Source organism: Salvelinus alpinus, chromosome 23 (assembly GCF_045679555.1).
Source record: "Salvelinus alpinus chromosome 23, SLU_Salpinus.1, whole genome shotgun sequence".
Taxonomy (NCBI): Eukaryota; Metazoa; Chordata; class Actinopteri; order Salmoniformes; family Salmonidae; genus Salvelinus; species Salvelinus alpinus.
This window is the reverse complement of record NC_092108.1, coordinates 40,060,675-40,201,786: the sequence shown is the minus strand read 5'-3', so window position 1 is coordinate 40,201,786 and position 141,112 is coordinate 40,060,675. Positions and strand designations below refer to the sequence as shown.

The following is a 141,112-nucleotide window of genomic DNA, read 5'->3' as shown; positions in this document are numbered from 1 at the left end:
TTTGGTGTTGGTAGCTTTCAAGAGCTGTGGCAAATCCCCAAATCTCCCATTATAACCTATGAAGTGTTTATGCATATTTAAAAGTATTATAGTTAAACAGTATAATGGTATCAAATAGCTGTATAAAAGCACACTATTCCGGATTGATCTGCATGTTTTGAAGTATGAATTCAGGTATGACCCAGATGCAGACAGTGTTGAAGAAACAAAAGTTTATTTCTAATACAGGGGCAGGCAAACGACAGGTCAAAGGCAGGGGTCAGTAATCCAGAGAAGGTGCAAAGGGTCCAGAACGGCAGGCAGTCTCAAGGTCAGGACAGGCAGGGGTCAGTAATCCAGAGAAGGTGCAAAGGGTCCAGAACGGCAGGCAGTCTCAAGGTCAGGACAGGCAGGGGTCAGTAATCCAGAGAAGGTGCAAAGGGTCCAGAACGGCAGGCAGTCTCAAGGTCAGGACAGGCAGGGGTCAGTAATCCAGAGAAGGTGCAAAGGGTCCAGAACGGCAGGCAGTCTCAAGGTCAGGACAGGCAGGGGTCAGTAATCCAGAGAAGGTGCAAAGGGTCCAGAACGGCAGGCAGTCTCAAGGTCAGGACAGGCAGGGGTCAGTAATCCAGAGAAGGTGCAAAGGGTCCAGAACGGCAGGCAGTCTCAAGGTCAGGACAGGCAGGGGTCAGTAATCCAGAGAAGGTGCAAAGGGTCCAGAACGGCAGGCAGTCTCAAGGTCAGGACAGGCAGGGGTCAGTAATCCAGAGAAGGTGCAAAGGGTCCAGAACGGCAGGCAGTCTCAAGGTCAGGACAGGCAGGGGTCAGTAATCCAGAGAAGGTGCAAAGGGTCCAGAACGGCAGGCAGTCTCAAGGTCAGGACAGGCAGGGGTCAATAATCTAGAGAGGGTGCCAAGGGTCCAGAACGGCAGGCAGTCTCAAGGTCAGGACAGGCAGGGGTCAGTAATCCAGAGAAGGTGCAAAGGGTCCAGAACGGCAGGCAGTCTCAAGGTCAGGACAGGCAGGGGTCAATAATCTAGAGAGGGTGCCAAGGGTCCAGAACGGCAGGCAGTCTCAAGGTCAGGACAGGCAGGGGTCAGTAATCCAGAGAAGGTGCAAAGGGTCCAGAACGGCAGGCAGTCTCAAGGTCAGGACAGGCAGGGGTCAATAATCTAGAGAGGGTGCCAAGGGTCCAGAACGGCAGGCAGTCTCAAGGTCAGGACAGGCAGGGGTCAGTAATCCAGAGAAGGTGCAAAGGGTCCAGAACGGCAGGCAGTCTCAAGGTCAGGACAGGCAGGGGTCAATAATCTAGAGAGGGTGCCAAGGGTCCAGAACGGCAGGCAGTCTCAAGGTCAGGACAGGCAGGGGTCAGTAATCCAGAGAAGGTGCAAAGGGTCCAGAACGGCAGGCAGTCTCAAGGTCAGGACAGGCAGGGGTCAATAATCTAGAGAGCGTGCCAAGGGTCCAGAACGGCAGGCAGTCTCAAGGTCAGGACAGGCAGGGGTCAGTAATCCAGAGAAGGTGCAAAGGGTCCAGAACGGCAGGCAGTCTCAAGGTCAGGACAGGCAGGGGTCAATAATCTAGAGAGGGTGCCAAGGGTCCAGAACGGCAGGCAGTCTCAAGGTCAGGACAGGCAGGGGTCAGTAATCCAGAGAAGGTGCAAAGGGTCCAGAACGGCAGGCAGTCTCAAGGTCAGGACAGGCAGGGGTCAATAATCTAGAGAGGGTGCCAAGGGTCCAGAACGGCAGGCAGTCTCAAGGTCAGGACAGGCAGGGGTCAATAATCTAGAGAGGGTGCAAAGGGTCCAGAACGGCAGGCAGTCTCAAGGTCAGGACAGGCAGGGGTCAGTAATCTAGAGAGGGTGCAAAGGGTCCAGAACGGCAGGCAGTCTCAAGGTCAGGACAGGCAGGGGTCAATAATCTAGAGAGGGTGCCAAGGGTCCAGAACGGCAGGCAGTCTCAAGGTCAGGACAGGCAGGGGTCAATAATCTAGAGAGGGTGCCAAGGGTCCAGAACGGCAGGCAGTCTCAAGGTCAGGACAGGCAGGGGTCAATAATCTAGAGAGGGTGCCAAGGGTCCAGAACGGCAGGCAGTCTCAAGGTCAGGACAGGCAGGGGTCAATAATCCATTTAGGTGGGGCAAGGTACAGAATGGCAGGCAGGCAGGCTCAGGGTCAGGGCAGGCAGAAAGGTCAAAAATGGAAAGGACTAGAAAACAGGTGCAAGAAACAGGCAGGAGCAGGGGACCAAACACGGGTAGGTTTCACAAACAAAACAAACTGGCAACAGACAAACAGAGAACACAGGTATAAATACACAGGGGATAATGGGGAAGATGGGTGACACCTGGAGGGGGGTGGAGACAAGCATAAAGACAGGTGAAACAGATCAGGGTGTGACATAAACAGTCCAAACTTTTACTATGTTTAGCTATGGCCATTGAAATGGGATTGGGAGTCATGCAAATATGGTGGGAGTGTGAAAGCAAGAGCAACTTTAGAAATCCGACATACTTCTTATTATTCTCTTTCCACTGCCTCCTGTAGCATCAAAAAGTTTTTATAAGCAACCTGAAGACAGTCAGCCTGCACATTTGAAAGTTGTTTTGGTGTTGGTAGCTTTTACGTTTTTGGCGCTACAGGTGGCAGTGGAAAGAGAATAAGAAGAAGTATGTCTTGCTTTCAGCAAGCACACTTAAATAGAATTCTTAAACAAAGCGTTGGCAGGGGCCTAAAGGATTACTAACTGACCACTTTATTTACATATCTGAATATTCCTTTCCAAAATCAGTCATCAAACTTATTTTAAGACAAACATAATTTAAGACAAACTTCATCCTTCTTTGAACAGAGTTAAACTCTCAATTTTGAACAAAGGTCTGGAAAAAACCCTTCATACTCCTCATACAAATCTGCATCCCAGAACTTCTGAAACTGGTGATTATCATCATGACTACTTCCAACTGTAGCTGCTGCATTGTCTCTAAACAATGCTGATAGATTGGATTTGAAATATACCGGAAGATCCTCAGATCCTCTCTTACTCCCTTTAAAGATTAGACCCGTTGACATAGATGCTTCACACATCGCGCAGATAGCGTTAACTCTTGGCAGGCTCCCTCCACGTCTCAAATTTATCCACATAGATAATGGTGAAAGAGAAGGGGATCTGAAATCCATCGTGGTAACTGATTTCATATACAACAACAGCCTTGTCATTTAGGGGCAGCTTGAAACGGAAGTCATCCTCCCAGGAAGTAGTTGATCATGGTACTGATAAGGGGCATTACCTCTTCTTCGTCGCCCACTAGACGGATCGTCTGCTTGGGCTTCGAGATCTGCTCTCCAAACCTGAGACTGGCTACTTTCTTCACCAGCTCTATTGTTTCCACGGGCATCTCATAAACCGATGGAGACCCAGAGTGCTTCAGTTCACTCTTTTCTTTTACAACTTCAGCCAATCGTTTGGTCTTTGGGTGAGCGACAACGACGTCTTTTCCACTTGCTGCTTCCAGTTTCCCCACAATCACTGTTGTAAGTTCTGTCACGTGCTGTGGGCTTCTCAGGATTAGGTGGAATCTTGAAATGCTCATCATTTTTTAATCCTCCCTCATAAAGGTAAATGCTGGCTCCTTCTTGTTTCTTATTGGGAATGGGGGCCAAAAGGAAACGTGTGTGTTTTTCCTTTTTGTTAAGACTCAGAGAAATAATTTGGTCCATCACCAAGGTCCATCGTAGAAACTCCCTGGTGGTAGGAATGAAGCAAATAGATGACATTTTGCCGTTCCTGAACACTCACTGCTTTCCTCACTGCTTGAGTTCCAGCACCTGTCATAGAATATTGGCATTAGAAAATTGCAATTTGCGGCACATAAATATTAAGAGTACTGGCACCCAAAATAAGTGCTGGCACTGCACCTATTTCACTTCAAGCACTGCATACATCATTGACAGTTACAGAGTTTGCACGCTGAGGTTTTAATGAGAGTGGAAACTCCACCCTTTCTATCGTCTGTGTAATACTGCACAAGCAAAGGACTGTAGTGTGTGGTAGTTAATAATTGAGCAAAGTCATGAAATTCGGCACATTGCACTTTGATTAGGGTTCTCTGCCACACTGATGCTATATCAGCCCAGCCAAGAAACAACCTCTTGCCCCATCGGCACTTGTGATCTCAAATGATTTCATAGGTGTGACTTGTTTGACCAACATGGTGAAAATTCCACAGGGCTATCACAGAGGTCAAGGGGAAAATACCAACTGACTGGTCTATAGTTGATAACGATGTCTATCAGCCAACATTTATAATCACATGAATCACAAACTGCGGTGAGAAGATTCTTGTCACTTAGGGGTCATTAATTATCATGAAGTTAAGTGAACGTGTTTGAAAATGTAGATTTCTTCGTTCTGATACAGCCCGGGATCAAACACGGGTCTGTAGTGACCCCTATAGCACTGCAATGCAGTGCCTTAGACCGCTGCGCCACTCGGGAGGCCGAGTAAGACCATGTATTCTTTCAGGTCTTCAATGTATTCTTTCAGGGCTCTGCCCTGAACAATAGCCCTGACCGTCATGGGTCAACCTGCCTTTCTTCTGTAAAGGAAAGATGTTTGTCTACGGTGTATGTACTATTTAGGCACCTGAGCTGAGCCATAAGGGAGACGAGGCATCTACCACCCCACTACCACTATCAGATTAGTGGGTCAATGTAACCTATGTTTTCTGTCCCCCCACTTTGGTTCTGAAATCACCCACTAATTAACTTGTCATTTTTGCAGCCTGCCTGGCTGTACAGTATACCTTCAGTCCTCCTCGAATGTATTTGAACGCTATACTCCAGCATTTTGGATTTGAGATCAAATAATAATCTTGGCAGGCTTTTTATTTGAGAGAAACAGTGGTTTAATTGACCCTGGTCAGTCAATCGACTGCTCTTCCCTCTGCCAGTCTACTGTAGCTGACTCGACAGTTAACCCGTCAACTTCTAGTGAATCTTTGTTTTCATTTCAACAATTTACTATCTGTGATGGGCTAGATGCCTTGCTTAAGATTGATGTGGGAAACAAATATCCACTGGCTGATATGCTTGATACATTTTTGCTGCAGCTCTCTGCCCCCCTGATTGCTGAACCATTAACCCGTATTTTTAACCTGATGATTATATCTGGTACTATCCCCAAGGTTAGGAATGCGGCCCATGTAATAATAATAATAATAATCATAAAGGTGGTGACCCTTGTGACCTAAATAACTATCGACCTATTTCTAAACTTTCTTGCCTAGCAGAAATATTAGAATCCTTGGATAATTCTCAGCTAAGATCTTTCTTATCTTTGAAATGTATTAATGTACATCAGTCGGGTTTTAGACCAGGTCATAGTACTATCTCTGCTGCATCCCTAGTTATAAATGATGTGGTTAACTGTATGGATAAAAGGCAACATTGTGCTGCTGTCTTCATTGACCTGTCTTAGGCTTTTGATACTGTTGATCACTCACTGCTAATTCAGAGGCTTTCCTCTATTGGCCTAGACCAGGCTGCATGTAACTGGTTAAAAATGACTTGATACATAGAACGCAATGTGTATCTACTGATGGTGTTAAATCAGGTTTCCTGGATATTATTAAATGTCCTGTACTTTTTACTGTTTACATTAGAAATATTGACTTGTCTGTCAAATAAATGCACCTGTACTTGTATGCCGATGATACTGTTGTATATGCTACTGCCCCCACGATTGATAAGGCTCTATCTGAACTACAGTCTGCCTTCATTGTACTTTAGAAAAAACTTTATTGACCAGAAATTAGTTTTGGATGCAGGTAAAACTAAGTATAGAGTATGTTGTTCTCTAGAGTGCAGAAAAATAACTGATGATTTAAGCATATGTACTTTGGATGGTGTCCAAATTGATCTGGTCACTGCTTACAAATATCCGGGCGTCTGGATAGATGAAAAGCTGTCCTTTGAAAAGCATATTGATGCTTACCTTCTTACCTATTGAGTTAGGTAAGAAGCTGAGAATAAAAATGGGCTTCAGCTATAGAAATAGCTCCTGCCACTCGCTAAAAACTAGAATGCAGATTATTCAGTCGACGTTCCTATTGGTCCTAGACTATGGCGACATCATCAATATGAACACATATTGTGTTCAATATGGGGCTGTACATAGCCCATCTGTAAATAGCCCACCCAATCTACCTACCTCATCCCCATATTGCTTTTATTTACTTTTCTGCTCTTTTGCACACCAGTATTTCTACTTGCACATCACCATCCGCTCATATATCACTCCAGTGTTAATTTGCCAAATTGTAATTACTTCGCTACTATGGCCTATTTATTGCCTTATCTCCTCACGCCATTTGCACACATTGTATATATACTTTATTTTATTTTCCATTGTGTTATTGACTGTACGCTTGTTTATTCCATGTGTAACTCTGTGTTGTTGTTTGTGTCGCACTGCTATGCTTTATCTTGGCCAGGTCGCAGTTGGAAATTAGAACTTTTTCTCAACTAGCTGACCTGGTTAATCAATAAAGGTAAAATATATATATATATTTTTTTATGATTTCATTTATAAAGCCCTTTTGTAAAAAGTCCCACTGTACTGAACATCTTTACTAAACTTTAGACATACGAGTTACCACACCTGGTCTCAGGGATGGTTAACTCTGGAAATTCCTTTGGTCTCTACTGAGTTAGGTAAGTCAGCTTTTAGTTTTCTTGCACCTTATTTGTGAAAAAATCTTCAAAATGTTCTTAAATTTTATGTTTTGGTGCCTCTAGGGCAGTTCAGAAGGCTTGCATTTTGTATTTTATTGCTGCGTGTATCTTTTGTAATTTACAGTACCAGTCAAAAGTTTGGACACACCTACTCATTCAACGGTTTATCTTTATTTTTACTATTTTCTTCATTGTAGAATAATAGTGAAGACATAAAAACTATGAAATCACACATATGGAATCATGTAGTAACAAAAAAAGTGTTAAACAAATCAAAATGTATTTTATGTTTTAGATTCTTCAAAGCAGCTTCACCTGGAATGCTTTTCCAACAGTCTTGAAGGAGTTCCCACATATGCTGAGCACTTGTTGACTCCTTTTCCTTCACTCTGCGGTCCAACTCATCCCAAACCATCTCAATTGTTTGAAGTCGGGTGATTGTGGAGGCCAGGTCATCTGATGCAGCACTCCATCACTCTCCTCCTTGGTCAAATAGCCCTTACACAGCCTGGAAATGTGTTGGGTCATTGTCCTGTTGAAAAACAAATGATAGTCCCACTAAGGGCAAACTAGATGGGATGGTGTATCGCTGCAGAATGTTGTGGTAGCCATGCTGGTTAAGTGTGCCTTGAATTCTAAATAAATCACTGACAGTGTCACCAGCAAAGCTCCACCACGCCATCACACCTCCTCCTCCATGCTTCACAGTGGGAACCACACATGCGGAGATCATACGTTCACCTACTCTGCGTCTCACAAAGACAGCGATTGGAACCAAAAATCTCAAATTTGGACTCATCCAACCAAATTACAGATTTCCACCTTGTCCAATGTCCATTGCTCGTGTTTCTTGACCCAAGCAAGTCTCTTATTTTTATTGGTGTCCTTTAGTAGTGGTTTCTTTGCAGCAATTTGACCATGAAGGCCTGATTCACACAGTCTCCTCTGAACAGTTGATGTTGAAATGTGTCTGTTGCTTGAACACATTTTTATTTGGTAACTCTAATGAACTTATCCTCTGCAGCAGAGGTAACTCTGGGCCTTCCTTTCCAGTAGCGGTCCTCATGAGAGCCGGATCTACAATGTAGAAAATAGTAAAAAATAAAGAAAAACCCTTGAATGAGTAGGTGTGTCCAAAATTTTGAATGGTAATGTATGTAATCTGTAAAAGGGACCTTGGTCTCAGTATGACTCCCTGATATAATAAAGGTTAAATAAAATAAATACAAATAAATAAACATGAGGTCACAGCACAGAATGTCACTTTTAGTTAGATGTTTTTTTAAATGATTAAAAAAATTATAATTCTACCCCTTTTCTCCCAAATTGGTAGTTACAGTCTTGTCCAACGCTGCAACTCCTGTACGGACTCGAGAGAGGCGAAGGTTGAGAGCAATGCGTCCTCCGAAACACGGCCCTGCCAAGCCGCACTGCTTCTTAACACACTGCTCGCTTAACCCGAAAGCCAGCCACAGCAATGTGTCTGAAGAAACAAAGTCCAACTGGCGACCGTGTCAGCGTGCATGTGCCCGGCCCGTCCGAGCGCGATGGGACAAGGACATCCTGGCCGGCCAAACCCTCTCCTAACCCGGACGACACATAGGTCTCCCAGTCGCGGCCGGCTGCGACACCACCCGGGATCAAACCCGGATCTGTAGTGACACCTATACTGCCCTACCAAGCAAAAAGGCAGTAACTGCTCATAGCGTGGAACTGAGAAAAAGTACTTTTATTTACCTTGGTTTCACAGTAACTTTATGCCATTACTGCTAACATGACCCCCATTTTCTCCAAAACACAATACAATAGAGGAAGGATACTTGTCCACATGATTAAGCATGTATTTAATGTAGTAAAAATGACATTTGACCAAATGAGCAATTACTACCTTTTTGCTTGGTAAGGCAGTATAGCACTGCGATGCAGTACTCGGGAGGCCCCTAATTTGATGGTATTTTAATACATATCTGATTTACCGTTAAAAAATAAAAGCACTTTATGTATGTAGTCCCCCCATTTGAAGAAATCATAAGTATTTGGCCAGAGTCGCTATTAAGGTATTCAAAAGTTTAGTATCTTGTCCCATATTCCTTGCATGCAATGACTACATCAAGCTTCACTGTCAATTGCCCATCCGGAAGGTCACACTATGGGTGAATATTGAATCGTCACAGAAAAATTACAAATGCAACTGGGGCCATGTAAAGAATTGTTAGGCTACTGATTTTGAATCCACATGATGGCCACCTTATGTGACCATAAAAGTCTATATGTGACCGGGCACAGTAATTCATTACGTTGCAAAAGTTACTGGTCTCCCCTATATTATAGAAGGCCATTCACCATATAAATAATATAGTGATGTACAATTGCAATGGTAATTTGGAATGTTCAGTCAATGCGCATTATGGGTAATGTAGTCATTATACAGTTTCCAAATTGGCCTACAAATGCCTAGATCATATGTATTGTGACATCGTTGTGTCTCCGGGTTATAAAGATTCTGAAAACACAAAAACTGGCAAAATAAACAAAAATACAAAACACAGTGGAATATAAAGTGGAAAAGAAGCATGTAACAGAACAACACGCTCCTTTTGAGTCTAAAAGGAAGAAAATCAGTGCAAAATCGTAGGAGAAGATATACACAATGTATTTGTATTTGAACATTCTGTAATGCTGCACTCTCCTGAATAGCTGGCTGGGTGGGAAATTAGAGAGGAGAGATTTCCTCATTGAATAGATTTTTCTGGTGTCACACCCTGATCTGTTTCACCTGTCTTTGTGATTGTCTCCACCCCCTGCAGGTGTCGCCCATCTTCCCCATTAACCCCTGTGTATTTATACCTGTGTTCTCTGTTTGTCTGTTGCCAGTTTGTCTTTTTTGTCAAGTCAGCCAGCGTTTTGTCTCAGCTCCTGCTTTTCCCCAGTCTCTCTTTTTCTCGCCCTCCTGGTTTTGAGCCTGTCCTGTCTCCAAGCCCGCCTGTCTGACCACTCTGCCTGACCCGACCCTGAGCCTGCCTGCCGTCCTGTACCTTTCCCCCACTATTCTGGTTATCGACCCCTGCCTGCCTTGACCTGTCGTTTGCCTGCTCTGTTGCTGTAATAAACATTGTTACTCCGACACAGTCTGCATCTAGGTCTTACCTTCAATCCTGATATGGAGGATAATTTGGCTGTTGAATAGAAGGCTCGCTCTACGTCAGAGGAGAACACATAGGAGAGATGATGCTACTGTATATGGGTCACTCCAGCAGTGCCTTTTGGAATTTGCAACAAAAAAAAAAAAATCTTTTTTTTTCCCATCTCAAGAGGTGTTTCTTATTGTCCAGGTAGTCTCTCCCTGTTTCAGTCTATTTTCTTCTGTTTTGTGCCTAATAAATATGACCCCGATCTAGTAGCTACATATTACGACTGCCTCCAATGCGCTGACAGAGATCATATGAGTTGTTCCATGAGTATAGTGCATCCCTTTGATATTTGAAGTAGAAATTGTGCACCAATATTGAATTGTAAAAGCCTGTTATATTAAAGGAAGTGCCCTTTGATATATACCACATGGAACATTCAATAAGTCCGATTTTTTTATATGAATCAAGACTTGCTAAAGTGCCAAAAAATCAGCATTTTGATGCCTCGGGTTTTTCCAACTTCTAGGAACTACGTTTTTACCATCATTATAAAGCCTAGTTACTTTTTTTGCTTTGACGAAGTCATTTCTGAAGATGATTATTTATTTCATGTGATTAATTAACATTTGTCACTCATTTTAAGGTCTACGCCGCTATGTGAACTGAACTCTCCTTTTAATTATTCCTTCTTAGATCATTTTTTCTACAGAACCATCGAACATCTAATAGTCAAATGATAGTATAAAACAGTTGAGCTGGTTCTGCTCTTTTTTTTGCCATTTTGTGGTGTTTTGTGATGGAAAAGTGAAGCTTTCATTCAATTGCCCCTCCCCGTTGTTCACAACAAGCTCCCATTCCCCTTGGCACAAGGGGAGTTATGTCTGATTTAAGATAAACTTAAACCCTCTCACGTCAAACCTTTTTCTTTTATAGGCACTTATTTGGCGCTTCCTATAGTAAAAAAGCTGTATTTAAAAAACGTTGCACGGCGTGTTCTAATGAATGCGACCCTGCCTTTTAAGTATTTTATTCTTGTTGTCTCTGGTTTCTGAACTTGAGAGGACCCACCAGTCCAGCAGGTATGCAGCAGACCGATGTGCATTCAAACGAGTATCATCAATGCCTGTTTAGTTACATCAATGTTTCAGTATGACATCTTTTACACTGACAGCCTCCAAAAGGCTGTACAATTAATTAGTGTGTTCCTGAGATTAAATAAAAGGGACTCTGTGTGTGTGTGTGTGTGTGTGTGTGTGTGTGTGTGTGTGTGTGTGTGTGTGTGTGTGTGTGTGTGTGTGTGTGTGTGTGTGTGTGTGTGTGTGTGTGTGTGTGTGTGTGTGTGTGTGTGTGTGTGTGAATGATGTTGTATTAATGCCTGGCTGAGCCGTCGGAGAGTACAGAAACACACTGGCCCTCCTGAGACCAGTTTCTCCTCTCAGTGAAATTCCACAGTTACTGAGACTGTGATTCATGAAAACAACTCCCTGAAAATGCACAATAGAATCCGTGTATGATCTTAATTAATCACATATAAACTTTAAATCAGATCAAAGGGATCGATTATTGACCTTGATAGTGTTGTACTGATTGTTGAAAGATGAGTGAGATGATTGAAAACATTCATTTAGCTACAAATAGTATATCCCAGCAGTACAGAGCAATATGCTGTTTGCTGCATAGCCAATTTTCCTCTGTACTATTGGGGATATATTGCATACTGCAGTTGAGTCTTTTAACAACACATTTGTATTACCCATAAAATGTCTCATCTGACACAAACTCTCTCTCACACACACACACACACACACACACACACACACACACACACACACACACACACACACACACACACACACACACACACACACACACACACACACACACACACACACACACACACACACACACACACACACACACACACACACACACACACACCTAACACTTACTCCAGTGAAGCTATTCAGTGTTCTGCTCCTGTGCTCCTGGATCTTAATGAATGAAGCAGTGAGTGAGAGCTCAGATCCTGGACACTCTGTAGAGCAGCAGGCCCTGCCCCGTTCAATCAATCCCCTGTCATCTCCATCCCCTCTGGCCTCGGCTCTCCCTGGGGCTTCCACTAATATACCTCCCCCTCAGTGGAATTCCTGCTATGGAGCTTATCCTGTGGAGAACACCTGATGACTGATCGTTGACCACAAATGCTGACCTGGCTGTTGAGTCAGACCATAAGCCATATGTTTAGTTTTACTCTCTCCCTACTTCCAACCTGGCAATACATTAAGCATGGACCAGAATGAAGTCAGGGTTCGTAGTAACACCTACGCCTATTTATACAGACACTTTGGGGAGTTGTTACTACTCACTCTACTCACCCCAAACCCAGCATGTTGTGTAATACAGTATATCTTGTTCACTCACATTCTCTTTCTCCTCTTACACTTTAGTGTAGCACCCCTGCATTGGATCAGAACCTCACTTTCCCTTCAAACTGTCCCGACGCAGCTTCTCACCACAGATCGCCAGAACAAGCTCTCCCCAGGGTAGTGTTTGAATCTCTGCCAGCACAGTCTGACAGCCTTATACAACGCCTTCAGAAAGTATTCAAACCACTTGACTTTTTTCACATTTTGACGTGTTTTACAGCCTGAGTTTACTGGCCTACACACAATACCCCATCATGTCAAAGTGGAATTATGTTTTTTAGAAAGTGTCACAAAAAGTTTCACAAAAGTTGAATTGTTTTGAGTCAATAAGTATTCAACCCCTTTGTTATGGCAACCCTACATAAGTTCTGGAGTAAACGTGTGCTTAATAAGTTACATAATAAGTTGCATGTACTCACTCTGTGTGCATTAATAGTGTCTAACATGATGTTTGAATGACTACCTCTTCTCTGTACCCCACACATACCATTATCTGTAAGGTCCCTCAGTCAAGCAGTACATTTCAAACACAGATTCATCCACAAAGACCAGGGAAGTTTTCCAAAGCCTCGCAAAGAAGGGCACCTTTTGGTAGATACAGGCGTCCTTCTTAACTCAGTTGCCGGAGAGGAAGGAAATCGCTCATGGATTTCACCATGAGGCCAATGGTGACTTTAAAAGTTGCAGAGTTGATTGGCTGTGATAGGGGAAAACTGAGGATGGATCAACAACATTGTACTTTCTCCACAATACTAACCTAAATGAAAGAGTGAAAAGAAGGAAGCCTGTACAGAATACAAATATTCCAAAACATGCATCCTGTTTGCAATAAGGCACTAAAGTAAAACTGCAAAAAATGTGGCAAAGAAGTGTACTTTATGTCCTGAATACAAAGTGTTATGTTTGGGGGAAATCCAACACAACACATCAATGGGTATCACTCTACATATGTTCAAGCATGGTGGTGGCTGCATCATGTTATGGGTATGCTTGTTGACAAGGACTAGGGTGTTTTTTTAGGGTAAAAAGAAATGGAATAGCGCTGAGCTCAGGCAAAATACTAGAGGGAAACCTGGTTCAGTCTGCTTTCCAACAGACACTGGGAGACAAATTCACATTTCAGCAGGACAATAACCTAAAACACAAGGCCAAATCTACACTGGAGTTGCTTACGAAGACAACATTGAATGTTCCTGAGTGGCCTAGTTACAGTATAAATCAAATGATTATCGACCAACTTGACAGAGCTTGAAGAATTTTAAAAAGAATATTGTGCAAATATTGTACAATCCAGGTTTGCAAAGCTCTTAGAGACTTACCCAGAAATGCTTACATCTGTAATCACTGCTAAAGGTGATTATAACATGTATTGACTTAGGAGTGTGAATACTTATGTAAATGAGATATTTCTATATTTAATTTTCAATCAATTTTCAAGAAGAATTGTGAGAACCCCCACCATCCCCAATTGAATACATTTTAAATTCAGACTGTAACTCAACAAAATGTGGAATAAGTCAAGGGGTATGAATACTCTCTGAAGGCACTGTATGTAATGTAGCTTGAGCATGCCCTGTGGGGTGAAATTCACCTGGGGTGTCTGTTTGTGAGGTGCTGTTGAGAGGGCTACTGTAGTCACATTGCATTACCGTGGGCAGAAGGCATTCCATAGCAGTGGGAGCGTTTGTGTTAAGTTCCTGTCTGTGTTAAAAATTGAAAGACCGCTGAACCGTACACGAACCCGATAGCATCATGTCGTCACTGTGGTGTCAACCTCTCGTCAAGCTGTCACTGGTGACTTCCCTCCGTGGCGTGGGATTGCCAGGTGATTTCACAGACAATGATGTGTTTGACAATGTGTGATCTGTCAGGACCCGGTGCGAGAAACAGTCACTAATAATCGTCAGAACCCAGAAGATGAGGCAGACACAGCAGTACTAGAGATGGTGGTTTAATTAAAGAACAAAATCTTCAGGCAAAGAAACTAAATCCACAATGTCCAAAAATAAAGCCAAGAGGCACAAAAATGGAAATCCTCCAAAATACAAAAGAAACTCCACAAAGTGGTAAAAAACAGCAGGGAAAAACAAACCTCAAAAGACTACTCAAATAATACACAAGAACTAAACCAGAGAACCTCTGGAAAATCCAACAAGAGAAATATCTGTATAAAACAAGGCTTGGGCTGGGGCTGGGTGCTAACTTACAAACACTGAGCAAGGAACTGAGGAACACACAGGGTTTAAATACTAACAAGGGAATGACCTACAGGTGCAAACAATAATAAGAGCAAGAAAAACAAAAGGTACAAAAAAGGTGCAATGGGGACATCTAGTGACCAAAACCCGAACAGTCTTGGCCAAAACCTGACATGATCAAGTCATATATTCGATATTCCTATATTATGCTAGGTAGGCTAACACTTTATGTTGCTGTTATACCTGTGTCGAAGCAGTGTTGTTACATAGTAGTTACATGGTAATGGAGGGGAGTTTATTTTTTATTATTACAAAAGTGGAATAAGGAATGGTCTTACTGCAAACTACAAATCCACAGAAGAGCTTCTGGGCAGCGTGTATCATTGTACTGTACTCAAAATCAAAATGGCTGACATTCTTTCTCTGTTCTCAGAGTGGATAACCAGTGGAAACCGAACAGATAATGACTCAGTCACTTTACCCCACAAAGGGACTAGGAACAATTATTGCAATAGCTACATTAGCGTTAGCTTTTGTAAATGAAGATCAGTTAACGGACGTGCAGATTTCTCCTCAAGCGGTACTTTTATTCTCTTCTTCTTCTTCTTCTTCTCTCCCCATTCACAGGATCCCTCTCTCATGGCCTGACCTACATTCTCTAGACCAACCCTCTTCTTCGTTTTAGAGCGAATAAACCCCCATGAATATCCCAGACAGAATAAGACGTGATAACTCTATAAGAGGGATAGGAATAGTTTTCCATTCATTTTGGGTAGAACTGAAGTCTATGGGGGGAGGTGCTTCAGGGAAATACAAATTCTGTTTATCACAACAATTGCTTGTAAACAATTACTGTTTTATTTCACAGATACTGAATCTTCAGTAAACAGTAACACAACATGATATGTATGAAGTTGACATAATGCCATCAAACATTAAATCACCCATAACACTCCTATCTTTGACAAAAGTGATATCATCACTGATTCATACCACAGAGGTAGGCGTATATCAGTACATCTTACAGTATTATAGCTGTAGAGTAACTGTTTGACCTCTTTAAAGATAAATCATATTACTGAGGACAAAGCTGACAATGCAGAAATAATCTACAGCGCCTGCTTCAGTCTTCAGTTGCAGAGAGCAACTCTTCTCTCTCTCTCTCTCTCTCTCTCTCTCTCTCTCTCTCTCTCTGTCTCTCTCTGTCTCTGTCTCTCTCTCTCTCTCTGTCTCTCTCTGTCTCTCTCTGTCTCTCTCTCTCTCTCTCTGTCTCTCTCTCTCTCTCTCTCTCTCTCTCTCTCTCTCTCTCTCTCTGTCTCTCTCTCTCTCTCTCTCTCTCTCTCTCTCTCTCTCTCTGTTTCTCTCTCTGTCTCTCTCTCTCTCTCTCTCTCTCTCTCTCTGTCTCTGTCTCTCTCTCTGTCTCTCTCTCTCTCTCTGTCTCTCTCTGTCTCTCTCTCTCTCTCTCTCTCTCTCTCTCTCTCTCTCTCTCTCTCTCTCTCTCTCTCTCTCTCTCTCTCTCTCTCTCTCTCTCTCTCTGTCTCTGTCTCTGTCTCTGTCTCTCTCTCTGTCTCTCTCTCTCTCTCTGTCTCTCTCTGTCTCTCTCTCTCTCTCTCTCGACAGACAGACAGACAGACAGAGACGAGCTTGATTGATGTGCGATAGAGTGTGCCACTTCATTACTGACTCAGTCTGAAGCACTAAACAACAGAGGACTGGACTCTGGGGCTGGACTGGCTCAAGGTGTCTGGGCGATGACTGCCTTCCGTAGATTTGTATTGTGGGTTGAGAGGTGGCAGTGGAAGGATCGCATCCTCAGTCATGTCTGTCTGGTGACATCACACGGAGACAGGAATAACAGAGAGGAAGAGAAGTGTGATGATGACCAAATAAGGAACTAAGGAGCCATAAAACTCTCCCAAGTATTTCAAAAGGAATAAGAAACAAAGGAAGAAGGAAGGATCTGTGTAACCCCGAGCTATGAAAAGCCTGGATGATGCAGTAGTGCATCAAAGTTGCAGCATAATTTAACATCAACAGTAAAATTCTAACAAGGATATGCATTATTTAAATACAGCTGTCATACCTTATTCACAAAGATAATGTGCTTCATCCTGATATGTTGAATAAAATGTTGACCATTTTGGACTTCCAGGACTCATAAACCTAATTCTGGAGTAGAATGTGCTTTGATTGGACAGGGAAGAATACATTGTAGAATAATAGTGAAAACATCAAAACGATGAAATAACACATGTGGAATCATGTAGTAACCAAAAAAGTGTTCAACAAATCAAAATAAATATTATTTTAAAGATTGTTCTTTACCTTGATGACAGCTTTGCAAGCTCTTGGCATTCTCTCAACCAGCTTAATGAGGTAGTCACCTGGAATGCATTTAAATTAACAGGGGTTCCTTCTTAACATTTGTGGAATTTCTTTCCTTCTTAATGTGTTTGAGCCAATCAGTTGTGTTGTGACAAGGTAGGGGTGGTATACAGAAGATAGCCCTATTTGGTAAAAGACCAAGTCCATATTATGGCAAGAACAGCTCAAATAAGCAAAGAGAAATAACAGTCCATCATTACTTTAAGACATGAAGGTCAGTCAATCCGGAAAATGTCAAGAACTTTGAAAGTTTCTTCAAGTGCAGTAGCAAAAACCATCATGCGCTATGATGAAACTGGGTCTCATGAGGACCGCCACATGAAAGGAAGACCCAGAGTTACCTCTGCTGCAGAGGATACGTTTATTAGAGCTACCAGCCTTGGAAATTGCAGTCCAAATAAATGCTTCACAGAGTTCAAGTAACAGACACATCTCAATATCAGCTGTTCAGAGGAGACTGCGTGAATCAGGCCTTCATGGTCAAAATGCTGCAAAGAAACCACTACTAAAGGACACCAATAAGAAGAAGAGACTTGCTTGGGCCAAGAAACACGAGCAATGGACATTAGACCAGTGGAAATTTATCCTTTGGTCTGATGAGTCCAAATTTGATATTTTTTGTTCCAACCGCTGTGTCTTTGTGAGACGCAGAGTAGGTGAACAGATGATCTCCGCATGTGTGGTTCCCACCGTGAAGCATGGAGGAGGAGGTGTGATGGTGTGGGGGAGCTTTGCTGGTGAAACAGTCTGTCATTTATTTAGAATTCAAGGCACACTTAACCAGCATGGCTACCACAACATTATGCAGCGATACGCCATCCCATCTGGTTTGCCCTTAGTGGGACTAACTATCATTTGTTTTTCAACAGACACCTCCAGGCTGTGTAAGGCCTATTTGACCAAGAAGTAGAGTGATGGAGTGCTGCATTAGATGACCTGGCCTCCACAATCGCCCGACCTCATCCCAATTTAGATGGTTTGGGATGAGTTGGACCGCAGAGTGAAGAAAAAGCAGCCAACAAGTGCTCAGCATATGTGGGTACTCCTTCAAGACTGTTGGAAAAACATTCCAGGTGAATCTGGTTGAGAGAATGCCAAGAGTGTACAAAGCTGTCATCAAGGCAAAGGTTGGCTACTTTTACTTTGATGTGTTTTACACTTTTTAGTTTACTACATGATTCCACATGTGTTATTTTATAGTTTTGATGTCTTCACTATTATTCTACAATGTAGAAAATAGTAACAAATAAAGAAAAACCCTGGAATGAGTAGGTCTGTCCAACCTTTTGACTGGTACTATATACTGTATGCATAGAAAGAGAGAGAGAAAAATAGAGTGAGTGAAGCCCTGCAGTGTCGTATCAACCATTCAGCATTCAAAGGAATGCTCCAGACACATTAAAAGCAGTGAGTGGTTTGTCGTATCGATGCCCCTGCCTTTGATCTAGTCATCACTATACATTTTTATGACTTATCTAGGCCTCAATATCCTGCTGTTTATATACCTCCCTAGGCTCCACCATTATACTTCGCAGCGGCTCACCAGAAATGCAGAAATAAAAAACATATCCCCCTCAGAAGGGATATTGGACTTGGTTTTCATTTTGTTTTTGCACCTCCGGGCCAGAGAGCACATTAGAGCTCTTGTATTATTTGGTTTGCTTTTGGATGCATATGTGTTTGTGTGTGTCGGGTTTCACAATGCTACACACTCATGCCCATCTTTTGACACAAAGCATTGACTGGTAACGCTGCCTCTCCTCTATCTGGAGAAAGGGGACTAGAGCTCCCGCTCTCTCCTCCCCGGGGGTTGCCGTGGCAACGTGGCTGAGACAGCAAACGTGCGGTACTTCTCTCAGAGGCCGCTGGTGACGGCTAAATAGGACCCTAGTTGAGAAAGAAGCAAACACAATGCAGTGGTAGAGTCCTCGCCAATGTTCATGTCCATGTACTGTGTGCTGCCTGGGAACGAGATTGGGTTTATATGGAGTACATTATTACATTATACATTTACATTTGAGTCATTTAGCATGACGCTCTTATCCAGAGCGACTTACAGTGGTTAGTGCACACACTTTCATTTATTGCATTCATGGTCTTTCTTGTTCCTCCAAGATGTCGACAGGATTCAATTGTTCCACCCGACTGCGTCACATACTGGAGCTGAGGAATCATGTACTGGGCCCTGACAGAATTATCTATTTGAAATGATCCATCTGAAATATGAATATATGATTTAGACTACACCAGTACCCTTTGTGTATTTCATCAGTACTGCAATGAATCATTGAGTCCTCATAACATATTTGAAGTGATACAGGATCAATCAAGGCTATTGACATCAATTGAAAATACATGCACTGTTTACAATTGTCTTGTTGCTATGTCATTTACTGTATCTAAGGAAAGAAACATGGTAGAATACAGACAACTTGAAGTGTATGTTTATCAAACTGAAGGCCATCCACTCTCACACTGGAAACTCTTTTCAAATTTTCTCATCTCAAATGACATAATGGTTTCAGGGTTTTAAGAAGGGCAGCTATCACTCTGTCCCTTAGCTCCATAAGAGGGCCTACTATTGCTCTGTCACAGAGTTTCATCACAGGGCCTGCTATCGCTCCACCACAGAACCCCCTCCTTGTCCCTAAGCTCCAGGACAGAGCCCACTACCTGTCCCAGTGCTCCATCATGGAGCTCCATGACAGGGCCTATTATCTTTCCTTCATAAGTCCCTTTCTCATTCCATCTTCAGAACTCTAGTCTGTTCCATCAGCTGAGAACGTCTGGTGCATTTATCTGCTAGAAATGGGATCGGTGCTGGTACTTCCTGTATATAGCCATGTTATTTTTACTCATTATTCACTGTATATTTATTCCTCGTGTCATTATTATAGTTTAAAAAATATATATCTTTATCTCTGCATTGTTGGAAAAGGACCCATGACTAAGCGTTTCACTGTTAGTCTACACCTGCTGTTTATGAAGCATGTGACAAATACATTTTGATTTGATAATGTCCCTGAGACATCTTAAGAGAGGTACATTGATTTCTGCATCTCTTCTAAAGCGGCAGTGGCCAGTCTCCAACTCATGTGTTACTCCTTGGTTCCCACCAAAGCATCTCAAACGCTAGCCCCTCTTTTTCCGCTCTGTCTCTTCTTCTCTCATAGTCTCTCCATCACCGGTCTCTCTTTTATCCCTCAGCACATTCCCTTTGGTCTTCGGGGATGCTGTTTAAGCTGGCGAGGAGCAGGAGCTCTCCCTTTCAATTTAGGTCAACTTTCTGCCCTACTTAAGACCTCCCTCTCCCCCATGATAACTAGGTCACTATCCAACATCACACGCCTGCACACCCCTGTGTATCATCCATACAGCAATTCTATTCATTATAAAGAGTATAGGATGTTATGGCAGCGAACAATCAGTATGGGCATTGGGGTCATGGATATGCAGAGGCTTGAGCTTGAGAGGATCACCATTTTCTTCTGGATCGGTATTATATATGTACAGTATGTGCTTCTGTGACACAGTGACATGAAATCTTCTTGGAATTCTGTGACAAGGAAAAAATGACTTTGCCTTGTAATTCTAGCACAAAGAAATAACATTGCATGTGCCTCTGCGACACAAACAACTGACATCAACAGGTACAGTAGAAGTCGGAAGTTTACATACACTTAGGTTGGAGTCATTAAAACTCGTTTTTCAACCACTCCCAAAATGTCTTGATAACAAACTATAGTTTTGGCAAGTCGGTTAGGACATCTACTTTGCGCGTGACACAAGTATGAATATAATTTTTCCAACAATTGTTTACAGACAGATTATATCACTTAGAAATCACTTAGAAATCACAATTCCAGTGGGTCAGAAGTTTACATACAGTAAGTTGACTGTGCCTTTAAACAGCTTGGAAAATTCCAGAAAATGTGGTCATGGCTTTAGAAGCTTCTGATAGGCTAATTGACATCATTTGAGTCAATTGGAGGTGTACCTGTGGATGTATTTCTAGGCCTACCTTCAAACTCAGTGCTTCTTTGCTTGACATCATGGGAAAATCAAAATAAATCAGCCAAGACCTCAGATTTTTTTTTTGTAGACCTCCACAAGTATGGTTCATCCTTGGGAGCAATTTCCAAACGCCTGAAGGTACCACGTTCATCTGTACAAACAATAGCACGCAAGTATAAACACCATGGGACCACGCAGCCGTCATACCACTCAGGAAGGAGACGCGTTCTGGTTCATAGAGATACTTTGGTGCGAAAAGTGCAAATCAATCCCAGAACAACAGCAAAGGACCTTGTGAAGATGCTGCAGGAAATAGGTACAAAAGTATCTATATCCACAGTAAAACGAGTCCTATATTGACATAACCTGAAAGGCCATTCAGCAAGGAAGAAGCCACTGCTCCAAAACCACCATAAAAAAGACAGACTACGGTTTGCAACTGCACATGGAGACAAAGATCGTACTTTTTGGAGAAATGTCTTCTGATCTGATGAAACAAGAATAGAACTGTTTGGCCATAATGACCATCATTATGTTTGGATGAAAAAGGGGGAGGCTTGCAAGCCGAAGAACACCATCCCAACCGTGAAGCACGGGGGTGGTAGCATCATGTTGTGGGGGTGCTTTGCTGAGGAGGGACTGGCGCACTTCACAAAATAGATGGAATCATGAGGCAGGAAAATTATGTGGATATATTGAAGCAACATCTCAAGACATCAGTCAGGAAGTTAAAGCTTGGTCGCAAATGGGTCTTCCAAATGGACAATGACCCCAAGCATACTTCCAAAGTTGTGGCAAAATGGCTTAAGGACAACAAAGTCAAGGTATTGGAGTGGCCATCACAAAGCCCTGACCTCAATCCTATAGACAATTTGTGGGCAGAACTGAAAAAGCGTGTGCGAGCAAGGAGGCCTACAAACTTGACTCAGTTACACCAGCTCTGTCGGGAGGAATGGGCCAAAATTCACCCAACTTATTGTGGGAAGCTTGTGGAAGGCTACCCGAAACGTTTGACCCAAGTTAAACAATTTAAAGGCAATGCTACCAAATACTTATTGAGTGTATGTTAACTTCTGACCCACTGGGAATGTGATGAAAGAAATGAAAGCTGAAATAAATCATTCTCTCTACTATTATTCTGACATTTCACATTCTTAAAATAAAGTGGTGATCCTAACTGACCTAAGACAGGTAATTTTTATTAGAAATAAATGTCAGGAATTGTGAAAAACTGAGTTTAAATGTATTTGGCTAAGGTGTATGTAAACTTCCGACTTCAACTGTAAGTCTGTGATACTGATATTTTCTGTCCAAAAATGATGCAGAAAGATGAATCCATGCTTTTGTTACTTCTAGGTTAGACTACTGTAATGCTCTACTTTCCGGCTACCCGGATAAAGCACAAAATAAACTTCAGTCAGTGCTAAACATGGCTGCTAGAATCCTGACTAGAACCCACATTTTTTAATCATATTACTCCAGTGCTAGCTTCCCTACACTGGCTTCCTGTTAAGGCAAGGGCTGATTTCAAGGTTTTACTGCTAACCTACAAAGCATTACATGGGCTTGCTCCTACCTATCTTTTCGATTTGGTCCTGCCGTACATACCTACACGTACGCTACAGTCACAAGACGCAGGCCTCCTAATTGTCCCTAGAATTTCTAAGCAAACAGCTGGAGGCAGGGCTTTCTCCTATAGAGCTCAATTTTTATGGAATGGTCTTTCTACCCATATGAGAGACGCAGACTCGGTCTCAACCTTTAAGTCTTTATTGAAGACTCATCTCTTCAGTAGGTTCTATGATTGAGTGTAGTCTGGCCCAGGAGTGTGAAGGTGAACGGAAAGGCACTGGAGCAACGAACTGCCCTTGCTGTCTCTGCCTGGCCGGTTCCCCTCTCTCCACTGGGATTCTCTGCCTCTAACCCTATTACAGGGGCTGAGTCACTGGCTTACTGGTGCTCTTCCATGCCGTCCCTAGGAGGGGTGCGTGTGCTGTGGGCTATACTCGGCCTTGTCTCAAGATGGTACGTTGGTGGTTGAAGATATCCCTCTAGTGGTGTGGGGGCTGTGCTTTGGCAAGGTGGGTGGGGTTATTTACTGCCTGTTTGGCCCTGTCCGGGGGTATCATCGGATGGGGCCACAGTGTCTCCTGACCCCTCCTGTTTCAGCCTCCAGTATTTATGCTGCAATAGTTTATGTGTCGGGGGGCTAGGGTCAGTCTGTTATATCTGGAGTATTTATCCTGTCTTATCCGGTGTCCAGTGTGAATTTAAGTATGCTATCTCTAATTCTCTCTTTCTCTCTTTCTTTCTCTCTCTCTCTCGGAGGACCTGAGCCCTAGGACCATGCCTCAGGACTACCTGGCATGATGACTCCTTGTTGTCCCCAGTCCACCTGGCCGTGCTGCTGCTCCAGTTTCAACTGTTCTGCCTGCGGCTATGGAACCCTGACCTGTTCACTGTGATTACTATTATTTGACCATGCTGTTCATTTATAAACATTTGAACATCTTGGCCATGTTCTGTTATAATCTCCATCTGGCACATCCAGAAGAGGACTGGCCACCCCTCATAGCCTGGTTCCTCTCTAGGTTTCTTCCGAGGCTTTGGCCTTTCTAGGGAGTTTTTCCTAGCCACCGTGCTTCTACACCTGCATTGCTTGCTGTTTGGGGTTTTATGCTGGGTTTCTGTACAGCACTTTAATATATCAGATGATGTAAGAAGAGCTATAGAAATAAATTTGATTTGAATTGACAATCACAATATGCCATTGTGACACAGAGACATGACATCACTGCGTGCCTCTGTGACACAGAGAAATGACATCACAATGAGCATACAGTATGTGACACAGATAAAGGACATCACGATCTACCTCTATCCCTACCAAAGAATTACATCAACATATGATTCTGTGACACAGGGAAATGACATATACCATTACATCACAATGTATACATGCAATACAAAGATGACTTCACTATGCGTCTCTGTGACACAGATGAGACAGAAAAAGATATCACCATCAACAAACCCTCCAGTTTGATAATCAAACATTTATTTCAATATTTAGACATAGTCAACTCCATAGAATGGTGAAATACAGAGTGTATTTAGAATGTGAAATACAGAGTATGTCTGGTGGTATCATTATACACAATGATTGGAATTCACCCTCTAAATAGGAGCGACTTCTGACTGAGACTTCTGTTTCGTTAGCCACAAAGCTATCCACCAATCACCACATCTGTTCTGAATGTGCACAGGCCAACGTTACAAATGTATAATAAAGCCAACTGACAGTTCGACCATAGAAATAGAATGACTAGATTATATTTCTATACATTTAATTTCTATGCTCTCAACTCTATACAAATACATCCTCAGTCTATTAAACATCAAACATCTTCTTCTGCCAAACATGATTTATTTCTGTAGATATGCTTTCCAAACAACATTTCCTAACAACTGCATGGCAAAGTTACAAATATTGTATTTACAGTGATAGAAATAATTACGAGTTAATCAATTGGTTGATTGATTGAGTAGGTATAAATCAAGGTACCAGCCAAAACTTTCAAAAGGTGTCATATACAAAAAATAAGCCTTTCGATACAGTACATATCAAAATGACCATGCAGATATGACCACAGTTTAAAGCCATCATGGAAGTATACAGGCAAATATAAAACGTTTTCCCCTTAAGCTGTCACCTCCAATATACCCTTCGAGACATAAAAAATATGTATAATATTTATATAATATCAATTCAGTTTCAATGAAAAGAAAAACACACAAAAAAACGTGATTATTGATGGAAATTTTTTACAATATCTTCATTTAATACATCCAGTCTTACGTTCATATTATTGTGTACAGACACAAACAAACTGAATACATTCCTTATCTTGGCAATCCAAATGCAACTGACATATCATGACCACTGTAAAAAGTAGATATCTCTAGTCTCACGTTACTTCATGAGTAGATAGTGTTCTATGAACATAACACTCATGTCAGGGGTCTCAAACTGGTGGCCCACGGGCCACAAACATATTTAATGTGGTCTAACCTTGATTTAACCTGATTGAAGACAAGAGACGAGAACGTGGTCCCCGGCGAAATGGCTTTGAGACCCCTGCTGTATATGTACAGTAAGCTCTTGGCACAGTTTTGTAAAGGTATCAGCGTACTATAATATAAGTACTATACACGCCCTACTTACATTTATAGATTGTTGAATGGTTCTACCTTTGTACACAACAAACTGGATATAAATCATTGATTATTTGTCATTGAACAATTATCTTGTTGAGTGGCAGCATATCACACACATATGGATCACATGTGATAGTTACAGTGCCACTAACTAGTGGTAGTGAAAGTAATGTTATTTTTTCACTTACGTACTTTAGATCAAGGTTGTAATAGTTTTGTTTCTTCATTTTTATTTCTATTGGTTTTGACACTTTTATTTGAAATTCAGTTGAGTTTCAGTTTGTTTTCAGACCTGATTTGTTAGTTTTGATTTAGTTTTAGTTGTATAAAAATATTTATATTTTGTTTTGATATTATTTAGTGCTGGATTCAATCCGTATCGCCAGAGTATCGCCGAAGATCCGCATTAAAATTTAAAGGTCATTTCCGATTGAGCAGACATATACAACGTTTACAGTGAACGCAGTCGCCGCGCCCGCGGGAACGTTGCCTTGAATTGTCAATCACGCTATATAGCGGATCTTCAGCGCTATGGATTTAATAGAGCCCTTAGTTTCAGTTTTAGTGTTAGGGACAGACAGCATGCATGGGAGGCTAGGAGCCATTTGTGTTGCATAGTTTTTTGGGGGGGTGTTTTTTGGGATGTCGTCCTCTTGCAACTGGGAGGCAGTTATACATAAGGTGACTTTTAAGGTCATAGGTTAGTTTTAAATGATTAAATAAAAATATTAGAAATTATTAAATCAATCTCAATTTAAAAAAAGGAATAGCGAAAGATATGGAATAGCAAAACATTCGGTGTTAGGAAACTTTCTCTAGAGTATGTTTACACCCGTGCTTTTTACATTTAGTAGTACTGTACATGTAAGAAGAATCAAATTATCTACCTAGACTATTTTTCCCCCTGTTAGCGAGTGATAGCTAGTGTTGGTGATCGAAGATTATCTACAGTGTCTGTATTGCGAGGATAACGACACTGAGCCTTTTTCTAAAATATTTTATGAGTTGGAGAACAGATCGGGAGGGACCTCAGACCATTCCTCCATACAGAATCTTTCCAGATCCTTGATATTTTCATCTGTGCTTATGGACTGCTTCTTTGTGGATTTTGATGTGTGCTTGGGGTAATTGTCTTGCTGGAAGATCCACTTGTGGCCAAGTTTCAGCATCCTGGCAGAGACAACCAGGTTTTTGGCTAAAATATCCTGGTACTGGGTAAAGTTCATGATGCCGTTAACCTTAACAAGGGCCCCAGGACCAGTGGAAGGAAAATAGCCCCATAACATCAAAGATCCACCACCATATTTTACAGTAGGTATGGGGTTATTTTCTGCTCATGCATTCTCATTTCGACGCCAAACCCACCACTTGTGTGCATGGCCAAAGATATCTATTTTCATGTCATCTGACCAAAGCATCGATTCCAATCCAAGTGCCAATGCCATTTAGCAAAATGTAGGCATTTAGATTTGTTGGATGACATGAAAATAGAGGCACAAATACAGTGGTGTAAAGTACTTAAGTAAAAAATACTTTAAAGTACTACGTAATTCTTTTTTGGGGGTATCTGTACTTTACTTGACTATTTATATATATTTTTTTTACTTCACTACATTCCTAAAATGATGTACTTTTTACTCCACACATTTTCCCTGACACCCAAAAGTACTCGTTACATTTTGAATGCTTAGCAGTACAGGAAAATGTGCCTGGTCATCTCTACGGTCTCTGATCTGGCGGACTCACTAAACACAAATGCTTAGTTTGTAAATTATGTCTGAGTGTTGGAGTGCGCCCCTGGCTATCCATAAATTTAAAATAAAATAAAAAATGGTGCCGTCTGGTTAGCTTAATATAAGGAATTTGAAATTATTTAGACTTTTACTTTTGATACTTAAGTATATTTAAAGCCAAACACTTTCAGACTTCTACTCAAGTTGTATTTTACTGGGTGACTTTCACTTTTACATGAGTCATTTTCTATTAAGTTATCTTTACTTTTACTCAAGTATGACTACAGGGTACTTTTTCCACAACACCAAAATTGTTTTTTTCAAAGTTGCCGGAATTCCACGTGAGTCCACTTACAGTAGTACATTTGTAACAACATAAATATTACAGCTATTCGATCAAATAAGCCTCACACAGCAAATTAGCAATTCAAATGTATTTTGGCCAAATTTGACAGCTACATACAAAAAAATCACCACTTCCTCTGCTTCTGGCTGTATTTTCACATGGACAGATTTTGGGGTAGATTCAAGCCTCTCGCTTCGCCTCTTCCTCTCTGTAGCGATTCACAAGCTAGGCCTATTTGAAACGTCGCCATCTCTTGGACGCATTTACCCACCAGATTCAAACGCTTGAAAATCGCATTGAACACCCAATTTGCTTATAAAAATCTAAAAAAATATAAAACTGGACATAATTCATGATGGTTTATTTTAGTTAGTTTTGGAGTCAAAGATAATAGTTTCAGTATAGTTTTAGTTTTTCAAACAGGTTTGTTAATTATTATATTTTACTAAATAGTTTTTTCATGATTAGTTTTAGTTTCAGTTTTAGTTTACTATAATAAACTTGCTTTTGATACCGATTATGACTCACTTGTTTACTATTCCTCTTGTGGGAGGGAGAGGGATGGTATTGGCATTATACAACCTCTTCTCTCAAGCCTTGTTTATACCTGGCGCTAACATGCGTTCTTTGTACTGATCTTGCCCACACTCTGATTGTGCCCACATTTTCAGAAATGCGTCTAATGTGGTATTACAATGTCTCGAAGGCTGCATTTACACAGGTAGCCCAATTCTGTTCTTTGTTTCACAAATTGGTCTTTTGACAAATCAGATCAGCTCTGAAAAATATCTGATGTGAAAAGCCTAATCCGTCCACTGTGTCTGCATTGGTACCATATTTCCTGGTTCCACCCTGTATGTAAATGATTTGACTGCTATTCTTTCAAAATAATATTTATTTATTTTAAGACACCTATTGATGAGGTAAGTCAATGGTGCCATCTGTCAATGATTTTAAAGGGCGAGATAACGATGATTTAGATGGTTGCACTGTCCACATCTGTCTACACTTGTGTGCCTGACTACCTCTGTGTACCTGACTACCTCTGTGTACCTGACTACCTCTGTGTACCTGACTACCTCTGTGTACCTGACTACCTCTGTGTACCTGACTACCTCTGTGTGCCTGACTACCTCTGTGTGCCTGACTACCTCTGTGTGCCTGACTACCTCTGTGTGCCTGACTACCTCTGTGTGCCTGACTACCTCTGTGTACCTGACTACCTCTGTGTACCTGACTACCTCTGTGTACCTGACTACCTCTGTGTGCCTGACTACCTCTGTGTACCTGACTACCTCTGTGTACCTGACTACCTCCGGACGTGGGCTGAAAGATCTGATCACAATCCAATCACAATGCACAGTCAGAATGTGAACAAGATCAAGAAAGGACGCATGTTAGAACCAGGTATAAACAGGGCTTCAGTCGTGACTCGTACATGGTACATTATAGCCCAAGGGAGACTAATGTATGATTTAATTGAATCTAACAGTACAACCAAAGTCCACAGCACAGGCTTGGCTGTCACATTGTCCAATCTGGAAAATCAACCGGATAATTAGACCCATTAGTGTGCGCATAGCAATGGTTGGGAAGAGAAGCCTCTCCTGAGAGTGGTTTCCATTTTATGGCACTCATCAATAGATACATTACTTGAAAATGAGTTGAGTGCAAAGTAAGTAGCATTCACAACATGTACAGCAGTTATAGATTTTAGTTGAAAAAAAAATGAACATTTTAGTGGACTTCACCATTCAGGTGGCTATATGAGCTGATAGGAAAAAGGTTACTTTATCAAAATGTGAATAACAGCGAATACTTAATAGGACACTTCTTTTAAAGGCAACAAAGGACACAAAGACTCAAAGTCCTTCTTGAATTTCCCATCTTTAAGAAATGTTTTTTTATTAAGGCTCCTAGTAAGCAATTATCTTACATAGTTAACCCACTGCCCCTACTATTCAATTATCTTACATACTGTATCCACTGCCCTTGGTTGTCTATTAATATACAGTATTTGCAGCTGTATACCCCTGTGAGCTAAAAAAAAAAGCACGACATACTGTTTTTCAGAAATCCCAGTTGTAAGAATCCCAGCGTCTGGAGGAAATCCACTCACGACCTTCTGAAAAACCTGGGAATTTTGGGAGAGTTACTGGAATATCGCAACCCCAGTGATAATATTTGGTGATTTCTCAAAACATTGCTCTTTTATAAATCACCTGCCAAATCAATGCATCCCCTTGTAAAGTTCCAAAAACAACAACTTTGAATAAACACATCTCTGGTAAAAATAGACTATCAATAATTAGCAAAAAGCAAATGAGGACATGTGGATATTGTTGGCAGCACAATCAGAGTACTATAAATATGTACAGTACATAGCAAAAAATAGAAACATTTATTTTCACAATTGTCAGGGTACTATATGTATGAAAGTTGTATTATGAAAAGCACCTCTAGAGTTGCTATGCATTTACTATGCAGTTGCTATGCAGTGCAACACACTATGACAATCACATTACACAGGGATATTTATATGCTGAGAAAGAGAACAGATCGTCAATGGAAAAAGCCTACAAAACATAATGTCTATCAACTTTGGGCGCGTTCGTAAATTCACTCTGACTATCTACTCCGATTTCAGAGCACTCTCGTCTGAGTGTGCCAGATCGCAGAATAACTGATGAATTTACGAACGCTCAACACCTGTTGAATACGGCCAGTATCAGTAAACATAGGCAAAAAAGCGCAATTAAATTGTTGCCAGCAGCACAGTTACAGTCACCAACGCTCTGGATAACATAAAAACAGTCTAACCAGCTCCGCTAGTGTGAGTAAAATGGTCAGAGTGAGCTGTTCTCTCATTTATGTCTGGAAGTAGCTAGCAAGCTAGCTAACTTTAGTCAGTTAGCTTGGGTGATTGACTGCCGTTGTGAGGGCAGAACGCTCAGATCAACCCTACTCCTCGGCCAGTGTCCAGTGTGCGCTCTGAACGCTCCGAGAGCGAAACGCTCTAAATTTACAAACGGACAATCTGACAACGCTCTGAATTTACGAACGCACTCAGAGCACTCTCTGGCACTCCAGAGAGAATTTACGAAAGCATCTTTAATAAACAACTTGCACGGTTTATTGCCATCAAAGGCTCTTGCAGGGTGATAACAAATAGTATCAAATTCTAAGTTCAAACCACTATAGCCACTATATAAAAAGAGTTAGAAGTTGTGCTTCTCAAATGGATCAAAGTTAATGTAATGAAATGAGGGTTGAAAAGTGTGCGCAAAATGACCTTGTAGCGATTATCCAGCATCTCCTGCATTCTTAAAGGATTATTGTGTGTGCTATAGTTTCATTTTCTCAAAGAACACACACCAGTAAAGGTAGTCCAGTCCTATCAAACCAGGTCTAACAATAAAACAACTGTGAAAAATGAAGAATTATCATATTATTGAGTAATGGAAAAAACCCTATGTACAGTGGCCTTCCTGGACCAGAAACCCTAAGCTAGCTCTAATGAACTATGACCTTATACAGCCGTTTATGAGCTGAATGTTCTCATTGGTCTTATTGTGGGGTCCAGACTAGATCCAGTGTAGAAGGCCACTCATGGGGGACACAGATAGGACCACCACATGGGCAGTAAGGGGGAATGGTAAGAATAAGTGCTGACTGTGCAGCTGTTCACTCCCTATACGCCAGACCCAGGGTGGGGGGCGGTGTGGGGGAGGTTCCTTTGAAATAGTTCCTGGAGTTGTCCGGACTTGGACCTCTATCCGGGAGCAGGATGATTTTGCCCTTCCTCCGCAGGGTGGACTCCCGACTGGAGGCGATGGAAAGGGTCTCGGAGGCGGCCTCGCTGCCCCCTCCACCTAGTCCCTCCACAGGGGTCACACGGATGGTGGTGATGCCCTGGTGGGGGTGGTGGTGGTGGTGGTGGTAGTGTGGGTGGTGCACGTGGGGGTGACCCCCACCGCCACGCTCGCTGCCAGTGTCCGTGCCCGTCTGACTCATCCTCCCGTCGATGGAGCCGTAGCCGTCCTTGAGCGAGTCGCAGCTCTCCGAGTCGCGGTTGAGGTCGTTGAGCTCAAAGGACTGGCGGATGCTGCCTCGTTGCTCCTGCGGCTTCCACCTCCAGGAGCCACTGCCGTCCGGAGGCTTGATCACAGGCTTGTTTTCCGGGTGGGCCTCCACCCTCACGATGCCCTGGCCGGGCTCCTGGTCTGTCAGGGCCTTGTAATGGATGGAGCCTGTGCAGCTGACCACGCTACCGTCCTCAGAGCTCTTGGGGCTGCCGTGTTGGAGCAGACCCTGCTGCTTGGACACGGTGATGACCTGCATGATGCGCGGCTGGTTAGTTAGGCTGTTAGTCCTGCAGAGGGCGCCCTCTTTGGCCACCTTCAGCCACTTGGAGCGCACGGAGCCTCCCCCGCCAGGGATCCCACCACCGACATAGCTATCCTCCCTGTCCTCGTCATCCTCATCCTCCCTGGTGGAGGTGCTGCTGTTGTGCTCCTGGGTCTCCTCGGGGATGTGGACCAGCTGGGAGGAGCCTGGCCGGGACTGGATGGAGACGCGGGCCCCCGCAGCCAGGCCGCTGCTGCCCCCATTGTGAGGGAGGTGGTTGGACAGCGGCACGATGCTAGCTGCCAGCTTCATGTACTGGGCGGGGATGTGTCCCTGAGCACGGAGCTCCGCCTCCAGGCCCATGGCGGATGGCTCAGAGCTGCACCTCAGCTCCATGGTCCTCTGAGGCGAGGAGGAGGAGGACGTTGAATGGTGGCGTCCCACCACCACCCCACTGTCCATCACCTGAAGAGAGAGCTTGCGGTTCTCGTTCTTGCTCTTCCACTGAGACAGCAGCTGCTTGGAGCGCGTGGAGTCCATGGAGGCGTGGATGCTGGCGTGGCGGCGCGGGACACGGTGCTCCTCGGGGAGCGAGCCGCCGTGCGACCTGGGTAACGTGCTACTGTTAAAGGTCACCAGGCTGTCCTGTTTACACAGGGTGCTTGACGAGGTGATGCACTCCACGTCAGCACTGGCCCTCTTCAGGTTGTTCAGGGAGCTGGACTCGCGGCAGGAGGGGACCCGGGTCAGGAGGGTCGCGGGACGGGCGGCGGTGAGGCTGTCGGTGGTGCTGGCGCTGTTCAGGCTGTTCATGCTGTTGAGGCTGTTGGGCTGCAGGTGGCGCCCTGCGCTCTGGCTGACGTTGGGCACGGTGATGCTCCTGGGGGCCTCGCGGAGCGGGGGAGGCTGGGGCTGCTGTCTGGACGTGTCCCGAGTAGGCTGGAAGTTACCCACTGCATACAGACCCTGAAGGGAGGACAGACCATGACAGCATTCTTTTTAGGTTGAACTACCATCCTGAACTACCTCTATCTACCTATCTATACCTAATATATCTGTATCTACCTATAACTGTCAAAAATTGTCTTTGGCGTCTCTAGACAGACATTAGTACACAATCAAGCATCATTCAGTGAACATATCTAAGACAAAATTTAAAATTTAAAAGCCCAAGCAAGAGCAAAGAGCCATTCGTTCAACATGAGGTCTGCACGATTGTGTCAGTGGATTTGGTATGCCACTGGTCATGTGACATGTCTTAGTCACTGAGTCAGAGATAATGCAGCAGCAAACTGTGTTACTGTCGTGGTAAATTGTCAGTGGCACGATCATAGCCACAAGCACTTCTGATTTAATATTCCTCAATGTGAGGATATTGTGTGGGTGGGGTGTAGGTGGTGTGACATGAATGTTTGTGGGATGTGCATGTCTGTTATTTATACCTGTCCATGATCCAGTACCATGAAAATTCAATATTTTACCGCATATTGCTGAAAAGGATTTGAGCAAATGCACAGTACTGTACAGTATCTTTACCAATCGTAATCATGTTATGTATTTCTGATGCTGCACATTAAGCTAATTCAATGCACATTTAATTTTGGTGACATATCCATTGCCATATAGCCTAATTATAGCCAACAGTATTTAAATAATGTTGAAACATTGACACCCGCATACAATAGAATGAATCATGTTGCTCCAAACTAGTGCATCCTGCTCTGTTCAGCATGCCGGTAATTGGATTTCTGTAACCCCTTTTACAAAAGCACCACAGACTCAACAAACAAGCTAGCAAAACATGCCACTATTCATTACATCCATCAATATACAGACAGACAGTTGCACCTTTTCTTAGAGGCTCCACTCTTAGACAAAACGGTTCCAAAAGGGTTCTTTGGCTGTCCCCGTTCCAGTTAGAACTCTTTTGGGTTACATGTAGAACCCTCGGTGGAAAGAGCTCAACATGGAAACAAAAGGGTTCTACCTGGAACCTAAAAGAGTTCTTCAAAGGTTTCTCCTATGGGAACAGTCGAAGAACTGTTTTAAGTTCTAGATAGCACCTTATTTTTCTAAAAGGCTAGAAGGAGATGAGAGGCTATATCACCTATATCAGAGGTGTGCTCTAGTATTAGAAGGAATGGCTTCAATGAGCTTAATCTTCAGATCAGTGTTCTTCAATCCTGGTCCAGGTGACCCACCGGGTATGCAGGCTTTTGTTCCATCATGATACTAACACACCTAATTCAACTAAATCAATTTGGCCTGTTCTTTCATTTACAAGGTGAATCAGGTGTGTTTACAACATGGACTGGAACAAAAACCTGCACCTCTTGTCGGTATCCAAGACCAGGACTAAAGAGCCTGGTGTGTTCGAAATGGCACATTATTCCCTATATAGTGCACTTCTTTTGATCAGAAAAAGTAGTGCACTTTATTTCATACGCAGCCCAGATCTACAGTCGTCGAGTGTCACCAGTTAGTGTCCCCGGACCAAGACCTAGAAGATCAGTGATCAACTAGAGATCTACTAGAGCATCTCACCAGGTAGACGGCGATCCCTCCTCCGATGAGGAAGCCACAGTAGACGTCGATGGCGTGGTTCTTGAACTGGATGATGCGGGTCAGGCCACAGATGATGCCACCCATGATGAAGGTGAAGACCAGCAGGGGCTTCAGCAGCTTGGAGGAGTCCGTCAACGTAGCGTTGAAGTACATCTGGAGGAGAGAGGAGACTCAGTGTGCCATTACTCAGGCATCCATATTAGGAAGTCGCCAGCTGACAACTGTGGAAGTTTTGTCGGACAACTCACCATACTTACATTCTAAATAGTAGGCATTTTGTGTATGCGAAAAGAGAAACTTTTAAAGTATATGCATTCTTTAAATGCCAGGATGTCATACTCATTTCGGTTAATTATCTAGTAGCATTTTCTGCACACTATAGAGGAAGATGATCGTCTTTTCAGATCCACGTGCGTTTAACACCAGCTGATAATCAGAATATGGGACTCGCTCTACAAAAATGAACGAATGGCCGGTAACAAGCGCGATTGCACATTAGATGATGCCTTCACAGTATAGATGTATTATGTAGTATGCTGTTATTCGTTGCATACTCCATTCAGTTTTATCAAACAGTATTTTCTAAATAGTATGTAGTATGATTACAACACAGTATGCCGTTTTAGTAAGTAGTAGGCAAGACAGATTTCGGACACAGCCAGGGAGTTTTATCTGACAACTGGCGAGTTCCTACTATGGATCCCGTACAGCTAAAAATGCAGCTATCGTCTATAAAGTTATCTAATTACCATATATCCAGTTGCATTAGGGATTCGACAAATTGTTCTTGTTTGTAGAGAGGCCTGGAATCAATACACTATAAAGTAGCTTTTAAGAGGTAGCCCCTTGATTTGCATTACGACTGCGTTCCAATTCAACCATTCCAAGGAAAATTTATGTTTTTGTGGACATTAACAGAGACCGTTCAAACCGAAAAACAGTAATATGGAAAACATTTGTAGAGTAAGAACCATGGTCATCATCCAGTGGATCATCCAGTGGATGAGGACCAGTTAGACTAGACTGCTGTGTGGCAGTAGGCTGAGGAGAAGGATGTGTATGTGTGTACGTCTATGTGTGTGTGTGTGTGTGTGTGTGTGTGTGTGTGTGTGTGTGTGTGTGTGTGTGTGTGTGTGTGTGTGTGTGTGTGTGTGTGTGTGTGTGTGTGTGTGTGTGTGTGTGTGTGTGTATGTGTGCTTGTAGCTGGATTACTTACAGAGACGTAGACAGCAGCGAAGGCGGCCAGAGTGGCATGCTGCGAGGGAAAGGACTTCCTAGAACGACAGGAGAGGGAGACAGTCATTTTTTATCTTCCGCTTGAGAGACGGTGATACAGACTAAAGGGAAATCCACCGTGAAGGGCACAACCCGTGATTGATTTGCCATAGCAATGAGTTGGTTATATTTGCCCCACAAATCACTGACCATATTTTGAGCAGTTTGAGCATAAGCACTGCGAGTTATTGTCACATCCCTAGCCTGAGCTAGCTTGCCACCGAGGAATAAAGTCAACAAACAGCTGTTAATTTACTTTATTAAAAATGACGGCCAATCAGACTTCAGGAGTAGCACATACCTACTGTGCTGTAGCCGTCATTCATCTATGGTCCTCCTCCAGACCCACTTGCCTATTAAAGTATTCCATAGCCTACATCATTTATACAAAACAAAAGCAGCACCCTTAAAGGACTTAAAACATATGCTAATCCTAAGAAAATCAACAATGTTTAATCTGGCAACTGAGGGACCTTCTAACATGGATTACAAAGGGGCCTATCTCCTTGCAGATGTGCACAGGCCTACTTCCCTTCCTGAGAGGCTGGACAGAAACGAAGACACACAGTACAGATTCCGCATATTGAGTAAACAGAAACGGACAGCCTTGGTAAGAGCTGAAAATGATAGCTGTGAAACGCTCAGTTGCCTGGTCTGTGTGTGGGTTCAGGCAGATCTGCCACACATTGCCTGTTTCGTAAGTGCACCGGGATGAACTGAGTGGGCTGTAGGAACAGCATCTCCGGTTCTCCTTGCTCTCTTCTTATTTCTGTACCGGCAGACCGTAGCTAGGACAGCTACATTGTACAGTGAGTCAGACACAGTATTTATTAAGTTAACCCAGCAACTTGGTGGAGAATGGAGACATTAAAATAAAGAAGATTCACCCATTTCTTTATGTTATATTGTATTTGTGCTTCTCTGAGCGATTCCCAGGGTAATTTCATGTTTTCTTGTGTATCTGAGCTACATGTATTGCCGTTCAAGCAGGCCGATATAGCATTTCAAATGGGTGATTATTTCCTTTAAGTGCCTTTAACAAACTAATGTCTCTGAGACTGGTGGTGAGTCACTCCTGAGGTAGAGGCTAGTGTGGGTGTTGTTTAGCAAGCTAGCGCTATTCTTAACATTGCAAATTAGCATTTCGTAACATAGCTTTCCAATGTACAGTATATGAACAACCGATAGATGTACAGTAGGCATGTTGTTGGTTTACTGGCGGGAAAAGGTGTTCGCTGTAATAATGTGTGAAACTTCTGTATATACTACATTGGAGAGATATGCTAATGACCATCTGTGGCAGCCCACTATAGATGACGTTGCGTGCCACTTGCAGAGCACAATTTCAGTGCCTGTGTTTACAAACTCTAGGGTGAAGTTTCTCCTACGTTTCCCCTTCAAATCTAGGATAATGTTCCCCTCCGCCAGTCCTAATCTTTAATTATGATCTAAATGGCAAACATGATCCTAGATCAGCACTCTGACCTGCCAGCGTTGATGATGGCTGGGTCTGCTCCTCCAGAACAGAAGTCCTCTGTGATGAAGGAGCTGTCATCACAGGTCAAGTTGAGCGTGGTGTAATTGGGTTTACACACTGTCAGGAAGTATGGGGCGTGGTAGCCCGTCGACAGCTGGATGATATCAGTGATGAGAGCCGTGAGGCACAGTCCAAATACGTGGACCCCTGGTAGAGTGATGAGGGGGGGGGGGCAGAAAGTGGGAGAACAAGGGAGATATTACTCAGCTAATCACCAAAAGACAAGACAAAACACTATGCAGAAAATGTGGGTGTTCACTACACAGCTGTGTCAGTGTTGTGTGTGTTGTGAAGTTCGATACGCCATTATGTTTTCAAGACGTCACGATTGAGAAAATACCAAAACTTACCAACAAACCGAACAGCACGCCGTATATACGAGTTGAAATTGCAGCCAGCTGCATTGATATTGGCCTCTGTTTTGACCCCAGTCTTTCTCCTAGACAGACAGCAATACAGGATACCTTCTCCTATCATTATCTAAGAAGAGATTCGACAGAAAGGACAGACAGAGGGCGGGTTTAATTAACATAGACCAGGGTTGGGGTCCATCCTAGTTCAGTTTCTGGAAGTTGAATACTTGGACCAAATAATTTATTCATAGGATTGCTCCTGAATTGACTAGAATTTATTAGGTAATGACGCCAACACTGACAGATAATGTATTCATAATCTCAGTTATGAGTTTCCTGTGGATAGCAGCATCTGTTAGTGAAGGAGAGATGGCTAAAGTGAATGCAGGGCTGCTCCACCACCTGAGGCAGCTAAAATAACTACATGCCTGTGAGGCACCTAAAATAATTACCTGCCTCTGAGGCAGCTACACTAACTGGCTGCCTGAGAGGCAGCTACTACAGTCTGACACCTCCCACAGCTCCCAGTGCCATGCTAAGGTAGAGATTGGTTACTACACAGGACCACAGCTGGGACAAACCACAGGACCAGCGTGGGAAACTCCCCACGACAGCTGGCACGTACTATCTCACCTGCGGGGTGAGAAACAAATTATCCTGTTGGGAAACACTGAACATCTGGGTTGAACCATCTAAGCAGCGGGGGGAAATATATCTACTCCATGAGAACAGGTGGGAAACACCATACAATGACAGACTATGAGAAAGAGGAAAACATCAACATGGAGAAAACTCCAGGGGATAACTTCAATTATGTATGAACACATACAGAATGTGAGATGCTCAGAGATGCTTGGGAAAATGGTCACAATGGGGGACCAGCGTGTGTTTCAGGGGAAAGGGGTGTGTCAGCTCCTTCAGCTAGGACTTGAAATCTCCCCATTCTTGCTCCATGTTGCATGCCTTCTCAAACAGCTATAACTGCATATTAATTCACACGTCAAGTCTTCTCTTGAGTTGGGCTCGGGGATGGAACAACTGTTAAACATCTGAGCTTGTGGTTGTTTGTGGGGGAAGGGTAGGGAGAGTGTGTGTATGTGTCCCACATCTGTTGCTAAGAGGTAAGGATGTTAGGAACAGTATAGGATGAATCACAACAATTGTTTCCCAAAAAATAAAATGTTGAAAAAAGTGTAGAGATCTGAATGGTTTCTGAATGCACTGCACATACTGTATTTAAAAGAATATTTGTAAAAAAATATATATGGGGGATTGGAAAGAATGCAGACAATTACTGTACAATGATTGAAGCCACAATCTATTTGCAATACTAAAGCCCCTACAAAAATTATTCAAAATAAATAATAATAATAATGAACACATACACACATTTGTGAATGTGTATGTCTGAAATAATGGAAAAGTGTGTTCAATCTCCAAATCGTAAAAGTAGTAGTAGAAAACAGAATCCTAAAGGGGTGACATTTGTTTTGGCAGAAGAATCACCCATAAAAATGGAATTTTAACAAAGAAGACATTGGACAAAATACACATTTCAAACATAACCAATAAATGATGACACTTGAACCCCTAAAAGCCCAAGGGCAGAACACTTCTAGAACAGTGAGATACATTCATGCTACACAGGCATGCCCTTTGAATAAATGAATATCCGTTGTCAAATTGCTTAAACGTTCTATAACGGTTTACAATTGTCCATTCTAGGAGCAATTACTACAGTATAGCCTATACTGCATAATATAAAAGTGTGCGTTCGGCACAGTAGGAGGAACATGACATTAAATACATAATTGCCTGCATTTACTTTAATGATGAGAGGATCAGCGACTGGGAACAAATTAAATAGGCAGGATTTATAGTCCATCGATAATCTCCTGCTACAGAATATTGATGTTATAGAATCTATATATATGATATATCTCAAACAAGGGGGATAATATGACGCTAATGACTAAAGGAGGGAGATTAGCCATCATAGCGCAAGTTGCTAGAGGTGGACTCATACGCCATTACACTGAAAAGATCTTTGTATGCTTTTGTATTATATGGCCGTCTTGTAGTTTTTGTGTACAATACTGTATAGTGACCTATTTCTTAAAGAGAATAACAGTACAAGTCACAGCTTAGTGTCTGAACCATATTCCTTTGGACTGCAAAGCCAGTAACATAGTCCAATAAATGTAGTCATATAGCTAAAGTAGAAGAAAGCTAAATAGACAAACTAAGTGTAGATTCCTCTGTGTGTTTCCACCTCGAGACCAACTCATGCAAGCATTAAAAAACACAAGAAAACCCTTCAGTGGAAAGCTGTTGTATAAAAACCATAAATGGTTTTAGCAGGTGAATTTCAGCTATAACAATATTTGGCCTTATCGTGGCTATGCTTTATCATAACCAACTGTCATTCTAAGCACCCTAAGGGACACCTGTTAAATAGAACATGCAGTAGGCTACTAAAGGGCTTCTACAAAAAAAATTCAACACACGACCCGAGAGATTTCTGTCTCAGGTCTGTCTGTTTGTCTGTCTGGCTGTGTTGATGTTCAGTCAGTGGCCCTATGTGGGTAACAGTCCAATAGAAGCTGACAGCGCCAGCCAAACTGTATGGGTCTGAGAGACAAAGCATGACACTGCAAGAAGCACAACCCCGCAGGTTGCCTAGGTGATAACAGCCGAAAGAGAGAAAGAGATTGTGTCGCCGAGCGAGACGCTCTCAGAGGAATTTTTGCTGAGGAGCATAGAGAGAGCAGCAGCAGAGTGATGCTGAAAATTGTATGAATATAACGCGCCAAATGAATGTCGAATTATGACAATTATTAACCAGAAAAATCTGAAGATGTTTTGGAACGTGTAGGCCAACACTTTCCATAAAAGGTCCATGGGAAACTGTACGCAGACACCTTCAGGCCTGTTGTTTTCTCACATTAGCAGTATCTAATATAGAGAAGAGACGATAGATAGAACACCATAGATGTTACCTTTATGGAAGAGACTATTACAAAACCAAGACCTTTAGCAAAATGATGGCACTTGAACCCCTACAAGCCCAAAGCCAGAACACCTTTGGAAGAGTTAGATATTACATATTAAAACAATGAAAACCTGTTCTTTACTAGACCCTAAAGGTAAATCCACTGTAAAGGGGAAAAAAAACCTAGGGAGTGTACACTTCTGGGTGAGTGAACCCTTAGAAGTGATCCTACAGCCCAGGAGTGAATTCATCTGCATGAGTAAACACATTGTGACATACCATTGGGAGAAAACCCTTCTGATATAATATATCTAGGTAAATGAGCATGCTAAGATATGAAAAGGCAAACCTTTTTGAAGTGAACCCCAGACAGGGTGAGTAAGCCCTTTGGATTCTCCCTGAACTCTCATTCAGCATGAATAAACCATATGTGACTACTGAAATGTGGATGAACCCTTAGGAGGGAACACACTGAGATTAAGGGCATGCTGGCCGTGAGTAAGCCCTTAGAAATGAAACATGAAGAGTGAATTTAGCTGACAATCTGAATATGGAACCCTTAGAGGGGGACTAAGCACACACACAGTGAGTAAATCAGGACGGAGTGAGTTTTCCAGCACAGGCCCTAAACCCTAAGAAGTTATCCCCTAAGAATACATTTGGTAGAACACTGTGAGTTCAGCTAACACCGGAATGAAAGTAAACTGAAGAGCACACTGATGCTACTAGCTTGGTCCCAGATCTGATAGTACTGTCTTTCCAACTCCTATGGTCATTGTTTGGCGTGACTAGCAGTAGGTAAGACACCAAAAACATATCTGGAACCAGGCTATGATGCTACATCCTTCAGGCAACCAATAGGGAGCTAGGGAATGAGGTTTGTGGTTATACTGACCGTAGCTGTAGGTCCAGCGAAGGCCAGGCTGAAGAGCATGAGGAAAGGGATGACTTCCTCAGCGGGCTTGATGTAGGGCATGCTCAGACTGCGGTCATTGCAGCTGTAACCCAACCGCACCGGTTTGAACACGTCGGTCAGCTCCAGGAAATACAGGCTGACCACAGAGGAGGCCATGATCGGGAGCTGGAGGGAGAGAGTGTGGGGAGGGAGGGAGAGAGGGGGAATGGTAGGGAAGACAGAGAGAGAGAGATGAGGTTGAGAGGAGGATAGAGGAAGACAGAAAGAGAAAGAGGGAGATAAAGCAGAGGAGGGCGATAGACAGATGTTTGAGAAAGAAAGGAGAGAGAGAAATGAGAGACAGAGAGGGGGAAAAGGTTAGAAGCTGTCATGATAACATATGGCAAGCAGCAGACAGAAAGCAAACTACTATAAGAGCCCTGTCGGACAAGCCATCCAAAATACAACCCACTATTCTTCAAAATGACATCCTTCCTGAGCACTGAGATTTTAGCCTTTTAAACAGCAATGCTCTTCCAGACAGGCCCACAAAGGAGCCACTGTTTCCGTTTAACGACTTAATTTAGCAAACTAAGAAACATAGAGAATACAATGATAACTGGTTTGATATTAAACACTATTGTGCTAAGAGTGATTGGATCCCAACAGAATTCCACAGTCTTAAGAGCTTTACCGCCTAGCACTTGTTGATAACCATCTGTTACCCAAGCACAACAACACTGTGGGCCACACCGCATAGTGCACACAGAACCAAAACAACAACATGAACTGAACACGGAGAACACAAAACGAGTGGTTGATGAAAGCACAGTGATTACATAGGGTAGATTTCCCATTACTTCTCCCTTTATAGTTCACTCCACTTCAGAAAAACCCAAGTGCTCTGTGAGAACTTGGTTTCCACAGAAATCACACAGGCAGTTTCCATATACCTCTTGCAATGGGGACGACACATTACTACAACAGCAACAGAATGGCATAGCACGCAGTCTGCTGAAGATGCGTAAGGACTATTGATGAGAAAAATATGGAAGCGTAACATTTCAAGGGAAAATACATTTGAAGGGAAATGTTTCTCTTTTTGCAGCTGACCAAAGGCATCTTCAGTGGTTGTGATGGCATTTACAGATCTAACACCAGTGAGAGCAACCATTCTCTGTTGGTGGGGGTGGACGTATTACTGTAGTAGGAGGGACTCTTATGAATACACGTACGGTGTCCCCCCCGCGGGGCGGTTGAGCTAATGTAGGCTAATGTGATTAGCATGAGGTTGTAAGTAACAAGAAATGGACACAGAGCTATGAGGTTGGGGTTTTCTTGACCAACTAGAAGATTGTGCCCTAGTTACAGTCTAAGATATCACCAGGGCCCAGATTTAAGGTCACATAGTCATGCAAAGGTTACATAGTAAGGAAAAACTCCACTCCCCTATCGCTCATGTGAGTTTCTCCAGCTTCAAGCATTGAATGAGCTCTAATTCAAGTAATTTACACTTCTTCAAAAATGAAGGATTCTAGCTTTTATATCTCAAATATTTTTTATTGCGCTCCTACATTTCTTTGCATGCCCCTACATTTTTCAACTTAGGCGCACGCATGCTCCTTGTAAAAACGTTCACCGTAGAGCCCTGGCTACTATTACTAATCCAACCAAAACCACAATTTCTACCTTCGATTTATGCTCATTAATAATAACCGGACATGACAATGACGTCAAAATCATCCGATACTCATCGACAGTGGATTTAGAAAGCAAAGTACCTGTTCCAGGCGACGTGGTCCTGTGAAAAAGTTAAGTTAGGAGTCAGCTGTTTTATTTACTGCAAGATTATAGTGGTAGGCAGTCAACTTGATATTTCACAAAGCGGATGCTAGAAAATAAGAAAAGCCAGAATAACTGTCTAGTAAACACTTCACAGTGCCCTACAGCTGCTTTACCTTAAAGCTGCACACATAACTAGCATTATTACTATCGCAGACAGACACGCAGATACATTTCTAGCAGTCTACCCTTTTCCTCCAGCCCTTGAAGGTCTGAAACGAACTGTCAAAAATGTATCCTAGTTGGTAACTCTCCTACCTGGAACGGGTCATACCAACTCACTTCTACAGAGGTGACATTATCTTTCTGAAATACATCACAGTATTTACACTCCTAATAATAGAATAGAACCATACGTCCATACAATCCCTAAGCCCGAAACAATACAGAGGCCGTACATTTACATACTCAACAGAGAGAAACTAAACCCCTGCTCCAAAATGTGGCACCACCACACTAGGCAATGTGAATGGTCACCCAATGTGGCACGTTGCCTCCCCCTAGCACCGGAAGCACACGTCGGACATGGGGGAAACAACGTCACAATTACCGTCTCTAAACGGTTGCTGCAAGCTCACGTTTCGAGTTTCAATTGATAATTCCATTGGTAAACAGGCCATGATGATTGAAAGGGGTCTAAGTCCCCAAATCCCACTTGATGTCTGAGGATGAGTTGAGGTGACTGGGAATGCAGCAGTCTCTTGGATGGGTTCACAATGTGATTCATGATACCCAGCCTCCTACTCTCCTGTTCAGACAACCACTACCTAAGTGATCTACAATAGGGATCATTCCTTAGAACATTTCTTCCTGTCAACATTCTAATGTGGTATTCAGTGAATACTTGCTTTAGCTCCTGTTATTTTTCTATCACTCTAGTATACAGTAATTGTTGTATGATTTCACAAAATTGCTGCATGTAAAAAAATAAATATATATATGTGGCCTCCTGAGTGGCGCAGCGATTTAAGGCACTGAATTTCAGTCCTAGAGGGGTCTCCGGGTTCGATCCAAGGCTGTGTTGCGACCGGGAGACCCATGAGGCGGTGCACAATTGGCCCAGCGTCATCCGGGTTAGGGGGGGTTTGGCCGGCCCGGGATGTACTTGTCCCATTGCGCTCTAGCGACTCCTTGTGGCGGGCCGGGCGCATGCACGCTGACTTCGGTCACCAGTTGTACGGTGTTTCCTCCGAAACATTGGTGCAGCTGGGTTCCGGGTTAAACGAGCAGTGTGTCAGTGTGGCTTGGCAGGGTTGTGTTTCGGAGGACGCATGGATCTCGACCTTTGTCTCTCCCGAGTCCGTTCGGGAGTTGCAGCGATGGGACAAAATTGTAACTACAAACTGGGGAGAAAAAGGGGTAAAAAAAAATACAATAAAAAATGTATATATATCTAAAGTGAGTAATTTATAACTTTTAATGATAGCTAAATGCGGACCATGTAAACTAAGAACTGTGAAACGTTTCTTAAACCATCTGCTTGTGTGTGAGACGTTATTGACATGACAGTATAACCAAACAAACACAGAAGCACGGTGAATGAAGCTGCACATTACTTCAAACACAACAATGGCGACTTATATTAGTTCAATTACTTTGCAATGTACTAAATATTGGGGAAACGCTGCAGCATAATACGTAGCTTAACGTTAGTAATAAATAGGTAGAGTAGATGGACGCAAGGCAAGCTGCGTCGTCACAGGACCATTAAAGCAACCGAGCCTCTTCCATAACATGAATGATGACGAAGGAGAGATATAGAGTAGACCTATAAGCCACAGTGCCACAATTTCTACCGTATTGTTCATCACAATCCAATCCATCCACATGCATTAATTTCCAAAGCATCTTACATTTGCCTAAAAACTATGGGTAAAAAGCTAATCGCAAACAAACACCTTAGGAGCTGTGCTGCCTGGTTGCCCACCATACTGATAGCACTTTGCAACCTCATGCTAGTCTAATATGAGCTTACCATGCAAGTCTGTTCCTGCATCTGTTCGATTACTGGAATCCAGGATCTGTGTAGGCTCTCTGCTCGTTTTGATGCCACCAGTTAATTGACTAATTGAGCTCCATAAAGAACTTAACTAAATGATGATCTGCACGATTATCTTGCCTGCCCTTAAGCTATCGTAAAGGAACATTAATGTAAATCGGCTGAAGGAGGGGCAGTGGGTTGTTCCCCACCCAAGGGCAAATTTAAAAAATGCAGTGTCACATTGAATATTTATGTTAGAATAATACAGTTTCCCCGGTTGAGCGACCAATGGTTTATCAGCCACATTTTTCTTTCCTTACAGTAGCTCTGAATAAATAGTCACCATACCTTTTACCAACATATTATACATCAATTGAGTTTGTGGATTCCACTTTTCATGTTTCCACTTTTCATAATGATTTTGTTGTTGTTGTTGTTGTGGAGTTAGAACTTTTTGTTTTTCATTGGATATTCCCTTCCATTCAATCCCATGGTAGAGATAGAACTTTTTGTTTTTCATTGGATATTCCCTTCCATTCAATCCCATGGTAGAGATAGAACTTTTAGTTTTTCATTGGATATTCCCTTCCATTCAATCCCATGGTAGAGCAGGCTGGGCCACCGGGGCAGTGATTTAAGTCCCATGGTGTGACACTTTTGTATTACAATGATCACTCATACTCTCTCTCTCTCTTACCCAGGGAAATCCTTCTTGTTGATGTCACACATAGACAAGAGTTAGCCTTTCTTCATATCCTGTTGAGGTTCTTTATGCTTACTCAAGCATAGTAAACAGTCGACATCAGCTAAAGAGAAATGAACAGAGGAAGAAATAGAGGCTGGAGCAGAGAACTCTCTATGGTGCTAAAATGAGATACTGTGTACCACCGTGTGGTTCTCCATTTTCTTTACTCTTATCTTATTTTCTCCTCACCTTTCCACTGACTTTTTACTGATATCAGACATGTTGGGCATTTATAGGGATGGAGAAGGCACCCAAATTTGGCCAAAACTAGCATTGCCATCCACACCAGTCACTGCTTCCAAGAATGGTATGGAATGGTACAGAATGGAATGAACTATTGAACTAACCTAACGTAGCAGGCAGAAAAGACACGCACGAAACTAGATCCCCTACATCCCTCAAACTCAACTCTGGACCTCGAAGCCAGTTCCACTGCATTTCTTTCATTGTCCCCCTCTACTCAGGGACTGATGTAGACCTGGGACACCAGGCGGGTGCAATAAATGATCAGGAAGAACAGAAAACCAGCAGGCTCTGGACCTCAAAGGGTAAGATTTTAATACCCCTGCCTTAAATACTGGTCTTGACCAGAAGAAGAAATAACTGTTGGGGGAGGTTCTCTTGTGCACTGTTCAATGAATCCAGGAAATGTGGAGGAGTTAAGATGGAGTGTCGCTTTGTTAACGTCCAAAAGCGGAACTCCACAGGCTCCCTTTCCATTTCCCCTGAAAACCGGTCCATCCAGTTGTTGGGGACTCGGCAGAGGCTACTATTGAACTAAAGCCAGCTCTGTTATGAGTTGGATCGTTAAAGGTCCAATGCAGACGTTTTTATCTCAATATCAAATCTTTTCCGGGTAACAATTCAGTACCTTACTGTGATTGCTTTCAATCATAATGGTCAATAAGAAACAAAAATAGCTTCTTGGTAAAGAGCAATTTCTCAATCAAAAATGTTGCTAGGACTGTCTGGGAGTGGTCTGAGTGGGGAGGGAAAAACTGAAAACTAGCTGTTATTGGCAGAGAGGTTTGGAACTTCCTTTCTTAAAGGTCTATTAACATAATGTCAATATTATTTACCATCAGGTGATGTCACCAGACAGGCCAAAACTCCACCCAACCAAAACAGGCTGACATTTCAGGCGGTCTTTTTAAACAGCTCTAATGCCAACATCAGTGCTTTCAGCCTGCACGGGCCACATATTCTCCAATCCAGACATACACTGAGTAGACCAAACATTACGAAGACCTTCTTAATATGGAGTTGTGGCCAGTTAAAGTCAGAGCCACATCCAACTCACAAGTTAGCAGGATATTTATGTTGTTCATCCTCAACTCATATCTGTAGGGCTTATTTTTCCAATAGTGACTAAAACCAAAGAAGTCAGTGTTGACTTCCATCTTCTTGACGGGCAAAGTGAAGAGCACCTCTGCATCTCAACGACATGTTTGCATTTAGAAGCCCCATGAGAAAGCTTGTTCAACTTAATATGGGGATCTAGCCCTCTCCAATGTGTACATTCAAGAACCAGGCCATATAGCCTACTATTGGGGGAAAACGTGACCAAAGGAGTCTATCCTCACCTCTTCTATCACCGTCTGGTTTGGGTCTGTGTCTACCTGCTGCAAGGGAAAACTGCAGTGCATCGTCTGGTCTGTGGAGGTCACCGGTTGTCACCTGCCTTCCATCAAGGACCTGCTCGCCTCCAGGACAAGTAAGCGTGCAGATAAGGTCATCGCCGACACTGCCCACCCCGGACACCCCATCTCTCAAAGACTCATGAGCAAAACCGCCCGCCACCTGAACAGTTTCTTCCATGCTGTGGCCCTCATCAACCGACCATCAGGGTCATAGGGATTAAGTGACTTTGCATTGGGCCGATTACTGCACCTTGTCATCAATGACCTCGAATACCAATCTGCACTCTATTGCAATGGCCCAACACTGTATACTGTATTCGCCACGGCAACATCCATCCCTCTGCTAATATAGATAAGATATATAGATCTGTAAATTGTATATTCCCCCTGTAATCAGCCTATAATACACTCTAGAGTTTTATGTTTTATGGTTAGTGTTCCGATATTGTATATTCTGTATGATGTCTATGCGGATTCTGATTCTGAAATCCATTATTTCAAAGACCAACCTGATGATCTTTTCAGGTAACCATCTATAGTTAATCGTCAATCGATCTATAATGAATGGAAAACATGGCCTACATATTTGGTGGAGCGTCATTAAACCCACTGTAATGCTTTGTAACTACATAGCAGTCTTCAGCGTCATGGAGAACTCCCAGATTCAGCACAGGCCATTACTACCGTTCTATCGATTAGGCCTCTAATTACACAAAATGCAAATTAATGAATCAATCCTTGGCTACATGAATATTTGACATAGGTGTAACAGGCTGTTTAAAACAGTAGGCCTGCATAAACTAGCATGGCATATTAATATTCATGATTTCCAGTTTCATCATTCATCATTCATGATCCCTGCGTGGGAGAAAACAAACAAGGCTAAACATGTTTAATTCTTTGAGTCATTTTTGCATAGTCCAACTCGTTTTTATGAACATTCTCTAAATGATGTGGGTGTTGAGTTATATGAGCAATGAAACAGATATGAAACAAGAGTGATGTGACTATTCAGATGAGAGTGAAATTATTTATTATTTATCATGTTCAACACTTCAGTTGATTGGCTACTGTATGAATCTGTTATATGACACATGACAGAAAGACATGAAGATAGCCCCTACCGCGAGCTCGTTAACCTTGAATAAGTAGTTTTAGGGCAGCCTCATCATTCATCCTAGCCTTCAACGTGACTGCCATACCAATACACAGTGCCGTGACTGCCACACATTCTGCGCGGCTACCTGTAGGCAATGTGGTGTTGTGCATAAAATATGATACAGCTGTATTTCGTTACATTTCCGCGGTCAGTCACCGCATATTCATTCAAAACACATTGTTTCTCTCGGCTACTCCAGCGCCAGCGGTTCAATGCGCATTGGAGCTCTCGCGGAATGGTAAAACTCACCTACCTCAACGAAATAGAAACAAGGCAGCAAGGTAACGCTGTCTTTGGTCACCTTCCCTTTTAATCTCTCTTTGGCAGACATGATGAACCTCCTGTCTCTCCTTTGAGAGGCCGGAGACAGAGAGTTGTATTTAATTCCGCCCGTAATTTTGGCAATGTAAGAGATTACGCTTCTGTAGCTGGTGGTTTCAGCTTCATCGCCAAGTGTCGCGCTTGTGTTGAATGAACGGCTCCAATGCAGCCAGTCACTCGCGCACCAAATCACTATCGAAGCAAACCGCAAAACCGAATGGTAAAATAAAAATGGTGTGCGTATTTAGATATCTAGTGGGAAAACCATGATCCAAATATTGCATTGTATTCCTTGAGAGTATTGTGCAGGTGACAACAACGACGTGCAACGAGAAGGAAAATGCAAAAAGATCGATTTAAGTGACGTCAGAACAAGTGTGCTAAAAACCTATTTTTCACACGGGTGGCACGCATGGGAGTACGCGCACACCCGAATGAATACACGGTGCATTGAAAGTGTGTGTATGTGCTACACTCATTGTTAATTTCCATGTAAACATTTGTCATTGAACACAAAATACATGTAATCATTGCAGAGGGGAATTGAGGCAGAATTGCATATCAAGGCTACTGGTAATAGATAGATCACCTAAGCCTTTTATGCATATTTTGCTATAGTAGCCTAAGGGTCTTGAACAGAGAGATTCAAGCAGACAGACAGACAGATAGAGGACAGACCGACAGACACATACAAATACCCACCTCTAACCTCATTGCTGTACAACACAAAAACATCCTCAACTTTCCTTGTGTGTTTCCTTTTATGCAGAATGCTTTCCAATCCATTCACTTTAGCTGGTTTCCGCTTGTTTGTTATTCCACACAAGATCTTTGGGTGAGAGATTCCTGACATCTTCCATTTCTTATGCCAATTTAGTGAATACTGGGGCAGTTAGCTGAATTGTGCCACTAAGCATGGGGTTTAAACCCTCAGTTCCAGCTTTGTTAACTCCTTCATGTGGTCAGTAAATTCTAATACTTTTCTTACCATTTTATTTTTTGTTTCAATTTGTTCTTATGTGGTGGTTGTGGTGACAGTTGTATCATGGTATTGTTGTAAGTGTAATTTCAGCTTTATTCAGGAAGTCACTCCAAGTAAATGTTTGTTTTCCTCACCCTTCAATGTAAACACCAGACATTCTAATGTTATTACAGTTATTACAACAGATGTATGCAAACGAAAAGGGCAACAAACAACCAAATTTGAACTCTTTCTTCAATGACTTTAGATATCAGATTCAAAACTGATTAACCAAGGCCATAGTCTTAGAAAATGTTTGGGGTGGGATGTGTTTCACCTCAGGTGTCCACAATTCGGAGCTGGTAACTTCCGCCATCTAGTGTTAGAGCTTGAATATTACAATAAAAGGGAAGGTTGCGTCACAATTGTTTGAAACAGCCTCCTTTCCTCACTACCTTAGTAACGTCCCTTGATGACCAATTATTTGAAACAACCTGATAAATATTGCCCTGAGACGTGTGTTGACCAGGAAAAACTCTTGATCCTTATGATAAACTACAAATACTCCCGAGCACCCTGAGTTGTTCATGGTCAAGTCACATGGTGTGGAAAAATCCAGGGGCCCTAACTAAAAGTTATTATATAAGATAAATTCCAGTCTTTTCAACTGTCAGTGATTAGATAGTAAATAGTGTTATTAAATGGTATTGGAACATTGCCAATGGTGTGCTGTTAAACATGCAAGGCCCTTAACACCCACCTTAACACAGCTCAGAATAACCACCGCAGCCAGGCTGGCAGGCAGGCAGATGCATGCCTTCTCAACTCCCTTTGTTAAATGGGAGCTAAATAGGTGTTAATGGTAGGCTACTCCATGAACACGCATGACAAGGCACTTCATTAGCTTTTTAGATTAGAAATCATTAATTTCACACTTTATTGTAAGATTAGCATTTTGAGATAGTGATATCTTCAATATAATTTGTATCCATTGTAGTCCTTCTCTTCTTCAAATCAAATCAAACTTTATTTGCCACATGCGCCGAATACAACAAGTGTAGACTTTACCGTGAAATGTTTACTACAAGCCCTTAACCAACAGTGCAGTTCAAGAAGAAGAAAATATTTACCAAGTAGGGTAAAATAAAAAGTAATAATAAAAAGTAACACAATAAGAATAACAATAACAAGGCTATATACAGGGGGCACCGGTACCGAGTCAGTGTGCAGGGGTACAGGCTAGTTGAGGTAATCTGTACATGTAGGTGGGGGCGAAGTGACTATGCATAGGTAACAAACAAACAGCGAGTAGCAGCAGTGTACAAGAGGGGGGGTGTAAATGTAAATTGTCCGGTGGAGATTTTTATGAATTGTTCAGCAGTCCATTGGATTGGGGGTAGAAGCTGTTGAGGAGCCTTTTGGTCCTAGACTTGGCGCTCTGGTACCGCTTGCCATGCGGTAGCAGAAAAAACAGTCTATAACTTGGGTGACTGGAGTCTCTGACAATTTTATGGGCTTTCCTCTGACACCGCCTATTATATAGGTCCTGGATGGCAGGAAGCTTGGCCCCAGTGATGTACTGGGCCGTTCGTACTGCCCTCTATAGTGCCTTACGGTCAGATGCTGAGCAGTTGCCATACCAGGCGGTGATGCAACCAGTCAGGATGCTCTCGATGGTGCAGCTGTAGAACCTTTTGAGGATCTGGGGGCCCATGCCAAATCTTTTCAGTCTCCTGAGGGGGAAAAGTTTTTGTTGTGCCCTCTTCACGACTGTCTTGGTATGTTTGTACCATGATAGTTTGTTGGTGATGTGGACACCAAGGAACTTGAAACTCTCGACCCGCTCCACTACAGCCCTGTCAATGTTAACACCTTTTCCTGTAGTCCACGATCAGCTAATTTGTCTTGCTCACATTGAGGGAGAGGTTGTTGTCCTGACACCACACTGCCAGTTCTCTGACCTCCTCCCATATAGGCCTTCTCATCGTTGTCGGTGATCAAACCTACCAGTGGTGTGTCGTCAGCAAACTTAATGATGGTGTTGGAGACGTGTTTGGCCACGCAGTTGTGGGTGAACAGGGAATACAGGAGGGGACCAACTACACACCCCCGAGGGGCCCCAGTGTTAAGGATCAGCGTGGCAGACGTGTTGTTGCCTACTCTTACCACCTGGGGGTGGCCCGTCAGGAAGTCCAGGCTCCAGTTGCAGAGGGAGGATTTTAGTCCTTAGTTTAGTGATGAGCTTCGTGGGCACTATGTTACGCGGAGCGGCATAGGGGAACCCAAGAGCAGAATTATTTGAGGAAACAGAGATGAATGAACCACGGTATTTATTGTAACACAGGGAGATATGGAGTGCAGATCCGGGGAAGTTTGGATGAGTTGTAGGAAGTCTGAGGTTGGAGTGAGCTGAGTTGGGACAGGGTAAACAGGTCCAGAGGGGAATCCAAGGGAGTGGTGGTGTGGTGAGTCCAGAACAGGGTAGCAAGGTGGTGAAATGTGCAACAGGGGACAGAAGCCAAAGTCAGGGTGGCAAAACTGCAGTGAGAGGATAAACAGCGTCAAGCAGGGAAACAGGTACAGCAGGGTAACAGGATCTAGAATAATAATAATGACTAGAAGCATAAACTGACTGAGCAGAGATTACAATCTGGCCGAGTGGAAGTGGCAGAGCTGAGTATTTATAGAAGTCTTGATAATGGAATGAGTTGCAGCTGGTAGGGATCTGCCCTGACTCCAGCACACCGGTCTCTAACCACACAATCACACACAAACAGAAAGGGAGAGAAAGAGAGAGAGAGAGAGTGAGAGAGAGAGAGAGAAAGAGAGAGAGAGAGTACTTAGGGAATGGCTGCAGGTCAAGCAGACACCAGATGACCACTAGGGGGTGTGGCAGGAGCAGATGTGACACACTATGATGTTGAACGCTAAGCTGTAGTTGATGAACAGCATTCTCACATAGGTGTTCCTTTTGTCCAGGTGAGAAAGGGTAGTGTGGAGTGCGATTGAGATTGCGTCATCTGTGGATCTGTTGGGGTGGTATGCGAAAAGGAGTGGGTCTAGGGTGTCCGGGAGGATGCTGTTGATGTGAGCCATGACCAGCCTTTCAAAGCACTTCATGGCTACCGACGTGAGTGCCACGGGGCGGTAATTATTTAGGCAGTTTACCTTCGCTTCCTTGGGCACAGGGACTATGGTGGTCTTCTTGAAACATGTAGGTATTACAGACTCAGTCAGGGAGAGGATGAAAATGTCAGTGAAGACACTTGACAGTTGGTCCGCGAATGCTTTGAGTACACGTTCTAGTAATCCGTCTGGCCCAGCGGCTTTGTGAATGTTGACCTGTTTAAAGGTTTTGTTCACATCGGCTACCGAGAGCGTTATCACACAGTCATCCAGAACAGCTGGTGCTCTCGTGCATGCTTCAGTGTTGCTTGCCTCGAAGTGAGCATAAAAGGCATTTAGCTCATCTGGCAGGCTAGCGTCACTGGGCAGCTTGCATCTGGGTTTCCCTTTGTAGTCCGTAACAGTTTTGAAGCCCTGCCACATCCGTCGAGCGTCAGAGTACTAGGATTCAATCTTAATCCTGTATTGACGCTTTGCTTGTTTGATGGTTCGTCTGAGGGCATAGCGTGATTTCTTATAAGCGTCCGGATTAGTGTCCCACTCTTTGAAAGCGGCAGCTCTAGCCTTTAGCTCGATGCGAATGTTGCCTGTAATCCATGGCTTCTGGTTGGAATATGTATGTACAGTCACTGTGGGTGGGACGTCATCAATGCACTTATTGATGAAGCCGATGACTGAGGTGGTGTACTCCTCAATGCCATTGCATGAATCCCGGAACATATTCCAGTCTGTGCTAGCAAAACAGTCCTGTAGTGTAGCATCCGCTTCATCTGACCACTTCCGTATTGAGCGAGTCACTGGTACTTCCTGCTTTAGTTTTTGCTTGTAAGCAGGAATCGGGAGGACAGAGTTGTGGTCAGATTTGCCAAATGGAGGGCGGGGGGGAGCTTTGTATGCATCTCTGTGTGTGGAGTAAAGGTGGTGTAGGATTTTTTCCCACTGGTTGCACATGTGACATGCTGTTAAAAGAGCGCCGCTTCTGGGTGAGCATTTTCTTCTTTGCTTATGGCCTTACAGAGTTGGTTGAGAGCGGTCTTAGTGCCATCTTCACTTTGTGGTGGTAAATAGACGGCTACGAATAATACAGATGAGAACTCTCTTGGTAGATAGTATGGTCGACAGCTTATCATAAGGTACTCTACCTCAGGCGAGCAATACCTCGAGACTTCTTTAATATTAGACATCACGCACCAGCTGTTCACCATGATGAATAGTGTTTGTACAGGATCCTACTGTATGAGTTGATCAACATACCGATCAATGGAATTCGTGCAAAACTGAAAGCGCAAACCACCGCATTTAACTATGGAAAGAGGTCTGGGAATATGGCTGAATATAAACAGTGTAGTTATTCCCTCCGCAAGGCAATCAAACAAGCAAAATGCCGGAACAGTGACAAAGTGGAGTCGCAAATCAACGGCTCAGACACGAGATGTATGTGGCAGGGTCTCCAGGAAATCACGGACTACAAAAAGTTAACCAGCCACGTCACGGACACCGACGCCACGCTTATAGATAAACTAAACACATTCTTTGCCCGCTTTGAGGATAATACAGTGCCACCGTCACGGCCGCTAACAAGGACTGTGCCCCCCCCCCCCCCCTCTCCTTCTCCGTGGCCGACGTGAGTAAAACATTTACACGTGTTAACCCTCGCAAGGCTGCTGGCCCAGACGGCATCCCTAGCCGCGTCCTCAGAGCATGCGCAGACCAGCTGGCTGGTGTGTTAACGGACATATTCAATCGCTACCTATCCCAGTCTGTTGTCCTCACATGCTTCAAGATGGCTACCATTGTTCCTGTACCCAAGAAGGCAAAGATAACTGAACTAAATAACTACCGCCCCGTGGGGGGACCAGGATGAATATGTATGAACTTTCCAATTTGTAAGTCGCTCTGGATAAGAGCGTCTGCTAAATGACTTAAATGTAAATGTAAATGTAGCACTCACTTCTGTCATCATGAAGTGCTTTGATAGACTAGTCAAGGATCATATCACCTCCACCTTACCGGCCACCCTAGACCCACTTCAGTTTGCATACCGCCCCACAGGTCCACAGACGACGCAATCGCATTCACACTGCACACTGCCCTATCCCATCTGGACAAGAGATATACCTATGTAAGAATGCTGTTCATAGACTACAGCTCAGCATTCAGCACCATAGTACCCTCCAAGCTCATCATCAAGCTGGAGGCCCTGGGTCTCAACCCCGCCCTGTCTTGGACTTTCTGACGGGCCGCCCCCAGGTGGTGAAGGTAGGAAACAACATCTCCACTTCTCTTACCCTTAACACTGGGGCCCCACAAGGGTGCATGTTCAGCACCCTCCTGTACGCCCTGTTCACCCACGACTGCGTGGCCATGCATGCCTCCAACTCAATCATTAAGTTTGCAAACGACACAACAGTAGTGGGCTTGATTACCAACAACAGTAGTGGGCTTGATTACCAACAACAATGAGACAGTCTACAGGGAGGAGGTGAGGGCACTGGGAGTGTAGTGCCAGGAAAACAACCTCTCACTCAACATCAACAAAACAAAGGAGATGATCGTGGACTTCAGGAGAGAGCAGAGAGAGCACCCTCTATCCACATCGAAGGGACAGTAGTGGATAAGGTAGACATTTTTAAGTTCCTTGGCGTACACATCACAGACAAACTGAAATGGTCCACCCACACAGATAGTGTGGTGAAGAAGGAGAAACAGCGCCTCTTCAACCTCAGGAGGCTGAAGAAATTTGGATTGTCACCCAAAACCCTGACAAACTTTAACAGATGCACAATCGAGAGCATCCTGTCGGGCTGTATCACAGCCTGATACGGCAACTGCACCGCCCTCAACCGCAAGGCTCTCCAGATGGTGTTGCGGTCTGCACAACGCATCACCGGGGGCAAACTACCTGCCCTCCATGACAGCTACAGCACCCAATGTCACAGGAAGGCCAAAAAGATCATCAAGGACGACAACCACCCGAGCCACTGCCTGTTCACACCGTTACCATCCAGAAGGCGAGATCAGTACAGGTGCATCAAAGCTGGGACCGAGAGACTGAATAACAGCTTCTATCTCAAGGCAATCAGACTGCTAAACAGCCATCACTAACTCAGAGAGGCTGCTGCCTACATTGAGACCCAATCACTGGTCACTTTAATACATGATCACTAGTCACTTTAAACAATACCACTTTAAATAATGCTACTTTAATTATGTATAATAATGTCATCAGGCTTTCACGCCACAACCAGATCGTCAGGCTCCCACGCCTCAGCCGGTTTGCCAGGCTCCCACGCCTCTGCCGGTTCATCTGGCTTCTACGCGCTAGCCGGCTTGTCCAGCGCCCTAGCCGGCTTGTCCAGCGCCCATGCCTCGGCCGGCCCGTCAGGCTCGCCCAGGTGGGACGCTGGGTGGCGCCCCTAGAGGGGGGGCGTACTGTCACACCTGCTCCCGTTCTCCCTCTCTGGCGTTCGAGGGCGCCAGACTGCCTATCATTACGCACACCTGTCCCCTTCGTAACGCGCACCTGCGCCTCAGTGGACCCACCTGACCTCCATCATTATTTGATTGCCTCCACTTTATCTGTCTGTTTCCTCTGTTCCATCCCTGTGTCAGCATTGATGTCGTTATTTTGTTTGCTGTTAACATGCTGTTCCTGTCCTGTTTCATGTCCGTTATTTATTAAATGTTCTCCCTGTACCTGCTTCCTGTCTCCAGCGTCGATAATCACACAGATAGAAATGCAAATGGAGGAGGTGTTGCTATGTATGTCCATAGTCATATTCTCGTAAGAAGTTGCTATAGACCACTGAGTGCTAAAAGTCAGTATTTGGACTATATGTGTGAAATGCTCGATAATGTATGTGATATAAACAGAGAGGTATATTTTTTGGGTGACCTAAGTATTGCCTGGTTGTCATCAAGCTGCCCACTCAAAAAGAAGCTTCAAGCTGTAACCAGTGCCTGCAATCTGGTTCAAGTCTTAAGTCAACCTACCAGGGTATTTACAAACAGAACAGGAACTTGATAATCCATGTGTATTGATCACATCTTTACTAATGTTGCAGAAATCTGCTCTAAAACAGTATCCACACCCAGCAGATGTAGTGATCATAATATAATAGCCATATCTAGAAAAACCAGACTGGACCTAAAATTGTGTAAAAGCGATCATACAATAGGTTTTGCACGATTCCTATGTCGAAGATGTGAACAATATTTGTTGGTCTGATGTGTGTAATGAGGAACATCCAGATGCTGCACTTGAAGCATTTATGAAACTGCTTCTTCCGGTTACTGATAGGCCTGCGCCCATCAAGAAACTGACTGTTAGAACTGCCAAATCCCCATGGATAGATGATGAATTTAAGAACTGTATGGCTGAGCGGGGTGAGGCAAAGGGAATAGCAAATACATTTTAAGTATCGCTGTTAATTCAATTGATTGTGGTGTACCGCAGGGCAGCCAACAAGGACCATTATTGTTTTCTGTTTTCACAAATGACCTTCCACTTACCTTGAATAAAGCCTGTGTGTCTATGTACGCTGACGACTCAACAGTATACACGTTGGCTGCAACAGTAAAATAAATAAGTGAGACACAACATAGAGCTACGGTCTATTTTATAATGGGTAACTAGTAATAGGCTTATGCTAAGTATCTCAAAAACGAAAAGCATTATTTTTTAGACAAATCACTCGCTCAATGCTAAACCTCGTTTAGATCTATTATTGAATATTGTGGCTATTGAGCAAGTTGAGGAGACTAAACTGTTGGGTGTAACCCTAGAAAGCAAACTGTCATGGTCAAAACGTATAGACTCAATGGTTGCTAAAATGAGAAGAGGTCTGTCCATGATAGGGCGTTGCTCTGCCTTCTTGATATCTCAGTCGACCAGACAGGTTCTGCAGGCCCACGTTTTGTTGCACCTGGACTACTGCCCAGCTGTGTGGTCATGTGCGGCAAAGAAGGACATACTGTAGGTAAATTGCTGTTGGTCCAGAACAAAGTAGCACGTATCGCACTTAGATGTACTGTACATGGAGTGAAAGTGTCAGTAACATGCATGTCAGTCTCTCCTGGATCAAAGTTGAGGAGAGATTGACTGCATCACTATTGGTCTTTGTGCAAAGCATTGATGCGTTGAACATACCGAACTGTCTGTTCAAACAGTTGGCACACAGTTCAGACACTCATCGGTACAACACAAGACATGCAACCAGAGGTCTCTTCACAGTCCCCAGGTCCAGAACAGTGGCTGGCAAACGCACAGTATTAAATAGAGCCATGACTACATGAAACTCTCTGCCAGCCCAGGTAACTCAAGCTAGCAATAAAACCAGTTTCAAGCAGATAAGAAACCTTGCTGCACAAAGGGGGCTGTGAAGAGACAGCCATTTTATATATATATATATTATATTGTAATTTGCAATGTACTATGTATTAGACCTAGATATTGTGTGTATGTACTGACATGTAGGCTGTGTGACGTTTTAAATGTATGTAGTTCAGTCCTTGACTTATAATGTTCTATACTATGTATTATGTCATGTTTCATGTGGACTCCAGGAAGAGCAGCTGATGTTTTTGTAGCAGCCAATGGGGATCGTAATTAATACCAAAAAACAATGGAGGTCTGTTTTAATTTATACTCTATTATGTAGAGTTCTAAAGTTTGGTTTGAAAAGGTCAATACGGCTACACATATTGGCTTCTTATGTTTTGGTTAGTGGGAAGTGGCTGCTGCTGATAAGGTCACTGTCCACCATCCTTTTTTGCTGAACTTTGGAATTGTGATTCAGTTGCGGTCTGCTTCAATGGTGCTGAATTGGCGATTGGCACTGTTACACCTTGTTTACTTTACCACTGACCTTTTACATTGTGACAACAAGTTTACCACAGGAGTGTCGCTCAGTGGGCAACGCTTGAGACCCCCGAAATAGAGGACATATCAGCAGTAGGGAAGTGTCTGAAAATCCAATTTCACCACTGAGACCTTGTCAGTTGGTGTGTACACTGCAAGTCTACCCACACAATTTACAAGGAGGGATTGTGTAGTTCCCTTGGGTTTAGCTAACCCTAGGTCTATGTGAAGATGAAGAATAAGACTGTCGTGTCCTCTGGGTCCTTTGAGGAATAAACAATTCTTCCTCCAGTTAAAGACAGAGCTAAACCCTGAACCAGTCCTATAGTTACCAAGCTGCAATGTACCTTTATATCAACACAACCGTATTGTTCTGTGAAGGCTTCCTAGTTCCATTATTCATTATTTAGTGCGATGGGGTTCTCAGGAAGCGAATGGAGGAGAATGTTTTCCGTGTTGTCTCTTCTTATTATTGTACAGATTTGTTAAAGAAATTATTCATAGAGTGTGTTCTCTGTCCCTGCAATGTCTCCAAGCCTTGTCTGTGCCACCACTCAAGCCTTAGTCACTATACAGCAACAAAACAATATAAAATAAATCATTATCCCACCAAGAGTGTCCATAGAGAACGCATACAGTAACTGAACCAAGATGGCTGTTTAGTTTTGCTTGCTGACTGAGCTACCCTGCTTTATTTTAGGCATTGTGACAAATCCATTTGTAGGCTACTCTGTGTCTCAACTCCACATGCCCTATTTAGATTCCAAGTCTCATCATCTCATACTCAGATTTAGGCTACCCTGTCTCATTGCAAAGGGTCTAGCAGGATTGTATGCATTTCTTTGTCTATTGCTGTTGTGCCAACCTGAGAAGGATTGATTTAGTACATATATTCAGGTGTCCGGCAGTGGACCTTCACTGAAAAGGTGACATTGATCTGACGTTATGAAATATGACTTGACTGGATATAATCTCAGTTAAGACTTAACTAAAATCTAGGGTAATTTGGTCTGATGCTTTATGTAGTCTACCCATGAGAGACTAGAATGGATTATTTTTTTTATCAGTTAATCTCTAGTGTGACGTTCAGTAACAGCGAGGCCATCATCTTGTCAGGACTAGGACACAAACATTTTCTTGTTCATCATATTCCACTAGAGGGCACACAGGCATGCAACAATATTGTTAAAGTGAGGTAACTAAAACCAACCATGATGAATATTTGTTATCAAGAGCCAAATGTTCTTAGTTACATTTCCACAGTATAAAATGTTACTGAATATGCTCCAATCTCCCTTCTAGTCAATCTGCTTGATTGTCAAGGTGATTTGAAAATGAGTGGTGTCAGCTTTTCTTGGTGAATATTGAACAGTAGTAAATTATAGTAAAACAAGACACTTCATCAGTCTTGTTGTTACTGTAGCCCACAGTATTTCATTCCTCGTGTACTATACATTCAATTAATTCACAGTAAAAGCATCCCTATCCTCTCGAACCATGTGTCTGTGCTGTAGCATCTAAGGGAGACCAGCAAAAGCCACGATAGTTATATCATCTCAAGAAGCTTGTGATCTAGACAATGAGGGGAAATACATAATAGTATCAACATCTGATTTTTGTCATCCATAATCTGATGATTTATCATCTTAATCTGTGGGCTACTGTACTTCAGATCGCCTCGCTTCTGCTTATAAAGTGAGCCTTGTTTGTTACGTGAAAAAACAAAATATTAAAGAATTCCAGTTGCCACTCGAACAATACCTAATTTCCTTTAAAATAATAATGAGATTGCTGAATAAATGATGGCGCATTCAGCTTGTTTAGCTGAGCCACAACTTTTAGAAAGAGGGGTTGTGACAGTCACAGCACATCTTAGGTTGGACTAGGAGCCGCAGTCTCATTAGATCACCATCAGAAACCCTCTCTACATAAATTAAGTGGTTAGTAGGGGAACACTGTTAAAGATGATGATCAACAAGATTTATGAAGACAGTGAGGAGGACAGTGGCAGTAATGATGTAAACAAGAAGAAGAATAAGAATAAGAAGAAGACATACTACGTATGTCTATTGGCCTTTAGAGTGGCAAGTCCATATTCCCCACCAATAACAAACTGTGGTCTCTTTATGTTCCGAGTCAGAGTAATGCCTATTGCTAATTCACTTCTTACACAAAGTGAGGAATCAAACATAAATTATGTGTCAAATCTCACTGGGCAAACGTTCTCTTATTGTTCTACAGCCATCCATTAGTGTTGGATTTGCATGGATTTAAGCACTATTACAATGATTTTCATAAAATCTTCACAGAGCTCTGTCTCTAATGATTTTCTGTCCAAGGATAAAGAAAAGGATTTAGGTTATTCGGGAGAAGGAACTAAAGTCACATTTACTAAGTCTTACCACTTTGTTCTGGCTATTTTCAGAGTGAAATCTTTCTCTTTTCAAGATACACAGTTTATTAGGTACACCCATCTAGTACCGTGTCGGACCCCCCTTTGCCTCCAGAACAGCTCTTCGGGGAATGGAAACGTTGCTCAATTGATATCAAGGGACCTAATGTGTGCCACCAGCCTGTGTCATTGACACCAGGCAGGATGGGGCCATGGACTCATGTTGCTTACGCCAAATCCTGACTCTGCCATCAGCATGACTCAACAGGAACCGGGATTCGTGGGACCAGGTGATGTTTTTCCATTCCTCAGTTGTCCAGTGTTGGTGATCGCGCGCCCACTAGAGCCATTTCTTCTTGTTTTTAGCTGATAGGAGTGGAACCCGATGTGGTCGTCTGCTGCAATAGCCCATCCGTGAAAAGGACTGACGAGTTGTGCATTCCGAGATGCCGTTCTGCGACCACTGTTGTACTGCGCCATTATTTGCCCGTTTGTGACCTGCCTGTTAGCTTGCACTATTCTTGCCATTCTCTTTCGTCCTTTTATCAACTAGCTGTTTTTGCCAACAGGTCTACTGCTGACTGGATCTTTCTTGTTTGTTCCACCATTCTCGGTAAACCCTAGTCACTGTCATCCGTTAAAAGCCCCAGAGGCCGGCCGTTTCTGAGATACTGGAACCGGCGCGCCTGGCACCGACGATCATATCACGCTCAAAGTCACTTAGGTCACTCAGGTCACTCGTTTTGCCCATTTTAATGTTCAATCAAATAGTAACAGAATGCTATGTCTGTCTGCATGCTTTATATAGCAAGCCACAGCCACGTGTCTGTAGGAGCGAACCATTTCTGTGAACAGGGTGGTGTACCTAATAAACTGGCCACTGAGTGTATATATCTGTTATCCGCATGCTTGAGCTTGAAGTAACCTCCTGTCAGAACAAATCATTTGTTCTGTGAGAAAAGAGTGAGAAAAGAGTGAGAAAAGTCTCACAATCCATGTGTATATTCACCATAACTCACAAATAAAACCATGATCTGTGAATATCTACAACTATTTCACAAATAGAACCGTGATCTGTGAATATATTAAAATGTTTCACAAAAAAAACATGATCCATATATACAGTGCCTTCAGAAAGTATTGACTTATTCCACATTTTGTGGTGTTACAGCTTGACTTCAAAATTGATTAAATATTTTTTTTCTCACCAACCTACACACAATACCCCATAATGACAAGGTGAAACTGTGTATTAAGACATTTTTGCAAATTTATTGAAAATTAAATACAGAAATATCTTATTTACATAAGTATTCACACCCCTCAGTCAATACTTTGTAGAAGCACCTTTGGCGGCAATTACAGCTTTGAGTCTGGTGTGTGTCTGTATCCGATTTGCACAACGGGATTTGGGGATTTTCTACCATTCTTGCTTACAGATTTTCTAAAACTATGTTAAATTAAAGGGTGAACAGCAATCTTCAAGTCTTTCCACAGATTTTCAATGGCTTTCAAGTCTGGGCTTTGGCTGGACCACTCAAGGACTTTCACATTCTTGTTCTGAAGCCATTCCAGCATTGTCACAGACTGGCTATATGCTTGGGGTCATTGTCCTCTTGGAACGTAAAGGTCTAAGGTCGTTTGCAGTCTAAGGTCGTTTGCACTCTGAAGTAGATTCTCATCAAGGTCTGCCAGGTTGGGTGGGGAGCATCGCTGCACAGCTATTTTCAGGTCTCTTCAGAGATGTTCGATCGGGTTCAAGTCCAGGCTCTGGCTGGGCCACTCAAGGACATTCAGAGACTTGTCGCGAAGCCACTCCTGCGTTTTCTTGTCTGTGTGCTTAGGGCTGTTGTCTTGTATGAAGGTGGACCTTCGCCCCAGTCTAAAGTCCTGAAAGCTCTGGAGCAGGTTTTCATCAAGGATCTCTCTGTACATTGCTCCGTTCATCTTTCCCTCGATTCTGACTAGTCTCCCAGTCCCTGCCGCTGAAAAACATTCCCACAGCATGATGCTGCCACCACCATGCTTCACTGTAGGCATGGTGCCAGGTTTCCTCCAGACGTGACGCTTGGCATTCAGGCCAAAGAGTTCAATCTTGGTTTCATCAGACCAGAGCATCTTGTTTCTCATGATCTGAGAGTCTTTAGGTGCCTTTTGGCAAATTCCAAGTGGGCTGTCATGGGCCTTTAACTTAGAAATGGCTTCTGTCTGGCCACTCTACCATTAAAGGCCTGATTGGTGGAGTGCTGCAGAGATGGTTATCCTTCTGGAAGGTTATCCCATATGCACAGAGGAACTCTGGAGCTCTGTCAGAGTGATCATCTGGGTCTTGGTCACCTCCCTGACCAAGGCCCTTCTCCACCGATTGCTCAGTTTGGCCGGGTGGCCAGCTCTAGGAAGAGTCTTGTTGATTCCAAACTTCTTCCATTTAAGAATGATGGAGGCCACTGTGTTCTTGGTGACCTTCAATACTGCAGAAATTTGTTGGTACCCTTCCCCAGATCTTTGCCTCGACACAATCCTGTCTCGGATCTCTACGGACAATTCCTTCGATATATGGCTTGGTTTTTGCTCTGACATGCACTGTCAACTGTGAGACCTTATATAGACAGGTGTGTGCCTTTCCAAATCATGTCCAATCAATTGAATATACCACAGGTGGACTCCAATCAAGTTGTAGAATCATCTCAAGGATGATCAATGGAAACAGGATGCACCTGAGAAAAATGTTGAGTCTCATAGCAAAGGGTCTGAATACTTACGTTAATAACCTATTTCTGTTTTTTTTTTACATTTGCAAAAAATTCTAAAAACCTGTTTTTGCCTTGTCATTATGGGGGTGTGTAGATTGATGAGCATTTCATAAAAATATTTTTTTTTTAGAATAAGGCTGCAATGTAACAAAATGTGAGAAAAGTGAATGGGTCTGAATACTTTCGGGAAATGCACTGTAAAATAGATGCTTACATTCAAGTAGATTTTGTTTTTATTCCAGTTCTTCCTCTCTGGTTCAACCCAACCCTGGTTCAGACCAAACAATAGATGACATCATCACATTGCGCATTGCGTGATTGGCTGGCTGGACTGTCATCTGAAGCAATGCATTTGTGGATCTTTCTGATTTTTATGTAACAAAGATTAGAGATCCACACGCACACTTTGATGTGCAAATGCACATTGCAAATGTTAGGAATTTCTTGAAATTGGCTCAATAATCATTCATATTTGTTTAAAATTTGGTTTTGTTTGTGATCTACTGTATGTTGAATATATATATGGATCATGCATTTATTTGTGACTTATGCCTAATATATAGATTACTAGTCCAAAGTTTTGACACTTACTCATTCAAGGGTTTTTCTTTATTTTGACTATTTATACATTGTAGAATAATAGTGAGGGCATCAAAACTATGAAATAACACATGCAAAGCTGTCATCAAGGCAAAGGGTGGCTACTTTGAAGACCCAAAATCTACAATATATTTTTATTTGTTTAACACTTTTTTGGTTACTACATGATTCCACATGTGTTATTTCATAGTTTTGATGTCTTCACTATTATTCTACATTGTAGAAAATAGTAAAAATAAAGAAAAACCCTTGAATGAGTAGGTGTGCCAAAACTTTTGACTTGTACTGTGTATATCAGTGGAGGCTCCTCAGAGGCGGATAGGGAGGACCATCCTCTGGGAAATAAAATTAAAATAGTGAAACATTAAAAAAGTTATCCTTTTTAGATAAAACTATACTAAATATATTCATATGTCACCAAAGAATTGACTAAAATACACTGTTTTGCAATGAAGGTCTACAGTAACAGCACTGTCTGGGGTATCACCATGGTGTAGCCGGAGGACAGCTAGCTTCTGTCCTCCTCTGGCTACATTGACTTTAATACAAAACCTATGAGGCTCGTAGCCCTCACCTCCTTCCATAGACATCCATGGTAATTATGACCACTTTCGGAGGACGTCCTCCAACCAATCAAAGCTTTTGCAGTATGAACTGACATGTTGTTCATCCAATCATAGAATTAGGATCAGAGAACAAACCTAGTGAGTTGTATTGGGATAGTGCCAAAGATCATTATGGGGGTTCTATGTGTTGAGAGGCTTGGTGGCATTGTTGGATAGAGTCAAATCAAATCTATTTATATAGCCCTTCTTACATCAGCTGATATCTCAAAGTGCTGTACAGAACCCCACCCCAAACAGCAAGCAATGCAGGTGTAGAAGCACGGTGGCTAGAGCATGGTAGATAGAGTGATAGGTAAGCATGTTTGTGATATTATTGAATTCAAATTAGATTTTTCAAATTACAGGAGATGGAGGAGGTATATTGTAAATGGTTTTCTTGGTTTTAGAACTTAATTTTGTGTTCAGTTAGTGCAATTCATTTAAATTTGCTTTGCTAACTTCAGTAGCTAGCTAGCTACCAGCACGAGTGTGCAGTTTTCTCCGCCAGAATGGTAGAATGGCCAACTGACAAATGTTGTGGACTTTTTGTTGAAGACCCCCTTTCATTCTCTGGGGTACACAAAAAGGTGTGAATTAAAAGCGAGGGTCGACCTCTGCCTGAGATCAGTTTCATGAAGACGGATGAAAAGGTGAGGGCATTCATTACTACAGTAACTTGAATCAAAAGTATAGCTAGTTAACAGGGAGCCTTTCATCAGGCCGCCTGTCTTGCTGGCCTTACCTGCTTTTTGGGAAAGTCTGAGCCTTGTCCAAAAGGTGGGTGCAGTGACCTGAAGAACATCAATCGTTCAGCTAAACGAAAAAACAAAAGCAGGGCATGCACAAAATTGTTTTTAGGAGGACACAACGAGAGGGTAAGTTCCGTTAACAAGGGCAACTACAAGGAGCTTGCACGCTATGCTAAGCTAATTGCACGCTATGATGCTTTACTTGCTGAACATATGGAACTTTCGACTGTCTTTTCTGGGATGTTGAAAACAATTCTGAATTATTTGATAGCTTCCATCACCTCATCCATTGAAAGTTATATTAAAGAGAGAGGTTGACGCAGCAAATTTTTTCGCGTGCGCTCAGGTAGGCTTTCCACTTTCCTCCGGTATTTATTTAGCAAAGATGATAACAATCACTCCGGACAGACACAAGCAAAAACTCATGACATAAATGTTGCAGCAGCCTAGGCTACACCTTAACATTAGAGATCTGACATGCTGTATCGGATGAAAACGAGACGATTTTCAGTCTGATCAACTGTTAAAAATTGCCCCACTGATCTGGGACCTGCACCAGTCTGCTTGCAGTTGTCAGTTATCGTCAGGTATGTGGATAATCAGGGCTTTATTCAGGAACGTTTCTTGGTCTACTGTGTCAAGTGGGCGAGATGCACAGTCTGTGTTTGACTTTATGCATTTTGAGATGTTTAACTTCATAGAGAAATGTGTTGTCCAAACCTAAGATGGCGTAGCTGTAATGGAATCTATCTGCTATTTGTATTTACAGCTAAGTCCCCTCATGTTCCCTGATTTTAAGAGGTGATGACTACTCCACTCCACTACTATTGTCAACTCTCTCCTGACATGAACTGAAGCCACGTCTCATGTGCCCGCTCATCCACTGGCACATTGAATGTTTCCCCTCCAAGCACTGTGAGTACCCCTATCAATTTTCTCTCATTACTGTATATAGAGTTAATCACTTATACACAATCACATTATTACACATCAATGATTTTACTCCTTGCTTGGACTAACTCATTCTTAGCTCTTTTGTCTATTTATGTAGTGTGTTGTCCTATAGTTTTTTGTCTTCCCAGTCAAATCCTGACCTGCACTGGTCAAGCCTCTGAACACCTCAACTCATGCCTCATACCCTCATTCAATCACTGCTGTGATCCCTTTCCAACACGGTGTAAGTAGTCCTCGCATTCCCATTCTCATTCCCCATAATATTGTACTTTAAATGTCTTTATTAAATGCTTTAGGTTTAAATAATTAATCTTTGACGATTTTTGAAATAGACTTTGTCGTCTCCGTGCGTTCCGTGCCTATACCGTGGGTCTCCCATCCTCCTCAATTTCTCAAGTCACCAGCCTCCACTGGTATATATATATATGTGTGTATGTCACTCACTGATCTGTTTCACCTGTCTTTGTGCTTGTCTCCACCCCCCTACAGGTGTCGTTCATCTTCCCCATTATCCCCAGTGTATTTATACCTGTGTTCTCTGTTGCCAGTTTGTTTTGTTTCGTCAAGCCTACCAGCGGTTTTTCCATGCTCCTGTCTTTCTCTAGTTCCTGTTTTCTAGTTTTCCCAGTTTTGACCATTCTGCCTGCCCTGACCCTGAGCCTGCCTGCCGTTCTGTACCTTGTCACACCACCCTGGATTACTGACCTCTGCCTGCCCTGACCCTGAGCCTGCCTGCCGTTCTGTACCTTGTCACACCACCCTGGATTATTGACCTCTGCCTGCCCTGACCCTGAGTCTGCCTGCCGTTCTGTACCTTCCGGACTCTGCTCTGGATCACTGACCTCTGCCTGCCCTTGACCTGTCGTTTGCCTGCCCCCCTGTTTTCGTAATAAACTTTTGTTACTTCGAAACTGTCGGCATCTGGGTCTTCTCCTGAGCCTTGACAATATATACATATACATGCGGATCATGATTTTATTTGAAAAATATTTGAACACATTCACAGATCATGGTTTTATTTGTGAAACATTTCAATGTATTCACAGATCATGGTTTTATTTGTGAAATATTTGTATATATTCACAAATCATGATTTTATTTGTGAGTTATGGTGAATATTCATATGGATTGTGAGACACTATACAGACAAAACATTGACACTTTTCTCACTCCATGCTAGACCACCAGGCGTGTGTTTGTGTGAAGAACATTGTCCATATGATTTGTTTTTGCTGCCAGGATGACCTGAAATGCACAGCTTAGAAGATCAAAAATCATCAATAACTTTTTGGTCTAGCTAAACACTGACAAACTGTTCACAGTTTGTCAGTGTTTAGCTAGACCAAAAAGTTAGGTTTTTAGTAAAATAATGTTTTGTTTGTTTTTAGTCAAAAAGACCACTAGGAATTCAGCCAAAAAATTTGTTTAATTTTTTATAGGAAATCTGTTCCCAAAATTCCCACAAAAAAATAAAAGAGACATATGTGATCATGTCTCAAAATGCAATGAAGGTATGAAATTATGTTATTTTCAAATACAATCTCCTTTTGGGCTTAGTTGTGGTCAATTTGAGTTGGACAAATTATTATTATCCAACAACCAAACTTTCGTTCCGACAAAAATTGGACTTTAGCTGAATCTAGTTGCCTACAGATGTAGCTGCCAGACACATGAACGTTAACAAGATCCTGTGGCTCATGCTCATGGTTGGCGCGCGCTGTCACTCGTCATCGCTCAAGGCGGTAAGAAGTCTGCATGCCTATGGTGCCATACATTCCACAAATATCTCTCACGCAACGGAAGGAAAGTCTAACCCATCCCACGCGCTCATGTTCCCAACCCGCTCCACACTATTTTTCTATCATAGCGCTCACCCTCGCATGGACCTCTGAGCGGTGTCGAGACTGAGCTCGCCTCTTCACCTAACACGATGTTTTATGGATTATCTTCCATTGTAGTAGCGAGAGATATATGTGGATGGAACGCGGAGCGAGGTGGAGTACTGGACGGGTTACAGCAGTAGCCTAAAAATCGGGCGGCTGGGGGTTCCATTCAACTGGGCTTTTCTGATGCCTGTGGATCTCGTGGGGCTCAGTTCGCTTCACTTCTGTGACCATGCTTTACTTCCAGCTGGTGATCATGGCTGGGACTGTCATGTTGGCATACTACTTTGAGTACACCGACACTTTCAACGTGCACGTCCAAGGGTTTTTCTGCTATGACAATGCCTACACCAAGCCCTATCATGGACCCGAGGCGTCCAGCGCTGTACCTCCTGTCATACTTTATGCAGTGGTCTGCGGATTGCCGTTGATTTTGGTGAGTTTTGGAAAATGGGCAAATATTTGGTTTAGGAAGGCAAAAACTAATGGACACACCAACTGCATAGGAATGAACCACACAAATGTACAACTTTAGGTTACAACGGTAGCAGTTGAATAGGTCTCTACTGGGAAAGAGGTATTCAGACCTCAATGGTGCAACCTGTCTAGGTAAATATTAAATATTTGTTTTGCTACATTGGTAATGAATCGACGGAAATTAGTCGTGCCAACCATATAACTTATTGACATATAAGACATATAATATATCCCCGTTGCTTTTACATGGCTGATACTGTGTAGCACCCGCTGTACCCTTTTGACATTCCCCCTGGATGTTTTCAGGTGTTTCATGACAAGTAACTTTCTACTGGGCAAGAACTGGTTGAATCAACGTTGTTTTACACGTCATTTCAACAACACAAAAATACATGTGATTAAGTTGAATCAATGCGGAAAACGAATTGGATTTGCAAAATGTGGTGCTGAGTTATGAGTGCTTTTTGAGGTCGGTTTGGTTCAATTATTTCAAAAAATATTTAACGGTTTTGATAGTTTTTTAAAACTTTAAATACACTATACATTTTGTGGGTTGAATGCTGTAAAACAGTATACAACAATTAATAAAATCCCCATGATGGTAGTAACTGCCCATTACTGCTTATCACTTATTAAACATAGTTTATTCACATGACATTACTTTAATAAAATAATTCAGTTGTTATATACAAGGGTTCTAACGGGGGCATCCCCTTTGTGTGGGCGTAATGCACCCTAAAAAAATCCATGCCTTTTGCAGCCAGTGGCCTGTGTACCCTTCTCCCTGAGTGCTGAGCGCTCCGAATTACCTCTCACTCTCATGACTCTTCATCACGTGATCGGGTCTTTCTCACAGGCTACAAGTGAAGACAGACACATCGGGGACGCAATTGCGCGGGTCCTTATCCAATTCCCGAGTTGGAATTGAAGATATTGAAATGCGCACAAGGTAGTAGGCTATAAGCGCGAATGTTCCATTATCAAATTGTTATGCTTTTATTATAAATGCACATTTTTATGGTGAAAATGGTCTTCCCCAAACTTGAAACTCACATGCTGCTTATGTATGCCAGTTAGGCTCTGCACCACTTGTAATGCGGATTAATGTGCTTAATTTTAAGAAGTTATTTGGCCACTTTAGTTGTGATACAAACCTTATCAAAACATACAGGCCTATGGGCTAGGCTACATGAGGTGTGCGACTGATTCGAAAAAGTCACAAAAAAAGGCATTGTTTCTTATGCTGGGCATCATTCACAAGTGATAGGCTAATATTGTCACCAATCAGACTATTCTTGATTTAATCTTGTCTTTACATATACTAAATAATATATGTGTGAAATTTGTTTTGATTTAGAATGGACCATTATCATGCACCTGTATCGAAACAGGGGCAGCAGGAATAAAAGTAATCTATGCACTTAAATAGCGAATGAAGGATTTTTTTTGCATGGTTCAGTTAAACAAAGTTTAAATAAAAAAAAAACATGTCATGCCAGCCAGGTAGGCTATACTCCTGTTGTAAATATAAGCAATGTGCTTGTTATTAGGAAAGTTGAGAAATACATAAATACCTCTTTTTTTTACATTACATAGCCTATAGAAATGTTGCTCAATATGAGCTCATGGGCTCTCATGAAGTGTTTGATTCGATTTTCGATTACATTTGCATTGATGTCAGAGTGATTAGAGGGACAATAGAGGGCTGAGTACCAGGCAGTTAACAAGTTTGGTAGGCTGCTAATGACCAGAAGCAGCATCATAGCTTGGATATTAAGTCAACTTTGAATAAGACCGTAGTTGAAACTGTACAGCCTACCTGTGCTGGAGGACATCTGCAAGATGGTGCTGGCATGCTTAAATAAGGAAATTAATGTCAAATCAATTGCACTAAGTTGTTGATCTTTTTGTTTGCTGTCACAATTTACCGTAAGTTGTAAAAAAAAAACTAGTTCTTAAGTAGATTTCTGACCAGATACTTTTTTACTTTTACCAGAGTAGTTTCTAAAGAGGGTTACTTTTACTTGAGTAAATTACAATCTAAGTAAGATACTTTTACTTTAGGTCAAACGTAATATCAGAGCTCTGACTTTGTGATAGACTGAGTCAGGGCAGGCTTTGAGTCAGTCCTTACCTCATCTCCCTCTCTCCCAAACTGAGTCTGACTACCCTGCACCTCTGTGCCGTTCAGCGCTTCTATCCAACTGTCTCATTACTGTCACTCATCTCTAGACCCATCCATTCCCATTCATTCCCCCAGAGTTGTTAGCTTTGAGAAGGAAGGGGAGAGAAAAAATTCAATCCATACCAATATAGGATTCGTTTTTATTGCAAATAGATAGGGAACAGCGAAGAGGTTCATAAATAATTAAGCTTTTACTCAACTGCACTGAGACCTGAGCTTTGGACACATTTACAGAGGTAGAGAGCTAGATTAAAAAGCACGATTCAACACCTCAGTGTAGTATTGCAGATTTGAACTAGCTAGCAAGAGCAAGCCATGGCTTGTCGAGTGGTCACCTTTCTTTGGGCCATGAAGCACTGCCATGGTTTTGGTAGGCTACTGATTGTCAGTAGCTATGGTCTTACGTATTGTTGTGAACTCGAGTCCTTTTCAACCCTGCACCCAATGACTTTTGTCTAAGGACCTTTGAATTGAGTGCACCAATCCTTGACTCTGAGGGTCCTATCCTGGGTGGGCAGCGATTGATGTTACATCATTAGATGGGACAGTCCAACTCCCGAATCCTAGGCAGATGAGAATCAGTAATAGTTGAAGCCTGGCACAGTCCAACCCCCGAATCCTTGACAGACGAGAATCAGAAACATCCACTGAAGAGTGTCTCAGCCCTAGCCTTTCCCTAGACTTCCCCGGACATCCCTTATGGCCCTATGTAATGTTGAGGGGGAATTTATGATGAGTGGATATTGACGGACCCAGCTATCAATAAAACAGTATCAGCATGACCATTGAGACGCATTTCTCCATACCATAACTTGATCAATGAAAGGTTGGCCTTGCCTGATAACAAGGCCTCTTAGATTCCCTCTCCCAATCACTATTATTATCTGCTATGTTCTGGGGAATTGTGTTCGATAATGGGCTAGGATGGATGAGACTACTAACAGGTCATAATCTCACACTCCACTAGACACGTAATGGTAGCCATTATTATCATACCCCTCCAGAAGCTGTTCAGGGATGCAGTGAAAAGCGAACAAATTCTCTCCTGCACCCTGAGGGTTATGGTGGTGTACATCCATTTAGTTATCTTGACAGTGGCTAAGGGTGCTAGCTTTGCTGCAAGGTTGCTAACTTACAAAGAGAGTATAGAAACGAGGACAGGAATCATGCCTCATTTGTGAACGTGTTATGAACACAAACAAATGTAATACATAGATTATACATGTTCTGAGCTATAAAGGGTATTTCTTTGGTATTTTAGGGTTGGTGCTCCTTGAACTGAAGTCTCACAACATGAGGGTGACAAGCCGTTGTAAACATTGACTTTACGATCAAACAGTTTTTGATTCATAACCACAGGTCCTCACTACTCTGTCTTGTCCTGACCCACAGCAGTAACTCACAGCTGTAAGAAATAAACCCAGCAGGAGAAATCGATATGTGTGTGGAGAGCTGTCTCCGCATACACACACACACACACACTCACACACACACACACACACACACACACACACACACACACACACACACACACACACACACACACACACACACACACACACACACACACACACACACACACACACATACATGCAGGCACTTACGCACACGCACACACACTGGCAATTCGAACAAGGACTACTCAAGCTGAATCAAAGGAGATGGCCCAGTTATCCACTGTGCCATCTGTCTGTCTGTCTGTCTTAACAAAGGAGTTATGAGACTGTAAAAAACAGAGACTGTAAAAAACAGAGACTGTAAAATACAGTTCCACAGTGGAACTAGAGAGGCATATTTGGTTGTTGGAGAGAATATAGTTGAAAGCGGCAATCTGCACTTGCTACATACATTTTTGGATGTATGAATGAATAATGTGTACCCATTGATTCATGAAGAATATAACTTATTAATCGCTCATGAGCTTAGTTCAACTCTCATGAGCTTAGTTCAACTGTTCAATATAAGCTTGTTTTACTCCGTTGTTTGTAAACTATGTACACTGAACAAAAATATAAACGCATGATATAAAGTGTTGGTCCCATGTTTCATGAGCTGAAATACAGTGGTGGAAAAAGTACCCAATTGTCATACTTGAGTAAAAATATAGATACCTTAATAGAAAGTTACCCAGTAAAATCACCCAGTAAAATACTACTTGAGTAAAAGTCTAAAAGTATTCGGTTATAAATACACTTAAGTATCAAAAGTAAATGTAATTTCTAAAATATACTTAAGTATCAAAAGTAAAAGTAGAAGTATTAGAGGTCGACCGATTATGATTTTTCAACACCGATACCGATTTTTGGCGGACCAAAAAAGCCGATACCGATTAATCGGCCAATTTTTTAAATGTGTTTGTAATAATGACAATTACAACAATACTGAATGAACACTTATTTTAACTTAATATAATAATTCAATAAAATCAATTTAGCCTCAAATAAATGATAAAACATGTTCAATTTGGTTTAAATAATGCAAAAACAAAGTGTTGGAGAAGAAAGTAAAAGTGCAATATGTGCCATGTAAAAAAGCTAACGTTTAAGTTCCTTGCTCAGAACATGAGAACATATGAAAGCTGGTGGTTCCTTTTAACATGAGTCTTCAATATTCCCAGGTAAGAAGTTTTATGTTGTAGTTATTATAGGAATTATAGGACTATTTCTCTCTATACCATTTGTATTTCATATACCTTTGACTATTGGATGTTCTTATAGGCACTTTAGTATTGCCAGTGTAAAAGTATAGCTTCCGTCCCTCTCCTTGCCCCTACCTGGGCTCGAACCAGGAACACATCGACAACAGCCACCCTCGAAGCATCGTTACCCATCGCTCCACAAAAGCCGCGGCAGAGCAAGGGGAACAACTACTCCAAGTCTCAGAGCGAGTGACGTCACCGATTGAAACGCTATTAGCGCGCACCCCGCTAACTAGCTAGCTATTTCACATCGGTTACACCAGCCTAACCTCGGGAGTTGATAGGCTTGAAGTCATAAACAGCTCAATGTTTGAAGCATTGCGAAGAGCTGCTGGCAAAACGCACGAAAGTGCTGTTTGAATGAATGCGTACGAGCCTGCTGCTGCCTACCATTGCTCAGTCAGACTGCTCTATCAAATATCAAATCATAGACTTAATTATAACATAATAACACACAGAAATACGAGCCTTTGGTCATTAATATGGTCGAACCCGGAAACTATCATTTCGAAAACAAAACGTTTATTCTTTCAGTGAAATACGGAACCGTTCGGGTGGCATCCATAAGTCTAAATATTCCTGTTACATTGCACAACCTTCAATGTTATGTCATAATTACGTAAAATTCTGGCAAACTAGTTCGCAACGAGCCAGGCGGCCCAAACTGTCGCACATACCCCGACTCTGCGTGCAATGAACGCAAGAGAAGTGACACAATTTCACCTGCTTAATATTGCCTGCTAACCTGGATTTCTTTTAGCTAAATATGCAGGTTTAAAAATATATACTTCTGTGTATTGATTTTAAGAAAGGCATTGATGTTTATAGTTAGGTACAGTCGTGCAACGATTGTGCTTTTTTCGCAAATGCGCTTTTGTTAAATCATCCCCCGTTTGGCGAAGTTGGCTTTCTTTGTTAGGAAAAAATAGTCTTCACACAGTTCGCAACGAGCCAGGCGACCCAAACTGCTGCATATACCCTGACTCTGTTGTAAGAGAAGTGACACAATTTCCCTAGTTAAAATAAATTCATGTTAGCAGGCAATATTAACTAAATATGCAGGTTTATAAAGATATACTTGTGTATTGATTTTAAGAAAGGCGTTGATGTTTATGGTTAGGTACACGTTGGAGCAACGACAGTCCTTTTTCGCGAATGCGCACCGCATCAATTATATGCAACGCAGGACACGCTAGATAAACTAGTAATATCATCAACCATGTGTAGTTAACTAGTGATTATGATTGATTGATTGATTGTTTTTTATAAGATAAGTTTAATGCTAGCTAGCAACTTACCTTGGCTTCTTACTGCATTCGCGTAACAGGCAGGCTTCTCGTGGAATGCAATGTAAGGCAGGTGGTTAGAGCGTTGGACTAGTTAACCGTAAGGTTAAAAGATTGAATCCCCGAGCTGACAAGTTAAAAATCTGTCGTTCTGCCCCTGAACAAGGCAGTTAACCCACCGTTCCTAGGCCGTCATTGAAAATAAGAATGTGTTCTTAACTGACTTGCCTAGTTAAATAAAGGTGTAAAAAAAAAAACGCCAAATCGGTGTCCAAAAATATTGATTTCTGATTGTTATGAAAACTTGAAATCGGCCCCAATTAATCGGCCATTCCGATTAATCAGTCGACCTCTATTCCTGACATATACTGTACCTCTCCCCAATTCATTAACCAATATATTGGTTGCAATCACTTTGCTCTCATTGTAGCCTTGATAGGACCAGGAAAATCTCAGGGCCCTCCAAACCATTGTAATGATCATTATTGAGTAGTGATTTGACATTCATTATCCACAATGTGAAAAAGTCAATGCCTGCTATTTAATTATTGTCATGGTATTATTTATGTTCATACCATGACATGTATAGGGAAGGGACACATTAGCTCTACACATTGTGCACTGCTTTTGACTTCATCAGGACATCAGTCTCTCTCCATGTCCAGTAGAGCATGTCCACATTGATTAAACAACACATTGATTAAAACGCACATGAACACACCCATGCATCTACTCAATCATGCAGACACAATCATTTGGACACACACACACACACTCATACACACTTATAACTTCCCCTTGGTTGTTGGACAACAATTCTCTTTTTCCTTTTGATGGAGGATTTCATTAAAACCAGAGCTATGTGAACCTGTCATTACTAGTACAGTCTCCACACATATAGTGAACTTGCTTCCTCCTCCCTTCAGCTTCCAGCTTTATTTATACTGTACATCATCTGCGTACAGCACTTCAGGCCCCTGCGATTAGATCTCAGGATGCTTAAAGATAGATCAAGGCATTTATTAATCCACGATGCTGCGTTGTGAGATTTTCCACTTGACGCGTTGCTTTAAAAGAGATCATGAATCATTTGACTCCAGGAGGTGGACTCACTTTACCAGTGTGATTTACGTAAGTGAGATTTTAGGGGGAGTTTGTCTCTTTCCCTAATCTCAAAATTGTGAAAGACTGAATTTGGGTCATCATTGGTAGTCACAAAACTTAATTTCAAGTGGAAATGTTTATTTGGTATTCTTTAAATGGTTCATGTGGTGTATTGGGAAATGTATTATGTGTTAATGGGTTTAGGTGTAAAATGGTTGCAAATAGCCAATGGGGATTTGTATGCAGGGGTTGAGTTATTTGAATTAACAAATGATAATGGGGTTTGAGTTCTTGTATTGAAGTGATTGGATTCCATGATGCAAGTGCGGTAAAAGTTCAATGATGTATTGGAGAGTTGGGCTGAAGACACTGAAGAGAGTAGTCGACTGTAATGTGTTAAGGAGAACATTAAATAAATCTGTTCCATGTATTATAAGTACACTTCGGAGTATTCAGTAAAAGAACCCAGCATCTTAGGATGCAACAGATCAGTTATCTTTTTACAAGATTCTCCAAATCAAATCAAATGTATTTATATAGCCCTTCTTACATCAGCTGATATCTCAAAGTGCTGTACAGAAACCCAGCCTAAAACCCCAAACTGCAAGCAATGCAGGTGTAGAAGCACGGTGGCTAGGAAAAACTCCCTAGGAAGAAACCTAGAGAGGAACCAGGCTATGAGGGGTGGCCAGTCCTCTTCTGGCTGTGCCGGGTGGAGATTATAACAGAACATGGCCAAGATGTTCAAATGTTCATAAATGACCAGCATGGTCAAATAACAATAATAACAGTAGTTGTCGAGGGTGCAGCAAGTCAGCACCTCAGGAGTAAATGTCAGTTGGCTTTTCATAGCCGATCATTAAGAGTATCTCTACCGCTCCTGCTGTCTCTAGAGAGTTGAAAACAGCAGGTCTGGGACAGGTAGCACGTCCGGTGAACAGGTCAGGGTTCCATAGCCGCAAGCAGAACAGTTGAAACTGGAGCAGCAGCACGGCCAGGTGGACTGGGGACAACAAGGAGTCATCATGCCAGGTAGTCCTGAGGCATGGTCCTAGGGCTCAGGTCCTCCGAGAGAGAGAAAGAAAAAGTGAAAGAGAGAATTAGAGAGAGCATACTTAAATTCACACAGGACACCGGATAAGACAGGAGAAGTACTCCAGATATAACAGACTGACCCAAGCCCCCCGACTGTCACGTCCTGACCATAGTTCTTATGTGTGTTGCTTGTTTTAGTGTTGGTCAGGACGTGAGCTGGGTGGGCATTCTATGTTGTGTTTCTAGTTTGTCTGTTTCTGTGTTCAGCCTAATATGGTTCTCAATCAGAGGCAGCTGTCAATCGTTGTCCCTGATTGAGAATCATATATAGGTGGCTTGTTTTGTGTTGGGGATTGTGGGTGGTTGTCTTCTGTCTTTGTGTTCTGCACCAGATAGGACTGTCTCGGTTTTCACATTTGTTATTTTGTATTTTGTATAGTGTTCACGTTATCGTCTCTTCTTTATTTTAAAAATTAATCTCTCCAGAAATAAGTCTCTCACTGTTGCCGCCTGCTACCGACCCCCCTCAGCTCCCAGCTGTGCCCTGGACACCATCTGTGAATTGATCGCTCCCCATCTAGCTTCAGAGTTTGTTCTGTTAGGTGACCTAAACTGGGATATGCTTAACACCCCGGCAGTCCTACAATCCAAGCTTGATGCCCTCAATCTCACACAAATCATCAAGGAACCCACCAGGTACAACCCTAAATCCGTAAACATGGGCACCCTAATAGACATTATCCTGACCAACCTGCCCTCCAAATACACCTCTGCTGTCTTCAATCAAGATCTCAGTGATCACTGCCTCATTGCCTGTATCCGCCACGGGTCCGCGGTCAAACGACCACCCCTCATCACTGTCAAACGCTCCCTAAAACACTTCTGCGAGCAGGCCTTTCTAATCGACCTGGCCCGGGTACCCTGGAAGGATATTGACCTCATCCCGTCAGTTGAGGATGCCTGGTCATTCTTTAAATGTTACTTCCTCACCATATTAGACAAGCATGCTCCGTTCAAAAAATGCAGAACCAAGAACAGATATAGCCCTTGGTTCACTCCAGACCTGACTGCCCTCGACCAGCACAAAAACATCCTGTGGCGAACTGCAATAGCATCGAAGAGCCCCCGCGATATGCAACTGTTCAGGGAAGTCAGGAACCAATACACGCAGTCAGTCAGGAAAGCAAAGGCCAGCTTTTTCAAGCAGAAATTTGCATCCTGTAGCTCTAACTCCAAAAAGTTCTGGGATACTGTAAAGTCCATGGAGAACAAGAGCACCTCCTCCCAGCTGCCCACTGCACTGAGGCTAGGTAACACGGTCACCACCGATAAATCCGTGATAATCGAAGACTTCAACAAGCATTTCTCAATGGCTGGCCATGCCTTCCTCCTGGCGACTCCAACCTTGGCCAACAGCCCCGCCCCCTCCGCTGCTACTCGCCCAAGCCTCCCCAGCTTCTCCTTTACCCAAATCCAGATAGCAGATGTTCTGAAAGAGCTGGAAAACCTGGACCCATACAAATCAGCTGGGCTTGACAATCTGGACCCCCTATTTCTGAAACTGTCCGCCGCCATTGTCGCACCCCCTATCACCAGCCTGTTCAACCTCTCCTTCGTATCATCTGAGATCCCCAAGGATTGGAAAGCTGCCGCGGTCATCCCCCTCTTCAAAGGGGGAGACACCCTGGACCCAAACTGTTACAGACCTATATCCATCCTGCCCTGCCTATCTAAGGTCTTCGAAAGCCAAGTCAACAAACAGATCACTGACCATCTCGAATCCCACCGTACCTTCTCCGCTGTGCAATCCGGTTTCCGAGCCGTTCATGGGTGCACCTCAGCCACGCTCAAGGTACTAAACGATATCATAACCGCCATCGATAAAAGACATTACTGTACAGCCGTCTTCATCGACCTGGCCAAGGCTTTCGACTCTGTCAATCACCATATTCTTATCGGCAGACTCAGTAGCCTCGGTTTTTCTAATGACTGCCTTGCCTGGTTCACCAACTACTTTGCAGACAGAGTTCAGTGTGTCAAATCGGAGGGCATGTTGTCCGGTCCTCTGGCAGTCTCTATGGGGGTACCACAGGGTTCAATTCTCGGGCCGACTCTTTTCTCTGTATACATCAATGATGTTGCTCTTGCTGCGGGCGATTCCCTGATCCACCTCTACGCAGACGACACCATTCTATATACTTCCGGCCCTTCCTTGGACACTGTACTATCTAACCTCCAAACGAGCTTCAATGCCATACAACACTCCTTCCGTGGCCTCCAACTGCTCTTAAACGCTAGTAAAACCAAATGCATGCTTTTCAACCGTTCGCTGCCTGCACCCGCACGCCCGACTAGCATCACCACCCTGGACGGTTCCGACCTAGAATATGTGGACATCTATAAGTACCTAGGTGTCTGGCTAGACTGCAAACTCTCCTTCCAGACTCATATCAAACATCTCCAATCCAAAATCAAAGCAAGAATCGGCTTTCTATTCCGCAACAAAGCCTCCTTCACTCACGCCGCCAAACTTACCCTAGTAAAACTGACTATCCTACCGATCCTCGACTTCGGCGATGTCATCTACAAAATAGCTTCCAATACTCTACTCAGCAAACTGGATGCAGTTTATCACAGTGCCATTCGTTTTGTTACTAAAGCACCTTATACGACCCACCACTGCGACCTGTATGCCCTAGTCGGCTGGCCCTCGCTACATGTTCGTCGTCAGACCCACTGGCTCCAGGTCATCTACAAGGCTATGCTAGGTAAAGTGCCGCCTTATCTCAGTTCACTGGTCACGATGGCTACACCCACCCGCAACACGCGCTCCAGCAGGTGTATCTCACTGATCATCCCTAAAGCCAAAACCTCATTTGGACGCCTTTCCTTCCAGTTCTCTGCTGCCTGCGACTGGAACGAATTGCAAAAATCTCTGAAGTTGGAGACTTTTATCTCCCTCAACAACTTTAAAAATCTGCTATCCGAGCAGCTAACCGATCGCTGCAGCTGTACATAGTCCATCTGTAAACTACCCACCCAATTTACCTACCTCACCCCCCATACTGCTTTTATTTATTTACTTTTCTGCTCTTTTGCACACCAGTATCTCTTCTTGCACATGATCATCTGATGATTTATCACTCCAGTGTTAATCTGCTAAATTGTAATTATTCGATTTATTGCCTACCTCATGCCTTTTGCACACATTGTATATAGATTCTCTTTTTTTTGTTTTTTCTACCATGTTATTGACTTGTTTATTGTTTACTCCATGTGTAACTCTGTGTTGTCTGTTCACACTGCTATGCTTTATCTTGGCCAGGTCGCAGTTGCAAATGAGAACTTGTTCTCAACTAGCCTACCTGGTTAAATAAAGGTGAAAAAAAAATACAAATAAAATAAAATAAAATCATGTTGAACACTAGCCGCGCTGCATTTTGGTCCTCTCCTTCACCCCAGGAAGAAAGCCGTTACACCGACACGTAACTACTGCAGCATAAATACTGGAGGCTGAGACAGGAGGGGTCAGGAGACACTGTGGCCCCGTCCGACGATACCCCCGGACAGGGCCAAACAGGCAGGATATAACCCCACCCACTTTGCCAAAGCACAGCCCCCACACCACTAGAGTGATATCTTCACCACCAACTTACTATCCTGAGACAAGGCCGAGTATAGCCCACGAAGATCTCCCCCACGACACGAACCCAAGGGGTGGCGCCAACCCAGACAGGAAGATCACGTCAGTGACTCAACCCACTCAAGTGACGCACCCCTCCTAGGGACGGCATGGAAGAGCACCAGTAAGCCAGTGACTCAGCCCTTGTAATAGGGTTTGAGGCAGAGAATCCCAGTGGAGAGAGGGGAACCGGCCAGGCAGAGACAGCAATGGCGGTTCGTTGCTCCAGTGCCTTTTCGTTCACCTTCACACTCCTGGGCCAGACTACACTCAATCATAGGACCTACTGAAGAGATGAGTCTTCAATAAAGACTTAAAGGTCGAGACCGAGTCTGCGTCACTCACATGGATAGGCAGACCATTCCATAAAAATTATTAGGTTTGCAAAATTCTGGGAACTTTAAATAAATTCCCTGATTTTCCCAAAATCCCGGTTGGAGTACTCCCTCCTGAACTATTGAAAGTTGCCAGAATTTTGATTGAGCGCCGTAGATCAGAATAGACTTGACCATTCCCACCAACTGGTGATCAAGTCAAAGTGACCCATTTGGGTAGAGTTTGGGACACGCTAAGCAGGATGTAAAGGCAACCACCAACTTCACAGAATCCTACCATAACTTTGAGAGTTTTCATTGGCTAGATAGGCTGCAAATATAGCTCGGAGCTATATGGAAAATGAACAAGAATAAAATAATAACCTGCTGAAGCCCTTGTAAAGCCGCCAGAGGAACATTCCCACTTATCAGGGTTATACTGTTTGACATGTATGGGCCAAAGATGGCATGATTGCTATTATTAGTGAGCAGTGAATAAGGCTCTGGCTCGCTCCTGTTCACAGTAGTAGGGGGATGGTTTTGCAGTGAGATGTGAATAAATTACATAGGGTTTAGGTCCCTGTGCTTTGCCGAGATACACTGGAAAAGGTTGAACTTGTCAGAGCTTCATTAATGACTATAAGTTGCCTTTTTGAATGATGTAGTTTTAGTGAAATATGAACAATATAATTGCTGGGTCTTTCAGCATGACAATGATCCCAAACACACCGCCCGGGCAACGAAGGAGTGGCTTCGTAAGAAGCATTTCAAGGTCCTGGAGTGGCCTAGCCAGTCTCCAGATCTCAACCCCATAGAAAATCTTTGGAGGGAGTTGAAAGTCCGTGTTGCCCAGCAACAGCCCCAAAACATCACTGCTCTAGAGGAGATCTGCATGGAGGAATGGGCCAAAATACCAGCAACAGTGTGTGAAAACCTTGTGAAGACTTACAGAAAACGTTTGACCTCTGTCATTGCCAACAAAGGGTATATAACAAAGTATTGAGATAAACTTTTGTTATTGACCAAATACTTATTTTCCACCATAATTTGCAAATAAATTCATTAAAAATCCTACAATGTGATTTTCTGGATTTTTTTTTCTCATTTTGTCTGTCATAGTTGAAGTGTACCTATGATGAAAATTACATGCCTCTCCCATCTTTTTAAGTGGGAGAACTTGCACAATTGGTGGCTGACTAAATACTTTTTTGCCCCACTGTAAAGTGAATTTCTTTGCCACATTTTTTGCAGTTTTCTTTAGTGCCTTCCTTCTTTTCACTATGTCAATTAGGTTAGTATTGTGGAGAAACTACAATGTTGTTTATTCATCCTCAGTTTTCTCCCATCACAGCCATTAAACTCTGTAACTATTTTAAAGTCACCATTGGCCTCATGGTGAATTTCCTGAGCGGTTTTCTTCCTTTCCACCAAATGAGTTAGGAAGGACGCCTGTATCTTTGTAGTGACTGTGTGTATTGATAAGTGGTGTAAAGTAATGAAGTAAAATTACTTTAAAGTACTACTGAAGTCGTTTTTTGGGGTATCTGTACTTGACTATTTATATTTTTGACAACTTTTACTTTTACTTCACTACATTCCGAAAGAAAATTATGTACTTTTTTCCCATACATTTTCCCTGACACCCAAAAGTTACATTTTGAATGCTTAGCAGGACAGAAAATGGTCAATTTCGCACACCTATCAAGAGAACATCCCTTTACTTAAATATATTTTAGCAACTACATTTACTTTTGATACTTAAATATATTTAAAATAAATAAACTTTTACTCAAGTAGTATTTTACTGGGTGACATTCACTTTTAATTGAGTAATTTTCTATTAAGGTATCTTTACTTCTACGAGTATGAGGATTTAGTACTTTTTCCACTACTGGTATTGATACACCATCCAAAGTGTAATTAATAACTTAATGCTCAAAGGGATATTCAATGTCTGCTTTCTTTTTTAAATGTTTTCTTTAAAAATAGGTGCCCTTCTTTGTGAGGCATTGGAAAACCTCTCTGGTCTGTGGTTGAATTAGTGTTTGAAATTCACTGTTCGACTGAGGAACCTTACAATTATCTGTATGTGTGGGGTACAGAGATGATGTAGTCATTCAAAAATCATGTTATACACTTTTCTTGCACACAGAATGAGTCCATGCAACTTATGTCACATTTTTGAGTGCTTCAGAACTGTACCATTTTGACTTGTGAAATGTATGTTTACAGCTTACATAGTGCTGAAAATCAAAGTACTTACAAGGGATAAGCCCAGTTGGCATACTCTTCTGGTGTGATTCCATCATGATTATGTTCTTGATTGGACCACACTCATAAACAGTGGTGATTTTAGCATGTAAACCTTGGTGGGGCAAACAAAACAAAAAAATATGGGATGCATGCCAGCAAAGCCACTACACAACACATTACAACACTAAACAATACATTCATTGCACTATAACGGTGACAAACTGTGCCCACAAACTGTTATGGTCTACATAAAGCTTTCCCAACAGCAGTCCCAACACCTTATCACTGCTACAACTGGCTATCAGCGGAGCCTTGTCTGGCAGCGAATCAGTTCATTCAGCCTCATTTACTGACTTTCAAAAAAACATAGCTGATATGGCTGACTTGCTGAAACAAATGTGGTTCCTACTGACAATTGAGATGTACAAACTATGGCATAAGGGTTAAGGGTTACAAAATAGGTGTTAATGCATGCACTCAATAGGACATTTGGTTGATGTGGCACGAAGGCATTGCTACAGGGAAGATGGTTTAACAAGTTTGCATTCTTTGCAAAAAAAAATCACAATATTCAGATCCTGTTATCAGTGATTGAAGTCTCTCTCTCTCCCTCTGTATGTTAGATCACAGCCATAGAGTCGGTGTTGTTTCTGCTTCAGTATGTGTCAGAGGACCTGGACAACAGGGAGAAGATCATCGTAATGGGAGACTGCTGTTACCTCAATCCTCTGCTGCGCAGGACCTTCCGCTTCCTGGGTACGTGTTTCGGCAGTAACCTACCTCCATACCACTTGCCGAATGCTCACTGTCACCATGCAGAATGGCTGCCCTAGTGCATGACGTGGTAGCAAGGACCTTCGTTGCAGTATAACGTCAAAGGTCTGCACTCAAAATAAGACAAAGATTGTTGGTATACAGTAAGTGGTGTACAGGAAATGTCTGACTCAAAATGAGAAGTGATGATGAGTGATGTTTACCTATATTTAATGCAGCTAGTAAAGTACAACGTAGCAACATTTTCTAAGCTATCATTAGTGTCAACGAAGTTAAACCTACCCACATATGCCTAGGTCTGGCTGCAGTCAAGATGGTGAATGGAATGTTTGTCATTGCTGTGTGCTTGCTTGAAGCAATGCTCTGTGGTGTTTACCCTTGCTGTAAGAAAATACCATTTACAAAAGCCCTAAAGAAATGAAGTGGAGCGGAATTGATTGGATAAAAGCTGTTTGAATATCTGTAATATAGTCAGTGCAATTTCTTTTAACAGTGACTGTGAGACTGTGTTTTGGCCAGTGACAGCTTATAGGACAGGAAGTCCAACGCTAGTGTAATCAAATCAAATCAAATGTTATTGGTCACATATACATATTTAGCAGATGTTATTGCAGTCGTAGTGAAATGCTGGTGTTCCTAGCTCCAACAGTGCAGTAGTATCTAACAATTCACAACAATGCGCACAAATCTAAAAGTAAAAGAATGGAATTAAGAAATATATAAATATTAGGACGAGCAATGTCGGAGTGGCATTGACTAAAATACAGTAGAATACAGTATATACATATGAAATGAGTAAAGCAGTATGTAAACATTATTAAAGTGGCCAGTGATTCCATGTATATGTACATAGGGCAGCAGCCTCTAAGGTGCAGGGTTGAGTAACCGGGTGGTACCTGGCTAGTGATAGCTATTTAACAGTCTGATGGCCTTGAGATAGAAGCTGTTTTTCAGTCTCTCGGTCCCAGCTTTGATGCACCTGTACTGACCTCACCTTCTGGATGATAGCGGGTTGAACAGGCCGTGGCTCGGGTGGTTGATGTCCATGATTATCTTTTTGGACTTTCTGTGACATTGGGTGCTGTAGGTGTCCTGGAGTGCAGGTAGTGTGCCCCATGGTGTGTTGGGCAGACCACACCACCCACTGGAGGGCCCTGCGGTAGCGAGCGGTGCAGTTGCCATACCAGGCTGTGATACAGCCTGACAGAATGCTTTCAATTGTGCATATGTAAAAGTTTGCGAGGGTCTTAGGGGCCAAGCCGAATTTCTTCAGCCTCCTGTAAGGTTGGAATATTAAATCCCTGAGCTTACAAGGTAAAAATCTGTCGTTCTGCCCCTGAACAAGGCAGTTAACCCACCTAGGCCGTCATTCTTAACTGACTTGCCTAGTTAAATAAAGGTGTTAAAAAAAACTATTTTTTATTTATTTAAATTCGGCAAAATCGGCGTCCAAAAATACAGATTTTCGATTGTTATGAAAACTTGAAATCGGCCCTAATTAATCGGCCATTCCGATTAATCGGTCGACCTCTAGTACCTTTAACTGCTCTCCCAAGGCACTTGCCTTAGGAAGCCTTTCAAAGGGAGAGATACATAATCATTCATAAACAGCCGTATATAGAATTCAGATACATTAGATTATGCAGTGTCCCCATAAGGTGACTAGGTACCTTCTAAAGTTAACAATCCCAGAGCCCCTCTCTTGTAATCATTGTCAGTTTGACCTGTTGCATTGACATATAAACAGTCCCTGGGACATAAACTATGTTGGGGAGAGAAAAATGTGCAGTTTACAGCTAATTACCTGTAATTCTACATATTTTTCCATGGGACGTAGAGAAAATGTTGTAGTTTTAAAGAAAGTTTGCTGCAATTGTAACCATTCTGTCAAATGTGCAGTTTCACAGCAAATGTCCTGTATTACACATTTTGCCATAGGGTGGAGAGAAATGCTTGTCATTTTTAAAATGATATCTGAGTGAGAGTGACTAACAAAATCGACTATGATTACTTCAAGTTTAGATAGCTGGGTAAATTCATTTACCAATCCCAAAATTTGGCTGACATGGGCTAATTGAGTGACTGCCAGTGACTGACATAACAATAGAAAAACTGCTGATACACAACCAAACTTCTAAATTGCACTTTGTGTATTCTACTATTCTAACTCTCAACAATAAGTTGAGACCGCCACTGATGCCGCATTCACATGCTAGTCGGAACTAGGAAACTCTGAAATGTCTTATTTGGCAATTTGTTGAACACGACACGTGATTAACTACAAGTTAGACATTTCAGAGTTTCCTAGTTCTGACTAGCACGTGAATGCGGTATCAGTTCCCTAAAAAAACTTTTCTGCCACAAGTTGCCCATCCCTGGTCTAATCAGAAACTGTAGTCAGGCCTTTAACAATTTTCTATTCTCTGGAGGATTTCAAGCTGAAGGAAGACATTCAAGGTGAAGGACTCTCGTCTAGACAAAGATAATCATATACTCATCATTAGTCTATGACTCATTTAACACAGTGGTTGGAGACCACCCTGTCTCTTCACCTCCTCACCTCTAACCTTTGTTGATCTCTCTCTCTCTCTCTCTCTCTCTCTCTCTCTCTCTCTGATTCCCATCTCTCTCTCTGATTCCCATCTCTCTCCAGGTGTGTATGCGTTCGGACTGTTCTCCACAGACATCTTTGTAAACGCAGGCCAGGTTGTGACAGGAAACCTGTCCCCTCACTTCTTGACGGTGTGTAAGCCCAACTACACGGCCCTGGGCTGCATGCAGACCGCCCGCTTCGTCAACCAAAAGGGGGTGTGCACGGGAAACGAGGACGACATCATGCGCGCCCGCAAATCCTTCCCCTCCAAAGAGGCGGCACTCAGTCTCTACGCCGCACTCTACACAGCGGTAAGTGTAGTACACTATTTGTAGAAGTTACTATTACGTATTATTTATTTATTACTATTACGTATTTGTTTCTTTGTTGGTGGGCTATTAGGGATGCAGGATGATATTACCACAGTTGGCTATTATACAGTACATACGGTGAAGTGGGGGATCTCATGCTAACTATGCATATCTGATCCTGTCGACTACGCCAAATGTACTACTAAGGACAGTTTGAAGATGATCTACGCCACTTTGTTTAAAAGGCCTATTATACATAGTTCATTTCTATTGGTGGTCCTACTTCAGAAGTTTAATGTTGACTCTGCCCATATCTCTTTAAAATTTGAGAATAGAGAATCTTCCCTGATCTGCTCAAAGCGAGGTTGTTGCTATCAAATCCTAAATGGAATTTCTGCTTATTTGAGAATGTTAATGATTGCCCATTAATTTCATGTTTTTGAGACTGAGCTTAGATTCTGTTATGCTGATGAATGAGGACCCAAAAGCGACGTAATAGTAACAGAGTCTTTATTCCAGTATTAAACAAATAATGATTCTCCTGGATATAATCAATGGTAATCCAAAACAGGAAACTGAAATCCTCTCGTCAATAGAGAGGAACGCCTGGAGACGCGACCACAGACTGCAGGTCGCTTCGGGAAGGCACTGGCCGTAGCTGACATTGACACCTGCTCACACGCAGCATCTGAAGAAGGCAAAGAACACGACAGGGCGAAACAAGGACACAGGTACAGCAAACATCAAACAAGAATCCGACAAGGACAGGAGCGGAAAACAGAGGGAGAAATAGGGACTCTAATCAGAGGGCAAAATAGGGGACAGGTGTGAAAGAGTAAATGAGGTCGTAGGGAGAATGAGAAACAGCTGGGAGCATGAACGGAACGATAGAGAGAGAGAAAGAGAAAGAACCTAATAAGACCAGCAGAGGGAAGCACAGGGACAAGACATGATCAAAGACAAAACATGACAGTACCCCCCCACTCACCGAGCGCCTCCTGGCGCACTCGAGGAGGAACCCTGGCGGCAACGAAGGAAATCATCAATCAACGAACGGTCCAGCACGTCCCGAGATGGAACCCAACTCCTCTCCTCAGGACCGTAACCCTCCCAATCCACTAAGTACTGGTGACCACGTCCCCGAGAACGCATGTCCATGATCTTCCGTACCTTGTAAATAGGAGCGCCCTCGACAAGGACGGGGGGGGGGGGAGGGAAGACGAACGGGGGCGCGAAGAAAAGGCTTGACACAGGAGACATGGAAGACAGGGTGGACGCGACGAAGATGTTGCGGAAGAAGCAGTCGCACAGCGACAGGATTGACGACCTGAGAGACACGGAACGGACCAATGAACCGCGGAGTCAACTTGCGAGAAGCTGTCGTAAGGGGAAGGTTACGAGTGGAAAGCCACACTCTCTGACCGCGACAATACCTAGGACTCTTAATCCTACGTTTATTGGCGGCTCTCACAGTCTGCGCCCTGTAACGGCAAAGTGCAGACCTGACCCTCCTCCAGGTGCGCTCACAACGTTGGACAAAAGCCTGAGCGGAGGGAACGCTGGACTCGGCGAGCTGGGACGAAAACAGAGGAGGCTGGTAGCCAAGACTACTCTGAAACGGGGACAGCCCGGTAGCAGACGAAGGAAGCGAGTTGTGAGCGTACTCAGCCCAGGGGAGCTGTTCTGCCCAAGACGCAGGGTTTCGAAACGAAAGGCTGCGTAAAATGCGACCAATCGACTGATTGGCCCTTTCTGCTTGACCGTTAGACTGGGGATGAAACCCGGAAGAGAGACTGACGGAAGCACCAATCAAACGACAGAACTCCCTCCAAAACTGTGACGTGAATTGCGGACCTCTGTCTGAAACGGCGTCTAACGGGAGGCCATGAATTCTGAACACATTCTCAATGATGATTTGTGCCGTCTCCTTAGCGGAAGGAAGCTTAGCGAGGGGAATGAAATGAGCCGCCTTAGAGAACCTATCGATAACCGTAAGAATCAGTCTTCCCCGCAGACGAAGGCAGACCGGTAATAAAGTCTAAGGCGATGTGAGACCATGGTCGAGAAGGAATGGGAAGCGGTCTGAGACGACCGGCAGGAGGAGAGTTACCTGACTTAGTCTGCGCGCAGTCCGAACAAGCAGCCACGAAACGACGCGTGTCCCGCTCCTGAGTAGGCCACCAAAACCGCTGGCGAATAGAAGCAAGCGTACCCCGAACGCCGGGGTGGCCAGCTAACTTGGCAGAGTGAGCCCACTGAAGAACAGCCAGACGAGTAGAGACAGGAACGAACAGAAGGTTACTAGGACAAGCGCGCGGCGACGCAGTGTGAGTGAGTGCTTGCTTTACCTGTCTCTCAATTCCCCAGACAGTCAACCCGACAACACGCCCTTCAGGGAGAATCCCCTCGGGGTCGGTAGAAGCCACAGAAGAACTAAAGAGACGGGATAAGGCATCAGGCTTGGTGTTCTTATTTCCCGGACGATAGGAAATCACGAACTCGAAACGAGCGAAAAACAACGCCCAACGAGCTTGACGTGCATTAAGTCGTTTGGCCGAACGGATGTACTCAAGGTTCTTATGGTCAGTCCAAACGACAAAAGGGACGGTCGCCCCCTCCAACCACTGTCGCCATTCGCCTATGGCTAAGCGGATGGCGAGCAGTTCGCGGTTACCCACATCATAGTTGCGTTCCGATGGCGACAGGCGATGAGAAAAGTAAGCGCAAGGATGGACCTTATCGTCAGACTGGAAGCGCTGAGACAGAATGGCTCCCACGCCCACCTCTGAAGCGTCAACCTCGACAATGAATTGTTTAGTGACGTCAGGAGTAACAAGGATAGGGGCGGATGTAAAACGCTTCTTGAGGAGATCAAAAGCTCCCTGGGCGGAACCGGACCACTTAAAGCAAGTCTTGACAGAAGTCAGAGCTGTGAGAGGGGCAGCCACTTGACCGAAATTACGAATGAAACGCCGATAGAAATTAGCGAAACCGAGAAAGCGCTGCAACTCGACACGTGACTTAGGGACGGGCCAATCGCTGACAGCCTGGACCTTAGCGGGATCCATCTGAATGCCTTCAGCGGAAATAACAGAACCGAGAAAAGTGACAGAGGAGACATGAAAGGCGCACTTCTCAGCCTTCACGTAGAGACAATTCTCTAAAAGGCGCTGGAGTACACGTCGAACGTGCTGAACATGAATCTCGAGTGACGGTGAAAAAATCAGGATATCGTCAAGGTAAACGAAAACAAAAATGTTCAGCATGTCTCTCAGTACATCATTAACTAATGCCTGAAAGACAGCTGGAGCATTAGCGAGACCGAACGGCAGAACCCGGTATTCAAAATGCCCTAACGGAGTGTTAAACGCCGTTTTCCACTCGTCCCCCTCTCTGATGCGTACGAGATGGTAAGCGTTACGAAGGTCCAACTTAGTAAAGCACCTGGCTCCCTGCAAAATCTCGAAGGCTGACGACATAAGGGGAAGCGGATAACGATTCTTAACCGTTATGTCATTCAGCCCTCGATAATCCACGCAGGGGCGCAGAGTACCGTCCTTCTTCTTAACAAAGAAAAATCCCGCTCCGGCGGGAGAGGAAGAAGGCACCACGGTACCGGCGTCGAGAGAAACAGACAGATAATCCTCGAGAGCCTTACGTTCGGGAGCCGACAGAGAGTATAGTCTACCCCGAGGGGGAGTGGTCCCCGGAAGGAGATCAATACAACAATCATACGACCGGTGAGGAGGAAGGGAGCTGGCTCTGGACCGACTGAAGACCGTGCGCAGATCATGATATTCCTCCGGCACTCCTGTCAAATCACCAGGTTCCTCCTGAGTAGAGGGGACAGAAGACACAGGAGGGATAGCAGACATTAAACACTTCACATGACAAGAAACGTTCCAAGATAGGATAGAATTACTTGACCAATTAATAGAAGGATTATGACATACTAGCCAGGGATGACCCAAAACAACAGGTGTAAAAGGTGAACGAAAAATCAAAAAGGAAATGGTCTCACTGTGGTTACCAGATACTGTGAGGGTTAAAGGTAGTGTCTCACATCTGATACTGGGGAGAAGACTACCATCTAAGGCGAACATGGGCGTGGGCTTCCCTAACTGTCTGAGAGGAATGTCATGTTTCCGAGCCCATGCTTCGTCCATAAAACAACCCTCAGCCCCTGAGTCTATCAAGGCACTGCAGGAAGCAGCCGAACCGGTCCAGCGTAGATGGACCGACAAGGTAGTACAGGATCTTGATGGAGAGACCTGAGTAGTAGCGCTCACCAGTAGCCCTCCGCTTACTGATGAGCTCTGGCTTTTACTGGACATGACATGACAAAATGTCCAGCAGAACCGCAATAGAGGCAAAGGCGGTTGGTGATTCTCCGTTCCCTCTCCTTAGTCGAGATGCGAATACCTCCCAGCTGCATGGGCTCAGTCTCTGAGCCGGTGGGAGGAGATGGTTGAGATGCGGAGAGGGGAAGCACCGTTAACGCGAGCTCTCTTCCACGAGCTCGATGACGAAGATCTATCCGTCGTTCTATGCGGATGGCGAGTGCAATCAAAGAGTCCACGCTGGAAGGAACCTCCCGGGAGAGAATCTCATCCTTAACCTCAGCGTGAAGTCCCTCCAGAAAACGAGCGAGCAACGCCGGCTCGTTCCAGTCACTGGAGGCAGCAAGAGTGCGAAACTCTATAGAGTAATCCGTTATGGATCGATCACCTTGACATAGGGAGGCCAGGGCCCTGGAAGCCTCCTTCCCAAAAACTGAACGATCAAAAACCCGTATCATCTCCTCTTTAAAGTTCTGATAATCGTTAGAACACTCAGCCCTTGCCTCCCAGATAGCTGTGCCCCACTCCCGAGCCCGACCAGTAAGGAGTGATATGACGTAAGCGATCCGAGCTCTCTCTCTTGAGTACGTGTTGGGCTGGAGAGAGAACACAATATCACACTGGGTGAGAAAGGAGCGACACTCAGTGGGCTGCCCAGAGTAACATGGTGGGTTATTAACCCTAGGTTCCGGAGACTCGGAAGACCAGGAAGTAGCTGGTGGCACGAGACGAAGACTCTGAAACTGTCCAGAGAGATCGGAGACCTGAGCGGCCAGGGTCTCAACGGCATGACGAGCAGCAAACAATTCCTGCTCGTGTCTGCCGAGCATTGCTCCCTGGAACTCGACGGCAGTGTTGAGAGAATCCATAGTCGCTGGGTCCATCTTGGTCGGATTCTTCTGTTATGCTGATGAATGAGGACCCAAAAGCGACGTAATAGTAACAGAGTCTTTATTCCAGTATTAAACAAATAATGATTCTCCTGGATATAATCAATGGTAATCCAAAACAGGAAACTGAAATCCTCTCGTCAATAGAGAGGAACGCCTGGAGACGCGACCACAGACTGCAGGTCGCTTCGGGAAGGCACTGGCCGTAGCTGACATTGACACCTGCTCACACGCAGCATCTGAAGAAGGCAAAGAACACGACAGGGCGAAACAAGGACACAGGTACAGCAAACATCAAACAAGAATCCGACAAGGACAGGAGCGGAAAACAGAGGGAGAAATAGGGACTCTAATCAGAGGGCAAAATAGGGGACAGGTGTGAAAGAGTAAATGAGGTCGTAGGGAGAATGAGAAACAGCTGGGAGCATGAACGGAACGATAGAGAGAGAGAAAGAGAAAGAACCTAATAAGACCAGCAGAGGGAAGCACAGGGACAAGACATGATCAAAGACAAAACATGACAAGATTCATTGTAAGGTTTTTGGCTTTACTTTTTTGAACAGCCAAATTATGTTAATGTGTACAACAGACAATTTTACAATATCCTTGTGGTAACCATCAGTTTCGTTCAGATTTAGAACCGAATTGCATCCAGGTTTTCAGAAAAGTATGCCCATGGCTTTCCACCCCGAGACTATATTGTGCTGCTGCTGTGCTATTGAATGAAACGGTTGGATCTAGACTGAGCAGAATGCCTTGCTCAGCTCAGAATGCGGCTCCGTTGATATTTTGGAGGGTTGCTGCTGTTGTTTTTGGTGTCTATGCTGTTGAGCACCTTGATCAAATTAGTTCTTATTGAAGAATTTCCACTCTGAAGACGGTGCTCCAAAATCACCGCCCCATCCTATTCTGTGCTCCCTCATTTCCAATTTCAGCTCAAGTGGCCCGTCCTCTAAGATTGGATGTCTCTGTTTTTCTCAAAGCGACTGATTGTATGTGAAGCCTGAGGGTAGAGGCTAGACACAGCAGTTTGGGGACATGCTTATCATGAACACTCATCCAGCATTAGAATGTTTAGAAGACAGTATTTATATTTGCGCAATCATTTCAAATGTTTTGTTTGAATTATTTATTGTTGCCAGAGGAGGGGTACATTATTCAAATTGCTTTCTGGTTAATACTGTAGGCTATGTCTCTGGGTCTCAAGGCTGCTCTGTGCCTACCAGCTAGCGCTTAGCGGTAATTGCTGCCTCTTGCTCTTCAGCCTTATTGGACGTTGTCTCTCAGAATCAGACATAGACTAGGCTGCATAACCCTTGTCTCTCCTTCATGCTTGTCGCTAGAGGGGTGAGGGACTGGAGGTGAGTTGGAAGAGCAGAAACAATGTCCTCTCCAAACGTTACTAGAGCAAATGTTTCATCTCCACTTCATTGAAACTGCAAATTAATTGAAAGTTTACATATATACTGAACGAAAATATAAATGCAACATGTAAAGTGTTGGTCCCATGTTTCATGAGCTGAAATAAAAGATCCCAGAAAATGTCCATACGCACAAAAAGCTTATTTCTCTCAAATTTGTACACAAATTTGTTTACGTCCCTGTTAGTGAGCATTTCTCCTTTTCCAAGATAATCTATCAACCTGACAGGTGTGGCATTTCAAGAATCTGATTAACCTCTCTGGGATATGTGGGACGCTAGCGTCCCAACTGGCCAACATCCAGTGAAAATGCAGAGCGCCAAATTCAAATAAATTACTATAAAAATTTAACTTTGATGAAATCACACATTCAATACACCAAATTAAAGCTACACTTGTTGTGAATCCAGCCAACGTGTCAGATTTCAAAAATGCTTTACGGCGAAAGCAAACGGTGCTATTATCTGAGGATAGCACCCAAGCAAACAAACACAGACCATCATATTTCAACCCTCCAGGCGCGACACAAAACGCAGAAATAAAGATATAATTCATGCCTTACCTTTGACGAGCTTCTTCTGTTGGCACTCCAATATGTCCCATAAACATCACAAATGGTCCTTATGTTCGATTAATTCCGTTGATATATATCCAAAATGTCCATTTATTTGGCGAGATCCAGAAAAACACCGGTTCCAACTTGCACAACGTGACTACAAAATATCTCAGAAGTTACCTGTAAGCTTTGTCCAAACATTTCAAACTACTTTTGTAATACAACTTTAGGTATTTTTTTACGTGAATAATAGATAAAATTGAAGACGGGATGATCTGTGTTCAATACCGGAGGAAAACAAAGTATAGCGAGCCTCTGTTTAACGCGCCTCTAACAAAGAGTACACTTCCCTCTAGCCTCATTCTGAACAGTGTTACTTCTTCATTTCTCAAAGGAAAAACCTCAACCAATTTCTAAAGACTGTTGACATCCAGTGGAAGCGATAGGAACTGCAAGAAGGTCCCATACAAGTACAGCCCCATAGACAGCAGAGACACCAGGTCCCAAATGTTTTGTCTTTCATATGAAACGACTGGAAATCGAACACCCAACCTTCCAATCTGATGTACTGAGTACGGATACTATGCTTCTCGGAGTCATGGCTGAACAAGGACATGGATAATATACATCTAGCTAGTTTTTCTACGCATCGGCAGGACAGATTGGCAGATTCCGATAAGATCAGGGGGGTGATGTGTGTCTCTTTATTAACAACAGCTGGTGCACGACCTCTAACATTAAGGAAGTCTCAAGGTTTCAAAAGGGTTCCAAAAGGGTTCTTTGGCTGTCCCCATAGGAGAAGCCTTTTTTGGTTCCAGGTAGAACCCTGTGGGGAAAAGGTTTTACATGGAACATAATAGGGTTCTACCTGGAACCAAAAAGCATTATTCAAATGGTTTTCCTATCGGAGAACCCTTTTAGGTTCTACATAGCAGCTTTTTTTCCCAAGAGTGTAGAACACCTCATTATAAGCTCTAGACCAGGGTTATTCAAAGCTTGCCCTACGAGGTCCGGAGCCTGTGGAACTGGCTTCGAGGTTCAGTGTTGACTTTGAGGGCTGTAGACCACACTATTCACCAAGAGAGTTTTCAACTGTATTTTCCGTAGCTGTCTATTTACCATCACAAACCGATGCTGGCTCTAAGACCGCATTCACCGAGCTGTATAGTGTCATAAGCAAAACCGAAAATGGTCATCCCGAGGCGGCACTGCTAGTGTCCGGTGATTTTAATGCAGTAAAACTGAAATCCGTTTTACCTCATCTCTACCAGCATGTCACCTGTGCAACTAGAGGAAATCAACTCTGGATCACCTTTACTCCACACCCAGAGACACCACGCTCCCTCGCCCTCCATTTGGCAAATTGGACCATAACTATATCCTCCTGATTCCTGCTGACAAGCAAAAACTCAAATCACGCTCTCTGTAGCCGATGTGAGTAAGATATTTAAACAGGTTAACATTCACAAGTATATAGAGCTTGTGCTTACCAGTTGGCAAGTGTCCTCACTGACATTTTCAACCTCTCTCTGACACGTCTGTAATATCTACATTTTTCAAGCAAACCAGCATAGGCCCTGTGCCTAAGAACGGCAAAGTAACATGTCTAAATGACTACCGCCTCTGTAGCCATGTAATGCTTTGAAAGGCTGGTCATGGCTCACATCAACAGCATAATCCCAGACACCCTGGACAAAAGCATAATCCCAGACACCCACTCCAGTTCGCATACTACCCCAACAGATCCACAGATGATGCAATCTCTATTTCATTCCACACTGCCCTTTACCACCTGGACAAAAGGAACACCTACGTGAGAATGCTGTTCATTGACTACAGCCCAGCGTTCAACACCATAGTTCCCTCCAAACTCATCACTAAGCTAAGGACCCTGGGACTGAACACCTCCCTCTGCAAATGGATCCTGGATTTCCTGATGGACCTCCACCAGGTGGTGAGTTTAGGCAACAACACATCCGCCATACTGACCCTCAACATGTGGGCCCCTCAGGGGTGCGTGCTGAGTCCCCTCCTGTACGCCCTGTTCACACACGACTGCGTGGCCGCGCACGACCCCAACAGTATACTTAAGTCTGCCAACGATGCGCCGGTGGTAGGTCGGATCACCGATGACGATGAGAAAGACTATAGGGAGTAGGTCAAAAACCTGGCAGTGTGGTGCCAGGACAACAACCTCTCCCTCAACCTCGGCAAGACAAAGGAGATAATCGTGGACTACAGGAAACGGAAGCCCGAACAGGCCCCCCATTCATATCAACAGGGCAATAGTGGAGCGGGTGTCCACATCAACTAAGGACCTATCATGGTCCAAGCGCACCAACACAGTCGTGAAGAGGGCATGAAAACGCCTCTTCCCCCTCAGGAGGCTGAAAAGATTTGGCATGGGCCCTCAGATCCTCTATGTTCTACAGCTGCACCATTGAAAGCACTTTGACTGGCTGCATCACTGCTTCGTATGGCAACTGCTCGGCATCCGACCGTAAGGCGCTACAGAGTGTAGTGCATACGACCCAGTACATCACTGGGGCCGAACTCCCTGCCATCCAGGACCTCTATACCAGGCGACCAGGCGGTGTCAGAGGAAGGCCTAACATTTCTCAAAGACTCCAGCCTACCCAAGCCATTTGGAATTTACATTGACTCCCTTTATTATGTATTTATTTATCTTGCACTGACTCCCTGGCGCTGGCTCTATGCACTCACTAGACTCTACCCACACACACACATACTACACTGACACTCACTCACACACACACGCTCACACGCTCACACATAAACACACACACAGACTCACACATAGACACACTTTCACTTACACTGCTGCTACTCTGTTTATTCTGTATTCTGATTGCCTAGTCACTTTTACCCCTACCCACATGAATTACCTCAACTACCTCGTACCCCTGCACATTGACTCAGTACTGGTACTCCTTGTATATAGCCTCGTTCTTGTTTTTATTGTGTTACTATTTCCTTTTTTATTTAGCAAATATTCACCTGACTTTTTAACTGCATTGTTGGGAATGGGCTCATAAGTAAGTGTTTCTCTGTAACATCTACACCTGTTGTATTCGGCGCATGTGACCAATAAAATTAGATTTGATGTGTGTCTCCCTGCTGCAGATGTACATCACGTTAACAGTGAAGGCCAAGGGGACCAAGCTGGCCAAGCCTGTCCTATCTCTGGGTCTCATATGTTTGGCGTTTCTCACGGGCATCAACAGGGTGGTGGAGTACCGCAACCACTGGTGTGACGTCATCGCCGGATTCATCATCGGAGGGGCCATAGCAGTCTTCATGGTGAGGGATCTCAACATCTTTATACTACAGCCTTCTTTTAAAGATAGAGAGATCGTTTCTTTGAACGTGTTTGTTACGCATTGTTTGGTTCTTATTTTTCAGAGTAAATAACTCACGGACACTAGATACGCTTTAATCAAGTTTAATTCTTCCCAAAGGTTCTGTACAGCTGTATTCAGACAGCAAAACATTTCTCTCCTTCACAGTTATATACATCCCACTTAAGACACACCTCCTTTTCTCCAATCCTTACATCTTATGGTTCAACAGAAAGAGGGTAAAGAGGGTAACAGGATACCAAACCCTTATTACTCCACAGATATCCATCTGTCTTCCCTATATCAACAGTTGCTCTCCTCTCGTCCGCCCAACACATTCCAAAGCCTTCTGGCTTTCTACAGAGAACCATTAACTTCTGACATAAAACCGGGTCTCTTTCACTCTTTCTATTCAAGGCTTCTTCTCTATTATTTATTTAATATCTCAATGTTCAAAGTTTAGCCGATTCCAACAGTCCTTCCTCTTGAACAATAGCGTCCTAATGTTCAATTTACATAAACTTCGAAATTACTTATAAATGGATAAACCATGATATTAAAACAAGAATTTACACAAAAACAAATACAAATGATTATAAAACATGAATTACACAATCTAACAAATGGAACAAACAATGAACAACATTCACCTTGAGGTTTACAAAGTAAGAGACTTATGGCCTCTGTACTATGATCACACAATTTTATTCCCATCTATCATCACATTCCAGCTGAATCTGCTATTTTGTTATATGTCAGATGGAGCGGCTTTGGTATCTCCACTTCCCCCTTCTGGTTCATAAGAGAGTAAGAACACAAGACTTGGAAAACAACAAAAAGACACACAAAACATAACAATATTAACAATGTGATAAGCTATGCATAATTATATATACATGAAAACCGGAGTCTTGAGACCCTGACAATTCCCACTCTCTCTTCACCTGACTCTATGCCTCCCGGATACTTTCCTGCTGAGTTCCACAAAAATGAAAGCTCTAAAAAGCTTCCTCATGCTTACACCCAGTCTTCCCCTTTCGGCCCCAGGTTCCGAGAGGTGTTCCCAAGTCATGTCATTTTCACTTTGTTCCCCATCTCCTCCATTTCACCTGATAGGCACGTCACCTGATATGCAAGTGCGTATCTCTAATCAACATTACATCCTCTTGAGGTAACTCAGCACTGTATATGCTTTCACATCAATGCCATCAACATTTTGTTCAGAGTACAATGACCCCTCTATCCTCTATCATATGATGCATTAACCAATAAAGCAGCTAACCCCAACTATGATGTTTATAGTAGTTCCCAGACCCAACCCATCTGTATGTCTTACAGTGGATTCTAGTCGGTCTCACTCCGCTTCCTCTGTCATGGTGTTTCACTCACCCATTATGCAGCTGGACCTCACTTCATGTGAGAAGTCTGCACCCCACAAGGAGAGACATGACGATCTTTACCACTGCAGGTACTGTATGGAGTAGTGTGTGTCCCAAACCAACGCTGTCCCAACACCCCCGCCTGGTGTCTCTTGATGTACACTCAGTCTCCAGAATTCAGCCCGCGCCCTTTGTTATCTCTGCTTTCACCTGAGGATAACACACTGCAACACATGGGCCATTTCCTGACAACATAATTTGTGATATTTAACCGCATCCCCTGTCCTCCCATCGGTCCCCCAGTTACCAGTTACCAATCCATGTGACATAAGTCATCATAAACTGATATCCCAACAATGCTACTTAGTAACCACTGCTACTTCCAACATGACCCATGACTATAGTCTCACAATACCCCTCATTTGCTCAGTAGTCCAATTCCATGCTATCAATATAGCATCCTTCGCTACTAATACTGCTCCTTCAGTTACTGTCCCTACAGCTCCTTCAGTTACTGTCCCTACAGCTCCTTCAGTTACTGTCCCTACAGCTCCTTCAGTTACTGTCCCTACAGCTCCTTCAGTTACTGTCCCTACAGCTCCTTAAGTTACTGTCCCTACAGCTCCTTCAGTTACTGTCCCTACAGCTCCTTCAGTTACTGTCCCTACAGCTCCTTCGGTTACTGTCCCTACAGCTCCTTCAGTTACTGTCCCTACAGCTCCTTCAGTTACTGTCCCTACAGCTCCTTCAGTTACTGTCCCTACAGCTCCTTCAGTTACTGTCCCTACAGCTCCTTAAGTTACTGTCCCTACAGCTCCTTCAGTTACTGTCCCTACAGCTCCTTCAGTTACTGTCCCTACAGCTCCTTCAGTTACTGTCCCTACAGCTCCTTCAGTTACTGTCCCTACAGCTCCTTCAGTTACTGTCCCTACAGCTCCTTCAGTTACTGTCCCTACAGCTCCTTAAGTTACTGTCCCTACAGCTCCTTCAGTTACTGTCCCTACTGCTCCTTCAGTTACTGTCCCTACAGCTCCTTCAGTTACTGTCCCTACAGCTCCTTCAGTTACTGTCCCTACAGCTCCTTCAGTTACTGTCCCTACAGCTCCTTCAGTTACTGTCCCTACAGCTCCTTCAGTTACTGTCCCTACAGCTCCTTCAGTTACTGTCCCTACAGCTCCTTCAGTTACTGTCCCTACAGCTCCTTCAGTTACTGTCCCTACAGCTCCTTCGGTTACTGTCCCTACAGCTCCTTCAGTTACTGTCCCTACAGCTCCTTCAGTTACTGTCCCTACAGCTCCTTCAGTTACTGTCCCTACAGCTCCTTCAGTTACTGTCCCTACAGCTCCTTCAGTTACTGTCCCTACAGCTCCTTCTGTTACTGTCCCTACAGCTCCTTCAGTTACTGTCCCTACAGCTCCTTCAGTTACTGTCCCTACAGCTCCTTCAGTTACTGTCCCTACAGCTCCTTCGGTTACTGTCCCTACAGCTCCTTCAGTTACTGTCCCTACAGCTCCTTCAGTTACTGTCCCTACAGCTCCTTCAGTTACTGTCCCTACAGCTCCTTCAGTTACTGTCCCTACAGCGCCTTCTGTTACTGTCCCTACAGCTCCTTCAGTTACTGTCCCCACAGCGCCTCTGCCGTGAGAATACCTCCTGCATGTAATCTGTCAAATGTTCGCCGGCTGTTAGAAATTGGAGAAAAATGAAAGAGTTGGGAATAATATCCAACCTAACAAAACTCTGAGTCACAGGTGTCCTGAAAGTTTACCATAATGTCTGAAATGCCAACACTATCTCTTCTACTCTTACCATGATCTAGGTAGGTGTAATGTTCAACTAAATCCCCATATTGTGTACAGTTAGCTGCTCTCCCTCTTCTATGAGCTATCTCCTGTAACAATATACAGTCTCTGGGGAATGATACTCCTCTATCCTTACATCTAACCCATAACACACTATACTCCTAATGCATTTTCTACAGTTCTAAACATACTACCACCTTCTCAAACCAGTTAGTCAATATACATCATTCCCTCCTCTGGAACAATGAACACGCTCATGTTCCACGAAACCTAAAAACATATTATACAAAGTACATGTTTAATAACTTAGCACAACTCATTGATGCGATGTAACATAACAATTCTGAATACAGGTTAAAAAAATAAAAACGTTAATAGTTGTCCCAAGCTGTCATCCAGTGATTCCCCCAAACAAACCACCTCCCCTCAGGATGAGGGGGTACGTTTCTGGAGACTCTCTCGGCCAAATCAATGTTAGCAGCGTATCCACCCCTCATCGTGCTTGAGCAATTCTGACTCGCTGTATCCCAATCACAACTAAAACATTTTATAAATTATCCAACCCATATTTAGAATGACTGACTTCAGTGCTGACTTTGAGTCTAGGGCTCATATTCCAGTTTACCAACTTAGCACAGATCATCCCTGTTAGAACATACATTTATAAACAACTTTTTATTGCTGGTCATAACTCTTCTCAATACCGCCCCCCTTTGTCCCTGTTTTCCTGTCTTGATTGGCCTGGTAAAGAAAGATCAGTATCTCAATTCAAAACTGTTCGCTGCTCTGGCACCCCAATGGTGGAACAAACTCCCTCACGACGCCAGGTCAGCGGAGTCAATCACCACCTTCCGGAGACACCTGAAACCCCACCTCTTTAAGGAATATCTAGGATAGGATAAAGTAATCCTTCTAACCCCCCCCTCCCCCTTAAAAGAGTTAGATGCACTATTGTAAAGTGGTTGTTCCACTGGATATCATAAGGTGAATGCACCAATTTGTAAGTCGCTCTGGATAAGAGCGTCTGCTAAATGACTTAAATGTAAATGTAATGTAAATTTTTAGTCTAAATAGTTAGGGGGCGTATACCCCCACCCCCACCCCCCCTTTCCTTCACCCGGCACTTATCATTCTAGCGTGTCTTCTTCAGATGTCGTTTACAGTTCATTTTCCCAACGGCACATGTAACTTTTGCCTGTCACATTTCATGGCCCTTGATAATGTCCCGATTTTAATATCCAAGTAGACACCTCCGTTTCTCCCACGTACACAAGTCTCTCACCTGAGCTTGTTCTCTCTCTCCACGCTCACTCCACACGCGCTCTCAGCACCCCGGCCCTGGTTTATGGCTCGGACTCAGATAGGAGTAGTACAAGTCACTGTCTCCCATTGCACGCCTTTGTCGCTCTTTCTTCAGCCGGTTAGGGAGGGTTTTGAGGTTTACACACACTGTCTATGGTCAAATTATTCCTACCACGCATTAAGATCTGACGTCACCTTCCATGAATACCTCAAAAAAGCACAGATCAAAACAACAGTTAAGTTCATTACATTTCTGTTTCAGGAAACCAGACAAACATTGACAATATGACGAATTATGACATTAACCTTCTTTTAATACCATCTCTAAGACAAATGTCAAAAAGCATAACATAATGTTACTGCTAAAACCATTTTCTAAATTAGTCCATACTCCCTTATTCTACTGGCGACCTCTAGGAAGAGTTACCAGGTCCTGAAGTTAGCACCCTAACCCCTCGCAGAATTCCCACTCCAGGATCCCAATCTGGTGATATTTGTATCAAAACAAAAACACAACATGAAATCAGCAATACATATATCACAATCCATTTGAAGTAACTGTCATCCCTTATTAACATATATTTTCCTTCCTTATATGCAGCCTGAACACAGTACCACTGTATAGGTACCCAAAGACCAGGACCTCAGGGAACTGGTCATTTTCCCCTTTCAAACAGGTGATTAAACAAAAACATGTTAAATCAAAAATAAACAAATTCGAATAACTAATCAACTTAGACTTACAACTCTTTATAACTCCCTACGGAAATAATAATAATTTCCTTACATAATGGTACAATTTGGATAGAGAACGGTGTTTCTCATGAATTTTATAATGAAATCCCCCTGTTCCGTCAATTTCTAATGAGGTGATCATTTCTAATTAGGATTTTTTTTGTGTACAGGGCTCTACACCATTAAAATGTTTCCTCTCATTTCCTTTCCCTGTCCTTCGGAAACCATTTAAATACCTCTTCAAAACATTTCCATCCTCCTGCAGACCCAATTTTACTGCATTGAAAAGACCCCATCCAGTAAATCCCACAACACGGCGACAGTATCTCCCCACCGAGTCTAACGATTCACTGGTCTCCTTTTCCCCATGATTCTCCATAACCACCACACCACATAAGAAATGAAAAGTTCATTTTAGGTTTGGTAAGCCCTATACCAATTCCTCGTGATCCCCAGTTCATTTTAGGTTAGGTAACCCCTATACTAATTCCTCGTGACCCCTCCACTCTTTCGTCCATTCTAGAATTCCATTCCAGAATAAGACGACATCAAACGTACATTTATTTAAAAATTAAACCACATAAAATGTCTGATTTAAACAAACCCTAAGGCCTTCTGCATTTGCAAGGAGTGTTTGGCCATATCATTTAATTGTTTTACCTTTAGAATCCATTCCCCTGGCATTTCGCCTAGAATCTTCAACCCAAAATACGTTTTCCTGTGGCAAATTTAGCCAATTTGTCATCGTAAGGAATCCGCAATATATACATGTGGTTTTCTAACACTTTCTCTCACCAAGGCAGCCGCCTTAGCCATTCCGTCTGCTTTACGATTCCTTATGGCGATTTTATCTGTACTACTAGAATGAGCTTCACATTTCACCACTGTTAATTTACTGGGTAACTGACATGCTTCTGATAATGCCTCTACCTCCAGACCATTTTTATTGGTGTTCCTGTCGCTGTTAACATGCCCCGTGGTGACCACAATGTACCGAAATCATGAACTACTCCAAATGCATACCACACACAGCATACCCCGTTATGTTACTCTCTTCCCTTCTGTGTTCATTTATCTAGAGCCATCTGTATACAATATTTTTCCCGATTCCAATGCTGTCTCTGGCAAATCAGGCCTAGGTTTTGGAGTAATCTGATCTGGGTCACATGTATGCGATTCACCCTCCCCATGCAACAGCATTAACGACGCAGGTTTCAAAGCACCAATCTTCTGAAATTGTAGATTTTCCCCATTTAACGTTAATTCCCATTTTGTCCATCTTGCACTAGTAACATGTGCTGTTCACTATGGTTGCTACTGCGTGTGTAACATACAAATCAACTTTTTTACCCATTGTAATGGAAGCCGTGTTATTGAACACAACTTCTGTCGCCTGTACCGCCCTAAGGTAATGTAGCATTCCTCTTGGCCCTCTTAATTTTTGCGTAGCCATCGCGCTACAATGTTTTTCCTGTTCATGAACAACATTTTTTAACAGATAATTTTAGATTTCGCAATCCCAATGCTGGCACTTGACGCAATTGCTTCTTTAACTCGACAAACGCTTCCTCACACTCTTGATTCCACTCTATCCTCTAATGGGGACCCTTCCCCCCTTTCGTCAACTTTGTAAGTGTCTCAGCAATTTCAGAGAATGACGAAATAAAATGTCTAATAAAATTGAAAACTCCTGAAGTTTTCCTGAGCGTGCAAGGAGTGTTTGGTGCCAAAGAACGCATTGTTTCTACCCGATCCCTGGTAATGTGTATCTTGCCCTTAGAAATCAAAACCCCTAAATATGTTACCTCTTGCTTTGTTAGTTGTGCTTTGTCATATGATGCTTTATGACCCTGTTCCGCCAAATTGTCTACCAATGTGTTGCGGTCTCGCACATAAAATGTCTATGAACCACTTATCGATCGAACAGAGACTATACACCGCTAGGTGAAAGTTCCATTCCTTCTACTTTCCGGAGGATTTGTTGTTGCGCTTTTGAAAATGATGCAAACGCTTGCCTATCCTTAAAAGGAACCTAGCCTTCACTCACTTTAGCTTGGCTCTTATATTTTTATCTGGATCTCGCAGAGGAAAAACCTCCACTCGGGACCTATCCTTATGGAACCTACGCTATACCAGATATTTCCGACCGGTCGTTTACACAATGGGCTTACAGAATTAAACCTAGGCTCTCCAGGTCCGTATCCCATAATTAGTTCAGCCAATTCTCATCTCCGACAAGATGTCAAATGAGTGGAAACAGATATAGTAACTAGCCTAACTTGTTGCCAGCTCTGCTCCACTGATCTGGTCTCTTTGGTTTGACTACAAATCGTGGTGAATTCTGCCGACTACACCATCTGTTAGGTTCTTACTTTTCGGAGTAAATAACTCACGGACACTAGATACGCTTTAACCAAGTTTAATTCTTCCCAAAGGTTCTGTACAGCTGTATTCAGACAGCAAAACATTTCTCTCCATTACAGTTATATACATCCCACTTAAGACACTCCTCCTTTTCTCCAATCCTTACAATTTATGGTTCAACAGGAAGAGGGTAAAGAGGGTAACAGGATACCAAACCCTTATTACACCCTTAAGGGAATCTGTCCACACCTCCTGACCTCAACCCCTCCTTCACCTAATCCACAGATACCCATCTGTCTTCCCTATATCAACAGTTGCTCTCATCTCATCCGCCCAACACATTCCAAAGCCTTTTGGCTTTCTACAGAGAACCATTAACTTCTGACATAAAACCGGGTCTCTTTCACTCTTTCTATTCAAGGCTTCTTTTCTATAATTGATTTAATATCTCAATGTTCAAAGTTTAGCCGATTCCAACAGTATGCATTACATGCTTATTATATGCTTGCTACATTAACTCTTTGTGATAAGGCCCTCTCTGTGGTCACATGTACATACTTTTTACATGTAACATGTTTGAACTCTATACAGTCCAAGGTGAAAGTCTACACATCCCTTGCACAGTCTTCACATCTTGCTGCCTTAAATCTAAAAAGGGATTAGGTTAGATTTTTCCCCCCTACTGATCTACACAACGTCCTCCACATTTTCAAAGTGAAAGAAAATAAATGACTTATTCTGGTCCAAGTAAATTTGCCTACATAATTAATTTGCATGATATTGTGTAAGTGAGAAATTCTGGTCTTGAACTTACCTTGGTAAGATTTCAGGGAATAGAAAAGACTGCTCTATGAAAAGTTTATATGAGATGAGTGCAGAGATGACAATCTGTAGGAGACTATGACACAACATTCCAAGACTGTCCTAAAAACATCCTCTGGGATGTCCCTGGAACATACCGGGAACTAGACAAAATCTCCAGGGGACCATAATACAATGCCCAAGAACGTCCTAAAAGCGTCCATTTTCCCTTCCCTGTGAAAATGCGGGAACTACACAAACCTCCAGATGACCATGAAACAAAACCCTGACCACTTTTGGCACACACAACGCGGGCGGTGAGGTCAGCATGTAATGGACATCATAATACCTTATTATAAAGTTATACTGTGACCAAACTGGGACCTGTACTGAACATCCTCTTATGGTCCCGAGGTTAACGTCATGTTTTAATATTCCTGGAACGTTCCCAGAACGTGAGTTGGATAAAGTCTCGCCAAAACCCTTAACTTCTTATGGGCAGGTGGGACAGTAGCGTATATAGCGTGGGACGGTAGCCTTTACTGCAGTATATGAATTGCCAAAATAATGTTTGTTCGTCAAATGACAATGCATTCGGAAAGTATTCAGACCCCTTGACTTTTTTCACATTTTGTTACTTTATAGCCTTATTCTAAAATGGATGAAATTGTTTTTTTCCCTCATCAATATACACACAATACCCCATAATGACAAAGCAGAAACAGTTTTTAGAATTTTTTTGCACATTTATGAAACAAAAAACCCCAGAAATAATGCATTTACATAAGTATTCAGACCCTTTACTCGAGTCTTCTTGGGTATGACGCTACAAGCTTGGCGGAGTTTCTCCCATTCTTCTCTGCAGATCCTCTCAAGCTCTGTCAGGTTGGATGGGCAGCGTTGCTACACAGCTATTGTCAGGTCTCTCCAGAGTTGTTCGATCAGGTTCAAGTCCGGACTCTGGCTGGGCCACTCAAGGACTTTCAGAGACTTGTCCCGGAGCCAATCCTGCGTTGTCTTGGCTGTGTGCTTAGGGTCGTTTTCCTGTTGGAAGTTGATCCTTCATTCCAGTCTGAGGTCCTGAGCGCTCTGGAGCAGGTTTTCATCAAGGATCTCTCTGTCCTTTGCACCATTCATCTTTCCCTCGATCCTGACTAGTCTGCCGCTGAAAAACATCCCCACAGCATGATGCTGCCACCGCTATGCTTCACCGTAGGGATGGTTCCAGGTTTCCTCCAGACGTGACACTTGGCATTCAGGCCAAAGAGGCCAATCTTGTTTTCATCAGACCAGAGAGTCTTGTTGCTCATGGTCTGAGAGTAATTTAGGTGCCTTTTGGCAAACTCCAAGCAGGCCGTCTGGTCACTCCATAATCACACCATAAAGGCCTGATTGGTGGTGCTGCAGAGACGGTTGTCCTTCTGGAAAGTTCTCCCATCTCCACTGAGGAATTCTGGTGCTCTGTCAGAGTGATCATCTGGTTCTTGGTCACCACCCTGAATAAGGCCCTTCCCTGATTGCTCAGTTTGGCTGGGTGGCCAGCTCTAGGAAGATTCTTGGCGGTTCCAAAGTTCTTCCATTTAAGAATGATGGAGGCCACTGTGTTCTTCGGGACCTTCAATGCTGCTGACATGTTTTGGTACCCTTTCCCCTGTCTCGGAGCTCTATGGACAATTCCTTCAATTGTCATGGCTTGGTCGACTGTCGGACCTTATATAGACAGGTGTGTGTGCCTTTCCAAATCATGTCCAATCAATTGAATTTACGTGGACTCCAATCAAATTGTAGAAACATCTCAAGGATGATCAATGGAAACAGGATGCACCTGAGCTCAATTTTGAGTCTCATAGCAATACTTATGTAAATAAGGTATTTCTGTTTTTTATTTGTACATTTAAAACAGTTGTTGCTTTGTCATTATGGGGATTTGCATGTAGATTGATGAGGGAAACAACATTATTTAATCAATTGTAGAATAAGGCCGTAACATAACAAAATGTGGAAAAAGTCAAGGGGTCTGAAAACTTTCTGATTGCACTGCATGTATTTTATTGGCCCTGCTGCTGTGGACACTTACGGCTCATAATAATGTATGGAACGGAGTAAATTGAATGTTATCAAACCATGTGTTTGATGTATTTGACACCATTCCATTCATAATGCTCCAGCCATTACCACGAGCCCGTCCTCCCCAATTAAGGTGCCACCAACCTCCTGTGGTATGATTCCTTGTATCCTGATGGCTAATATCCAATTGCTGGAAAGTAAACTTTGTGAACTCGAGTATGGCTTCAATTACAGCGGGACATCAGGGAATGCTGTATCTTTGTTTTTACAGGCACATGGCTTACATACAATTCACTCGACTGTGCTTTTAAATTTAGCGTATGGATCGTATGGTGGCTTCTGATTAGAGTATGGTGGAAGGTGTATGCTTCCCCGTCAACAATTCCTGGTGTACCGAAGTTGAAAATGTCTCGAGCTCCTGTTCACCTGACATGGAGTTTCTGATGCTACAATACCGACCCCACTATATGTCGAGGGAATTCACTTGTGTTATTATCACAGCTGTGTACATACCCCTACAAGCAAACATCAAGGCCGCACTTAGTGAACTGTATAAGCACATTAACCAGCGAGAATTGTCTCACCTGGAAGCCGTCTTTATTGCCGTGGGAGATTTGAACCAAGCAAATTTTAAACAAATGATTCCAAAGTATCACCAACTGCCACACGAACGGAAACAACGTGCTGGACCATGTGTACGCAAACAGCCGTGATGCGTACTAAGCCATCCCTACCCTCTCTTCGGCCAATCAGATAGCGTCTCTCTGTTCCTTCTCCAAGCCTACAAGCAGCAACTCAAGAGGGAGCCATCAATACAGAGAAAAGTGAGGCGCTGGACATAGGAGGCAGACTCGATGCTGCAGGACAGTTTTGAAAATACTGATTGGATTATGCTCAAAGATTCCTCAACCCAGGATTCATCCATCAACATTGAGAAATATACATCGTCAGTCACAGGCTTCATTAGGAAATGCGTTGATGATGATGTACCCACAATAACAATCTGGACATACCCCAACCAAAAAACCTGGATGAACTGAGAAATCCATACCTTGCTGAGAGCCCGCAGTTCAGAATTCAATGTCAGCAGAACAAACCCCGACAACTCTGTGTCGCGCAACGCGTACAATGCAAGTAGGTAGGAGCTCCGCAAATCCACCTGTGTGGTGCACACACACATACAGTATATGCATTCATGCTTCACACAAATTACAACTACTGCTACCAGACTCGATTTGTTCATACTGCACAATTTAAACACTTGCCCTCCAATCCCTCCTTGTGTAAATATTGTACTATAAATTGTGCCTTCCTGTATTATACTTATGCTAAAATATATATTCTATTCTACTCAGCCATTTACTTTATGTTCATATTTTTATTTTCTTATTTCTTATTGTTGTTGTATTGTCGAGAAGGAACCTGCAAGTAAGCATTTCGTTGGACAGTATACCATGTGTATCCTGTACATACGACTAATAAAACTTGAAACATGATTGAGGCATGTTGGTGATCAGGCCTACCACTGTTGTGTCATCAGCAAACTTGATGATTGAGTTGGAAACGTGTCTGGCCACGCAGTCATGGGTGTACAGGAGGGAGCTGAGCACGCACCTTTGTGGGGCTCCCATGGCGAGGATCATCGTGGCGGAGGTGTTGTTGCCTACCTTTACCACCTGGGGTCGGCCAGTCAGGAAGTCCAGGCCCAGTTGCACAGGGCGCGGTTCAGACCAAGGGCCCCGAGCTTAGTGATGAGCTACCCTCTCGCGCGCAGGAACTATTCAGAGGACACCTGACTACTTTTGAAAAATCTCGCTCATTTTTCAAAATAAAAGCCTGAAACTATGTCCAAAGCCTGGTCACAGCCTGAGGAAGTCATTGGAAAAGGAATCTGGTTGATACCCCTTTAAATGGAAGAAAGACAGGCCAGGAAACACAGATTAAAAAGAATATCACTTCCGGGTTAGATTTTCTCAGTTTTCGCCTGCAGAATCAGTTTTGTTATACTCACAGACAATATTTTGACAGTTTTGGAAACTTTGGAGTGGTTTCTATCCTAATCTGTAAATTATATGCATATTCTACCATCTGGACCTGAGAAATAGTCCGTTTACCTTGGGAACGTTATTTAAAAAAAAAATAATAATAATAATCTAACACGTAGCGTCAAGAGGTTAACAAAGAGCTACAGTCAGCTTTAGAATGGGTGGTAATAAGCTAGTCCTAAATATTTCTAAAACTAAAACCATTGTATTTAGGACAAATCATTAACTAAACCCTAAACCTCAACTAAATCTTGTAATGGGTAATGTGGAAATTGAGCAAGCTTAGGACTAAACTGCTTGATGTAACCCTGGATTGTAAACTGTCATGGTCAAAACATATTGATGCCACGGTAGCTAAGATCGAGAGAGGTCTGCTTTCTTGACGTCACTATCAACAAAACAAGTCCTACAGGCCCTAGTTTTATTGCACCTGGACTACTGTCCAGTCATATGGTCAAGTGCAACAAAGAGGGACATAGGCAAATTACAATTGGCCCAGAGCAGCACAACTGGCCCTTAAATGTACACGGAGAGCTAACTTCAATAACATGCATGTCAATCTCTCCTGGCTCAAAATAGAGAAGCGATTGACTGCATCACTGCTTGTCTTTTTGAGAGCTATTGACTTGTTGAAAGCACTGATCTGTCTGTTCAAACGGCTAGCACACAGCTCCAACACCCATGCATACCCAACAAGACATGCCACCAGGGGGCTCTTCACATTCCCCAAGTCCAGAACAGACTCTGGGAAACACACAGTACAACATAGAGACACGACTACATGGAACTCTATTCCACATCAAGTAACTCAAGCAAGCAGTAAAATCAGATTTAAAAATCAGATAAAACTACACCTTATGGAACAACAAGGACAGGCACACACGCATACGCAAACATATGCTAAACACACTACACACACATACATTGTATTGTTGAAATATTATGGTATTATATATTTTGTATTGTAAATATGTAGTAGTAGAGTAGTGGTGTAATAATGTGTTGTATGATGTTAAATAAAGCAGTACATGTCGGGTGATGTAATTGCCTTATCCTGTTTGGACCTTGGCAGCAGCTAATGGGGATCCTTAATAAATACAAATGCAAATCTGTTGTCTTCTATCGTATTTCGGACCAGAATGAGGCTCTCTTCACTTCCTATTTATCCTGCAGTGAGGATTCAACACCTTCGTCGAATGTATTCATCATTTATCTGCAGATAATCGCCAAAAAGAAGTAGTAACCTACCAGTATGCACATGCCACAAAACAATAATTAAGTGAATTTCAACTCATCGTTACCAGTTACATTACATAGGACGTGTAAATTCACTCACAGGAGATGAGGAAGAAGCATCATGCTCTCCTCCATAAATAGATTTGACTTCAGCCAACCACAGGGCACAAAAAGAACACCGGTACGAAGAGGTGGGACAGACAGCAGACTGACGAACTGTACAAACCAGCAGTCTCCCTGGCATCGCTCGCTTTGTGACTGACAGGTGCCTGTCCTACCAATAGATCACTGCATATCGTTCATTCTAGCGGGAGAAGGCTACGGATTTTTCTGATGAGCAAATTGAGACGTTTAAATGAAAAGAAACCTAGTTCATTTATGAAGTGGAAAAAGTAACCAGCTTACAATGACTCTGTTATTGTGAATTTAGCCGACAGCCGGCACTTATGGAAAACACTGTTTTTTTCCCCCTAGTATGGCTGGATAATTGGCTCAGATGAACACAGTAGGGCCACTTGGATCTGTTGTGTTTAGTATAGGGAAAGTGACTGAGCTCCTCTATGAGTGGGCTCCTTTTGATGTCTCTGCAATACACATATTAGTTGGTGTGTCTCTTGCTAGAGTGAGTATGAAAACCGTTAGATTTGCTTGAGTTTCTCGGGTTTCAGAGCACTAGTCTATGGAGAAATCTTGCTTAATTGGTTGTTGCATACAAATTGGGTGTGGAAACATCAGTGCAAAGTTGCTGCTCATGGCATGTTTATCTTCAACAACTCTAAATTACTACTAGCACAAAGATCATCCATTTCTGACAGGATAAGTGGAGAGTTATAGTGTTATGTGCGTCCCAAATGTCACCATGTTCCCTATGTAGTGCACCACTTTTCTAACGGGCCTGGTCAAAAGTAGTGCACTGTGTAGGGAATAGGGTGCCATTTGGGATATAGACCTAGTATGACCTAGTTAACGAGAATGGGGAAAGGGGAAAGGTAGGAAAGGACCCAGCAGGAGATATCTGAGATCAAACCACCGTATAACAGGCGAGCAGGCGCACATCACGCGTCATCAGCAAGAAAGCACAGTGCCTAACAGAAAACAGCAGGGTGCCTGGGCCATGGTGTGTGTGTGTGTGTGTGTGGGTGGGTGTATGAGCGTGTGTGTGTTAAAACCGCAGGGTGCCTGGGCCATGGGGTAAAGGTGTGTGTGTGTGTGTGTGTGCAGGTTTACTTGCATCCATGTCTGTGTCTTGTGTGTGTCTGCATGTTTTTTCCCCTAAAGTGTTATAGAGTACATGAACCTATAACTACAGAATGTTATTTTCTGGATGCATTCACACCATGTGTATGTCTCGCGTTAAGTCACATATGTCTTTTACCTTTGATGTGCCCTACTTTTGTCAATTCTCTGTACGCTTGTGCCCTGCTTGTGTTATTCACTCTCACATGCAGTGTTCATTCATGCATGTGTATATAATTTAGTGCCGTGGCGTAAGATTACAACTTGCGCACAAACGATTATTACTACATTGCAATTTCATAACATGCCATATCTGAAGCAGAGTGCTACAGCAACCAGGTTTAAATTCTCGGACCGACTCTTTTCTCTGTATATATCAATGATGTCGCTCTTGCTGCTGGTGAATCTTTGATCCACCTCTACGCAGACGACACCATTCTGTATACATCTGGCCCTTCTTTGGACACTGTGTTAACAAACCAAACGAGCTTCAACGCCATACAACACTCCTTTCGTGGCCTCCAACTGCTCTTAAACGCTAGTAAAACAAAATGCATGCTCTTCAACCGATCGCTTCCCGCACCCTCCCGCCCCACTAGCATCACTACTCTGGACGGTTCTGACTTAGAATATGTGGACAACTATAAATACCTAGGTGTCTGGCTAGACTGTAAACTCTCCTTCCAGACTCACATTAAGCATCTCCAATCCAAAGTTAAATCTAGAATCGGCTTTCTATTTCCTACCGATCTTTGACTTCGGCGATGTCATTTACAAAATAGTGTCCAACACTCTACTCAGCAGATTGATGCAGTCTATCACAGTGCCATCCGTTTTGTCACCAAAGCCCCATATACTACCCACCACTGCGACCTGTATGCTCTCGTTGGCTGGTCCTTGCTACATATTCGTCGCCAAACCCACTGGCTCCAGGTCTATAAGTATTTGCTAGGTAAAGCGCCGCCTTAGCATAGCAACACCCAACCGTAGCACGTGCTCCAGCAGGTATATTTCACTGGTCATCCCCTTTGGCCACCTTTCCTTCCAGTTCTTTGCTGCCAATGACTGGAACGAATTGCAAAAATCACAGAATTGGAGACTTATATCTCCCTCACTAACATTAAGCATCAGCTGTCAGAGCAGCTTACCGATCGCTGCACCTGTACACAGTCCATCTGTAAGTAGCCCATCCAACCAACTTCCTACCTCATCCCCATGTTTGTTTTTGTTTTTCTGCTCTTTTGCACACCAGTATTTCTACTTGCACATCCTCATCTGCACATATATCACTCCAGTGTAAATTGCTGAATCGTAATTACTTCGCCACTATTGGCCTGTTTATTGCCTTACCTTCTTACTTCATTTTGCACACACTGTATACAGATTTTTCTATTGTGTTATTCACTGTACATTTGCTTATCCCATGTGTAACTCTGTGTTGTTGTTTTTGTTGCACTGCTTTGCTTTATCTTGGCCAGGTTGCAGTTGTAAATGAGAACTTGTTCTCAACTGGCCTACCTGGTTAAATAAAGGTGAAATAAATAAGTGGACTGGACATGCCGAGAGTTGAGTTTGGATTGGTCTGCCATATAGCATGCTTCTGTCTATTTGAGCTGGTTCTATTTGAGCTGGTCAGTATGTCTAGGGAGTCCTCTCTAACGCTGCTTTCTAAAAAATGTATCGCGTATTAAAACTTCATAAGCCTAATGTCAAGTTAAAGTGTACTGTTAGCTACAGTGTATGCTCTCCACTTTCTGGAGGACTGAGTTTTGAAATCAGTGGAATTTGAGTATGATAGCTAAGGAGATGAGAAAATACCTGTCTCCATCTTCATACTAAGAGCAACCATGGCGTCCGAAGGAGATGCGTCCATCGATGATAGTCTAGCTAGCTACATTTTCAGATTTTGACAAAGTGGTTTCATTTCAAGTTAAAGTGTACTGTTAGCTAGCTAACGTTAGCTGGCTGGCTAGCTAGCTGTTGTTCCGTGTGTGATCTTATTATTTGTATCTCAGACCCATTTGCTTGACTAGTTATAGCCTAATGTTAGCTACTGTAGCTAACATTGAACCTGGTTGGTTAGCTACCTACAGATTCATGCAGAGTAGTAACGCCATGAGTTAAGATAGTGCCGGAAGAAATGGCAGCCATTTTACAGGCGCCTAACCAATTGTGCTATTATGTGGTTTTTTCACGTTATTTGTACATAATGTTTTGTACATAAAGAGCTTCTGGATACTAGGACAGTGACCACTCACCTCGTATTAAACAAAGATTTTTTCTTCAACGAGCAGGACGCACAGGATGTACTTCAGACACCCGACAAGGCCGAAATCCCCGTCATAGGCAAGAGAAAGAGACCCAGAGCAGGGTGCCTCGTAAGGATCCGCCGACGCCCCTTACCATCAATATTACTTGCCAACTTACAAACATTGGACAATAAATTAGATGAGGTACGATCACGAATATCCTACCAATGGGACATCAAAAACTGTAATATCTTGTGTTTTACCGAATCGTGGCTGAATGACGACATGGAAAACATTCAGCTAGCGGGATATACGCTGCACCGACTAGACAGAACAGCACACTCCGGTATGACGAGGGGGGGCGGTCTGTGTATATTTGTAAACAACAGCTGGTGCACGAAATCTAAGGAAGTCTCTAGATTTTGCTCGCCTGAAGTAGAGTATCTCATGATAAACTGTAGACCACACTATTTGCCACACTATTTCATCTATTTTTTTCGTGGCTGTTTATTTACCACCACAGACGGAGTCTGGCGCTAAGACCGCACTGAGTCAGCTGTATAAGGAAATAAGCAAATAGGAAACCGCTCACCCAAAGGCGGCGCTCCTAGTGGCCGGGGACTTTAATGCAGGGAAACTTAAATCAGTTTTACCTCATTTCTATCAGCATGTTTAAAGCGCAACCAGAGGGAAAACAATTCTAGATCACCTTTACTCCACACACAGAGATGCGTACAAAGCTTTCCCTCGCCCTCCATTTGGCAAATCTGACCATAATTCTATCCTCTTGATTCCTGCTTACAAGCAAAAATTAAAACAGGAAGCACCAGTGACTCTGTCTATAAAAAAGTGGTCAGATGAAGCAGATGCTAAACTACAGGACTGTTTTGCTAGCACAGACTGGAATATGTTCCAGGATTCTTCCGATGGCAATGTGGAGTACACCACATCAGTCGCTGTCTTTATCGATAAGTGCATCGAGGATGTAGTCCCCACAGTGACTGTACGTACATACCCCAACCAGAAGCCATGGATTACAGGGAACATTCGCACTGAGCTAAAGGGTAGAGCTGCCGCTTTCAAGGTGTGGGACTCTAACCCGGAAGCTTATAAGAAGTCCTGCTATGCCCTCCGACGAACCATCAAACAGGCAAAGCGCCAATACAGGACCAAGATTGAATCGTACTACACCGGCCCCGACGCTCGTAGGATGTGGCAGGGCCTGCAAACTATTACAGACTACAAAGGGAAGCACAGCCGCGAGCTGCCCAGTGACACAAGCCTACCAGACGAGCTAAATAACTTCTATGCTTGCTTCGAGGCAAGCAACACTGAGGCATCGATGAGAGCATCAGATATTCTGTGTGATAACGCTCTCCGTAGCCAACGTGAGTAAGACCTTTAAACAGGTCAACAGTCACAAGGCCGCTGGGCTAGATGGATTGCCAGGACTTGGTGACCAACTGGCAGGTGTCTTCACTGACATTTTCAACATGTCCCTGATTGAGTCTGTAATACCAACATGCTTCAAGCAGACCACCATAGACCCTGTGCCCAAGAGCACTAAGGTAACCTGCCTAAATGACTACAGACCTGTAGCACTCATGAACATAGCCATGAAGTGCTTTGAAAGGCTGGTAATGGCTCAAATTAACACCATTATCCCAGAAACCCTGGACCCACTACAATTTGCATACCTCTCAAACAGATCCATAGATGATGCAATCTGTATTGCCCTTTCCCACCTGGAAAAAGGAAAACCTACGTGAGAATGCTACTCATTGACTACAGCTCAGCGTTCAACACCATAGTGCCCTCAAAGCTCATCACTAAGATAAGGATCCTGGGACTAAACACCTCCCTCTGCAACTGGATCCTTGACTTCTTGACGGGCCGCCCCCAGGTGGTGAAGGTAGGTAGCAACACATCTGTCACGTTGATCCTCAACACTGGAGCCCCTCAGGGTTGCGTGCTCAGTCCCCTCCTGTACTCCTTGTTCACCTGCGACTGCATGGCCAAGCATTGTTCCGACACCATCATTAAGTTTGCAGACTACACAACAGTGGTAGACCTGATCACCGACAACAACGAGACAGCCTATAGGGAGAAGGTCAGAGACCTGGCCGTGTGGTGCCAGAATAACAACCTTTCCCTCAAGGAGATGGAGATTGTGGAAAGGAGATCAAAGGAGATGATTGTGGACTACAGGAAAAGGAGGACCGAGCATGCCCCCATTCTCATCGACAGGGCTGTAGTGGAGCAGGTTGAGAGCTTCAAGTTCCTTGGTGTCCACATCACCAACAAACTAGAATGGTTCAAACACACCAAGACAGTCGTGAAGAGGGCACGACAAAACCTATTCCCCCTAAGGAGGCATGGGTCCTCAAAAGGTTCTACAGCTGCAACATCGAGAACATTCTGACTGGTCGCATCACTGCCTGGACAGCAACTATTCGAACTCCGACCGCAAGGCACTACAAAGGGTAGTGCATATGGCCCAGTACATCACTGGGCTAAGCTGCCTGCCATCCAGGACCTTTACAACAGGTGGTGTCAGAGGAAGGCCCTACAAATTGTCAAAGACCCCAGCCACCCCAGTCATAGACTGTTCTCTCTGCTACCGCATGGCAAGCTGTACCGGAGTGCCAAGTCTAGGACCAAAAGGCTTCTCAACAGCTTTCACCCGCAAGCTATAAGACTCCTGAACAGGTAATCAAATGGCTACCCGGACTATTTGCATTAACATTAATAATAGTTTATTTTAAAATGACCAGAGGAAATGAAATATTCCTCAATATTAAAAAATACACAAGCCGCTAATAAGAATCTTGCAAGCTTATCGAAACGCTTTTCTATACTCATTCATTGCAGCTGCAGTGCTGGTTGTAGCGTGAGTGGAAGTAGGGAGAACACACATTTAAGACTTGTAAAAGTGTTGAACAAAGTCTTGATAGTGCTGAATAACAGCTTAAACATGAATTTACTTGTAAAAACAGCAGCTCTTTGCTGTATTCATTGTCTCTCTCTAGTTATGGTTTTAAACGTTTGGAAATCTCACAGTATCAACTTTGCAGTGTGCTCGAGGCTTTGTTTTATGTCTATGGCTCGAGGAAACTGCAGACACAGTGATCTGAACTATCTGATTGCGATAGGCCTATAGGTGCACTTGCTCTCTACCCGGCCTGCCGGGTATGCAGAGTTCTACCTTCAGACACATGAAATGGTTCAAAATAGGAACACTTTGCCTTCTTGGCACTAGTGCTGCTGAATCATGTGCACCTACCACCAACAGCGCTAAACAAAGAAACAATTATAGGAACGCAAGGCTTTATCGTTTTTTTTTGTTTTACAGATATGTTTGGTAAACAACTACAAATGCCTTAGGGATTGAACGGTCGATCGGTTGGTGACCACTGCTCTAGATGATCATTTTTCTGAGTTGCATTTCTCCTCCATCTGAACATTGCCTTAGATAGACGTCTCACAAAAAAAGCTAATTTGGGCTCTGGTAATGGATGAAACTCCTTGAAGACACACAAACACACAGCCCCTGATTGAATTCATGTTTTTGGGCAACAAGCCATGCGATTCCTTTATAATAGAAAAAAATAATTACATAACCCATGTTTTGAGAAGTGAAAGGCACTCTACGAAGCACTCAGCTCTGCAAAAACACCACAGAGCCTCTATTTCCATCTCAGCCTAACTAACTAAGTCTCCCACTCCTTCTCCTCTCTCACATCTCTATTTCTTCTTTCTTTCCGTCTCACTTCCGCGCACACCAATCCCCCATATCTATTTTCCTTTGTCTGCCCCGTGACCGTGGCTGTGAGTGCAGGTTCTAGGGGTGGTGCAGAACTTCAAAGGGAAGACTCTGCTGAACGAGATCCCGCCGGAGGAGAGAGTGGTCAGCAGTGTTACTATGATGGGCCAGCCCCGCATCATGGACAACACCATGGAGAAGTACATAGCCTCACAGGTATTGTCAGCTACACTTCACTGCAGTAGGCTAAATACAATATAATGTGCTTTTGCTTGGAACAGTTTCCTAGAGTACCTTGTTTGTCAGCCTCAGTCCATTCTGCTGTGTCCACCATACAGAAAGACACATCAGATACAGTATCTCCTTCATTGTATGTATAGAAAGATAAAAATGTCTTCCAGATGTGTAGTATGAAGGTTGAAAATTGACCAAAGAATATGAACATTGACAAAAATATACATTGAGGTTTGGAATATAATGTATGTATCACTTTGGTTTGAGAGTCTCATCTTCTTAGTTTTATAGTCCAGGTAAAATTTCTATAAGCTCTTACAATGGCTCTGGCAAGAGGTACACAATCCCAGTCCCTGAAAATAGTCTGTCTGCTAATCATCTGTATACAGGTGATTAGCAAGAAGCCACACACATTGTTACATTGGGCTAAATCGCACACTGTGTAAACTGATCATGTAAGAATGAAAACCTGCATGCCTCGTTACCTGTCTATACAATGTGTCTTGATAGCAAAGCTGTGCGGGTATAAACATTGTGTGTCAAATTGGGTTAAGTAGACCATTTGCTGTGTATTGATTAAAACACTGTTCAGAACATTGGGAGCAACAGTTACCACATACAGTTTAAGTTGGAAGTTTACATACACTTCAGCCAAATACATTTAAACTCAGTTTTTCACAATTCCTGACATTTAAACCTAGTAAAATTCCCTGTCTTATGTCAGTTAGGATGACCACTTTATTTTAAGAATGTGAAATGTCAGAATAATAGTAGAGAGAATGATTTATTTCAGCTTTTATTTCTTTCATCACATTCCCAGTGGGTCAGAAGTTTACATACACTCAATTAGTATTTGGTAGCATTGCCTTTAAATTGATTAACTTGGATCAAACATTTCTGTTAGCCTTGCACAAGCTTCCCACAATACGTTGTCAGAATTTTGGCCCATTCCTCCTGACAGCTTGTGTAACTGAGTCAGGTTTGTAGGCCTCCTTGCTCGCACACGCTTTTTCAGTTCTGCCCACAAATGTTCTATAGGATTGAGGTCAGGCCTTTGTGATGGCCACTCCAATACCTTGACTTTGTTGTCCTTAAGCTATTTTGTCACAACTTTGCAAGTATGCTTGGGGTCATTGTCCATTTGGAAGACCCATTTGCAACCAAGCTTTAACTTCCTGACTGATGTCTTGAGATGTTGCTTCAATATATCCACATAATTTTCAACCCTCATGATGCCATCTATGTTGTGAAGTGCACCAGTCCCTCCTGCAGCAAAGCACCCCCACAACATGATGCTGCCAACCCCGTGCTTCACGGTTGGGATGGTGTTCTTCGGCTTGCAAGCTTCCCCCTTTTTCCTCCAAACATAACGATGGTCATTATGGCCAAACAGTTCTATTTTTGTTTCATCAGACCAGAGGACATTTCTCCAAAAAGTACGATCTTTGTCCCCATGTGCAGTTGCAAACCGTAGTCTGGCTGTTTTTTATGCCGGTTTGGAGCAGTGGCTTCTTCCTTGCTGAGCGGCCTTTCAGGTTATGTCGATATAGGACTCGTTTTACTGTGGATATAGATACTTTTGCACCTGTTTCCTCCAGCATCTTCACAAGGTCCTTTGCTGTTGTTCTGGGATTGATTTGCACTTTTTGCACCAAAGTACGTTCATCTCTAGGAGACAGACCACGTGTATGACGGCTGCGTTGTCCCATGGTGTTTATACTTGCGTACTATTGTTTGTATAGATGAACATGGTACCTTCATGCATTTGAAAATTGCTCCCAATGATGAACCAGACTTGTGGAGGTCTACAATTATTTTTCTGAGGTCTTGGTTGATTTTTTTTGATTTTCCCATGATGTCAAGCAAAGAGGCACTGCGTTTGAAGGTAGGCATTGAAATACATCCACAGGTACACCTCCAATTGACTCAAATTATGTCAATTAGCCTATCAGAAGCTTCTAAAGCCATGACATAATTTTCTGGATTTTTCCACGCTGTTTAAAGGCACAGTCAACTTAGTGTATGTAAACTTCTGACCCACTGGAATTGTGATACAGTGAATTATAAGTGAAATAATCTGTCTGTAAACGATTGTTGGAAAAATGACTTGTGTTATGCACAAAGTATTGGGGAGTGGTTGACAAACTTGTTTTAATGACTCCAACGTAAGTGTATGTAAACTTCCGACTTCAACTGTGTGTTGACTGAATATAAGCTAAATAATCAAGTTGATGGCGCAGTCATATAGCCTCGGCACCTACATAAAGCTGAGTGACTCACTCATTCATGGCTTTGGATCAAAATAAATAAGTACCAACATTCTTTCAGATAGTCTTTAATAAAGAAATGTTTTGGTTATCCTGAGCTGGACATCATGTATTATAATAGTCCATTATGGGCTATTAGCAGGACAATAGACTCTTTCCAGTATTTTGATACTTTGTGCAAGGCAATTGATCAGCATTAAACACTTTGTGGATGGGGCCTCCCAAGTGGCGACGCGGTCTAAGACACTGCATCGCAGTGGAAACTGCGTTGCTACAGATGCTGGTTCGATACCCGTTCCGGCCGCGACCGGGAGACCCATGAGGTGACGGTGGGCTTTTGGTTTCATCTCTCTCTAAAAACAGAAAGAAATCATTCTAAATAACAAACTGGCTTTATTTACAAATTAGTAAGAATATCTCACCCCATGTTCAATAATGGCCTTTTTCTCGCTCACTTTAGGTTATTTGACATCTCCAAAATATTGTTATTTTTTAAACAAAGCGATTATTATTATCATTATTAATTAATTTAGAATGATATAAAAGTCCCATAGATATTCTCACAGATCAGATTTGCTCTAAAGAAAAAGGCACCTTATATATTCATTTAGAATCCTCCAATCATCTAAATCTAATTATTGGCGGAGAGTCACGTCATTGAAAAAAGTATTTTTCAATATACCGTAGGCCTACCGTCGGCGACATGAGTCTCACTAGTGTTGAGTAGTTTGCTGTTAAAAGTGGTGTAGGTCTTGTTTATTTAAAAAGCATATTGAAGTTTGAAGCAATAGGATTTGAAGCAATAGCAATAGTCAACTATTTCAGCACCGTTGGGGACTGGTCTTGATAAACTAATGAGATTTGTGTTTTCACTGAATTTCCATTTGGGTATTGGTTAGACTACAATTAGGATGTGGAAATGTTATGCTCTTAGTACTGTAGCCTATTCCTGTAACGTTTGTCTTGTGGTGCATGAACGGACCAAGGCGCAGCGGGTGATGAATACATTCTGAATTTATTACAACAAGACGAAAACACTAACAAACACTAGAACAAACTACAAAACAATAAACGAAGTCAACAGACTTGAAACAAATGAACTTACATATAGACGAAGAACGCACGAACAGGAACAGACTACCTAAACGAACGAACAAACGAAACAGTCCCATGTGGATTACACAGACACAGGAACAATCACCCACAAACAAACAGTGAGAACAACCTACCTTAATATGACTCTCAATCAGAGGAAACGTCAAACACCTGCCTCTAATTGAGAGCCATACCAGGCAACCCAAAACCAACATAGAAACAGAAAACATAGACTGCCCACCCAAAACTCACGCCCTGACCAATAAACACATACCAAACAACAGAAAACAGGTCAGGAACGTGACAATTCCCGACCGTCACGTAGTACAGCGCCATATTTTCCTAACGGAAACACTGAGGGTTTCGTGTGTTCATTTTTCTTGGAATAGAAACACTATAATATTACTTAAATTAAGCTACATTTCTTAAAATCAATCCCATATACTATGTTCTTACAAAAAAAGGTTTTCAATTCTCTCGTACAGGCAATATTGAAGGCTATCAAATGCTTCTCAAAGATATCCTCTGGTGGTCAAGCTAGCACTAAATAGCATTAATGGTAACAATGGCTGACAATTAAATAACATGCCATAGTTCTCTGCGGCAGCCTGCAAGGTGTGCTGCAGTATGAAGCACACCTTACAGGAAGAACCACTGCACTTTGAATGCGCTGAGGGGCTTGTTAGACTGTCTGTTCACACACACACACGCACGCATGCACACACACAAAATGTAAACACACACACACAAAGTGGGCCAAGTAGCATGAGGCTAGCACACTGTACAGCTCCTGGGTTGCCTCTATAAGCATAATACAGTAGCATTGCTCCTGAAGATTAATGATGTAGCCTTTGCAGACCCTATAGCGAGGGGAATGCAATGTCATTCATTACAGGGACATACAGTATGTCTCCGGCCCCCTTGGTAATCTTGATGAAGTGCCTTATGGAGACCCAGTGCTCTCCCTATTAGAAATCACAATGAGTCCAGGGGAAGTTACATTGGGCCATTCGTCAACGCAAAGGAGGATGACCACATCTCATTAGACTGAGGTGTGTGAGGTGAATAAGAACGAGGAGATGTGGAGAGGTGTGTTTGTGTTTGCGTTTATGCATGCATGCATGCGTGAGAGGTAGATGAGCAAAGCATTAATGGCAAGAATGGTCAAATGTGTAGTAGTTGAGGTTTGAGGGACTATATGTACTTTAGAAATCCAAAAAACACCCAGTGGAAACCTAAACTGCAGTATGGGTTCACTCATTGCACAGTTTAGTGTAGCAGCAGGGAGACTGTAGCTAAATGCATTTCCACACTAAATGCATTGCTACACACAACATCAACATGGCCATAGGCCATCTTCAAACTCAGTACAGAAGGTGACCCAAATAAATCTGACACATTAGGATGCTTTAGAAAACCCTTTGGATCCAGGCTCACTGCTCGCTTTGACTGCCTGGCTGACTGCTTCAGTATTCATAGATTTTAAGGGAGGTAAATTAAACACGCATACACCATCCCATAATTAAGTCAGTAGTTAGTAGTGAAGGATATCATGCCTTGCTAAGTAAGAAAGAATGAAAAATAATATACAATTATTATTTTAAAAGGCATTTTCCCAATTGATACTATTGGTGCATATAGGATACATGAATTCATCTGAAAACAATAACTAAAGCTAAGTTAAGTTATTAGAAAAATGAATAATTCATGTTGTGGAACACGTAACCCCATCCATCTACAAACACTGTGTATTTCCAGTAGCTTGTAAGTTTTCAGTGTCAGGCTAGCAGTTCTGTTCTTCTCTCCTGACAGTTACAGTTGAAGTCGGAAGTTTACATACACTTATGTTGGAGTCATTAAATCTCGTTTTTCAACCACTCCACAAATTTCTTGTTAGCAAACTAAAGTTTTGTCAAGTTGGTTAGGACATCTACTTTGTGCATGACACAAGTAATTTTTCCAACAGTTGTTCACAGACAGATTTATTTCACTTATAATTCACCGTATCACATTTCCAGGTGGTCAGAAGTTTACATAGTTGACTGTGCCTTTAAACAGCTTGCAAAATTCCAGAAAATGATGTGATGTCTTTAGAAGCTTCTGATAGGCTAATTGACATCATTTGAGTCAATTGGAGATGTACCTGTGGATGTATTTCAATGCCTACCTTCAAACTCAGTGTCTCTTTGCTTGACATCATGGGAAAATCAAAATAAATCAGCCAAGACCTCAGAAAAATAATTGTGGACCTCCACAAGTCCAGTTCATCCTTGGGAGCAATTTCCAAACGCCTGAAGGTACCACGTTCATCTGTACAAACAATAGTACGCAAGTGTAAACACCACGGGACAACGCAGCCATCATACCGCTCAGGAAGGAGACGTGTTCTGTCTCCTAGAGATGAACATACTTTGGTGCGAAAAGTGCAAATCAATTCCAGAACAACAGCAAAGGACCTTGTGAAGATGCTGGAGGAAACAGGTACAAAGGTATCTATATCCATAGTAAAACGAGTCCTATATCGACATAACCTGAAAGGCCACTCAGCAAGGAAGAAGCCACTGCTCCAAAACAGCCATAAAAAAAGCCAGACTACGGTTTGCAACTACACATGGGGACAAAGATCATACTTTTTGGAGAAAAGTCCTTTGGTCTTATGAAACAAAAATAGAACTGTTTGGCCATAAAGACCATCGTTATGTTTGGAGGTAAAAGAGGCTTGCAAGCCGAAGATCACCATCCCAACCGTGAAGCACGGGGGTGGAAGCATCATGTTGTGGGGGTGCTTTGCTGCAGGAGGGACTGGTGCACTTCACAAAATAGATGGCATCATGTGGCAGGAAAATTATGTGGATATATTGAAGCAACATCTCAAGACATCAGTCAGGAAGTTAAAGCTTGGTCGCAAATGGGTCTTCCAAATGGACAATGACCCCAAGCATACTTGCAAAGTTGTGGCAAAATAGCTTAAGGACAAAAAACGTCAAGGTATTGGAGTGGCCATCACAAAGCCCTGACCTCAATCCTATAGACAATTTGTGGGCAGAACTGAAAAACCGTGTGCGAGCAAGGAGGCCTACAAACCTGACTCAGGTACACCAGCTCTGTCAGGAGGAAGGGGCCAAAATTCACCCAACTTATTGTGGGAAGCTTGTGGAAGGCTACCATAAACGTTTGACCCAAGTTAAACAATTTAAAGGCAATGCTACCAAATACTAATTGAGTGTATGTAAACTTCTGACCCACTGGGAATGTGATGAAAGAAATAAAAGCTGAAAGAAATAATTCTGTCTACTATTATTCTGACATTTCACATTCTTAATATAAAGTGGTGATCCTAAATGACCTAAGATAGGGAATTTGTGTGGAATTTGTGTGGAATTTGTGTGGATTAAATGTCAGGAATTGTGAAAAACTGAGTTTAAATGTATTTGGCTAAGGTGTATGTAAACTTCCGACTTCAACTGTATATTTTAAGATTATCATGGAATATAATTGAACATTTTCATTTCTCTTAGAATAAAAACCTTAGTGTAACAACAGTTTTAGTAAGTAATACTGACGAGTAGGGTGTGCGCGTGCAGGACAGAGGAATAGCAATTCTTACACTATTGTTCTAAATTCAATCACCTTCTTCATGCTCATCATTCATTTAATTGAAATTACATTTTGAAGTCTTGCATAATTATCAGTTTCTATTTGGTTTATGTCGCCCATTCATTGTCAGTTAGAGACACATTAGCGCCTTGGGATCCAAAAGTGTAATCAGTGCTCTAACTCCACATTGCGCTGGTCTGGAGTAATGAAGTAGTGACGCAGGGTACCGTACTAAACCACAAATTACATCTATGTCCCACAGCATAATCTGAAAACTTTTAGTTGAGCAACCACTGTAGAGGCAACCCAGGAGCTGTACAGTGTGCTAACCTAATGCTACTTGGCCCACTTTGTGTGTGTGTGTTTGTGTCTGTGTGTGTGTGCGTTTACATTTTGTGTGTGTGCATGCGTGTGTGGACAGACAGCCTTTACAAGCCCCTCAGCGCAATCAAAGCAACTGACTCATTAGCTCGAGGTTATGTAAGGGTCGTTATATAATTAAAATACGGAAAGCAAGAGATGTTGGGGACCAAGATGTCACAGGACTGATACTGTATCTTGACTGCTATTTTGTGTTTTTTTCATATCAAGATCGCAAATATCATGTAACCAAGTAATGTCTAATCTGACGTAATCAGAAGACTTCATAAAAATGCTTCAGTACTTAATAGTTACTAATCTTGGGATGTATTGAATGCAGAGAATGTCTTGGATATTAAATATAGTGAATCATTGAAGACAAATTTTTGTTCTGTTTCTTCTTTTGCTTCTTTTTTCCTTTAGAATTCTAATACTTTCGCCGAGGTCACATGACAATGAATGTGTCACATGACACACAGTTGGATGTGGTTGCTGCTCACTGTCATGGTCGCCAGAGGGCAACACAGATCCTGAAGATGATATCTATGTATAACAGGGTTGTGGTCAGTTGCATTTAGTGAATTCTGGAAGTAAACTGAAATTGCAATTCAATAATTGAAAAAAGGCATCTATTTTCAAGACTTCTCAATTAACAACAACAAAAAGTTGTTCTCCATAATTTTATTTTAAATTCAAATCACTTCAAGAATTGACTTCAATTCAAATTGACCCCAACCTTGATCTATACAGTATGACCCTATTTCCAAATCAAACATCCTTCAGCTTTACTTTTTCTTTTGCTCTCCAATCAACATGTTCCCTCCTTCTGTTCTTCACCTGATGAATGGTGTTCATTGTTCATTGATTTCCCCAAAAGTATTCCTTATTTGTATATACTTGAAGTTATTGTATCAAACACGTCTCATATATGTGTATATATATATACAGTGGGGAGAACAAGTATTTGATACACTGCCGATTTTGCAGGTTTTCCTACTTACAAAGCATGTAGAGGTCTGTCATTTTTATCATAGGTACACTTCAACTGTGAGAGACGGAATCTAAAACAAAAATCCAGAAAATCACATTGTATGATTTTTAAATAATTAATTTGCATTTTATTGCATGACATAAGTATTTGATCACCTACCAACCAGTAAGAATTCCGGCTCTCACAGACCTGTTAGTTTTTCTTTAAGAAGCCCTCCTGTTCTCCACTCATTACCTGTATTAACTGCACCTGTTTGAACTCGTTACCTGTATAAAAGACACCTGTCCACACACTCAATCAAACAGATTCCAACCTCTCCACAATGGCCAAGACCAGAGAGCTGTGTAAGGACATCAGGGATAAAATTGTAGACCTGCACAAGGCTGGGATGGGCTACAGGACAATAGGCAAGCAGCTTGGTGAGAAGGAAACAACTGTTGGCGCAATTATTAGAAAATGGAAGAAGTTCAAGATGACGGTCAATCACCCTCGGTCTGGGGCTCCATGCAAGATTTCACCTCGTGGGGCATCAATGATCATGAGGAAGGTGAGGGATCAGCCCAGAACTACACGGCAGGACCTGGTCAATGACCTGAAGAGAGCTGGGACCACAGTCTCAAAGAAAACCATTAGTAACACACTACGCCGTCATGGATTAAAATCCTGCAGCGCACGCAAGGTCCCCCTGCTTAAGCCAGTGCATGTCCAGGCCTGTCTGAAGTTTGCCAATGACCATCTGGATGATCCAGAGGAGGAATGGGAGAAGGTCATGTGGTCTGATGAGACAAAAATAGAGCTTTTTGGTCTAACTCCACTCGCCGTGTTTGGAGGAAGAAGAAGTATGAGTACAACCCCAAGAACACCATCCCAACCGTGAAGCATGGAGGTGGAAACATCATTCTTTGGGGATGCTTTTCTGCAAAGGGGACAGGACGACTGCACCGTATTGAGGGGAGGATGGATGGGGCCATGTATCGCGAGATCTTGGCCAACAACCTCCTTCCCTCAGTAAGAGCATTGAAGATGGGTCGTGGCTGGGTCTTCCAGCATGACAACGACACGAAGCACACAGCCATGGCAACTAAGGAGTGGCTCCGTAAGAAGCATCTCAAGGTCCTGGAGTGGCCTAGCCAGTCTCCAGACCTGAACCCAATAGAAAATCTTTGGAGGGAGCTGAAAGTCCGTATTGCCCAGCGACAGCCCCGAAACCTGAAGGATCTGGAGAAGATCTGTAGGGAGGAGTGGGCCAAAATCCCTGCTGCAGTGTGTGCAAACCTAGTCAAGAACTACAGGAAACGTATGATCTCTGTAATTGCAAACAAAGGTTTCTGTACCAAATATTAAGTTCTGCTTTTCTGATGTATCAAATACTTATGTCATGCAATAAAATGCAAATTAATTACTTAAAAATCATACAATGTGATTTTCTGGATTTTTTTTTAGATTCCGTCTCTCATAGTTGAAGTGTACCTATGATAAAAATTACAGACCTCTACATGCTTTGTAAGTAGGAAAACCTGCAAAATCGGCAGTGTATCAAATACTTGTTCTCCCCACTGTATGTATTGTACAGCATTTTTATTTTATTTCCTTCCATGTCAAAGATCATGAATCCTCGCCAACAGCGTAAACGTGTATAATGTGTTTTCTATCATGGCTGTTTATTTCTTTATATGTGCTTGCTTGCAAAAGTGCAATCCAAACTGTATCTTGTCAAAGCCAGTATGTATGGGTTTACTTCTGTCTAGATTTTACCAACCAGACCTGAGAGAATGAAGAGCCAAAGATCATTGCTATTTTATATAGGCTTTGGTAGTTTTCAGAGAAATCAATGAATGAATTGTGTCCCTCTTACGATTAGCTCGAAATACATGGGCATTTAGGTGTGAAACTATGCGACCGTGTGTGCAGATGTGCATGGAGCCGTAAAAGTGTGTCCGTGTGTGTGCTTGATAAACCTTTGGACATCATTTTCTCTTGTGGATTGAAGGATGTTGCTTCGGGCTTGCCAGACAATCAACAACCATAATATGACCACGGTCAGGCAACAGAGCCAGTGCGGAAATAATATGGAAATAAAGAGATGTTTTTTAATTTCTCGGTTTCATTCCTCCTATTTTATTGTGTTGCAAAAGCATGGATCTATACTGTATGTTGATATGTCAGATTAGACAATATGGAGTATTGTTTTAAACTCACAGGCCAGCAATGATATTCATAGTTGATGCACGACTAGACTTCAGTTTCCCAAATGCATCATGGGTAAAGTTGTTTTTATACCACCACAATTTGATGAAAACCCCTGTTGTATGTTAATCTCCATGACGACATTTTTACACTGTTGTACTGTATGTGGCTGTACTGTTTACCGTCTACTGTCTGAATGGTATGTCGTACTGTATGACCCCTAACAGTCTCAGCCCATCATCTGAAAATGAAGGGTTCTACTATTGATGTGCAGTTAGAAAAGGTATCTATACATGTACAATGTGATGACATGGTTTTTAATACGTTTAACATCTCATCATTTACTTTGTCCTAGTTTTTCTAGAAAATGTATGGGGCATTTGAATGATTCTGGAGATGTTGTTCACTGTCAACCATTTCGTTACTTAAAAATAATATGTAAATATATTAATTATAATATATAATATCAAATGTATAAAATATTAAAGTTGGATTTGTGTATTGTTTTGATCTTATATGTAGTTTCTGAGTGTTAGTTTTTTCGCTTGTACAGATTTCGTTACTTTTATAACTCTTTTGTTTTGATATTGTCCCATTATACCAGATCTTTGTTTATTGATCTCATTGCTATGAGTAACATTAACCCAGCAGCAGCTGCAGGACCTCTTACACTGTAGAAAATGGAAAAATAACTAAACTGTGAGAAAGTTGCGGTGTAAATGTATTTGAATAAAATCTAAATAAATAGGTTTGACTCCAGCATTTCTGTTTTGAAGTTTCATTCCAAAACGTGATACCATATATCCATTTTCAGAAATGTTTTTAAATTGACAGGAATTAACAACACATCTTGTGAAAGAGATAGAGCTCAGCTTTTTTTCATCTTAACATGACATGGGCTAGTGAAAAGACAGATATCATTTTGTTTGAAATATATTGCAAGGTCATTTTATTTTAGAGAGACAAATAACCATGCTTTGTGGTAAAATGCTATATATCCACTTCAAACAACAAAACTACAATAGATAAATATTCCGATTGGGTTTTAAACAGTTATATGTAAGAAAGTATCGATACACATTGTGCAAAATAGCCCAAAATCACATAGCCAATGTATTGTATCCAGAGAGTGAACCGTGTATACAATGTGTTTTTTTCTTTTTGGACATTTAAGCAACTTTTGAAAAACATTCTGTGGGTTTTACAGGTTTTATCATTAGGATAAATTAAGGAAAGCTTTTTGAGTTTCATTATACAGCGCCTTCAAAAAGTATTCACACCACTTTACTTTTTCCACATTCTGTTGTGTTACAGCCTGAATTTAAAATGGATTCAATTGAGATTCTTTGTAACTGGCCTACACATAATATCACATAATGTCAAAGTGGAATTATATTTTTAGACATTTTTACGAATTAATACAACATTTAAAGCTAAAATGTCTCAATAAGTCAATAAGTATTGAACCCATTTGTTATGGCAAGCCTAAATACGTTCAGGAGTAAAAATGTGCTTAACAAGTCACATAATAAGTTGCATGGAAATAAGTGTTTAACATGATGTTTGAATGACTACCTCATCTCTGTACCCCACACATACAATTATCTTAGTCAAGCAATGAATTTCAAACTCAGATATCCAATGCCTCGCAAAGAAGTGCACCTATTGGTAGATGAGTAAAAAAAAAAAAAAGAGGCATTGAATATCCCTTTGAGCATGGTGAAGTTATTAATTATAGTTTGGATGGTGTATCAATACACCCAGTCACTACAAAGATACAGGCGTCATTCCTAACTCAGTTGCCAGAGAGGAAGGAAACCACTCTGGTATTTTACCATGAAGCCAATGGTGACTTTAACAGTTACACAATTGAAGGGCTGTGATAGAAAACTGAGGATGGATCAACAACATTGTAGTTACTCCACAATACTAACCTAAATGACAGAGTGAAAAGAAGGAAGCATGTACAGAATAAACATTTTCCAAAACATGTATCCTGTTTGCAATAAGGCACTAAAGTAAACCTACAAGAAAATTGCCAAAGAAATGTACTTTATGTCCTGAATGGAGCAAATCGTACACAACACATCACTGTATAAGGGCACAGAGCGAGACCCAGATGCAGATGGTTCAAGTCTCTGATATTTATTGGTATCCAAGAGGCAGGCAAGAGAATGGTCGTGGACCGGCAAAAAGATCAGAACAAGGTCAGAGTCCAGGCGGTACAGAGTGGCAGGCAGGCTCGAGGTCAGGGCAGGGCAGGCAGAGTGATCAGGCAGGCAGGTTCAGAGTCAGGGCAGGCAAGGGTCAAAACCAGGAGCACTAGAAAAAGAGAGATAATAAAAAGCAGGAGCACGGGAAAACCACGGTGGTTGACTTGACAAGACAAGATGAACTGGCACAGAGAGACAGGAAACACAGGGATAAATACACCGGGGGAAATAAGTGACACCTGGAGGGGTGGAGACAATCACAAGGACAGGTGAAACAGATCAGGGTGTGACACTGAGTACCACTCTTCATATTTTTAAACATGGTGGTGGCGGCATCATGTTATGGGTATGTTTGTCATCGGGAAGGACTAGGGAGTTTTTTTATGATAAAAAGAAACAGAAAGGAAAAGGAAAACTTGGTTCAGTCTGCCTTCCAACATACACTGGAAGACATTCACCTTTCAGCAGGACAATAACCTAAAACACAGGGCCAAATATAACTGGAGTTGCTTACCAAGACAACATTGAATGTTCCTGAGTGGCCTAGTTACAGTTTTGACTTAAATCGACTCTAAAATATATGGCAAGACTTGAAAATGGCTGTCTAGCAATGATCAACAACCAACTTGACAGAGCTTGAAGAATATCTAAATAATAATGCGCAACTAGTGTACAATCCAGGTGTGCAAAGCTCTTAAAGATTTACCCAGAAAGACTCACAGCTGTAATCGCTGCCAAAGGTGATACTAACATGTATTGACTCAGGGGGTTGAATACTTATGTAATGAAGATATATTAGTGTTTTATTTTTCATACATTTTGATAATACAGAGTATTTTGTGTAGATTCTTGACCAAACAAAATGACAATTAAACCCATTTCAATCCCGCCAAAATGTGGGAAAAGTCAAGGGGTACTTGAATACTTTCTGAAGGCACTGTACACTTTAGAGAAGGATTTAAGGAATAATAAGGACATTGAAAGTCGGTTGCAATGAATTTGCCGGTCAAAGATGTATTGATTCTTATTGTCAGAGTGACACAGCCCGCCGTTTGCCTCCGTATGTTTGCAGTGTTTCCCGTCGCTGGATCTTGGCTCTCTCCTTTTCATGGACATGTTTACTTTTTCAGCCAACAGGAACAGATATCACAGGATCCAAACTGTCGAAGGGACCCATAATAGTCAAAAGGTCCACGACACTCAAGAGCTCAAAGCTAACGTAACGCTAGGTAGCCAGTGCGTGAACAGCTGATAGCTGTCTATCACCGCTTCTGGCTGACTTAAGCTTACCGTATACTTCCCAATTGAAACAGTTTGCGCATATATGACGAAATGTTGACGTTTTTATTTGTTTTGGTCTTCCGCAGGTTTTTTTTGTGCTGTTCTTGCACACAACGTTTTTTCAGCTGACAAGTCGAAGTTCAGTAGTCGAAGTCTACACCCCTTCCTTGGTTATTGGTCAACAGTACTAATCTTAGTAGGAGTGGGAACATGAAGTGTTTGGTGTCGACGACTAGTTTTCATGCATATTTTTTCACTTGAGGAATAATGCACCAAATATCTTAGCTAGATGTAAAATTGCGTAACTAAGACCTTGGCAAAAACGTCTAAATGAATGATAGATATCTTGATTTATCTTAGATTAATTTGGACTATTTTGAGGAAGTGTTTCTGCTTATGTTGTTGCTACGGTGGCTCAAGATGGACAAACACCAGTATTATTGACGTTTTATCTTGTTTTTCAAGCAAATGTCTTTATGGAGTATGAGAGCACAGACGGTCGCTTCGCCTAGCCGAGTTCTGCTAGGAGAAAACTGAACTTATGTATGCAGACCCCTTTAGCCAGGGGTTAACCTAAATGAATATTGATTACATTCTACTGATACTGATTATGTTCCTAATTGTGGAAAAAATATTTAGAGAAACCTAACTTTTGACTGAACAGAAAAATATAATTGAAATTATTCACTAAATGACTCACTTTTGCGCCAACGGAAAAAAACGTATGGAACGTTCCATCCATCTGGACAGTGGATATAACCAGAGCCATACAGTGGCTTGCGAATGTATTCACCCCCTTTGCTATGAAGCCCCTAAATAAGATCTGGTGCAACCAATTACCTTCAGAAGTCACATAATTAGTTAAATAAAGTCCACCTGTGTGCAATCTAAGTTTCACATGATCTTAGTATAAAGTTGTGGAGAAGTACAGATCAGGGTTGGGTTATAAAAAATATCTGAAACTTTGAACATCCCACGGAGCACCATTAAATCCATTATTAAAAAACGGAAAGAATATGGCATCACAACAAACCTGCCAAGAGAGGGCTGGCCACCAAAACTCACATACTATGCAAGGAGGGCATTAATCAGAAAGGCAACAAAGAGACCAAAGATAACCCTGAAGGAGCTGCAATGCTCCACAGCGGAGATTGGAGTATCTGTCCATAGGACCATTTTCAACCGTACACTCCACAGAGCTTGGCTTTACGGAAGAGTGGCCAGAAAAAAGCCATTGCTTAAAGAAAAAAATAAGCAAACACTTCTGGTGATCACCAAAAGGCATGTGGGAGACTCCCCAAACATATGGAAGACGGTACTCTGGTCAGATGAGACTAAAATGTAGCTTTTTGGCCATCAAGGAAAACGCTATGTCTGGCACACACCCAACACCTCTCATCACCCCGAGAACACCAACCCCACAGTGAAGCATGGTGGTGGCAGCATCATGCTGTGGGGATGTTTTTCATCAGCAGGGACTGGGAAACTGGTCAGAATTGAAGGAATGATGGATGGCGCTAAATACAGGGAAATTCTTGAGGGAAACCTGTTTCAGTCTTCCAGAGATTTGAGACTGGGACAGAGGTTCACCTTCCAGCAGGACAATGACCTTAAGCTTACTGCTAAAGCAACACTCGAGTGGTTTAAGGAGAAACATTCAAATGTCTTGGATTGGCCTAGTCAAAGCTCAGACCTCAATCCAATTGAGAATCTGTGGTATGACTTAAAGATTGCTGTACACCAGCGGAACCCATCCAACTTGGAGCTGGAGCAGTTTTGCCTTGAAGAATGGGCAAAAATCCCAGTGGCTAGATGTGCCAAGCTTATAGAGACATACGTCAAGAGACGTGCAGCTGTAATTGCTGCAAAAGGTGGCTCTATAAAGTATTGACTTTGGGGGGTGAATAGTTATGCACACTCAAGTTTTCAGTTTTTTTGTCTTATTTCTTGTTTGTTTCACAATAAAAAATATTTTGCATCTTCAAAGTGGTAGGTATGTTGTGTAAATCAAATGATGCAAATCCTCCAAAAATCCATTTTAATTCCAGGTTGTAAGGCAACAAAATAGGAAAAGGGGTGTGAATACTTTCACAAGCCACTGTATACTGTATGTAGAGAGTTGGTCCAACTTTTAGAATTTTGTGTTCTAATTCTAGACATTCTGTACTGTTAACATGGCTGCCATATAATTTTGAAGTTTCATGTAGAATAAATGCCATTGTCTTACGTCAGATGTTGTCATTCTACACCACGCTGGTCCCTTAATGTCACGCCCTGGCCTTAGTATTCTTTGTTTTCTTTATTGTTTTAGTTAGGTCAGGGTGTGACATGGGTTATGTTTGTGTTTTTGTCTTGTCTTGGGTGGTTGTAGTGTCTAGGGGGATTTTGTTAGAGTGTATGGGTTTGTGTTGAGTGAATGTTTCTAGGGAAGTCTATGGTTGAGTGAATGTGTCTAGTTATGTCTATGGTTGCCTGAGTGGTTCTCAATCAGAGACAGATGTTTTTCATTGTCTCTGATTGGGAGCCATATTTAAGGTGGCCATAGGCATCATGTATTTGTGGGTAATTGTCTATGTTGAACGTTTGTAGCATGTGTGTGTGCACTACGTTATTTAGCTTCACGATCGTTTGTTGTTTTGTATAGTTTGTGTAAGTGTTTCGTTTCGTTTTCATCTTCGTCGTTATAAATAAAGAAGATGGCTTATTTTCCAAATGCTGCGTTTTGGTCCGTCTCTCCTCCACACGATCGTGACAGAATTACCCACCAAAGGACCAAGCAGCGTGTGAAACGGCAACAGGACCCACCTACACAGGATTTCTGGAGATGGGAGGACGAATTGGATGGAAAGGGACCTTGGGCTCAACCTGGAGAATATCGCCGTCCCAAAGCTGAGCTGGAGGCAGCGAAAGCAGAGAGGCGGCGATATGAGGAGGCAGCACGGAGGCAAGGCTGGAAGCCCGTGAGTACTACCCAAAAATTTCTTGGGGGGGGGCTAGGAGGTAGTGGGCCGAGGGCAGGTAGGAGACCTGCGCCCACTTCCCAGGCTTACCGTGGAGAGCGGGAGTACGGGCAGACACCGTGTTACGCAGTAGAGCGCACGGTGTCTCCTGTACGTGTGCATAGCCCAGTGCGGGTTATTCCACCTCCCCGCACTGGTAGGGCTAGATTGAGCATTGAGCCAAGTGCCATGAAGCCGGCTCTACCTATCTGGCCACCAGTACATCTCCTCGGGCCGGCTTACATGGCACCAGCCTTACGCATGGTGTCCCCGGTTCGCCTACATAGCCCGGTGCGGGTTATTCCACCTCCCCGCACTGGTCGGGCGACGGGGAGCATTCAACCAGGTAAGGTTGGGCAGGCTCAATGCTCAAGGGAGCCATTACGCCTGCACGGTCCGGTATTTCCGGCGCCACCTTCCCGCCCCAGTCCTGTTCCACCAGTGCCAACACCACGCACCAGGCTTCCAGTGTGTCTCCAGAGCCCTGTTCCTCCTCCACGCACTCGTCCAATGGTGCGTGTCTCCAGCCCATTACCACCAGTGCCTACACCACGCACCAAGCCTCCTGTGTGTCCCCAGAGTCCTGTGCGTCCTGTTGCTGCTCCCCGCACTAGCCCTGAGATGCGTGTCCCCAGCCCGGTACCACCAGTTCCGGCACCACGCACTAGGCCTAATGTGCGTTTCCAGGGTCCAGTATGCCCTGTTCCTGCTCCCCGCACTAGCCCTGAGATGCGTGTCCCCAGCCCGGTACCACCAGTTCCGGCACCACGCACTAGGCCTAATGTGCGTTTCCAGGGTCCAGTATGCCCTGTTCCTGCTCCCCGCACTAGCCCTGAGATGCGTGTCCCCAGCCCGGTACCACCAGTTCCGGCACCACGCACCAGGCCTACAGTGCGCCTCAGCCGGCCAGAGCCATCCGTCTCTCCAGCGCCATCTGAGCCATCCGTCTCTCCAGCGCCATCTGAGCCATCTGTCTCCCCAGCGCCATCTGAGCCATCCGTCTCCCCAGCGCCATCTGAGCCATCCGTCTCCCCAGCGCCATCTGAGCCATCCGTCTCCCCAGCGCCATCTGAGCCATCCGTCTCCCCAGCGCCATCTGAGCCATCCGTCTCCCCAGCGCCATCTGAGCCATCCGTCTCCCCAGCGCCATCTGAGCCGCCCGTCTGTCCCGAGCCGTCAGAGCCGATCGTCAGTCAGGAGCCGCTAGAGCCGATCGTCAGACAGGATCTGCCAGAGCCGCCAACCAGACAGGATCTGCCAGAGCCGCCAACCAGACAGGATCTGCCAGAGCCGCCAACCAGACAGGATCTGCCAGAGCCGCCAACCAGACAGGATCTGCCAGAGCCGCCAACCAGACAGGATCTGCCAGAGCCGCCAACCAGACAGGATCTGCCAGATCCGTCAGCCAGCCATGAGCAGCCAGATCCGTCAGCCAGCCATGAGCAGCCAGATCCGTCAGCCAGCCATGAGCAGCCAGATCCGTCAGCCAGCCATGAGCAGCCAGATCCGTCAGCCAGCCATGAGCAGCCAGATCCGTCAGCCAGCCATGAGCAGCCAGATCCGTCAGCCAGCCATGAGCAGCCAGATTCGTCAGCCAGACATGAGCAGCCAGATCCGTCAGCTAGCCAGGATCCGCCAGAGCCGTCCAGCCAGGATCCGCCAGAGCCGTCCAGCCAGGATCCGCCATTTAGTCTGGTGCTGCCCCTTATCCTGGTGCTGCCCCTTATCCTGGTACTGCCCCTTATCCTGGTACTGCCCCTTATCCTGGTACTGCCTCTTATCCTGGTGCTGTCCCTTATCCTGGTACTGTCCCTTATCCTGGTGCTGTCCCTTATCCTGGTGCTGCCCCTTATCCTGGTGCTGCCCCTTAGTCCGGTACTGCCCCTTAGTCCGGTACTGCCCCTTAGTCCGGTGCTGCCTCTTATTCCAGTAGGTTTAGGAAAGCGGGTAGTGACTATGGTGGGGTGGGGACCACGACCAGTGCCGGAGCCGCCGCCGTAGACGGAGGCCCACCCAGACCCTCCCCTAGACTATGTGCTGGTGCGCCCGGAGTTCGCACCTTAAGGGGGGGGTTATGTCACGCCCTGGCCTTAGTATTCTTTGTTTTCTTTATTGTTTTAGTTAGGTCAGGGTGTGACATGGGTTATGTTTGTGTTTTTGTCTTGTCTTGGGTGGTTGTAGTGTCTAGGGGGATTTTGTTAGAGTGTATGGGTTTGTGTTGAGTGAATGTTTCTAGGGAAGTCTATGGTTGAGTGAATGTGTCTAGTTATGTCTATGGTTGCCTGAGTGGTTCTCAATCAGAGACAGATGTTTTTCATTGTCTCTGATTGGGAGCCATATTTAAGGTGGCCATAGGCATCATGTATTTGTGGGTAATTGTCTATGTTGAACGTTTGTAGCCTGTGTGTGTGCACTACGTTATTTAGCTTCACGATCGTTTGTTGTTTTGTATAGTTTGTGTAAGTGTTTCGTTTCGTTTTCATCTTCGTCGTTATAAATAAAGAAGATGGCTTATTTTCCAAATGCTGCGTTTTGGTCCGTCTCTCCTCCACACGATCGTGACACTTAACCAATCTGTCTTGTATTTAGTATTTTATTAGGAGCCCCATTAGCTACACCCAAAGCTGCAGCTACTCTTCCTGGGGTCCACATAAAACATAAAACATGATATAATATAATTATATAAACATTAATAGACAATTACAGCTGAAAGACAGAACTACATAAAATTACATAATACAATAGAGTGGTTATCATTAATAGACATAAATTAAATGTAAATAAAAAAGACAATACATAGCATTAATAGACATGTACTGTCACGATCGTCTTTAGGTGAAAGAGAGGACCAAGGCGCAGCGTGATATAAATACATCTTCACTTTATTAGAAGATGAAACGAACACTAACACAAACACAAACTAGACAAAACAACAAAGAAGCTACAAAACGAAAGTGCAGACACAAGCTACTAACGTCAAACATAGACAATTACCCACAACCTACCTAATGCCTATGGCTGCCTTAAATATGGCTCCCAATCAGAGACAACGATAGACAGCTGTCTCTGATTGAGAACCAATCCAGGCAACCATAGACTTACATAAACACCTACACTGAACACAACCCCATGAACCCTACCAAAACCCCCTAGACAATACACACACCCTAGACTAGACAAAAAACACAAACATCCCCCATGTCACACCCTGACCTAACTAAAATAATAAAGAAAACAAAGATAACTAAGGCCAGGGCGTGACATGTACAGAACTACATACATTTAAAACAAGAGTACACACTTTCATATTCTTATGCCTTAGCAATCCATGCAACATGTACTCATAATAACAGCTACACTGCAATCATCCATTTTGTTACAGTTGCTTACTGTTACGATTGCAGGTCCTGATCCTAATCTCTCAGAACCAGTTTCTCTGTAAACACTAGCGAGAATCTCACAACATTAGGAACCACTCGTGTCCTTGGTTCTCCCATTTTGACGTCAATACTATTAATGATAATAATGTGATTCATAGATGCTACTGAATGCAAGTGCAATGAAAGCGACATTGGAAATGCAACAATTCCTACAGCTAAATCTTGAACCACGGTTTTCACCCTAGCAACCGTGCCATTCAGCTCAAAGCAATGAGCTACAGATAAAGTTTCCTCCTCGCTAAGGCTTCAATTTAATCCTCAGCAACCGTGTTAGAGTTTTCTCCAGCGAAAGTTTCAATTTAATCCTTCACTTTAGGTAATTTTGTGGACTCTTTAGAGATCCATCGCTCCATCATTATCATCAGATGGGCTTCACTTACGTCCTTCACCCTTTCTAGTGCATAGAAATTAACTAAACCAAACATTTGCTGTGTAAACAGTCAACCTCCCGTAAATGACTTATTCATAAAATGAATAAAGTTTCCTTGATATGGAGTTTCCTCCAGTTCTCTTGTGGAGTTTCCTCCGGTTCTCATGAACTTGTTTTGCATTTCCATGTTCATTCCCCGCACTACGCGTACACCCAGCAGCATCCAGTCACACACAAAATGAGAATACACTTTCATACACTTCAATACAACTTTGCTCTACTGACTAACATCAGTAAGCTGACCAGACTATCATATCATATGGAGCAGTACGTTCTTACTATACTGAGGCTTTGCTTTCAACTACTTACTCTGAGCAGGCTTTGATGTCCTGATGCCAAGGGCACATCTTATCTTTAACTTTAACCCAAACACCAGATATGCTTCGGGAGGGAGATGCTACAGCTATTTAGGTCAGAGGAGTTGTGCTGTGATGTGCAGTTTTTTAAGCTAATTTTGCTGCTTGCTTGAGTGATTTGAGATGGCAGGGACTTCATACTATCATGGCTTTATATGTTACCTTGAATTTGTTTAGGGACTATGAAGAGACCTTTAGTTGCATGCTGTTCTGTTTTGAGCCAGCTGAAGCTTTATTATTTAGTTATTTGCAGCACCAGAGGGATCTCTCAAATCCAAGATGGTAGCCACTCAGGTTACTCAATGCCATCCTGGATTAAATAGGCTGAATGATCAATGGTTGAGTGAATTATCTTCGCTTTATGCCCTACAATTTGCAAACACTCTGACGAGACCATCATGTCAATACCACCAGGAACTTGGTCTCTCTCTGCAATTACATTTGTACCACTCTCAAACGCAACTGGACCTACACTTGATGGCATACTTCCAAAATCTCAAGCTATTGAATTACTTTTTTCTGTGTCGAAAGACTCAGTTCGCTTTATTGACAATGGTGCTGGATCCACCATGTCCTCACGCATTGGGCAACTGAAATATATTGTTACGCTTTTATTGTTGATCTCTGGTAATGTGCGACCAAACCCTGGGCCGGTAGATACCATGCAATCTCTACAGACTCCCTAAACAGAGCAGGTTTTGGCCTTTT

At 43.0% G+C, this 141,112-nt stretch overlaps 2 protein-coding genes across 2 annotated transcripts; one reads left to right on the top strand and one right to left on the bottom strand.

Annotated features, from left to right (window-relative positions):
• Positions 1–23,901: 23,901 nt before the first annotated feature.
• LOC139550973 (phospholipid phosphatase-related protein type 4-like) lies at positions 23,902–49,190 on the bottom strand. Its single transcript, XM_071362281.1, has 7 exons — positions 48,747–49,190; positions 41,127–41,312; positions 37,237–37,366; positions 36,835–37,033; positions 35,291–35,348; positions 34,054–34,227; positions 23,902–32,475 (listed from the first exon to the last, which is right to left on the bottom strand). Exons 1-7 carry the CDS (start codon positions 48,822–48,824, stop codon positions 30,847–30,849), a joined length of 2,454 nt encoding a protein of 817 aa, XP_071218382.1. The 5' UTR covers positions 48,825–49,190; the 3' UTR covers positions 23,902–30,846.
• A 19,414-nt stretch (positions 49,191–68,604) lies between these two features.
• LOC139550971 (phospholipid phosphatase-related protein type 5-like) lies at positions 68,605–128,884 on the top strand. Its single transcript, XM_071362280.1, has 6 exons — positions 68,605–69,133; positions 84,355–84,487; positions 87,159–87,409; positions 97,761–97,937; positions 119,030–119,170; positions 126,931–128,884. The coding sequence occupies exons 1-6, from the start codon at positions 68,930–68,932 to the stop codon at positions 126,958–126,960; spliced, it is 936 nt and encodes a 311-aa protein (XP_071218381.1). The 5' UTR covers positions 68,605–68,929; the 3' UTR covers positions 126,961–128,884.
• Positions 128,885–141,112: the final 12,228 nt, after the last annotated feature.

What these genes read in the sequence shown, in the direction of transcription:
- LOC139550973 (XM_071362281.1), bottom strand. Translation starts at nt 48,824, where the DNA reads ATGTCTGCCAAAGAGAGATTAAAAGGGAAGGTGACCAAAGACAGCGTT. An exon ending in GCGTGCTGTTCGGTTTGTTG is followed by an intron (nt 37,034 to 37,236) that starts GTAAGTTTTGGT and finishes TCACTCTACCAG; the next exon opens with GGGTCCACGTATTTGGACTG. An exon ending in GCCATCATCAACGCTGGCAG is followed by an intron (nt 35,349 to 36,834) that starts GTCAGAGTGCTG and finishes CTGTCGTTCTAG; the next exon opens with GAAGTCCTTTCCCTCGCAGC.
- LOC139550971 (XM_071362280.1), top strand. Translation starts at nt 68,930, where the DNA reads ATGCTTTACTTCCAGCTGGTGATCATGGCTGGGACTGTCATGTTGGCA. An exon ending in CAGGACCTTCCGCTTCCTGG is followed by an intron (nt 84,488 to 87,158) that starts GTACGTGTTTCG and finishes ATCTCTCTCCAG; the next exon opens with GTGTGTATGCGTTCGGACTG. An exon ending in ACGCCGCACTCTACACAGCG is followed by an intron (nt 87,410 to 97,760) that starts GTAAGTGTAGTA and finishes TCCCTGCTGCAG; the next exon opens with ATGTACATCACGTTAACAGT.